This window comes from Balaenoptera musculus, chromosome 4 (genome assembly GCF_009873245.2).
Source record: "Balaenoptera musculus isolate JJ_BM4_2016_0621 chromosome 4, mBalMus1.pri.v3, whole genome shotgun sequence".
Taxonomy (NCBI): Eukaryota; Metazoa; Chordata; class Mammalia; order Artiodactyla; family Balaenopteridae; genus Balaenoptera; species Balaenoptera musculus.
This window is the reverse complement of record NC_045788.1, coordinates 133,922,056-134,066,234: the sequence shown is the minus strand read 5'-3', so window position 1 is coordinate 134,066,234 and position 144,179 is coordinate 133,922,056. Positions and strand designations below refer to the sequence as shown.

Here is a 144,179-nt window from a genome sequence, read left to right as displayed (position 1 = left end):
CAACAGTGAGACATCCCCCCAACAGTGAGCCATCCCACCAACAGTGAGACATTCCCCCAAGTGAGACATCCCCTAAGAGTGAGCCATCCCCCCAACAGTGAGACATCCCCCAACAGTGAGACATCCCCCCAACAGTGAGACATCCCACCAACAGAGAGCCATCCCCCAACAGTGAGCCATCCCCCAACAGTGAGCCATCCGCCCAACAGTGAGCCATCCCCCCAACAGTGAGACATCCCCCCAACAGTGAGCCATCCCCCCAACAGTGAGCCATCCGCCCAACAGTGAGCCATCCCCCCAACAGTGAGACATCCCCCCAACAGTGAGCCATCCCCCCAACAGTGAGCCATCGCCCCAACAGTGAGCCATCCCACCAACAGTGAGACATCCCCCCAACAGTGAGACATTCCCCCAACAGTGAGACATCCCCCCAACAGTGAGCCATCCCCCCAACAGTGAGCCATCCCACCAACAGTGAGACATCCCCCCAACAGTGAGACATTCCCCCAACAGTGAGCCATCCCACCAACAGTGAGACATCCCCCCAACAGTGAGACATCCCCCAACAGTGAGACATCCCCCAACAGTGAGACATCCCCCAACAGTGAGACATCCCCCAACAGTGAGACATTCCCCCAAGTGAGACATCCCCCAACAGTGAGACATCCCCCAACAGTGAGACATCCCCCAACAGTGAGACATCCCCCAACAGTGAGCCATCCCACCAACAGTGAGACATTCCCCCAAGTGAGACATCCCCTAAGAGTGAGCCATCCCCCCAACAGTGAGACATCCCCCCAACAGTGAGACATCCCCCCAACAGTGAGCCATCCCCCCAACAGTGAGCCATCCCACCAACAGTGAGACATCCCCCCAACAGTGAGACATTCCCCCAACAGTGAGCCATCCCACCAACAGTGAGACATTCCCCCAAGTGAGACATCCCCTAAGAGTGAGACATCCCCCAACAGTGAGACATCCCCCCAACAGTGAGCCATCCCCCCAACAGTGAGCCATCCCACCAACAGTGAGACATCCCCCCAACAGTGAGACATTCCCCCAACAGTGAGCCATCCCACCAACAGTGAGACATTCCCCCAAGTGAGACATCCCCTAAGAGTGAGCCATCCCCCCAACAGTGAGACATCCCCCCAACAGTGAGACATCCCCCCAACAGTGAGCCATCCCACCAACAGTGAGCCATCCCCCCAACAGTGAGACATCCCCCCAACAGTGAGCCATCCCCCCAACAGTGAGCCATCCCACCAACAGTGAGACATCCCCCCAACAGTGAGACATTCCCCCAACAGTGAGCCATCCCACCAACAGTGAGACATTCCCCCAAGTGAGACATCCCCTAAGAGTGAGCCATCCCCCCAACAGTGAGACATCCCCCCAAAAGTGAGACATCCCCCCAACAGTGAGCCATCCCACCAACAGTGAGCCATCCCCCCAACAGTGAGACATCCCCCCAACAGTGAGACATCCCCCCAACAGTGAGCCATCCCACCAACAGTGAGACATTCCCCCAAGTGAGACATCCCCTAAGAGTGAGACATTCCCCCAACAGTGAGACATCCCCCCGACAGTGAGCCATCCCCCCGACAGTGAGCCATCCCCCCAGCAGTGAGACATCCCCCCAATGATGAGCCAACCTTCCAACAGTGAGCCATCCCCCCAACAGTGAGCCATTACCCCAAGAGTGAGACATTCCCCAATCATGAGCCATCCCCCCATCAGTTAGCCATCCTCTCAACAGTGAGGAATCCCCCTCCTAATGAGCAGTGACTCGTCCTTCTTCATAAGCAGGAGGCTGACATGCCTGAAGGGAAGATGCGCAGGGTGGGAGGTTTTCCTGGACTTTCCCAGAAGAAAGGAAGCCAAGAGGAATGAAAGTGAAAAACTCAGCAGAGGTGGGAGGGCTGGCTCCCAGAGGAAAGTGAAATGGAAATTTCATCTCTGAGATTTGCAAAAGAACAACACTGCTGTGAGTCTTCCGATACTGCTCCTGGGGCATCCTAAGAAGCTACAGGGCTTTATGGGGGTTTGGCATTAGAACTACTCTATCCACTGGGAGGCTCTGGCCGCAAATAACAGAAACCCCAACTGGAACCAGCAGCATCAATACAGGAATGTATTATCTTCTATAATAAAATTTCTCTGGAGGGGAGCTTTGGGGTCAGTAGAATAAGTGGTTCAAGGATGTCAACAAGGACCCTGTTCTTTGCCTCTCTCTGCTTTCTGTGTGGGTTTCATTCTCTGTCTGGTAGCAACACGGCTGCAGGAATTCTAGGCATTTTAATAATGACCCCCAACAAGAAAATAGCTGGCTTTGCATTCCATGCCGCTCAAGTACTGCTGACTAAAGATGGACAGGCTTTGAAGGAGGACAGAAGCCAAGGTCCCAGTCCCCAGAGTGACACTGAGGTCCAGGGAGACATTTTAGAGACTATGAAAAGACAGCCTGTAGCCAGCCACATTGAGGAGGCTCAATATCACAGTGGCCTGCTTGGAATTTGGAAACAATACATTCCATATCCCAGGGTGTTTACTACAGCCTCTGTCCCAGATTACTAGACAAGTGGGTCCTATAGCAAGATGCTTTAGAAGCAAACCAGGCAGCAGTAAAGCAAACCTCGCCTAGAACACCCATCTACCTCAGATTCTATGGAATGACAGCTGTCCATGACCAGACTCTGCTGACAGAGCCTTTGGCAAGGAGACTCATGGATCCTCAACCCTCAACTAGTATTTCTCAGCTTCTGGGTTTCAGGACCCTCTGCTGAATACAACTGCCAGGGAAGAAAAAGATAGACTTGACTGTATGTCAAATCCCTTTTTCAAAAAAAAGTATCCAGAACTTAGCAGGAAAACTGGGAAGGATATTTGCAATACATATGACAAATGTTTGAGACCCTTATTTTATCCTGAACTCTATAATCAATTTTTAAAATTAAGCACACACAACTTATAGCATATAAAAACATATAAAATGCTACCACTCACAAGCAATGAAAAAGGAGTTATAAAACGAGACACTTTTGTTTCTCATTTTGTTGTTGTTATTGTTGTTGTTTTCTTTATAAAATGGTAAAGAAATACCACATAGTGGCAAGGGAAGTGGCTTTGGTACTGTAATGCACTGCTAATGACAATATAAATTCAGGCAAACTTTCTAGAGGCCAATTTGGCAAAATAGAGCAAAAAGACTTAAAAATGTATGTACATAACCTTTGAACCAGCAATTCCACATCCAAAAATGCATCCTGAGGAAATAAGTGTGCAAGGCAGTTCTGTACGCTCAAGAATATTCAACATAGTGTTTTGACATTAAAATGTTGGAAATTACCAAAATGTCTAATGAAATTTGAATTAGCTAAATGGATGATGGGATATCCATTCCATAATCTGCAGTCACCAAAAAATAATGTAAAAGAATAATTCACCAAAGAGACAATGTTAAGTTAAAAGAGAGAGTTATGAACCATTAAGATTATTGTAAATTTTGGTAACTATTTGCATGGTATAACTTTGTATTATCTTTACTTTCAAACTTTCTGAGCACACAGTATATACACAAGAGAGATATTCAAAGTATTTAACAACTGGTTTTCAAGAATGAAGGGTCATATCCCCAGTTACAGGCACTGGAATTATTTTTATTAACTACTTTGTGTATCAACTACCCCCACACAAAGTGGTTTTAATTAATTAATTAATTTGCATTATTTAATTATAACTAAGTAATTTAACTATTCAAATAATTAGCTTTATTTAATTACCCACACATTAGTAGCTTTATTAACTTCTTTGTGTGTTTTCATATTTTCCACTTTTTTTCTAGTGAAAATATTTTACTTATCAAAAAAAATTTTTTTAAACAATAATATAGTTAAATTAAGAAATAAAAAGTTCGATGCATAGGTATTTTTCATCCGCTGTCCTTTATTCTGCCTTCCCAGCCTCTGATCCATGTCTGGTCTTCATCTGGAATCCCAAAAGCTACTCAAGCAACTACATTTCTCAAAAGCCATCAGAATCTGATCTTGATATCAATAACCAGATGTTTGTCCTTGACAAGGTGTCAGATGGTAATACCCCTGCACAACCTGGGGATGCCAAGCAGAGTGGACAAATTTGGAGGCCTCTTAAAGTCCTGCCCACTGGGTAGTGTTCCCAGCATTGGCAACAGTATAAATTGCTGCCATGGTTTTGGAGAGCAGCCCAACCCTGTCCATCAAAGGTTTAATGCACAAATCTTGGATCCAGCATTTTCTCGACAGATCTGCTCACATGCTTACAAAAGATGTCTGCACAATACACTCCCTAAAGTGTTTTTGGAAATAGCAAAAGTATGGGAAATAAACCTGATGCCTATTAATAGAGGATCATTAATGTATGGGAAACCTACTACAGTTGCTGAAAACATGAGGTAAAACTACATGGGCAGATAGGAAAATATATCCAAACTCTATCGATAAATAAAAATTTAAATCTGCAAAACAAGTATGCTTGATCTCGTTTGTGTTAAAAGGAAAAAAATCAGTGTCTGAACATATAACATTTCTGGAAAGGTCCACGAGAAGTGAGACTTATGGGAATCAGGGAGGGAGAGGTGGTTGGTTGGGGCTCTTTTTCCTTCTACTCTACAGCCTTTGGTAAGGTTTTCACTTTTTGTCATGAGTAATAATAATTTTTAAAGATCTGCCTCCTGACATTTTAGGGCAGGCCTAGATAAAACAATAGCTACAGACCACTGAGCCAGCCAAGTGTTCTCAAGTTTGGGGCATTAATTTCCATGTCAGGGACTTGCCCACAGAGTGATTTCCATTTTAGCAGCAAAGGTCATTTCAGGGCAGTGCTTCTCAAACTTTTCCACAGAAGTACCCCCCGATGACAAAATAGAACGAACACATAAGCTCAGGGGATGAAGGAAATTGGCCCAAACTTCTGCCTCAAGCAAAATTTCTTTAGGGCTCAGGCTATCTTAAAATTTCAAGCTAATTTTGATTTTTTAACTCCACAATAGAATCATCTTCGACTTCTTGTAAAACATAATTTTCTCCTCAAATCATATTTGTGGAATTCTTGTCACTATATTTGTAAATCCCTCACTTCCACTTTAAATGGATAAAAATTCTAGATAAAACTTAACAAGAAAAACGTTTATTCATAAGCTGTAAGGCAAGAAAAGTGAAAATGGTGATGGGAACTCAAGATGAGGGACTTATGGAAAATTAGGACTTGATATAGGCTGGGAGTTGCAAAATCTAACGTTCATGTGGAAGAAAAAGTCTGGGCCTGACTCTAGTGCCCACAGAGTCAGAACTGATCTAAAACACTGGGCTGGGATTTGCAAACACTGCTCCAGACTTGAAATAAGAAAAGGATTGGAAACATTCTACACCAGTCTGAGGTGTGACAAGGAAGCTGTTCATCTGCTTGGACTTTGGGGAAGAAAAAGAGAAAAATACTAGAAATCAGAAATCCAAGCCAGTGCTGTTATAGAAAGTAAATTCATACTATCTAGCACAATGGCTTCAAGCCACATCAATGTAAAAAGTAGTTCAGCACTAAGAAATTCATAAGGGCCCTGGTAGAGCAACAAATAAAACTGTTCTGTAGAGGTGGTCCTCAAATCCAGGGAACTGGGACCTTACCATAAAAATATGAACCATACTGAAGATAAATAGAACTAAAAAACTGCATGAGGAAATGAATCACCATGATGGAGAGTCACAGATGCAATCAATGGGAAAAACTGCATATCAAGAACCAAAGATAATAGGACAGTACAAAAGGGATATTTAACACATTTAAAAATATAAAGGAAGGAACATAAACTGTAGGAACAGAATGAAAATAGTACAGGGATATTGCCAAAGGACCAAATAGAAGTTTAAGAACGGAAACATATAAACTTTCCATAGGGAAATGCAGTTGAGGTAACTATAGTTGCCATAGATGAGGAGAGTATTAGTGAACTGGGAGATTAGAGGAAATTACCCAACACATCTCCAAAAATAAAGGGATGGAAAATATGAGAAAGAAGTTAAGAAACATGAACATTTGAATGGGAAAAACCAACATATATCTAAAATGAGTTCCAATAAAAAAAAAAAAAGAAAAATTGGGCGATATTCAGAGAGGTAATGGCTGAGAATTCTTCAATAACAAAGTAAGATATGAACCCACAGTTAAAGTATACCAAAACCTCAAAAGGATAATTAAAATGGATGCATACCCAGATACATCATAGTGAAACTACAGAATACCAAAGACAAAGAGAAAAATAAATCTTCAAAGGTTTACAGGGCAAATGAGAAAAAAATTTAACAAGGCTAAAGGAGAACTAAAATTATATAATAAATTTTAAAAATAGAGAACATCTCCTTTTCAAGTGACCACAGAACCAACCCCAAAATTTCCAAAAAACAAAAACAGAACAGAAAACATTCTTTAATGACAATGTAGAAATTAATGTCAAAAATCCAAAAGCAAAAAGCTCTAACTAGCTGGAAAACTTTAAACACTCTTTCAAACAAATGTTGAGTCAAAGAAAGTATACAAACTTATATCAAAGAATAACAGAAGACACACCATAAACTGTATTTATGGCAATATAGTTAAAGCAGTGCTTGATGAAAAAGCATAGTCTTATATACTTTTACTAGTAAACAGAAAAAAAAAAGTATGTGGCTGAAGCAACATAATAAACAAGTTAGAAAAAATCAAACTGAAGGATACACTAGCTGAAGGAATAAATTAATGAAGTTAGACTACAATGATCATAAAACAAGACTATAGAACTATTTAACAAATTCAAAAGCTGTTTCTTTGAAAAACAAAATAACAATAAAATGTATAAACTTATGGCTAATAAAATCAAGAGGAAAGAAGGGCAAATATATAAAATGAGATTAAATGAATCCAAACTGCTGGAGAAACCACGGAAATTACGCAAATCATAATCAAAGTAGTTTGTTCAATGTTATAAAAATAAATTTTCAAATACATTTGAAAGCATGGATGAAAAGGACAGGGGTCTAGAACTGATCTCTTCAATACAGTAGCTACTAGCCACATGTGGAAACTGAGCATTTAAAGTGTGGCTAGTCCAGAAAGAGAAAAACAATACCGTGTGCTAACACATATATATGGAATCTAAAAACAAAAACAAAAACAAAATGGTCATGAAGAACCTAGGGGCAAGACGGGAATAAAGATGCAGACCTACTAGAGAATGGACTTGAGGACATGAGGAGGGGGAAGGGTAAGCTGGGACAAAGTGAGAGAGTGGTAGTGTATATATGGACATATATACATTACCTAATGTAAAATAGATAGCTAGTGGGAAGCAGTCGCATAGCACAGGGAGATCAGCTCAGTGCTTTGTGACCAGCTAGAAGGGTGGGATAGGGAGGGTGGGAGGGAGGGAGACGCAAGAGGGAAGAGATATGGGGATGTATGTATATGTATAACTGATTCACTTTGTTATAAAGCAGAAACTAACACACCGTTGTAAAGCAATTATACTCCAATAAAACATTAAAAAATAAAATAAGCGTGGCTAGTCTAAACCGAGATGTGTTGTAAGTGTAAAATGCACACTAGACTTTGAAGATATAGAGCAAAAAAAGAGTATTTTACTAATATTTTTAACTGATCACTTGTTGAGAATATTGATAATGGTAATATTTTAGATATATATGGTCAAATAAAATATTTCAAATAATTTCACCTGTTTTTTTTAACTTTTTAAATATGGTTACTAGAAAATTTTAGATTATATACGTGGCTTGTGTTATATTTGTATTGGACAGTACTGTAAAAGAAAACATAATTTGTTAAAACTGATTCCAGAAGACATAGAAATTTAATAAACTGATACCCGCAGAGGAGCAAAGAAATTTGTGCAAAAACTCCCTTCCACTTCTGTCAATAAAAGCTCCAGACCAAGATGATTCCCCATTAAAGGGCAGTAATTCCAATGTTATTTAAACTGTACCTAAGCATTTTTAAGAAAACAATTTTCAAATGTTCTTCATGAAATAACCATAATACCACAAGCTGAGGATTTTACACAGAAACTCATAAATTAATTTCACTTATGGATTTTGAAGCAACAAACAAAGGATGATAATAACAACAACAAAAACTAAATAAAATATTGACAAACAGGGTACTTGACCTTCCAGGTAGAATACAATGGACCAGAAAGAGCAATGCTCTCTCAACATAACACAACTAGATAAATTTGAAATATTCGTATTTTAAAGACAGTGGAAAACCATGAGAACAACAAGGACTAGATAGACCAAAATTCCAGAGGAGGAAGGGCTCATCCTGGATGAGCTGGTAATCACCAGCTGGATGTGGGCTAATGTCAGCTTGGCTCAAACAGAAGGACTCTGTATGCAAAGAGAAACCAGCAGAGCTTTTGGTTAAAGGATTGGAAATTGAAAGAACCCAAAACACAAGGGATTGGAAATTGAAAGAACCCAAAACACAAGGCTAATTTCCTCATGAGCCATTTGCTAAGTTCCAGGGTGGTCCAGAAGCTTGGTGGCTTGGGTAGAAAGGCAGAGTGGAATATTCTGCAGTCTTTTAGGCGCTTCAGAAACAAAGACCCATCAGAAGCAGAGGCCTGCAAAACACATGACCAGTCTTCCCCTCAAGATATTGCCAAATTTTAACTTGCTTGGTGTGGTTGCTTAACTCAGTCAAAAAAGAAGGACTTTCAGGGCAAACCAGAGGTGGAATGCATTTGACTAAACTAGAATGCAGCCCCAACACAACTCAGTCCCTGAGTCGACTGAAGCAATCTGCTCTTCAACTTATCTGCCAGATAGAAGGGAAAGGCAACCTTCACTGGTAAGAAGATATCATCTGGAGCCTCCATGAGTCTTAAAAAATATGATAAATGTGTTAAAGAAAATAATTAGAATCTATGAAGATAATCAAGTGGACATTCTACAACTGAAAATACAATACCTGAAATTAAGAACTTATTGGTTTTGAGGGAATGGTCGAGATGGTGGTGTAAGAAGACCCTGAGCTCACCTCCTCCCACAGACACACCAAAATTACAACTATTTACAGAGCAACTATTAATGAGAACAACCTGAAGCCTAGCAGAAAGATCTTCTACAACTAAAGATCTAAAGAAGGAACCACAACAAGATGGGTGGGAGAGGCAGAGAAGCAGTATAATCAGGACCCATACTCCCATGTGGGTGACCAAAAATCAGGAAGATATTTACAATTGCAGTAGTTCTCCCCAAGAAGCAAGAGTCCACAATACTTATATCAGACAAAATAAACTTTAAAATAAAGACTGTAACAAAAGATAAAGAAGGACATTACATATAAAGATCAAGGGATCAATCCAACAAGAATTTATAACAATTGTAAATATATATGCACCCAACATAGGAGCATCCAAATACACAAAGCAAATATTGACAGATATAAAGGGATAAATTAATAGTAACACAATAATAATAGGGAACTTTAACACCCCACTTACATCAATGGACAGATCATTCAAACAGAAAATTAATAAGAAAACACTGGCTTAAGCAATACATTAGACCAAATGGACTTAATAGATAGATATATATATAAAACATTCCACCTAAAAGCAGCAGAATACCCATTCTTTTCAGCTGTACAAGGAATACTCTCCAGAATAGATCACAGGCTAGGCCACAAAACAAGTCTCAGTAAATTTAAGAAGATTGAAATCATATCAAGCATAATTTCCATCTACAATGCTATTAGGCTAGAAAATCAACTACAGGCAAAAAAACTACAATCATGTGGAGGCTAAACAATATGCTACTAAACAACCAATGGGTACTGAAGAAATCAAAGATGGAATTCTAGAAAATACCTGGAAACAAAATCAAAAACACAACGATCTAAAATTTATGGGATGCAGCAAAAGCAGTTCTGAGGGAAGTTTACAGTGATATAAGCCTAACTCAGGAAACAAGAAAAATCTCAAATAAACAACCTAACCTTACACTTAAAGGAATTAGAAAGAGAAGAACACACAAAACCCAAAGTTAGTAGAAGGAAAGAAATCATAAAGAACAGATCAGAAGTAAATGAAATAGAGACCCCTCCCAAAAAAGAAAAGATCAATGAAGATTAAGAGCTGTTCTTTGAAAAGATCAACAAAATTGATAAACCTTTAAGTCAGACTCATCAAGAAGAAAAGAGAGAGGGCCCAAATCAACAAAATCAGAAATGAAAAAGGAGAAGTTATAATCAACACCACAGAAATACAAAATATCATAAGAGACTACTATGAACAACTGTATGCCAATAAAAGGGACAACCTAGAATAAATGGACAAATTCTTAGAAAGGCACAATTTCCCAAGACTGAACCAGGAAGAAATAGAAAATATGAACAGAATGATTATCAGTAATGAAATTGAATTAGTAATTTAAAACTCAACAACAAAAGTCCAGGACTAGAAGCTTCATAGGTGAATTCTACCAAACACTTAAAAAAGAGTCAACAACCTATCCTTCTCAAACTATTTCAAAAATTTGCAGAGAAAAGAAAGCATCCAAACTCATCTATGAGGTACCAAAGCCAGACAAAGATATCACAAAAAAAGAAATTACAGGCCAATATCAATGGTGGAACACAGATGCAAAAATCCTCAACAAAATATTGGACAAACTGAATTCAACAATGCATTAAAAGGATCATACACCATGATCAAGTGGGATTTATCCCGGAGATTAAAAAGTGGTTCATTATCCACAAATCAATCAATATGATACACCACATTAACAAATTGATCATCTCAATAGATACAGAGAAAGCTTTTGACAAAATTCAACATCCACTTATGATAAAATCTCTCAAAAAAAGTGGGTATAGAGGGAACATACTTCAACATAATAAAGGCCATATATGATAAGTCCACAGCTAACATGATATTCAATGGTGAAAAACTGAAAGCATTCCTCTAAGATCAGGAGCAAGGCGAGGATGCCAATCTTGCCACTTTTATTCAACATAGTATTGGAAGTCCTACTAACCACAGCAATCAGATAAGAAAAAGAAATAAAAGGAACCCAAATTGGAAAGAAAGAAGTAAAACTCTCACTGTTTGCAGATGACATGATACTATACATAGAAAATCTAAAGATGTTACCAAAAAACTACTGGAACTCATCAATGAATTTGGTAAAGTGCAGGATACAAAATTAATATACAGAAATCTGTTCTATTTCTATACACTAACAATGAACTATCCAAAAGAGAAATTAGGAAAACAACCCCACTTACAATTTCATCAAAAAGAATAAAATGCCTAGGAATAAATCTCACTAAGAAGGTCATAGACCTATACTTGGAAAACTATAAGACACTGATGAAAGAAACTGAAGAAGACACAAACATATAGAAGATATACCATGTGTATGGATTGGAAGAATTAATATTGTTAAAATGACCATATAACCCAAGGCAATCTACAGATTCAATGCAATCCCTATCAATACCTATGGCATTTTTCACAGAAGTAGAACAAATAATTTATAATTTTGTATGGAAACACAAAAGAACTCAAATAGCCAAAACAATCTTGAGAAAGAACATTGCTGGAGGTATCACACTCCCTGACTTTAGACTACAATACTACAGTAATCAAAATAGTATGACACTAGCACAAATATAGACACATAGATCATGGAACAGAATAGAGAGCCCAGAAGTAAACCCACACTTATATGAGCAATCAATCTCTAACAAAAGAGGCAAGAATATACAATGGAGAAAAGACAGTCTCTTTAATAAGTGTGCTGGGAAAACTGGACAGCTACATATAAAAGAATGAAATTAGAACATTCTCTAACACCACACACAAAAATAAACTCCAAATGGACTTTAAATGTAAGACCGGATACCATAAAACTCATAGGGGAAAACATAGGCAGAACACCCTTTGACATAAATCATAACAATATTTTTTGGGTTTGTCTCCTAAGGCAAAAGAAACAAAACAAAAATAAACAAATGGGACCTAATTAAACTTAAGAAGTTTTGCACAGTCAAGGAAACCATCGACAAAAAGAAAAGGCTGCCTACTGGATGGGCAAAGATATTTGCAAAGATTTATCCAATAAGGCGTTAATAGCCAAAGTATACAAAGAACTCATATAACTCAACATCAAAAAACAAACAACCCTGTTAAAAAACGGGCAGAGGGTCTATGTAGACATTTTTCCAAAGAAGACATACAAATGGGCAACAAGCACGTGAAAAGATGCTCAACGTCACTAATCATCAGGGAAATGCAAATCAAAATCAAAACCGCAATGAGATATTACCTCACAACTGTCAGAATGGCTATTATCAAAAAGACAACAAATTCAAGTGTTGGCGAGGATGTGGAGAGAAGAGAACCCTCATGAACTGTTGGTAGAAATCTAAATTGGTGCAGGCACTACAGAAAACAGTATGGAAATTCCTCAAAAACTTAAAAATAGAACTACCATATGACCCAGCAATTGCACTCCTGGATATTTATCCAAAGAAAACAAAAGCACTAATTCAGAAAGATATATGCACCCACATGTTCACTGCAGCATTACTTATAATAGCCAAGATGTGGAAGCAACCTAAGGGTCCCTTAAGAGATGAATGTTTAAAAAAGATATATATCTTCTTCTGAGTCTATAGGTAGATATCTATCTATCTATCTATATCTTCTTTACCTATATTTTCTTCTTAGTCACAAAAAGAATGAAATCTTGCCATTTGTGACAATATGGATGGACTTGGAAGGTATTATGCTAAGTGAAATAAGTTAGACAGATTAAGACACATACTGTATAATTTCACTTACATGTGGAAACTAAAAAACAAGACAAATGAACAAAAATAACAAAAAAGAATCAGAGTCATAGATACAGAGAAAAAACAGGTGGTTGCCAGATGAGAGGAGAGGAGAGAAATACATGAGGACGATTAAGAGGTACAAACTTTCAATTACAAATTACACAAGTCATGGGTATGAAATGCAGAGTGTGGGGAATATAGTCTATGACTATGTAAAGTCTTTGTACGGTGATAGATTGTAACTAGACTTATCATGTGATCATTTTGAAATGTATAGAAATTTTGAATCACTATGTGTGTAACAAGAACTAACATAGTGTTGCAGGGCAATTATAGTTCAAAAACAAAGAAACAAACAAATTCAAAGAAAAAGAGGCCAGATTTGTGGTTACCAGAAGCAGTGGGTGGGAGAATTGGATGGAGGTAGTCAAAAGGTACAAACTTCTAGCTATAAGATAAATAAGTGCTAGGGATGTGATGTACAACATGATAAGTAAATTGAACACATCTGTATGTTACATATGGAAGCTGTTAAGAGAGTAAATCCTCAAAGTTCTCATCACAAGGGAAAATGTTTTTTTCTATTTCTTTAATTTTGCATCTATATGAGATGATGGATGCTCACTAAACTTACTGTTATAATCATTTCATGATGTATGTAAGTCAAATTATTATGCACGCCTTAAACTTATACAGTGCTGTGTATCACTTATATCTCAATATCTCAATAAAACTCAATAAAAGAAAAAAGAACTTATCAGTTTTAAAAGAAGACTCTACATAGCAGGGGACTGGATTAGTAAACTCAAAAATAGATCAATAGAAATATCCAATACAAAGCACAGAGAGAAAAATTAATGGAAAGAACAGAATAGAGCATAAGTGATATATTGGACACAGCCAAAAGATTTAAAATATTTATAATTGGAGTCAAGAAAGAGAAGACAAAGAGATAAGAGTGGAAGCAATATTTCAAGAGATAATGGGCAAGAATTTTCCAATACTTATGAAAGACATCAATCCTTTAATCCAGCGTCTCAGTGAACCTCAAGGAAAATAAATAAAAAGAAAAATGCATCAAGGCACAACTTATTGAAACAGTTGAAGATTAAAGACAAAGAGAAAATCTTAAAGGCATCTTTCTAAAAATGTACACAATCTTCAATGGAGCAATAGTAAAACTGATTATGGATTTTCTTGTCAAGGAAAAAAAATGTGTGAAAGCCAGAAGACAATAGAGTGATATATTAAAATTCTGAAAGAAAAAAAAAAAACACTACAAACTAGAATTCTATATCCAGCAAAAGGTCCTTCAACTATGAAGGCAAAATAAAAATTTTTCAGGCAAAACAAACAAACAAACAAAACCTGAAATAATTCATCCCCAGTGGAGAAGCACTACATGAAATACTAAAGCGCGTTTTTTCAAGTAAAGGGAAATGTTCCCAGATGAAAGCACAGAATTTCAGGAAGGAACAAAAAGCACTGAAAAGAATAAATATGTGGGAAGAGAGAAAAGAATATTTTCTGCTTGAAGCCAAAATAATAATGTCTTGTGAACTTGATAACACACGTAGAAGTAAAACTATACAACAATATCCTAAAGTGTGGGATGGAGTAAATGGACTTAAACTGTTTTAAGGTTATTGCATTATTATTTAAAAGGGAAAAGTACCAACTGAAGGTTGAAGGCAATAAGTGAGAGATGCATAATGAAATCTTTAGGGCAATCACACACAAAAAATGTATAAGTAAAAAGCTAATAGCTGAGAAAATGGAATAGGAAAATACATGATTCTCAGCTATGATTGTTAATTTATTTCTTCTTTTAATTCGGTTAATTTCCATTTTTAAACAATGTTATTAGGTGCATAAAATTTCAGATTCTTGGGTTTTCTTGTTGAATTGACCCTGTCATCATAATCTCAATAAAACATTTCCTTTTCCCTCTAGTAATACTTCTTGTCTTAAAGTGTAGTCTGATATTAAGGTAGCCAACCAAATATCTTTTTGCTAGTATTGCATGGTATAACTCATTTCATCTTTTTGCTTTCATCCTAACCTTATTCTTTTTATTTTTTTAAATTTTTTAAAAATTTTATTTATGTTATTTATTTATTTTTGGCTGCATTGGGTCTTTGTCGCTGCGCACGGGCTTTCTCTAGTTGCGGCGAGTGGGGGTTACTCTTTGCTGCAGTGTGAGGGCTTCTCATGGCGGTGGCTTCTCTTGTTGCGGAGCATGGGTTCTAGGCGTGTGAGCTTCAGTAGTTGTGGCGCACGGGCTCAGTAGCTGTGGCTCGCAGGCTCTAGAGCGCAGGCTCAGTAGTTGTGGCACATGGGCTTAGTTGCTCTGCGGCATGTGGGATCTTCCCAGACTAGGGCTCGAACCTGTGTCCCCTGCATTGGCAGGCAGATTCTTAACCACTGCGCCACCAGGGAAGCCCCTTAACTTTATCCTTATATTTCATATATGCTCACTGTAAAAGTATACCCTTGGGTCTCAATTCTTTTGATTTAGTCTGACTACTTTATTCTTTTTTATGTGTTTCATATTTATACTTCATATACATATATATATATATATATATATATATATATATACATACTATGTATACTGATATAATTACATTAAATTCTACCATGCTGCTATTTATTTTCTATTTGTTCCACCTGTTCTATTCCTTTGTTTTCCATTTTCTGCCTTTTTGAGGATTAATCATGCATTCTTCCATTCCACTTTTCTCACCAGTTAGCTTTTTAATTATATATTTTTTGCATGCAGATTCTAATGTATATATTGCATATACATACATATATAAATTCATCTACTTATACACTTTAGATTTGTGCATTTGTGTACACATAAGTTTTGTGCACTTTTACTATCAATAAAAATGCTAACAAATATATTAGCAGACAGAATTTGTCAGCAGGTAAAAATAATAATGTACTTCATGACCAAATGGGGCTTGTTCCAAGAATGCAAAGATGATTCAGCATTAGGAAATCCACTTAATTCTAAGGAGAAAATTATGCAGTCACCTCAATACATGTTCAAACAGTATTTGACAATATTTGACAATTCATTCTTGATTTTTCAAAGCCAATAACACAGGAATAGACAGATACATTTAAACCATATATAGAAGCTCAAAACCAAATGTGTGCTTAGTTAAGAAATACTAGAGGCTTCTACCCTTAAGCCAGAAATGAGACAAATGTTTGCTCACTATTACATCATTTGATTTTGTACCAGAAAAAGAACAAAATAAAAATTGAGCAAAAGAGGTAAAACTATCACTATTTGCAGGTGATTTGTTTTATAGTTTGAAACCCAAAGAAAAATGTGTGAAAAATACTGCAATCAGTAACAGAATTTAAGAGGATATGTAAAATTAATATACAGAAATCCATAGCTTTTGTTTATACAAACAAAACCCAGTTAGGCAATATAATAGAAGAAAATACCTCATCTACAATAAAAAAGAAAAAATAATTAAAATAAGCTTAAAAGATACACACAGGACCTACATAATCTTTTAAGCATTCATAAAAGAAATAAAAAGAGAGAGAGAAACAGAGAGAGAGAGAGAGAGATGAATAAATGAAAAGACATACCATGTTCTTGGATAGGAAAACTTAGCTTTTTGTCAATTTCCTTAACATATAAATGTTAATTAATAAATATTATCCCAATAAAAATAAGAAAAGACATTTTTATCTATACAAGGTGATTCTAACTTTCACATGGAAAAATAAACGATAGCCTGGGTAATTCTGATAAAGAAAAGGAGAAGGAATAACTATACCATATATTAAAATATACTTAAAATCTTCAATAATTAAAACTTTGTACTAGTAGAATATGATTTGTCAGACTAACAAATGGCACAGAATTGAAAATCCTGAAAAATACCCAAATACGTATGGAAATGATGTTTAAGATAAAGGTGGCATCTCAAATACATGGGGAAAAGATGGATTATTCAATAAGTGGTGGTGATATCAAACATTTTTTTAGATAGACTTTACATCTACAGTAGAATAAATTTCAGTTATATCAAAGATTTAAATATAAAAAAGAAAAACATAAAAATACTAAAACAGAAATGGGAGATGAGGAAGATCTTGCTATGACTCAAAATCTAGAAGCCACAAAATAAATGGTTGACAATTTCGACTACATGGAAATCAAAAACTTATGCATGGCAGGAAGCAAACTAATTTTTAAAAACACCCGAAGCAAAGTCAATAAGTAAATGACAAAATGAGAGCTATATGTAACTCATATCACAAAGGGCTAATTTCCCCAATACTATATAAAGAGCTCCTGCAAATTGATGAGTTGATGAGACAAAAGACCAAAAAACCAATAGAATGATGGGCATGGGTAAGGACAGTTTACAGGAAATATACTTGGTTTTGTAAACATATGAAAACATGCTCAATGTCAATCATACTAAGAAATATACAAAACAAAAACACATTGATTTTTAAAAATTTATTAGAAAGGGCAAAAATCCAAAAGTTTGAAAACAAACTCTGTTGGTGGGCTGGGAGACACAGGCATTCTCCCTCCAACATTGCTACTGGAAGCAGAAATTGGCATACCCCCTGCAGAGAGTAATTTGGCAACATCTGTCCACATTAGAGATTCATTTACCCTTTGACTCTGCAATTTCACTTTTAGGAATTTACCTTCTGCATAAACATAATCATGTGTTGCATGAAGAACTACGAAGTTATCCGTGGCAACGCTGTCTGAAAGCAAAAGACTGCAACAACTTTAAAAGTCCATCTATAGGAGATTGTTTTGGCACACTTTGGATAGTAACCATCAGTAAAGAGGAATGATGACACGCTTTATGTACCATGATGGAAAGATGTCTAAGACATACTGTTAACCGAAAACAACAAGGTACAGAATGCTGGATTGTGAACTACCAAGCAAGTGGGAAAAGAGCTGAGAGTTGGGGAAGACTATGTATTCAATTTGCTTGTGTATGCAAAAGGAGGGGAGGGGGAGGGGGAGGGGGAAGGGAGGGGGAGGGGGAGGGGAGGGGAGGGGGGAAGGGACAGGAGGGGAGGGGAGGGGGAGGGGAGGGGAAGGGATGGGAGGGAGGGGGAGGGGAGGGGAGGGGAGGGGAGGGGGAGGATCTCTAGAAAGGTACACAACAAATTAATAACAGTGGCTACCTTTGTGGGGGTGTGGGAGAGATAAGAACTGAGCAGATGGGAAAGTATGCTTTCCACTGTGTAATGTTTTATAACTGTTGATTTTCTGAACCATATGTTATATTACTTATTCAAAATGTTAAGTAAATAAAACGTTTAGCTATGAGGAGATAGAGGACAATAGCCCCCCTCTCTTCCTCTTGCCACCCCAGAGCAGCTGGGCTGCAGCTGAGCTGAGGAATGAGCATATGCATGATTGTCTTGGTCTCACAAAGCCAGCCCCGGAGGACGCAGCTGAGTCTCTGAAGGTCCTACATACGACTTGCTCAGGCCTGTCTGGGGAGGTCAAGGGTGATGCTAGAGTTAGAAGTCCCAGGCGGGGGCACTCTGCAGTGATGAATCTTGTGACTTCAGAACGGAGCCCCCGACCCCCAGGCGAGGAGACAAGCGCCTGTGAGGGGCCACCGCCACTGCTGGGAGGGTGCACTGGGCCAGTTGGCTGGTTCTGCAAGGAGTGGCATGGCATTGTGGGATTTTCTGAACTGGCCTCATCAAATTTCTCTATCCCTGATCACCCTCCTCACCTGGTAAGAGGCCTTGGACAAAATTACAAAAGCAAGGAGGGTCAGAGACCCGGAAAGCAGACAGGCCTGTCAGCAGAATGCAGCTGCCCACAGGCCTCTGGCCCAGGACCCAGGACTGGCCTAGTTAAAGACGGGAGGCTGCAGCCTGGACACCTTATTCCGTTTTGTAATTTCCCTGGGGGGATTCCATCCAGTTACCAGCATGGTCATTTACTTCTTCTTGAGGCCTTTTCTCACCCTGGAGCTGGAGGACCATCCAAGCAGCCTCGACTGTGGGCTGGCGACACTGGCCCGCATGTGAGGGGCTGCAGGCCATCCCGACGTGGGAGAGGAGGAGACCTGTTTCTCAACTTCAGGCACTCCCTCTGTCCACAAACCATCCCTGGGCACCTACTATGATCCCAGCACAATCCCTGGGTGCCCCTGGGGTTCCCAAAGCTCCCAGTTTCCTCCTGTTTTCAGGGTCCCTCCACACAATTTAGCAAGTATGAGAAACTGTCTTGTATTGATCACTAATTGGTTTTTTTGCAGCTAAACTATATTGCCGACAGGACTGTGGCCTCCTTAAAGCATGCCTCTGCATTCTACTTCCTTGTGCTCTCCAGACCCCCAGAGCATGCTCAAAAACAGCAAAGCTTTTGATGAATGCTTGCTGGTGGCTTCTCAGTGTCCAAATTAGAAATAAAGTTGCGGGACTTCCCTGGTGGTCCAGTGGGTAAGACTCCGCGCTCCCAATGCAGGGGGCCTGAGTTAGAGCCCTGATCGGGGAACTAGATCCTGCATGCATGCCAAAACTTAGAAGTCCGCATGCTACAACTAAAGATCCTGCATGCCACAACAAAGATCCCGCGTGCCGCACGAAGACCCAGCGCAGCCAAAATAAATAAATAGTAAATTAATTAATTAACTTTAAAAAACTTTAAAAAAAGAAATCAAGTTGCATTGCAATCAGTTAAGACCCAAGGTGGCTCCTCAGCAGTGCTGTCCAATGACTGCCCAGAACCCTCATGGTGAAAGCCAGGGCCACCTTCAAAGCCCTAGGAGCCTTTCCTAACCCCACCTCCACCCGGCCAGCCCCTGACCTCAGTCCCATCATTCACTCCCCTCTGGGGACAGCGCCTGCTCCTCCAACAGGGAGGACCACAGTCCCATCTCAGGCCCTTTGCACCCTCTGGCACCCCCCAACCTGGAATGTTCTTCCCCCAGAAATCCATAGAAATCACCCCCTCACCTCCCTGTCAGGTCTCTGCTTATATACCACCTTCTCAGTGAGGCCTTTCCCCCTCACCCTATTCAAAATCACCCCCCTATCCCTCTTACCTGTTGTAGTTTTCTCCATATCACTCAGCACCAAAAATACTGTTTTGTTTTCTTATTTATTTTCTTACCTGTCTCCCCCATGACAATGGGAGCTTCCCAAGAGCAGGGTAGTTGTGTTTTCTTCAGTGCTGTATCCCCAGGCACATAGTAGGTGTTCAGTAAGTATTTACCGACTATATTAATACATGTACTGATTGATCTAACCATGGCTCTTGATCAAAGTTAATTCAACTAGATAAACATATTATTGTTTATGCATGTGGATAAAAAACACTTGCATAGATTTCTTGACGGTTTTATAGACATCATTTCATTTTCTTTTAGTCTCAGGAATTATTATCCAGATTTTGCAGAGGTAAAAACTAAGACTCAGGGAAGTTAGGAGATTTTCCAGGACCGTCAGCTGGTCACTAGCAGAACTGGGGCGGCCGGTTTCCCGTGTCCTGAAGCTCAGCTCGGCTCAGCTACCTCAGGCTTTTGGACCCAGGATGGCCCCTTCTTACGTCTCTGTTCTGTGGGTTCTTCCTAAAGCTTCATACTCTCCTTTAAGAAGAAAAACCTGCATTTTCTCCTTTCCTTCTCTTTTCCCCCTCCCAGATCGCTGGGGCCCATTAACCCCCTCCCCCTTTCCAATCCCAGAAGAAGCCTTTGTGATCGTCTTCTGGCAGAGGCGCTCTTAGGCAAGGTTGCATTCTGATTTTTGGACTCTGTTCACTAGGTTCTTTTACATTGCGAGGAGCCGAAACAAGCCTGGATCCCCTGAAATCATGGGGATTTATTGCAATAATTCACGTGGAGTTAAGGAAGGGATCTCGTAACACAGTCCAGCTGCATGGAAACGCAGAGGCCTGTCCAGCAGCCTCACTCCGGGGGGCTGGAACACAGGCTCCCGGCGCCTCCCCCTTCTCTGTCTGGCTAACTTCTCTCCTTCCAGCTCCGACCTGCATCCCTTCCTGCCCCCGCAATGGCAGACTGAGCAAGATGTCCCTCCTTTGTGGCCCTGCGGTTTTCTGTGCGTCTCTGGATCAGGGCACTGATCCTGTTGTACTGGGTTCCGTTGCAGCTGGGTCTCCCTGCGCACCTTCATTAAATACACACCTTTGCTGACTCCTAACCCTTCGCTCTCTAGGACCCACCGGCCACTTCTAAAAGGGCACCGTAGTTCACGGGTGGAGAGATCTAGAAAGGAGTCCCGCTCATTTATTCTCCGCACACTTATTGGGTTGCAAAGCCTGGCGGAGTCGGGGGGACAAGGGCGGACAGGACTCACTGCTTGCGTGGGCGAGGAGGGTGCTGGGGGCGGTGGTTTATAACGCACACACACGCGCGCGCGCACACACACACACACACACATCACAGGAGGGGAAAATGCCATCAGAGCCCCCTCCCCCCCAACCCCGCAATGATCCCGGCATCGCCAGACTTTCTTTGATTTGCTGAAAGCATCTCTCGCAGGGAGGTGGCGAGAACAAGAGAAAAAAACAGCTCCTGCACGGTGACTCGTGTGACAGCGCCCCGAAACCTGGCGGCTTGGTGGGGGCTCCCACAGCAGCGGGCCGGGCCCGGGGACCTGGGGACCCGGAGCTGCAGGATGCGGAGCGCGCGCCGCCGCCAGGGGCCGCCGCAGCCGCCCGCCCGGAGCGTGGAATTTTCCACCGCCCAGCAGAGCTTGCACAATTGCGTCTCATTGGCCGAGCGGGGGTGTCTGTCCCCGCAAGGGGACGGAGATTAGATTAGCCTGGGAGCCCTCCTCAGTGGGCTTGGCAGGGTTCTGATTAATCAGGTCGGCGGGGCCAGGGAGGGGAGCCGAGGGAGGGTAGGAGGCGGGAGCAGACCGCGTCTGTTTTCAAACCCAGCTAAGCTCCGGCCTTTGGATGTCACCTTTCTACGCAGAAAATGCTCCAGTGAGCCAGGAACAGTCGAGGGTAGATATGAGAATTTGCCTCTTCATAGTAAAATTCCCCTAGAAACCACTGGAAAATGCCCAGATGCCCAAATCCAGACACCTCCCCCATCCCTCGCCCCCGCCCCCGCCCCTCTCTTTAGTCTCAGTCTGGCCATGGCATTTAACCCTTTGAGCAGCAATGCCGTCAAGAGATTCTCTTTGGACGGTGACTTTCACAGACTCCCCCATCCAATAAGAACTTCAGAACCAAATCAGTTTCCACGAACGCCCGCCCTCCCACCCGGGGGGTCAGTCAAGAAATGCCGACAGCAAAAGACAGAAATAGTGAGTGACTCCTTTCTGTCTGCTGGAGAATCAGCATGAACTCCCCACACTGACATTAAAATGTGCAGCAAGACGTGAGAGACTGTCGCTGTGCTCAGATAGATTGTTCTCATAATGGGATTTATGTGTGAGCTCCTTGTGTTGATTTATGATTAAAATACTCCCCTTGTTTTGTTTTCTCCTGAAGTCTGGCATTAGGAAGCTTCTTTCTGAGAGCTATTGTTAAATCTGCCACAAAGGCCAGCTCTGACCCTCAATGGATGTTTGGTGAGTGAATGAATGATGTTCCCTGCAGTCCTGGTCCTTAGAATGACAGCAGTATGAGCTTCTGGGTCCTAGTGCAGGTTGTGTTATTTACTAGTCGTGTGACCTCAGGCAACTCAATTTCTTTGAGCCTCAGATTCCTTGCTTTTAAAACGGTGCTAATAGGTTCCTCAAAAAGTTAGGTAGAGAAATACCATTTGCCCCAGCTATTCCACTTCTAGGTATATACTGAAAAGAACTGAAAACAGGTACTCAAAACAGGTGCTTGTACAGGAATGTTTATTGGAGTATTAGTCACACAATGGCCAAAAAGTGGAAACAACCCAAGTGTTTCCATCGATGGATGAAACAGATAAACAAAATGTGGAGGACTGTCCAAACAATTAAATAGTACCCCGCCATGAAAAGGAGTGAAGTACTGATACACCCTGCCACATGGATGAACCTTGAAAACTTTATGCTAAGTGAAAGAAGACAGACACGAAAGGCCGCCTACTATACAATTCCATGTATATGACATGTTCGGAACAGATCAATCCAGAGACAGAAAGCAGTTAGTGGTTGCCAGGGGCTGGGGAGCAAGGGATAGGGAATAACTGTTTAATGTGAGTATGGGATTTTCTTTTGGGGGTGATGAAAATGTTCTGGAACTAGATAAAGGTGGTGGTTGTATGGACAAAAAAAAAAAAAATGTTGCCTGCCATTTCAGTAAACAAAGGATGTTGCCTGCTATTCTGGTAAAGGAGTGATGCCAGCCATCAGGCCATCAGCCACTGCAGTCACCCCAGTGGTGCACCCTGAGGGGCATTCAGGTTGGAGAAAAACAGGATACTGGCCCTAAATAGTTAACATGCATATCAAAGGAGTAATTTCAATGAGCCCAGACTCTTGCATCTTCCCATATATAGAAACGCACTAAAATCATTAACTTGAGATGTCTGGTTTTGGTCATTAGCAGTAATCTTTTGATGTTCCACTACATGGGTTTTTTTCAGCAACAACTCCTATATATCCTGGCTTCTCCCTTGCCTCTTCAGAACAGTTGCTCAGAGCCATCTGAGAAGCTGTCTTCTGTTCTTCGGAAGGTCCTGGAATAAATCAAAACTCACAACTCTTAGGTTGTGTGGGGTGTTTTGTTTTCTCAGTCGACAGTTGCACGACATTGTGAATGTACTGAATGCCACTGAAATGTTCACTTTCAAATGGTTAGTTTTATGTTATATGAATTTCACTTCGATACAAAAAATGTAATGGGGCTAATGTAAGAAAACCTGACTGAGGATTAAGTGTGACTTCTATGGAGAGATGTTAGAGCAAGTTAAACACCTTATTCTTTGATTCCCTCTACCTTATGCCCTGGGTCACGTGGATCCATGAGAACAGGGGGCTTCATGGTGTTGATCTAAGCCCCAGCGCCGGAGGCTCCACAACGGTCTGTCCTGCAGGCAGGAAAGCCTCAAGGGACCATGAAAACCACCGAAAAAGTGATAAATGCTGGAGAGGGTGTGGAGAAAAGGGAACCTGCACTGTTGGTGGGAATGTAAATTGGTGCAGCCACTATGGAGAACAGTATGGAGGTTCCTTAAAAAACTAAACATAGAGTTGCCAGTGGTCCCACTCAGAAAACTATAATTCAATAAGATACATGCACCCCAGTGTTCATAGCAACACTATTTACAATAGCCAAGACATGGAAGCAACCTAAATGTCCATTGACAGGTGAATGGATAAAGGATGTGGTGCATATATACAATGGAATATACAATGGAATATTATGCAGCCATAAAAAATAATGAAATAATGCCATTTGCAGCAACGTGGCTGGACCTAGAGACTGTCATACTGAGTGAAGTAAGTCAGACAGAGAAAGCCAAATATCATATGATATCACTTATATGTGGAACCTAAAAAATGATACAAATGAACTTATTATTTACAAAACAGAAACAGACTCACAGACAAAACAACCTTATGGTTATCAAAGGGGAAAGGGGAGGAGGGATAAATTAGGAGTTGCGATTAACAGATACACACTACTATATATAAAATAATGAACAAGGTCCTACTGCATATATACAGGGAATCATATTCAACATCTTTTAATAACCTATAATGGAAAGGAACCTGAAAAAGAATATATATAACTGAATCACTTTGCTGCACACCTGAAACTAGCACAACTATACTTCAGAAAACAAATACAAAAACAAACAAAACACCGAGAATGCTGAATGATAGGATTGGAGTCTTTAAAATTTTTCATACAGGTGTCTCAGAGGAACAACCACAGAACAGGGGCTGTCTCACCACTGAGGCTGGGAGCCTAGTGGCCTGAGCTGCCAGCCCTTGCATTGCCCACGCGTGGGACCCTCAGCTAAGGAAGGCTTTTGCCAAGAGTCAGTTTCCTCATCTGAACAGTGGGGCTCATTGATGTACCTTTAGCATAGGGCTGCTGTCAGAAGTCAGTGAATTAATACATGTGCTGGAAATAGAGTATATGCTCAACAAATGTTAGCAAGGAAATGGTAAGCAATGACCGAGAAACATTGGGCGTGTGGGCCCTGTTGGGGAGCTGGTGGGATGAGGAAGACAAGGGGATGCTTTGAGCACTTAAAGCAAAAGGGGGTGTTTTGAAGTTGTTTTTGAAGTTGCTTTAAGCAATTTGCAGAACTGCCGGGTGGAAGGGAGTAGGGGAAATTGGGGGACAGAGGACAATGACAAGAGGGGAGAGGAGAAGTCGAGCATCAAAGGGATTATTCTGAAAATTAAGGAAGGAGGAGCTGGCAGTACTGGGAGAGGCTCAGAAGTGGGGATGACACAGAAATTCAGGCGTCTCCACAGGGCATGGGACTGGCTATTCTGTTTTAACAGTGAGAGGGGGACTGGAATTTTGTCCCTTGCAACAGGGCACTGGGAAAGTGCAGCTCTCCAAGCAGAATTAGCTGTGCCAAACGGGCTCCCTCAGAGGAAAACCACTAATGAACTCAACTCAGTAGAGTCCCGCCATGCAGGTGTCCCTGAACTCCTCATCTTGTTTCCACCAGAGTTGAAAGTCTCATCATGAGAGTGAATCTTTCTGCAAACCAGCCTTCAGCAGCAAAAGAGAGGGCTGCATGGAGCAGAACTTAATGGGAATTGGAACATTTTTTGGTTTTCTGTGGTGCCCTGACATTAGCCATGGCCCTCATCGTCCTGCTTCCCTCACTGTAACTGGAGGTCTCTTGCCCTGGCCCACCTGTCATGATGTGTCAGTGTGAGAATCCAGGGGTGCCCCAAAGGAAGCACTGGCCTGCAATACAGCGTGGTCAGCCTGTGTCCCCAAAGCCCAGTTCCCCCCCAGTCGTAGGGCAGGGCACCCAGTGAACCGGCGCTCCAGAGAAAACAGGTCACCAATCCCCCAAAGTATGCGACGTTTGGGTTTTGTTGGAAAGCATTGTCTTCAGACTTTCTTCAGCCTTTCATGTGTCAACTGAAAAAAACAAAACAAAACACACAACCTAAAAGTTGAGAGTTGTGGTTTATTCGGGGTGCTTACTGAGAACTATAGCCCCTGACACAGCCTCTCAGATGGCTCTGAGGAACCGTTCTGAAGAAGTAAGGGAGGAGCCAGGATATATAAGAGTTTTTATATCCTTGGAAAAAACAAGTAGTCGAACATCAAAAGATTACAGCTAATCACAAACAGACATCCAAGTTAATAATTTTGGTGCTTTTCTATGTATGGGAAGATGTAAGAGTCTGGGCTCATCAAAATTATTCCTTTGATATGCATGTTAACTATCCAGGGCCAGTATCCTGTTTTTCTCCAACCTGAATGCCCCTCGGGGTACACCATGGGGTGAGTGCAGTGGCTGATGGCCTGATGGCTGGCGATAGTCGTTGTTTACTGAAATGGCAGGCAACATTTTTTTTTTTTTTTTTGTCTACACATGGATAAAAAGATAAGAGAAAGAGATAACAAGTGTATCAATGCAATACATGTGCACACCTTAAAGTTAAACAATGTTATATATCAATTATATCTCAATAAAGCCAGAAAAAAGATATAGATATAGGAACACAATACAGTTAACTGTTAACAGTATATAGATACTGAGAGCCTATGAAAGACTGAATGTAAAAAAGGGGAGGTGTCTGCTACTAGGAATAATTTGAAATCACAGTTCCACATGATTCTTTTATGCCCATTGTATATCTCCCCTCCCGCCACCCTGCCACCCCTTGCCACCCCCCCTTCCCTCCCCAGTCCTACCCCATCCCTCTAACATTGACACAGGGAAAGTATTTTGCCTGGGATGGCAGGAAACTCACAGTTAAATGTACTAAGCAATTAAGTGGATTCAGTGATTTGGAGTCATAACTGATTTCAGGTGCATCTTAATTTTTTCAAAGTAAGTAATACATGTTTATTGTAGAAATTCAAAAAACACAAGTAAGCAAGAAAAAAAATTTTTAAACATTTAAGCACTCTGATCTTGCCATTTGGGAATTATTACCATTAAAATTTTAAATTCTAATTTACATTGCTTTAATAATACTCGCATGCATGTACATGTACTTTCACGCTTATGGGGGACCGACTGAGAAGGATGAGCTTGGGGGCCCCCGTGAGCTCATCTGGGCGTGGAGAGAGCTATGAGGTTGGTGCTAGATGCATGGGGGCATGGGGTCAGCCAGCATGTAGAAAATGAGGCCGGCGTGACTGCTGGCATGGCCACTGGTCCCCAGCCTGCCCAGAACCACAGCTCAGCCCTGTGGAACAGCCCCTGTTCATCTTCTTCCTTCTTTGCAGAACGCAGTTGACCCACCTGCACAGGACCAAGGCAAGTGTGTGCAGCAGAGTGACGCATGCATCTGTGGCAGACCTCTCTGAGGCACCAGCGGCAAGAGTGAGGGCTGGGACTGTCCTCGTGCACCTCTGCACATGATGGAAACCAAGAGACCAGAGACAGAATTTTAGGGCTCGTGGTCCTACTAGGTGGGGAACGCCCCTAAGCCGGCTCAGAGAGAACTGGGGGAGACTGAGGAGGAAGGTGCTACCATTATGCAAATGAGGTCACCAGCCAGGGGAATCTGAGTAATTATGATTAACGTGACTTCAATTTTTCCAAAGACCGGTGAAGCCTGCGAAAATTAGTGTATATATATTATATATATATATATATATGTGTGTGTGTGTGTGTGTGTTTATTTATATAGTATATAAATATAAAGTATATTTTAAATATGAAATTGGATCATACCATGATTTGATTGGTGAACGGTTTTCTTTGTTTAACAAGACTTCGTATTTTTTTCATGTAGATAAAGAGATAACTATAACAATGGTTTTCAAATGCTAGAGAACAGTGAAGGTGTTTCAGGGCCGCACAGAAGGGAGAGTAGATTTTGCAGGCGGAAGGGAAGATATGAGTTCCCACCCTCGGTTCACCCAGAATAGTCTACTTTTCTCAGTTCTGTATACTAGGATCCTATGAAAGACTGAATATTAAAAGGAGGAGGTGTCCACTACTAGAAATAATTTGAAACCACAGTTCAACATGATTTTGCCATGTGGCACTTCATTGCGTGGATAAATGATAATGTATTAACCAAAGCTCTCTTTTTGGACAGTTAGGTTGCATGTAAGTTAGGAGTTGTGTTCAGATGCAAATATCACATGCCTGAGACACCACAACTTAAACAAATTAGGATTTTTTTCCTCATATAACGACAAATCTGGAAGGAGGAAGTGCTGACATCAGGTTACTGGGTAATGGGTCCCCAAAATCCCATCAGAGTTCCAGGCAAGATAAAAGGGGGGGAGGGGGACAGAAGTCATAGGTCAGAAGGGGGCTGGCAACTGAGTTGACTCCCCTCATAAAGAGCTTTCCTGGAGATGCCTCTGAATGATGTCTGCTTACATTTCATTGTCCACCTCTATTTGCAAAGAGTCCAAAAAACATTTTTAGCTAAGCACCACACTCCTCCCCCCAAAACTGGGGTTCTGTTACTAAGGAAGAAGACGAGAACAACAACTGAACCATTGTCTGAAAATCCTTTTTGCTATATCCTTGAAGCTACATCACAACCTAAATTTTAACAAGATCAAGTCACAGAAATGAAATTGTTCCCTTAAAGAACAATTCTGTGGATTGTTCTAAAACTTCCCAGTGAAGGTATTGGTAACAAAAGTAACAAAGATATTGGTATAATTTCTTTCTATTTTGAATCTTTGTTACTTTAATAAGCAAAATTTCTTCATGATTGTTTTTCCTAATTGCGAAAAATGTTTTTCAACAATGGAAGCATCTTGTTTCCATTCTTATCAATGTGACCTGAATGCTCTGGAGCAGTGCTTCTTACATTTTAATGTGTGTACAAATTACCCGGGATCTTATTAAAATGCAGGTTCTTATGAGACAGGATTGGGGTCAGCTGAGAATCTGCATCACTAAGAAGCTCTCAGATGATGCAGTGCTGTTGGTCCACAGAACTCACTTTGAGTAGTGAGTTCCTAGTCGCCCCAGCATTGCAATTTCATCATAAGAATACATCTGTATTGTGGAGTAAGAACAGCTCTCTTCCCTTAGCAGAGAAGGGTCAGGACCAAACATCTCCAGTGGGGATTTGGTCCCCAAGTCAAATCTACACCCATACACTGCTGCAGAGGGAATAACTCAGTTCTGCTCAATTCAACAGGAGGTTTCTGAGTGAGCTGGGAGGTCCCTGGGAAAAGTGAGGGCTGCCTTAAACAGGTTAAAGTCTGAGTGGGCTGGGGGCTGGGGGCAGGGTGAGAGGGGGCAGGGCGAATAAGACACTCAATCACCTCTGCAGTTCTTGTCCAAACAAACAGAGACCCAGAGACTGGAACAGCCCAGAGCAGAAACCCTGAGCGCCACTGGTGGGCACCTGGGGATAGTGGCACGACATTACGGCAGGATTGGCTGTTAAAATACGAATTTGAGCCTGGTTCCCTTCTTCCCCACCCACACCCATTTCCAGCTGGTAGCCAAGCTTCACGCTTCCTGGCTTCGGGGATATGGACCAGCTGAAAAGATTCTTCCCTGCTTTTGTAAAAGCTAAACCCCTGGATGAGATGATGCCAAGGGCCTGGAGGATGAGAGGAGGGAGAAAAAGCGGGAGAAGGAATCCAGAGCAGCGGGGCCGTGCAAGCAGGAGCTGAGGGGTCTGGGGAGGCGATGACACATCAGAGGTCCTGGCGGGGGGGGGGGGGCGGGCAGAGGGGTGGCCCCAGACACCCCTACCCAGATCCCTGTCCCTGTGGTTGCAGCTGAACCGCAGGGTCTGAAGGACCCAGTGCCAAAGCAGTGAGGGTGGGGTGGGGTGGGCGAAGCGGTATGGGAAGGGAGCTTCTGGGGGCCTTACCTCTGTCTATACTCCTTATCCTGAAGCCTACTTTGCTGGATCCTAAGATAGCCACACGAGCTTTCTATGTATGCTTTGAGTTTGCATAGTACATAGGTACCCTTTTCATGAATGAGAAACCAGAATATGGTGAGAAACATTCCCTAGATTACAGGTTGAGGTCACAAGAGTGCAGTTCCCATGGTTACTGGATAACCTGCATTTCCAGCCAGGTGACCAATGCGGGACCTTTCAACCTGGGAAGAGTGTGTGTGTGTGTGTGTGTGTGTCCCCTGCCAGGTGGGCTTAGCCCTCACAATGCCTGTTTCCCTAACAGGACCTGAAAACAGTGAAGCCCCATCCCAGGGACATGAGCACGCTTTAGTGGCCCTTATGCCACACCGACGAATATCACAGCACCACCTGCAGAGACAAGAGACCCAGGATCCCAGGAAACACAGCCGAGAGACAGCTTCCATGTCTCAAGCTCAGGAGTTCTTGGCCCTGGCACCTTACAAGCCTCCACCTGAGAAGACTTTTGAAATGCTCATGCCCAGGCCCCATTCCCAGGTGATTCTATTCCGTTGATCTGAGGTGGGGCTAGGCATCTGAATTTTCTTTTAGGTGATTTCAATTTGAATCAATATTTTTATAGGCCACCTAGGTTCATCTAGTGGGCAATCAGACCCCTTTGCAGGCTGCAAATATTCCAGAAGGGAACCAGGTAGAAAGCCACCAGTTTTATACAGCCAGGTGTATGTTATTCTGTGCTGTGACCAATGACACCAGGGCTGGCTGGCTTGAAGGACAACTCTGCCGAGATGGAATGTGACCAGGCAGTGCCAGGACCATCCCGGCCGGCTTGGGAACAGCATCTGACATTGAGGCTTCCCATGGGAGAGGATCACAGCTACAACACATGGAACAGGAGCCCTGCTTGCCCCTCAGCAAATAATCAGGGCGGAACAACAGCATTACTTGATATCTATCTCCAAGGTCAACGTGAACGAATAGATCTCTTTGCTTGGTTTCTTCCCTCGAAGCAAATGTTTCAGCGGTCTCCATTTCCCCCTCGATTCAGAGTACATTGTCCAGCGCATTTGAGTCACTCTAAACAAGCTTGTATGTGGGTATCATGGAAATAAAACCACTTCCATGAGACAGTAATTCTTGTTCAACCCCCCTTACGAGAGCTTACTAAACTGGCAGAGAAAAAAGCAGCGATTTTCAAAGTATGAAAAACTACCCATTATTCATTAGAGGGAAGCTGGTGGGAGTCAGGAGCTTTGGGCTTCAGGCAGAACTAGAGTTTGAGGCTCATTTTCTAAATGGAAAATGCTCTTCTTTGCTGCTCACAGCAACTAGTTCCCGGTATGAAACCCAAACCAGACCTTTTGAAACTGATACTGTTCTAGGACTAAGGGGTTGGGAGAGACAGAGGTTTTCAAAGGATGAGAACTTTCTTCCGTCCTCTTGGCCAGACTGAATCCCATCCACTTATTCAGTCCAGGGATTCCTGCATTTATTGTCCCCAGGTGCGAACTTGCCAGATGTCATGAATTCACCTCAAAGCTCCCTGCTTGCAGGGACCGGGTCCCACCTGTTCTCCCATCTTTGCAGTATCTGTCCCAGCCCTTCCTTCCCAGCCATCCTTCTCTGCCACCAGCCTCTCGGCTCCTGCAGAACAAGAGGTAGGTGTGTGAGGGGAGTTGCACGCCTCACGGGGGTGCACCATTCCCCCATCCATTCCCTGCAGAAGTGTCAACACAAACATGCTTGCGATGGGAGGCTGGAGAAAGGGGGAGGGTCAGAGGATTGTGCGGGGATCTTGTGGCTGCTGAAGCCCAGAACAGAATTCCCCTCTGCTACTCAGAAACAGCAGTCAGAGGCCACAGCTGCCGCCTCCTGAACTTTTGACCACTTGATAAGAGCAGTTGAAGATGTTTAAACACTCCTTCACCAATCTTCCCTTCAATGAACAGTCAGGATACATCTTCTAAGTTTAACAGCTCAACTGCCAGCATGGACATTGTAAAGGCAAGAGGGGGCGGGGGCAGAACCTGAGTTCTCCTTCACTCTGAGACAGGGGTGGCTTGATAAAACAGAAAGCCTTGAGAGAGAACGGACGGAGTACTCACTAAGTGCCAGTGGTATCAAGGCTATGATACATTGAATGGCCTTGGAGATTACATCCACTAACAAAGACAATGAGAGTTTGTCCTCCCCTACACAGAAATTCTACTACTCAGATATCCATGTCCCACTTGGGACTCAGTTTTTCAGAGAGTAATTTTATTCTCCAGCATCCTTTCCCTGTATTTACTGTGTGTGTCCAGGTGGGAAGTTGGGAAGTGTGATTCCTCACCTGTTGCGCTGTTTTCTGTAGCTGGAATTTACAATGTGGAATTTGAAGAACAAAAAAGTTGCAGTGGCTCCTTTGTAAGGCTAGTACTCAGAGGCAGATCTTTCTGAATAAAAGAGGACTTGATGTCACAAGTCTGGAGATAAAATGACTCTAAGTGACCCAGCTTTGCCATCCATGGCTGCTAGGTGGATGCCTTGGGGGTGAAGCACTGAAAAGGCATGAGCAGACCTGGATTCTGATCTGTGTCCCAAAGTACGTGTGAAGTGTGTTGCGTACGTGTGTGTGCGTGTACGTGTGAACCTGCATGCACTCATGTTCACTTCCCAGGTGACAGTACCTGACCCACGCACCTCACAGGATTGTTTGGTAGATCAAATAAGAAATGAGTAGATTCGGGTCCTCCAGAAAAATAGAACCAAGATGATATAGAGATAGAGATGGAGATGGAGAGAGAGATTTATTATAAGGAATTGACTCCTGTGATTATAGAGGCTGACAAGTCCCAAGACCTGCAGGCTGAGTTGGCAAGCTGGAGACCCAAGAATACCCATGGTGTAGCTCTAGTGTAAGTCCAAAGGCCTGAGAACCAGGAGAGCCAGTGGTGAAGTTCCACCCTAAAGGCCGGTAGGGTCAATACCCAGGAAGAGTTGATGTTTCAGTTCAAGTCCAAAGGCAGGACAGAGCTGATGTTCCAGCTCAAGCAGTCGGGCAGGAGGAGTTCTCTCTTACTCAGAGCAGGATCAGCTTCTTTGCTCTATTCAGGCCTTCAACTGATCGGATGAGGCCCATTCCTACCGGCGAGGGCAATCTTCTTGCTCAATCTACCGATTTAAATGTTGATTTCATGCAAAAACTCCCTCTCAGAAACACTCAGAATAGTGTTTGACCAAATGTCTGGGTACCCTGTGGGCCAGTCAGGTTGACGCATAAAATGAACCATCACAATGGAGTAAAAGGCAGCATGAGTACTGAAAGAATGCCCGTTTCTGGAGCCCAACAGCCCAAGGCCAAGCTCTAGCTTTGTTACTTGCTGGCGGTGTGATTTGTAGGTTACTCGAGTCTCTCCGGGGTTGCCTCCAATGCCTCTCTGGGAAGGTGGGGGTAACGAAAGAGTCAGCATATGTACATACATGACACATAGCAGGCACCAACGCATTAGCTGTTTTGGATGCAAAAAGGTACTTTTTAAAGGTTCGATTTGTCTTTTACATTTAATGTTTATTATTATTTTAGACAAAAGAGACTATTGGACATAGAACATATAGGAGGAAAAAGAGACGCATTAATATCAAGAAAGAAAAATAACACAGGCCTTGTCAGCATATCTTCGCTGTTAAATTAGTAGGCCAGGATCTGGGGGTTTCAGGGAGACATCAGACCTACTGGACTGTGGGGCTCCTCTCCCTGAAGGGAAAATTCTTAATTCCCCCAGGAGGCTTGTGGGCTCGTATTTACCATGGACCCGAATGTTAGGATGGCTGTGGTCTTTGCAGAGTGTGTACGTGTTTTACATGATATATGTAAGTGTTGGATGACAGGGAAACCTAATACATTTGGGACCTGATACCATCATCCTCCATTAAAGCAAAATATTTTCCCATCCAGAAACCAAGCTGGAAAACCTCTCTCACAGTTGGTCTGGAGTTGAAAATCACAGTAATGGCTGCAAAGATGGCCTGTTGGTCCAGATAAGACCGGAGCCAACCTGACACCTCATTGCAGGATTGGTCCCTCTTCCAAAGTCCTGTTAAGCATGTGGGTGGTGTTAACAGCATCCTTCTGGCAGCTAAAATGGACCAAGAGAACGGCCTAATGGTTAGAGAAAACCTAGATGGTACAGCAAGAAATGCAGTGGCTGGACGGGCCAGATGAGACTGCTGGGGGCCAGCAGGACGGCTCTCACAGAGTGTGAGATGTTTGGGGTTTGGCAAACCCTAAGAAGCTGGCTGCCAAGCTCCACCACCCCTTGTCCCCCTGGTGTATTTCAAAGGAAATGAAATCCACATGTTTCTGATTTTTGACACTTAAAGCTCATCCAAAGGTGGTTTTGCAAGAGTGGTTTGGACACGAGAAGCCTAGAGAAACTTTAATTATTATTGTTTTTTTCATTTTGAAATGCAGACCTGTATGCTTACATAATAAATGCCATGCCTACAAAATTGGAGCCCAGTTCTGCCTTACCAAAACTTTTTGTCCTGGGCCCACCAGAAACAGATAATTGGAGTCAACTAGAGAAGACAAACAGTGCCTTTAATATCCAATCTAGAAATCCACCTTGAAAACGGCACTCTCAATGACCCCTTTTGATTGGGCTGCACTAGAACTGCCAAAGCTAAGATTTCAAACATACAGGCACAGTGTGGGTTGAGTCTATAGATTCAATTATTTCCTCAGACTCTGGCCAAGGGGACGAAAACATAAATTCAAGATGGCGTCCATCATACGTCCTGGGAATCCGGGTCCAAGGATGTGGGGCATGAGGCCTCAGGGACAAGGAACCATTGCAAAGGTGTTCTGTGGAATGTTCTGAAATGTCCTGCCATGTCCCTGAATGTAACCTAGACAAGCAGCGACCCAAATTCTACACTTAGAAAGAATTAGTGTTTCTGGACATGACATGTGACCTCTCCAAGTTCAGTCACCTGAAAACTACTGGCCAGAGAGATCCAGGACCAAAGGGTCCTCCTCTTCTGAACCCGAGATTAACATTTTCAGTTTCTCCCATCTCTGCTTCTAGCCACTGCATGAGGCTTTTCCTGAAGATTCATCTCAGAGTCAGCCTCCTCCACTGCTCTGAGCTCTCCTGACAGAAGTCATGGCTTTGTTCTCTCCGGCTGTTCCCACCTCTTTCCCCAGCCATGGGCCGTCCACTGCTTGGTTGGCCGTTCACATGTTGGGCTCTGCCATTGGAACCCCCCAGCCCCTAGCTCGGGGTCTGGTACAGGTAAGTGTGCCTTAAATCTGTGATGGATGAGGTGGTGAACGCTGAGATGAAGAACAGCTTAGCCCTCCCCCGGGTCCTCTCTCTGCTCCTTCTGTTGGATTTCTCTGGACATGCGGGGTATGCTTCTTGCTCCCTCTTGCCCAAGAGCCTTCACGTGTGCTCCCCTCCCCCCATTTTTTTATCCAAGTAACCTTGCTTCGCAGGTCAGATCAGATGTCCCTTTCTCAGGGACCCTTTTTCTTTCCAGCCCAGGTTGGGGTGCCTCCCCCAGGGATGTGCCTCCTCCCCATCTCTGCACACTCGATAGATATTCATAGTTAACTAATCAAGTACAAGGTCATCCGCGCTGCCTCCCTTCCCACCAGACTGCTGGCTCCCAGAGGCCAGGAACCAGGTCTGTCTCCCTCACCGTCTCCCCAGCACCTCGCCCTGAGACATCGGTGCTTGTTCACTGACCAACTTCTCAGCCTAGAGCTGCATCCAGCCTTTGCCACCAAGACAGCTCATGTCTATGAACTGTAAACACTAAGAACAATGAGAGGGTTTTCAGATGCTTTGAAACCAGTACCCACTTGAATTCATTTGCAAGAGCTGCCATAACAACATACCGCAGATGGATGGCTTAGAACAGCAGAAATGGATTGGCTCACAGTTCTGGAGGCCGGAAGTCCAAGATCAAGGTGTCCCCAGGGTTGCTTCCTTCTGAGGACCACAGGAAGGTGCTGCCCCAGGCCTCTCCCTTAGCTTCTGGTGGTTTGCCGGCCATCTTTGGCACCCCTTGCTTGTAGAAGATCACCCCAATCTCTGCCTCTATCATCACATGGCATTCTCCCAGTGTGCACGTCTGTCTCTGTCTCAATTTCCCCTTTTTATAAGGACACCAGTCATATTGGATGTGGGTCCACCCAGATGACCTCATCTTAAGCTGGTCATCTACGAAGACCCTAATTTCCCAGTAAGGTCACTTTCACAGGTACAAGGGTTAGGACTTCAACATCTTTTGGGGGAACACAATTCAACTTATAACATAACTCTTTGGGTAGAGAAATAAAAGGCAGCTTAAAACTGACATTGAAGTACGGTAACTATTTATTTATAGTCCAAACTGGGATTGTTTTATAAGAATGAAAGGGGGGCACCATTAATAATTTTGCAGGGACAACAGGCATAAACCAGGACTGTCCTAGGCACGCAGTCTGAGACTTACGGCCACCGTCTGTGGCGAGGCTCATTATCCAGCCTTTCCCAGGCAAGGATGCATTGTACCTTTCCTTCAAATCCCTCTTTGTTTGTGTTCCCAGCAAGTCCAGTCTGTTTTACACACAGACACAGCAATACTGAGGGATTAGCTGTATTCCAGCTATAGTTAATTCACTGTTTCCAGTTACCAAATGCAAGCCCAATCTCAGCAATTAATTTGGCCAGATTAAATCAGGCCCTCTTACACCTGTTCCCCTGTTTAATTAGGCTCTAATCTTCCCGGGGGGATTGGAGGCACCGGGGACAATGACCTAAGCCTTAGATTAGGAGGGCAGCGTCAGACACCCCGCCGTCACCATAATGGGACACCCCTGAAACAGCTCCAGCCCTTCAGTCCAGAAATTCACCTTGACAACTGTGATCCCCCCAGCATGGCCAGGGAAACGATCCCTTCCTCTGTTACAGACTTCCTTTCATATCCTCCCAAGGGAAGGAAATGCCCCCAGTGGTGCTTCTCTCTGAGGTAATTGCTGGACAGGAGTCAGCCAGTTAAAGCTGCCCATTTAATTAACAGAGTCTGTTATGAGTTATCAGGATAATGAGGTGGGGAACAAAGACATCGAATTTTTTTTTCCCTCCCTGATATTTTGGCCTCTTTTCTTCCTTTTGGAAAATGACCCAACATTAATGAGAAACGAGTCACTTATTGTTGGGGTGCAAATAGAGAGATAAATGACATCAGTAATTAAGTCTCAATCCCTCTTTGGTATACAGAGCCATTTGTCAGGCAATATTATTCAATTAATTAATTCTATTAGGGCTACCACCCTTCCCCAAATCCAGCCATTCAACCATCAGCAAGGATAATTTGTATGGTACAAAAATAGAATGGTTAATAAATGCACAGTGAACCCCCAAAGAAAGTATTTTAGCCACCACAGGAAACCTAGCTAGAAGCATTTGATTTGAGAACATGTAAAGTGCTCACAGCCAGCCATGTACTTCTTTCCATCAAGGATTGGACAAACATTCTGGCTATTTCTGAGTTCGAATGCCCAGAAGGAAAAAGGGGGACATCGGATTGGTCCAGCTCATCTTCTTGCACCATATCAGTAGTCATTGTCAAGGCCTCTGGTCAGCCGCCCATCTGTGGCTAGAGAGGGAACAAGATGACATGAAATGTAACTATTAAGGGCCAATTCTAAGGACAATATGATGGGAGGGAACACTTCCAGAACAGGAGCTCCCAAACTGTGTGGTCAGTTTGTCTGCTTTCTGTCTTCTCTCTGCCCATCCATCTCTCACTGCTCACAAGTTAATTTTGTCTCCGTTGACGCTCGTGTTAATAAAAAACAAGCCCACATTCTCTTTGATTCCCTTCTCTTTCCCCTCTCCTTTTCAACTCTTGCCAACTTGTCTCGGCATTCTTTATCTCCCTCCTAGTGAGAAATTTGACTTCAGAAAAAGATAAATTAACAGTCCAGAACCACGTTTAAGGCAAATCTAACGAAAGGAATTAGTCTCACGACATTCTAAAGAGAAAGGCCAGCCACTCCGTCATAATCTTGACAAATCCCCATTTACCTCTTCATCCGCCTCCAAATCAACCTTTCCTTCCACCACCAATATTAGCATAAAGAAAATACTATCCCTGTTTCATTTATTGCCTTATTCTGTTTTGATTGGTTTCTAATTCTACAGGTACATCGCGATCTGCCCTATTTCATTGTGATGCAGCAATATTTCAGCTGGATTCAGGATTAAATACGTTGGCATGGGAACATATCTATCACTCCCAGGAAGACAGCTCATATTCCAAGCAGCTGACTTCCAAAGTCCAGAACATAATCTGCAAGTTGGGTAGCTGCCTACACAGTCCTAGCCCCTTTCTGATCTCTTGGCTAATCAAGTAATCTTTTGTTCCCTAAGCCCATTCTCTGGGAAGGAGTGTGAAATCAATATTGAAGACCACCAAAGCTCGAAAGCCAGGGTGTGAAGGGAAAGACCTGGGGCCGTGGTTTTCAAACTTGAGCCGGCATCAGAATCACTTGGAAGGCTTATCAGAACAGATTGCTGAAGATCTGGGGTGGGATCCAAGAAGTGGAATTTTTAACCTCCCTCATGTGGAAATGTGCCTTCAGAAAAAGACCGTCTCATCCAGGGGTCAGAAGTACTGTATTAGATCATACAGGTACAGGGAGGTAACTAGATTTTCAGAATGCGGAGTGTCCAGCCAACAACCTGGCTGATGCAAAGGCCACGCTTCCCTGGAATGGATCACGACAGAAGCAAAGAAGCCCTCCCTGACTGGGTCTCCTCCACTTTTACTTGTAGACAGAGACCATGCCTAGAGTGAGATCAACAATTTCCTTCTAATAGGCCAGCATCACTTGCAGTTGTATAATTAGATCTAGTAATAGTGCAGAAGTCTCCCAGGGTAGTGGGATTTCTGAATGTTTCTGCTCTGTTTGGTTTTGTTCTCTGCCTCACCTCGATGTCACACATACTCACAGCTGTTCAACAGGCTTGACAAGGCTTGGGGATCTTCTCCTACTGTTCTTCGTGGAAGACTCAGGCACTCATGAACCTGTTAGAGCTGGATGGGGACCTGACAATTCTTATTTTACATGCCATGATTCCAATGGCCATCTGGTCCAGGGTTTCCCAGATTTCTCTTTGAACCCCATTCACAGACACAGAGAACCCAACCAATCCCTTAGCAATTCGTCTTCTGTCTTCATTCTAGTGTATCCTAGCATCTTACTGTACCCTGGGTTCCCTACAGAAAGCAGAGCTTTTGTAAAGGAAGGTTATTTTGGAGAGTGATCCCAGCAGACAGGAGTCAAGGGCAGGAGGGAGTGAAGGGGGAAGGGGGGAGATAAGGTGGTCATGTGATCTATCACATCTCTGGCGAGGACCCTCTAAGAAGCTGTGTAGAATGCACATCAGAATTTTCAGCCTGATGGAAGAAAAAGAGAAGCATTAACCCATAGACTCCTATTCCCTTTCGGAGCATTGTCACATGAAGTGCTGACACCCTCACAACTTCCAGGTTGCACACACATGTGTATCAGGATACCATCCCAGAGAAGGCCAGGGCTGAAAGGGAAACACAGGGTGCAGCTGAAACAAGGCACCGTCTGGTTACACCTGCACAAAGCTGGTTCCCCAGCAACAGCTGGCATCAAAGGTGGGCCAGAAGGTGAGAGACACGCACAGAAGATGTCCAAGATGATGTACTATCGAAAAGAAGAAACTAGGAGTAAAAAAAAATGTTTATATTTTATCCACATACATTATAAATCTCATATTAGTATAATCTTTAATATTCAGCATATTTAAACATTTAATTAAATGTGAGGATTAACACTGGATTTCAGGAGTGTGTCTAAAACCCAGAAACCTTCCAGCGTGCCTACATGCCCTATTTCTAGAAACTTGTACCATTTCTGCACCCAGTGTCACTAGGAAACACTGACTAAACAGTACGTTTTATGATCTCCACCATCAAGGCCATCAGATACAAGGAGGAAGTCAATAAAAGAGTTACTTTGTGTTAGCTGTTTGGTACTCACATTAAAATATAGGTTTGGAGCATCAAAACTTGCTTTCATGACCTCATGTCTGAAATTCTTATATTTTGTGCTTAAAAAATCAACTAGTTGCTATTTATAATCACTTCTGTATGATAGTTTGTTCTTGATTAAGTGAAAACCAAATTTAGACATAATTGTCACTGTCTTTTCTTTCTGTAACACTGTTGCTGAGGTCCAGGGGCCTCTTCAGAGGGACAGATTTTGACGCAAAAAAAGACCATCTTTAGATAAAGTGAACATTATCGTCAGGCAATTTACTGAATTATTAACATGAATCTCAGCATCTGTGTTGCTAATGCTTCTAGTCTTTAACAAAGGATCCATTCAGGATATGGACCAAAGAACATATGGCGAAGAATAAAGGCCATTGGAAACCGTATCAATACCTCCGTTAGAAGCCTTGGGGTGGGAGCGGGGGATTCAGCCCCCCGTGAAATCGGCCGAGGCCACTCCGGAGCATGCTCAGTCGAGCCCCCCTCCCTGCCGCGCATGTGTACATGATACCCACCCGCGGGCTCTGAGATCGTTCTGAGATGAAAAATAGAAGTATTTACATACTTTCTAAAAACTTCCTCTCACTGAAATTTTCAAAAATATACAAAGTATTAGAATAATGGGCCCTCAAATACCTCACCCACCTCGATTATGGGCAACCTTAAATACGTTTTCTTTTTTTAAAAATTTTAACAGGCATCATTTTTGCTTCTAAAGACAGGAAACCCGGGAAGATTATCATGACCCCCTGAGGGTTTGTGACCTGCTGGTTCTTGGTTCACTGACCTCGTTCAATCCTCTCTTTATACAAGGGAACGCTCTGCGTCTCCCATTCTCTCTGGCTATCTCTCGTGCTTGCAGCCAATTAAGTGGACTCTGTCTATGATTTCAGCAATGGTGACATATAATCCCAGTGTTAAAGCATGGAATTTTCCAATGCAAGAAGCAGCAGAAAACGAAGAGAGGAAACGTTGCCATGAGCAAAGGCTTCTCAACACAGTATCTCCAACTGCGCTACAAGCAACCCAGCTTTTGGATGAAGAGTGAGAAAAAAAAAAAAATCTGACAATGGAGTGATTGTTCTCCCTCCACAAGCAATCCTACTATTTCTAACCCCTCCATGAGCTGTGCTGGCAAAGGCAGACATCGCTTAGGTCTTCCTCAAGTGGCCGGTAACCCCAAAGGCAAAGGGGAAGGGACCCATTGTTTCCAGGAAACCAAAATCCCACGGCAGGATCGGAGCCACCACGACCTTTCCTCTCCAAACAAAGAGGGGGGATGAGCAAGGCAGCTACTTACCTGTCTCATTTGTTCAAAGAACCCAAAGCCAGCAGCATGGATCCGTTTCTTGCTTTTTGTCCAACCACTTGCCTACTACTAGAAAAACAACCGAGGTCTGCCAAGAATCTGCAATCTTCTGAATCTCAAAATAATGACTAGCCTATCCAGTGTTTCCATCCAAGGAATTGTTGGTTCCTATACAAGAAAACCCTTTGGGGTGAGAGTCAGGAGTCCAAGAAGGCATGTGGTTATTTTTTGCCACACTCTGGAAAGAAAGGGAAATCTATTTTTGACATCAGCTTTCAGATTTCAAATAACATCAGCCTGTAAAGCATACCTAATTTAAATGTTGATTCCAAATTTTACTTTAAGGTTTTTTTGGTCTCCTCTAAGCTATTGCTTCAAGCACACACACACACTCTCACACTTACATTCTCTTTTCTTGGCATATCTGAGCAAAAGTTTTAGAATAGGATAAGGAATTAACACCCCCATTTCCATCTGACAACTTTCATCTTTAAAAAAATAACAATAAACAGGAGTGATCAAGTGGAGAGTTTGATTGCTTCATTCAGACTACAACGCTTCCAAGTCTGGTCATGGCATTTGATGCAATGAGTCGTTAAAGACTACGTTTATGAGCTATGATGGGAAAAAGAGATGCAGAGGGCTAAGAGGGAAGCAAAGGACTCATACAGTAGTTTTGGAATATTCCAGCAGGTGTGTGAGTCATTACATGTCAACCCTGAACTGAAGGCAGAGATCAAACATGAAGTTCACTGAGGGTTTGTGAAAACTAATAAGGATTGTAATATCGCTGACAACCTAATCACCCCATTTGTATACAGACATGAAAATGACTTCTCCATGTGAGGGCACCTTGCTGGAAGGGAAAGCCAAGAATATATGTTTCATTGTTTTATAAAGAAAAAAAAAATATGTATATATATTTCCAATAATCATGAAAGCATTTGCAATCCAGAGTTCAGCTAGCCTTTTAATTGAGAAACAGAAAGCTACACCAAAATGATTCCTAACATGAAAGAATGGAGTTGTTTTTGCCATTAACTCATTTCAAAGGCAAAGAAAATTACTTTTCTTCAGAGATGTTGGTTTGTATTGTTTATCCAAAGTAAAATAAAATTACAAAATGAAAGCAGCTTTCCCTGCCCTCCTCATCTCTGCTTTACCAGCCACCCACCTTCTCTTAACCTCTGGAGACTGTGGTGGATGCTCTCTTAGTCTACCACCTTATCTTCCTCTAGCCATTTGTAGACAGGTCTTCTCACCCCTGGCAGCCACCTTGACCTATCATTGTAGCCCCCTACAGGGCTTTAAGTAGGAACTTAATCAGTGTTGTTGAGTGACTGAATGGAATGGATTTAGTAACTATAAGATTTAAGTCATGTTTGTCAAATTAACCTCTTTCTATGAAAATAGGAGAGATGGAAGTGAAAGAAAATAAAAGCCACAGTTGTAGGTTTAGTATCAAACTTAGACATGGAAATAGTAATGCAAATATTAAACTAAAAGGAAACAGAGTTAGAACCCCTATTGGGTTCTATCGGGCGAGCAGCCTTGCCAGTGTGCCTGGGAATGCTCGCTCTAGGACTGAAATTCCCATATCCCAGGAGACCAGTCAGTCCTAGGCAAACCTCGAAACAGTTGATCACCCTGCAGGCTTTCAATGACTCTCAGAGACCAAAATTCAAATGTTGACTTAGTTGGAACTCAGCAAGATCTCAGAGAGCTCATCACAAATGCATGATACACCCTACCCACATCCCACCGTGAGTCTCCATCTCAACACCCCCCCCCCCCGTTTATTTCCTTTGTTGCACTTTTAAAATGTGATTACTTTTCTGCTTATTCATTTATTGTCTGCTCTCCCTACTTAATGTGAGCTCCATGTGGTCAAGGGAGTCATCTAGCCTGTCTTCCACTGTAGCCCTAGAACATTTCCTGGCAGAGGACATTCAAGAAATGTGTCTTACATGGAAACAACCTAAATGTCCATCAACAGATGAATGGATAAAGAAGATGTGGTATATATATATATATATATATATATATATATATATATATATATATATATATATACACACAGTGGAATATTACTCAGCCATAAAAAGAATGAAATAATGTCATTTGCAGCAATATGAATGGACCTAGACATTATCTTACTAAGTCAGTCAGAAAGAGAAAGATAAATATCATATGATCTCACTTATATGTGGAATCTAAAATATGACACAAATGAACTTATCTACAAAACAGAAACAATCTCACAGACATGGAGAATAAACTTGTGGTTGCCAAGGGGGAGGGAGGGTGGGGGAGGGATGGATTGGGAGTTTGGGATTAGCAGATGCAAACTATTATATACAGAATGGATAAACAACAAGGTCCTACTGTATAGCACAGGGAACTATGTTCAATATCCTGTGATAAACCATAATGGAAAAGAATATGAAAAAGAATGTATATATATATATATATATAACTGAATCACTTTGCTGTACAGTAGAAATTAACACAGCATTGTAAATCAACTGTACTTCAATAAAATAAATTTTAAAAAAAGAATCATGTCTTAGGGGCAGAACTCTCCCAAATCATGGAATCTAACAGAATTGCTGTATTCTACTGATTCTAAGATATACAGTTTTGCAAAATTTAACATCTCTGGAATCCGGTGCATCTGAGTCAATGGTGCCTTTCAAAAGCCATCAGCCACCTGGCGGTCATGACATGGAGGCCGTGGCCTTTGTGTATGCATCCACTTGGTCATAGCCGTTTACACTGTCCTCACTTCAGCTGAGGTATGTGCATCTGTTAACTTGTGCACTTAACTGTCATTCAGAATGTCCTCAAAAAAATTTTCACTGATTCAGCATTGAAATGACAAGCTATTTTGTGCTCAGAAAGGCACAGAAGCCAAGCAGTAGGATGTCAATGTGATATTAGTGAGTATTTGTCATAGAGGAATGATCGCAAGTCCACATTTTCTTGTAAAGGAACAACCAAGTGCCTTAGAAACCACAGGAAGGAAGATACCCACAAAGTCAGGGAAGCTGTGTTACTTTCTATTATCAAAATATTTGCTTCATTGCCAAATCCTCCAGAAGAGATGAAGATTAATTTCAAAGGAATCTGATGTGATTGATTCATATGTCTCTCAGGACTGTTGTTAAAGGCACCTGTCATAGTCTATTGGAAGTGTTTTTCCTCTCTTATTGGTGCATAAAATGATGGTAGAGCTTGCAATCAGGGCATCTTAGACTTGACTTAATGAAATGAGGTATTAGACTCTCCCAATCTTTTATTCAGGTCTATGGATCACCAAGGAGAGTGTTGGTACATGATAGGGTCAGTGAAGTGTAGCAACTCATCCAGTCTGTGCAACTTTTCCAGAACCTTCTGGTGATTGAGTTCTCTACCAGCCCCTGCTACTGGCTGAGCAGAAGGGCTGTCCAGTTCCAATTCCAACTTTAGCTTTCAGGTCTCCATAAGTTTCCCATTGGAACCCCTCATGCAAAGTACCATGTGTGCTTGCTCAATTCTGCCCCTCACCTGAGACTCCCTGTTAAGCCTGAATGATTCCCATTTGCATTATTGTCTCAACACTGCACCTACCAAGTCTTGCCCTACAGGGCACGAGAAATCTCAAGCACCAATTCCCATGTGTACTTTTTAAAAAATTAACTAATTTATTTACTTATTTATTTTTGATGGTGTTTGGTCTTCGTTGCTGCACGTGGACTTTCTCTAGTTGCAGCGAGCGGGGGCTACTCTCCATTGCAGTGCGTGGGCTTCTCATTGCAGTGGCTTCTCTTGTTGCAGAGCACAGGCTCTAGGCACACGGGCTTCAGTAGTTGTGGCTCGTGGGCTCTAGAGCGCAGGCTCAGTAGTTGTGGCACATGAGTTTAGTTGCTCCGTGGCATGTGGGATCTTCCTGGACCAGGGCTCGAACCCATGTCCCCTGCATTGGCAGGCGGATTCTTAATCACTGCGCCACCAGGGAAGTTCCCATGTGTACCTTTTTTGGACAGTTATTTACCATTTTGATGACAACAGCTGCATAATTCTGGAGAAAGGATTTGTGTATTTAACTGTGGTCCCTCTACAGGATGGAAGCAGGAGATGCTCAGAAACAATGCAGGTACCACAACACAAGACAGGAGAGTCATTGGAGAGGGTCCAGGGCATAGTTATCAAAAGTGAGCATATGTTGGGTTAAACAAAATGTGTCCATTTTTCTTAAAGTCTTTAGAGTCTCTCAATGCATCGTTTTATGTTTAATAAGTCATTTCGTAGTTTGTTCATTCATTTATTCTTTTATTCTCCAAATAACTGAATGCCTACTGTATGCCAGTCCACTCTACTAGGCTCAGGGCATAGAAGGATAAACAAAAAAGAGACACTTTTCCACACAGTATATAGCACAGAATGGTTTTTAACCTAGAGCCCACAGACCCTCTCCCAAAGTGGTTCATGAACTTGGATGGGAAAAAAAATTACAACATTGTCTTCACTAACCTCTCACTGCTGGAAAACACTGATTTGTCTCCATCACTATTGTTTTATTTTTTCATATAAAATTCTTCATAGAATTTCATTTAAATGGAATCATGCAGTATGTAGAACTTTTGAGATTGGCTTCTTTCACTCGTCATAACAACTTCAAGATTCGTCCAAGTTGTTGGGTGTGTCAGTAGGTCATTCTTTTTTATTGCTAAATTGAGTAGTATTCCATAGGGATGTACCACAGTTTATTTACCCATTTATCCATTGAAAGACATTTGGATTGTTTCTAGGTATTTATGATTATGAGTAGAGCTGCTATAAACATTCATGTACAGGTTTTTGTGTGAACATACGTTTTCCATTCACTTGGGTAATTCCCTAGAATTATGATTGTTGGGTCATAAGCTAAGTGTGTGTTTAGCTTTATAAGAAACTGCCAAGTGGTTTCGCAGAGTAGTTGTGCAATTTGGCCTTCCAAACTGGTGATGTATGAGAGTCCCAATTGCTTTGCATCGTCCTGAGCACTTGGTATTGCCTGTAGTTTTTAATTTTCACCATTCTATTTTGCCATTCTAGGTATGTAATTATATCTCTTCAGGGTTTAATTTGCATTTCTCTAATGGTCAATGATACTGAGCATCTCTTCATGTGCTTATGTACTGCTGGATATTTGCCAATATTTTGTTGAGAATTTTTGCATCTGTGTTCATGAGAGATATTGTTCCATATGCTTTCTTTTATTGTACCATCTTTGTCTGGTTTTGGCATCAAGGTAATGCTGGCCTCATAAAATGAGTTGCGGAGTGTTCCCTCCTATTCTATTTTCTAGAAGAGACCGTATAGAATGCATTGTATTTCCTCTTTAAATATTTGATAGAATTTGCTAGTGAAATCGTCTGGGTCCAGAGATTTCTTTTACAGAAGGTTTTAAACTACAAATTCAGTCTTCAAAATAATTTTAGGGCTATTCAACTGATCTATATTTTACCTTGAGTGATTATGGTAGTTTGTGTTTTTGGCAGAATTTGTCCATTTTATCTAAATTGTCAAGTTTATGACCAAGGTCTGTAGTGGTAACTCCTCTTTCATTCCTAATACTGGTAATTTTTGCACTCTCTTTCTCTGCAGTTTCTGTATAGATTTATCAATAATATTGAACTTCTCAAAGAACCAAGTTTTAATTTCACTGATTTTTCTCTATTGTGTTTTAAATTTTATTCAGTTTCATTGCTTTATACTCTTACTTCTATTATTCCCTTCCTTTTGCTTGTTTTGGGTTTATTTTACTCTTCTTTTTCTAATTTCTTAAGGTAGCAGCTTAGGCTGTTGGTTTGATACTTTTCTTTATTCTAATATGAGCATTTTAATTGTATAAATTTCCCTCTAAGCACTGCTTTTCCTGCATCCTACAAATTTTGATATGTTATATTTTGATATTCATTCAGTTCAAAATATTTTTCTAATTTCCCTGAGACTTCCTCTTTGACTCATGGATTATTTAGAAGTGTGTTGTTTAATTTCCAAGGGTTTGGAATTTTCCCAGTCATTCTGTTATTGATTTCTAGTCTAATTCCATTATAGTCAGAGAACATATTTTGTATGATTCCAACTCTTTAAATTTTTAAAAAAATTATCTTATGACACAGGATATGGTTTATATTGGTAAAGGTTCCATGTACACTTGAGAAGAATGTATGTTCTGCTGTTTTGGGCTGGAGTGTTCTATAAATGTCAATTAGAACCAGTTGTTTATAGTATTGCTCAGTTTTGTATACTATACACTTGCTGGTTTTCTGTCTGCCAGTTCCATTCATTACTGAGAGAGGAATGTTGAAGTCTCCAATTATTATTGTAGATTTGTCTGTTTCTTGTTTCAGCTCGGTTAGTTTTTGTTTCATACATTTTCAAGCTTGTTTACTTGGTACATATCCATTTAGGATTGCGTGACTTCTTCTTGTGTGAATTTACCCCTTTATCACTATCTATTGTCCCTTTTTATCCCTGGTAATTATCTTTGTTCTGAAATCTGATTTGTCCGATATTACTCTAGCCACTCCAGATTTCTTCGGAATAGTGAAATATATATATTTCCATCTTTTACTTGTAACCTACCTACGTCATTATATTTGAAATGAGTTTCTAATAAACAGTATATAATTGAGTCATTTTTGAAATCTGTTCTGACAACACATCTTTTAATTAGTGTGTTCAGTTCATTTACATTTTATGTCATTACTGGTATTTAGGATTTAGGTCTACCGTTTTATTATTTGTTTCCTCTTTGTCTATTTTTAGTTTCTGTATTTCCCTTTTTCTTCCTTTCTTTTAGGTTATTTAAACATTGTTTAGTTTTCTATTTTAATTTATCTATTGCATTTTTACTATTTTGTGTAATTTTCTTTCATTTTAATTTTTATATTTTTAATTTTTTTTAAACATCTTTATTGGAGTATAATTGCTTTACACTGTTGTGTTAGTTTCTGCTGTATAACAAAGTAAATCAGCTATACGTATACATATATCCCCATATCCCCTCCTTCTTGTGTCTCCCTCCCACCCTCCCTATCCCATTCCTCTAGGTGATCACAAAGCACTGACCTGATCTCGCTGTGCTATGCGGCTGCTTCCCACTAGCTATCTATTTTACATTTGGTAGTGTATATATGTCAATGCCACTCTCTCACCTCGTCCCAGCTTACACTTCCCCCTCCCCATGTCCTCAAGTCCATTCTCTACATCTGCATCTTTATTCCTGTCCTGACCCTACGTTCTTCAGAACCATTTTTTTTTTTTTAGAATCCATACATATGTGTTAGCATATGGTATTTGTTTTTCTCTTCCTGACTTACTTCACTTGTATGACAGAATCTAGCTCCATCCATCTCACTACAAATAACTCAATTTCGTTTCTTTTGAAGGCTGAGTAATATTCCATTGTATATATGTACCACATCTTCTTTATCCTTTCATCTGTCGATGGACACTTAGGTTGCTTCCATGTCCTGGCTATTGTAAATAGAGCTGCAATGAACATTGTGGTACATGACTCTTTTTGAATTATGGTTTTCTCAGGGTATATGCCCAGTAGTGGGATTGCTGGGTCATATGGTAGTTGTATTTTTAGTTTTCTAAGGAACCTCCAAACTGTTCACCATAGTGGCTGTATCAATTTACATTCCCACCAAGAGTTCAAGAGGGTACCCTTTTCTCCACACCCTCTTCAGCATTTATTGTTTGTAGGTTTTTTGATGATGGCCATTCTGACTGGTGTGAGGTGATACCTCAGAGTAGTTTTGATTTGCATTTCTCTAATGATTAGTGATGTTGAGCATCCTTTCATGTGTTTGTTGGCAATCTGTGTATCTTCTTTGGAGAAATGTCTATTTAGGTCTTCTGCCCATTTTTGGATTGGGTTGTTTGTTTTTTTGATATTGAGCTGCATGAGCTGCTTGTATATTTTGGAGACTAATCCTTTGTCAGTTGCTTCACTTGCAAATATTTTCTCCCATTCTGAGGGTTGTCTTTTCATCTTGTTTATGGTTTCCTTTGCTGTGCAAAATCTTTTAAGTTTCATTAGGTCCCATTTGTTTATATTTGTTTTTATTTCCATTTCTCTAGGAGGTGGGTCAAAAAGGATCTTGCTGTGATTTATGTCATAGAGTGTTCTGCCTATGTTTTCCTCTAAGAGTTTTATAGTGTCTGGCCTTACATTTAGGTCTTTAAAACATTCTGAGTTTATTTTTGTGTATGGTGTTAGGGAGTTCTAATTTCATTCTTTTACATGTAGCTGTCCAGTTTTCCCAGCACCACTTATTGAAGAGGCTGTCTTTTCTCTATTGTATATTTTTGTCTCCTTTATCAAAGATAAGGTGACCATATGTGCGTGGGTTTATCTCTTGGCTTTCTACCCTGTTCCATTGATCTATATTTCTGTTTTTGTGCCAGTACCATACTATCTTGATTACTATAGCTTTGTAGTATAGTCTGAAGTCAGGGAGCCTGATTCCTCCAAATTCCTTTTTTGTTCTCAAGATTGCTTTGGCTATTTGGGATCTTTTGTGTTTCCATACAAATCTTGAAATGTTTTGTTCTAGTTCTGTGAAAAATGCCATTCGTAGTTTGATAAGGATTGCATTGAATCTGTAGATTGCTTTGGGTAGAATAGTCATTTTCAAAATGTTGATTCTTCCAATACAAGAATGTGGTATATCTCTCCATCTGTTTGTATCATCTTTAATTTCTTTCATTAGTATATTATAATTTTCTGCATACAGGTCTTTTGTCTCCTTAGGTAGGTTTATTCCTAGGTATTTTATTCTTTTTGTTGCAGTGGTAAATGGGAGTGTTCGCTTAATATCACTTTCAGATTTTTCATCATTAGTATATAGGAATGAAAGAGATTTCTGTGCATTAATTTTGTATCCTGCTACTTTACCAAATTTATTGATTAGCTCTAATCATTTTCTGGTAGCATCTTTAGGATCCTCTATGTATAGTATCATGTCATCTGAAAACAGTGACAGTTTTACTTCTTCTTTTCCGATTTGGATTCCTTTTATTTCTTTTTGTCTCTGGCTGCTGTGGCTAAAACTTCCAAAACTATGTTGAATAATAGTGGTTAGAGTGGGCAACCTTGTCTTGTTCCTGATCTTAGTGGAAATGGTTTCAGTTTTTCACCATTCAGAACAATGTTGGCTGTGGGTTTGTCATATATGGCCTTTACTGTGTTGAGGTAAGTTCCCTCTATGCCTATTTTCTGGAGAGTTTTTATCATAAATGGGTGTTGAATTTTGTCAAAAGCTTTTTCTGCATCTATTGAGATAATCATATGATTTTTCTCCTTCAATTTGTTAATATGGTGTATCACATTGATTGATTTGCATATATTGAAGAATCCTTGCATTCCTGGGATAAACCCCACTTGATCATGATGTATGACCCTTTTAATGCGCTGTTGGATTCTGTTTGCTAGTATTTTGTTGAGGATTTTTGCCTCTATGGTCATCAGTGATATTGGTTTGTAGTTTTCTTTTTTTGTGACATCTTTGTCTGGTTTTGTTATCAGGGTGACGGTGGCCTCATAGAATGAGTTTGGGAGTGTTCATCCCTCTGCTTTATTTTGGAAGAGTTTAAGAAGGATAGCTGTTAGCTCTTCTCTAAACATTTGATAGAATTCGCCTGTGAATCCATCTGGTCCTGGGCTTCTGTTTACTGGAAGATTTTTAATCACAGTCTCAATTTCAGTGCTTGTGATTGGTCTGTTTATATTTTCTATTTCTTCCTGGTTCAGTCTCGGAAAGTTGTGCTTTTCTAAGAATTTGTCCATTTCTTCCAGGTTGTCCATTTTATTGGCATATTGTTGCTTGTAGTAATCTCTCATGATCCTTTGTATTTCTGCAGTGTCAGTTATTACTTCTCCTTTTTCATTTCTAATTCTGTTGATTTGAGTTTTCTCTTTTTTTCTTGATGAGTCTGGCTAATGGTTTATCAATTCTGTTTATCTTCTCAAAGAACCAGCTTTTAGTTTTATGGATCTTTGCTACTGTTTCCTTCATTTCTTTTTCATTTATTTCTGATCTGACCTTTATGATTTCTTTCCTTCTGTTAACTTTGGGGTTTTTTTGTTCTTCTTTCTCTAATTGCTTTAGTTGTAAGGTTAGGTTGTTTATTTGAGATGTTTCTTGTTTCTTGAGGTAGGATTGCATTGCTGTAAAATTCCCTCTTAGAAATGCTTTTGCTGCATCCCATAGGTTTTGGGCCGTCGTGTTTTCATTGTCATTTGTTTCTAGGTATTTTTTGATTTCCTCTTTGATTTCTTCAGTGATATCTTGGTTATTTATTAGCGTATTGTATAGCCTCCTGGTGTTTGTATTTTTTACAGTTTTTTTCCTGTAATTGCTATCTAGTCTCATAGTGTTGTGCTCGGAAAAGATACTTGATATAATTTTAATTTTCTTAAATTTACCAAGGCTTGATTTGTGACCCAAGATATGATCTATCCTGGAGAATGTTCCATGAGCACTTGAGAAGAAAGTGCATTCTGTTGTTTTGGATGGAATGTCCTATAAATATCAATTAAGTCCATCTTGTTTAATGTATCATAGAAAGTTTGTGTTTCCTTATTTATTTTCATTTTGGTTGATCTGTCCACTGGTGAAAGTGGGGTGTTAAAGTCCCCTACTATGATTGTGTTACTGTCGATTTCCCCTTTTATGGCTGTTAGCATTTGCCTTATGTATTGAGGTGCTCCTACATTGGGTGCATAAATATTTACAATTGTTATATCTTCTTCCTGGATTGATCCCTTGATCATTATGTTGTATCCTTCTTTGTCCCTTGTAATAGTCTTTACTTTAAAGTCTATTTTGTCTGATATGAGAATTGCTACTCCAGCTTTCTTTTGATTTCCTTTTGCATGGAATATCTTTTTCCATCCCTTCACTTTCAGTCTTTATGGAGCTTGCTGGTATTTGAGTGGAGCTGGGTCTTAGCGTTAAGACAGAGATCTCTGGGAAAGCTCTCGCCAATTGATATTATGTGGGTCCTGGAGGTCTCTGGTGGTCCAATGTTCTGAACTCGGCTCTCCCACCTCAGAGGCTCAGGCCTGACACCCGGCCAGAGCACCAAGACCCTGTCAGCCACATGGCCAGGTACGTGGGGAGTTTCTTGCCTTTTGGGAAGTCTGAGGTCTTCTGCCAGCATTCAGTAGGTGTTCTGTAGGAGTTGTTCCACATTTAGATGTATTTTTGATGTATTTGTGGGGAGGAAGGTGATCTCCACGACTTACTCCTCCTCCATCTTGAAGGTCCTCCTGAGTTAGAGTGCTGATGGGTAACCTGGTACTTTGGCTGCCGGCAGCCAGTGAGAGCTCAGTGACTGACTTGTTGTAGCACCAGATACTGTAGTACCGCATACAGAAGAAGGGAACACCAGCAGGAAGAAGGGAACATGAGTTCCTTTTTTTTTCTTCTCATTTGCGCTTAGTCCAGTTTCACTTGCTCATAGGGTACCGCGTACAGAGGTCTTGCCCTCTGCTTCAAACCAAAGATCCTTGAGCGAAAATCTATGCCCGATACCTCAGCTCACAGAAGTGCTGTGGAGACACTGCCATTCAAGATGGCTGGGGCCATGTGCCATTCTTTTGTGTAATTTTTAAGCTGCTGTTCTAGGGATTAAAATATACATACTCAACTTTTCATAGTCTATGTAGAATCAATATTTACCACTTCAAGTGATATATTACCACTATGTAGGCACCATTACCCTCCCTCCTTTATGTTGCCATTGTCGTATTTGTTACCTTAACATACACTGAAATCCTACTAGACAATTTTATAATTTTGGTTTTAACCATCAAACACATTTAAAGAACTCAAGAGGAGAAGAATAGTCTGTCATACTTACCCAGGTATGTGCCACTTCTGTTGTTCTTCCTTCATTTTTGATGTTCCAGCTTCCGTCTGGTGTCATTTCTCATCCTGAAGCAATAGAGCTGGTGAAATGAAGTCTCTCTTGTGTGTCTTTCACCTAAGAATGTCTTTATTTCATCTTCATTTCTGAAGGATATTTGTACTGCATATAGAATTGTTGGTTGACAGTTCTTTTAAAATATTCTTTAAAAATGTTCCATTTCCTTCTGGAGAAATCTATGGCTATTTGAATCATTTTATTCCATAAGTGAAGTGTTGTTTTTTTCTGGTTGCTCTACATGTTGTTTTTTCTTTAGTTTTCAACAGTTTGGTAATGATATATCTGGGCATGGATTTCTTTGGGTTTATCTTCTTTGGGGTTTCTTAGACTTCTTGAGTGTGTAGATTTATGCCTTTCTACAAATTTGGCAAGTTTTTAGCCATTGTTTCTTCATACATTTTCTATGCACCATATCCTTTCTTCCTAGGACACCTAGGATAAGATCGTTAGAATATTTGATACTTTCCCACCAGTTGATGATACTCTGTTCTTTTTTACTTTTAATCTTTTTTCCTCTGTATTGTTCAGATTTTATAATTTCTATTGATTTACATTAAAGTTCACTGACTCTTTCTTCTGTCATCTCCATTCTGCTGCTATTGAGCCATATCCAGTGAGGTTTTTATATTGGTTGTAGTATTTTTCCATCCTAAAGTTTCCTTTTGGTTCTTCTTTATATCTTTTTTTCTTTTCTGAGACTTTTAATCTCCTCATTCATTTTAAGAATGTTTGCTCTTACATGTTGGAGTATTTTTCTAATAGTTGCTTTAAATTCTGTGTCATCTAAGTATTGGCTTCTGTTGACTGTCTTTTCCCATACAAATTGAGATTTTCCCAATTCTTCATATGTGCTGAGTAATTTTTAATTGATTCCTGGACATTTGGATGACTATGTTACAAGACTCTAGATTTTATCTAAATCCTATGGAGAATGTTGATTTTTTTTTTTTTTTCATCAGAGTCTACCAGGTTGAGTTCCAACCAGTCTTCCATGGGTTATGATTCTAATATAAGTCCTGTTGTCCAAGATTTCAGATCTGGGCCTGTGTACACTATTCAGTAGCCAGTCTGAAACCTAGGCAGTGGTCTATTTTGTAGTTCAGTTCTCAAAATTTATGGTGTGCTATTTGAGGTCAGGTCTATTCTTGTGCATCTCAGGGGTGAGCCCAGAAGTTCATAAACAACTTTCTGAGGTTGCTTTCCCTAGCTCTTCCTTCCCTCTGGTACTTTCCAGTTCCCAGGGGCTCAACTTTTTGGTCCCCTGGCCAAAAAGCTGGGGCTTTACTTAGCCTGGTCTTCTATGCATTTTCCACAACTGCATCTGTGTCCAGGGACAGTAGTGGTAGCAGAAAGGGGGAAAAAAAAAAAAAAAGCATTGGGAGTTTGCCCTATGCTCTTGGGACCACAGCTCTTCTGATCAGAGAGATGATTCTCCTCCCTCAGTTTTAGGATCCTATAAGCTCTCATGCCCCTGACACCACAGGATGGCTTGGAGTCTGGGGCACAAGAGAATGGAGAAAAGGAAAACAAAACAGGGGATTTCTCCACCACTTCTCAGTATTAGGAGACCTCCTTCCTGCTCCCTAGGGCAGGACCTGAGTGGGACTCTCTCTAAAGGCACCAGTGCCCATTTCTGGGTTTAGACCTGTAGTGACTTTAGGCTGGGGGGGTTCTGGAGGGGAAAAAATGGTAACTCACCACAAGTTTGGGGATTCTTCAGAGTCTGTCTTCTTCACCAGTTTGCAAACTACCGTTTGCTTTTCAGACAGGTTGGAACGTGCTTACTCCATCTTGCCCTGAATCAGAACCCAATGTGTTTTATTTCATGCACTTAAAACATAATTTTGAGGTAAGATCCATAGGCCACATCAGCTTCCAAAGAGGTGTCTGGCATAGTAAGGATTTTTAGTCAAAAGGGAGAGACAGACATGTCAGCAACGACTTTCAAATCAGCATTATATATGCTCAGGAGGAGCAGCTAGGACCTTTGGGAGCCCTTAGAGAGCACGTAGGCTAGTTTGGGATCAGGAAAGGCTGCCCAGTGAGCAGGGGAGGAAGAGTGTTCTCAGCAAATGGAAAGTCATGCTCATGAGCCAGAAAAGAACCAGAGTGTGGAAAGTGTGGGTCATAGCGAGTAGTTTAGAATGGCCAGGACATGAACTCTTCTTGGCTTTTGAGACCATGGCAGAAGAAAATCACATTGTTTCATTAGACAGCATTGGTAGACTATTAAATTCAATGAAATTCTAAGCCCATTGGAAGCTGTCATCCTGATGATACCCGTGGTAGAATCCAATTCCAAATCTCCATCTCAGTTCTATACATAGACTCTGCTGTGTAGGCATTTCACATTTCAATAAGGAATCCATTCATTTTGTATGCCTGGCAACAACCTCTGTTGTGGATACATATACCATTGGATGGCTATTTTAAATTGCTCTTTCAGAGATCAAAAATTCAGTGAGGAGACTGAAAGCAAAATACAAAAATTAAGAATGCAAAAGAATAAAATAGCCAAAGGAAAAAATTTAAATTCCATCTTTTCATTATTATAAACTCGAAGAACAACCACAAATAACTGACACAATCAGTATAATACATTTCTCTGTGCTTTTTGGAAAATTCAGATTTGTCAGAGCTGGGGGCAGAGAATGGAAATAAATATGATGAAACAGAGAAAGTATGCCAAGAAATAAAAAAGGAACTAAATTCCCAAGGCAGGTAAATCCAGCATTCAATAACACAGATTCAAATCCCCACAGACAAACACAGGCCTGTTGTGAGAAATTTAGTGGCTTTGCCACAGAGACTATGGGCTGAATCTGACCTCAGGCATAGAGCTCACTTCATTACCATGCAACAGCAGGATATTTTGGGGAAAAGAAAAAAATAAAGAAAGGACCATATATTCACGTCACTATAGAGTTTTTTTTTACATAAAATATGACTGCCTAAGGATAAAATAAACAATAAAGAGGTAATTCATTTAATTTATCTTAAGAAAGCATTTGCCATCTCATGCATAACAACCTGCTTGAAAATCAAAATAGGGAAAAAGAACACAGTGGGAGGCTTTCATTTAAGCAATAAACAAAACTTAACTGAGCATCTACTACAGACCGAGCCTGCACTAAGGTCCAGGGGTGTGTTAAGGACTGAATTGTGTCCCCCAAACTTATATGTTGTAGCCTTAATATTTAATACCTCAGAATGGGGCTGTGTTTGGGCCTTTAAAGAGGTAAATAAGGTTAAATGAGGTCATTAGGGTGGGCCCTAATCCAATCTGACTGGTTCCTTAAAAGAAGAGGAAATTTGCACACAAAAAGGGACACCAGGAACATGCACACATAGAGGAAAGACCATGTGAGGAGGAAAGACCCTGTGAGGACACAACAAGAAGATAGCCATCTGCAAGCCAAGGAGAGAGGCCTGCCAAACCCCAACCCTGCCAACACCTGACCTTGGACTTCCAGGCTCCAGAACTGTGAGATACAAATTTCTGTTGTTTAAGCCGCCCAGTTTGTGGTACTTTGTCGTGGCAGCTTGAGCTGACTAATACAGGTGGGAGGTGAACAGAGGACATAGGCTCAGGAGGAAGCTGACACAGGAACAAAGGATAACAATACTCAGAACCCAGGGTGGGGTGATGAGCAAGCTTGTGGGCCCATAAGCAGAGCACAGAGGGAGAAATGACATGATTCCAGGAAATAATTAAGAAGATCAAAGGATAAACTCAACTTCAAAACTGTCAACACTGATACTTTCTCTAGAAACTGGATTCATCCTGGGTTTGGTCAGACTGAAAATGACATCTGAATCTGAAGCTGCCCCCTTGTTGATGTGGTCTCCCCATCAAGGGGTTTTGGATCCTCCTGCCTTCCAGGTATAAACCATCCCCAAGCAATTAGTATAAAAATTGCTAACAGTTTCTATCCATCCCTCAGCCTTCTACTTTCTCATGATGGTGATCAGTAAACAACTTGATCTGAATGATCAATGATATGATTGACCCCAGAACATAGAGTACAAATTCAATAAAATGAAAATAATGAATAAAATATGAGAGCTGGGGAGTACATTTTCAATAATATTGCACACTGGGAGAATATTGGCTATTGAATATTGGGAGTTTCAGAAAAGGAGAGAAAAATGATATGAAGAAGCAAACTTGAAAAGTAAATAGAAGAAAACGCCCCTTAACTGAATAAAGACCAATTTTTGGACCGAATGTAAATACACTCTAAGCACCAAGCAAGATAAATAAGAATAATTTGAAAAGAAAAAAAAAAATCACCCCCGGACAAAATCTGGTGAATTCCCAAACTCCAGCTGCTAGAGAACAAAAGCAAATATTTACATAGGGAAGGAAATTTGAATGGCACCAGATCCTCACTGGAAGTAGCTCGAGCCCCCAAGCAGTGGAGCCAGACTTACAGCTTTTGAGAGATAAGGCTCTGGTCCAAGATCCCTCTGCCTGGCTAATATCATGCATACAGGAGGCCAGGGAAAGACACTTTGGCACTTTGCAAGGATTTAAAAAATTTCTACCCATGTTCCATTTTTAAGAAAAGACTAGGAGTACATGGGATTAGGAAAAATCAAATCATAAAAGAAGACACACAGTTGAACTTCTAATTACCAATGAGGATGGGGACAAGATGGGTAGGAAGGATTAAAAAATAAAAGCAAAAACCTTGACTAATCCAGGAAAAATAAGGAAAGTAAAAATAAGACACAAGAAGAAACTTTAATAAATCGTTAAAAAAAGAGGTAAGATGAAAAAATAAGACCAAAGATATTAGACATCTCAATAAATGTGACTAGATTAAATTCCTCCATGGAATGAAAAATATTCTAAAATAGAGTTTTAAAGCACTATTGGTTATATGCTATTTATGAGAAACAGCCAAACAAAATTATAAAGAAAGCTTGAAAAGAAAGAGATGGGAAAATATACTGGGCAAGAGTAAACAAAAGAATGGAGGCAACATGGAGATCAGATAAAGTGGAATTTAAGACCAACAGCTTTAAATAGGACAAAAAGCAATATTTTATAATGATAATAGGTACAACTCCAAATAGAAAGAGTCATGAACCATTATATATTCCTTATGACATTATTTCTAAATACATAGGGCAAAACTTTTCCAAGATAAAAGAAACGGATGAATCCGCAGTCCTTATAGGGTTAACAGCTCTCTTTGAAATTACCAGATCAAGTTGTCAAACAAGAAGTGAAGACGTGGAGACACTGAGTAACCAATAAGCCAAATGCCATCTGCGTAGAACTTCAGACTAAATTTAGAAAACAAATTCTCTTCAAACACTCATAAATGATTTCAGGCTGCTCTAACAGAATACCACAAACTGGGCAGCTTAAACAACAAGCATTCATTTCTCACAGTCCTAGAGGCTGAAGTCCAAGATCAACTGCCAGACAGTCAGGTTCTTGGTGAGGGCTGTCTTCTCATTGTAGGAGAGGAAGAAAGAGAGAAAGAGAGACAGAGGTCTTTTGTCTCTTCTTATAAGGGCACAAATTCCATTCAAGAAGGCTCTGTCCTTATGGTCTAATCACCTCCCAAAGGCCCCACCTCCTAGTACCATCACACTGGGGATTAGGGCTTCAACGTATGAACTTTGGGGGTAAACAAACATTCAGTCCATAACAATTAGGCCACAAAGGAAAAGGTAAAAATAGATATAAACATTCTGTTCAATGTGGAAGCCTGAGATGATGAGAAAGAATGTCCTGCTCCAAATGGATGGAAATATGACAGAATTTTGTTACATTGCTGAGCTTGAAACCAAACAGAGAGAGACCAGAAAAAAGAGGGTGACATAAAGCAGTGAGCGATAGCAAAAGTATTGAAAACAGTCCAAGGCTTCCCAGAGTCAAACATAGGTCTGGACATCTGGGCTGGGATTGGAGGACCATACTGGAAGAAGAGCCCAGGCTTCCGGGTCAGGACAGGTGGGGAGCTGGAGGAGCCGCCAGCATGAAACCAGGAGTTACCAAGAGTGACTTGTCTCCAGAAACCAAACTAGAGAACTCTCTACCCATGGATCCAGGAAGCTTGCCTCAGAGCCAGACCAAGCCAGTGATGGGAAAACAGTGACCCATGGGTAATTGGAGTGAATGAATGAATATATTACAAAGTTTCCTCCTGTCCATGAACTCAGAACTGCTCCCACATTCATTATTGGGGTGCAGGTGCAAAACTACTTCCTGGTGCCTGAATCTTTTACCTAATTACCAACTGGACCTGTACCCATCAGAGCTACAGAAACTGCATGTGTCTGTGTGTCTTGCTTCTTCACCCCAAGAAATATTTTTTGGAAAACATGAAACCACACTGTAACTGGTTCTTTTCATCATTACCTCCATGCTGCTCTGCCAGCCCGAGGTCAAGTGCATCCTGCAGGAGATGTCACATTTCTGAAAATGCCACCATTGGTGCCAGTTCTGTGGCAGGCGACAGACATTTCAGAAACTCTAAGAAGGGGAGGGCTTTGGAGATAAAAGAGCTGGGGGCTGCAGAAAGTATTCTTGGAACCTCTTTCCTCGTCTGAAAATGGGAATGATAATACGTATTTTTGAAGGTTATCATGAGAATCAAGTGAGATATGTAGAATAGTAACTATAGTAAACAAATGAGTATTATTATTATCATTGTTTCTACTTTTCGGCTATTATGAATAATGCTGCTATAATATCTCTGTACAAGTGTTTGTGTGGATATAAGTTTTTCAATTCTCTTGGATAGATTCCTATGACTAGGATTGCTGAGTTATATGGTAACTGTATGTCTAACTTTTTGAGGAACTGCGACTGTTTTCCAAAGCGGCTGCACCAGTTTACATTCCCACCAGCAGTATATGAGAGTTCCAATTTCTCCATGTCAGTAGGATGCTTTTTAAAGTAACCAGAGAGCAAACGAACTACAGAAAGATGGGATATTCAGCATCCCCACCTCTTTCCTGGAGAGCATCACAAGTTGGTAAAGATCTGCTTCCCTTTTATTTGTATAAATTGAAACAGAAATAGTGAAGTTCAATCAAAGTCTTTCTCCTAAATTGTGGGGATTCCAGGCAAGGCAAGCACCCTCCCCTGTGATTCCGTTTTCTCTTCTAGAAATGAAGACAGAGGCAGAAGCATCTTATTAAGGTACCTATTTAGTCCAAAATAGGTAGAAAACATGGTAGGATTGAAACCTAAGATTTAGAACATGTAACAAGGCTTCACGTGACATACAAACAGATCTTTTGCAAGCCTGCTTGAGCAATGAAGGAATCTCCTTGATTCCAAGGAGAGAGGTTTTTCTTATCCTCCTTCCAGGCCTAAGAAAGCAAAGACCAGGGTGATGGAGAAGTGACCTGGAGAGCCAAGGTGGCTATAAGCAAAGGGCAGTAGCAAAATGCTTAGTTAAGTAATGTCTTCAACAGGTTTGAATAGAAAAAAGAAAAAGGGAATAGCATGCCCAGACTTCTCTGCAGAAGCCTAAACCTTCACGCTCTACAGCGCACTGCATCCTTGGAGAGCATTATCAGCCACTGAAGAGGAACTTCCCAGTGGTTAAGAATCTGCCTTTCAAAGAAGGGGATGCGGGTTCGATCCCTGGTCGGGGAACTCAGATCCCACATGCCACGGGCGACTAAGTCCGTGCACCGTGAGTACTGAGCCCGTGCCTCTGGAGCCCAAGCGCCACAACTAGAGAGAAGCCTGTGCGCCACAACTAAGACCCAAGGCAGACAAATTAATTAATTAATTAAAAAAATTATTTTTCTTTAAACCATAGAAGAAATGGACTTTGGCTGTGATGCATGGGGTTGGCCATACTTTGAACCTTATCTCCTCCCATGTTGAATCGAAAGGGTTCCTACAGAGAATTCTTTTGAGTGTAAAATGTAATTCTGCTGGTCGGGGCAAAAAACCATCATGGTACAGGATGAATAATCGGATGCTACACTTTTTTCCACCATCAACTACAGGAGGGAAAAAAACCCACACACAATGGAGTATTCTTTGATGCGTTTCTTTCCCCATGCAATTCAAAACATAAGGTGGTAGAGTAATAAAAGTACATATGCCATAATGGAAAAAATAATCCCACTATAAATAAGCTGTGTTATTCCATCCAAGAAAGAAAACAGGGAGCTGGAGAGTGTGTGCCTCTTCCCTTTCAAACCCGAATCGTAATCAAAAGCAAACAGGTTCAAAAACAGAACAGAGATAAACCTGGAATTTGCAGCTGTGAAGAGAGACGCCCATGGGGTGAAACAGGCCACACACAATGAATGCGCAGAAGTGTGGTGTTTTGTTTTATTCGGGAGATGCCTATGAAGGGCTCCGACCCCTGGAGCTGGGGTCCCAGACACTCCACAGTTGAGACCCGCTGTGTGACATGGCATCTGAGCCTCAGGCAGGGACCAGATGAGCAGCCCCAGCATGGGGGGCGGGGCACAGAGTCTCGTAACTGCCAGCCAGAGTGAAACCCAGCCCTGCAGGTCCAAAGCTTTCAGCTGCTGTGTGCTGCCTTCTAAGGCCTGAAAGGGTGGGCCAGCGCCTCCTCAGCTTTCCCCAGCCATGGACCCTTGTGAGACGAAGGAGGCTGTTTCCTGAAAAACGCCTAGAAGGAGATGTCAACACCGTACAAGGTGGTGTCTGAGGTTTACCTGCGTCTGTGCCTCGGGGCAGGGCCGGCAGCGACCTCACTTGGACACTCTGCCCCGCTGTGTCACCCACACAGTTTTTACGATGCTTGGGCCACTCATGGCAGACTTCCTCCCCTCCCGCCCTCATCCCAGGAGCTGCTGGTAAGGCCCGAATTGTTATTCCTCCGGTCGCCAGTTCTCTACTGGTCTCTCACTCCCCCTACACAGCTCTGCAGCATCCCCGCCCCCATTCTGTTTAAAGGGGCCTTTCCTTGTCATCCTCGGCCCCCCTGAGTCCCTCCACCTTCTGGCCATGGCTGAGGCCTGGCCCTCCTCCAGGTACCCCACTCCCTTCCAGCATCCCAGGGCCAGTGCTCCTGTTGCCACTGCCAGGGTCTGTCACCATCAGAGAGGAGTTCAACATCCCCACAGGTGGCTCCTTTGGCTCCGGGCCACCTCCTGCCTGAACTCCTTGATTCCGGTGAATTTCAGCCCCCACTTCAGCCACCTTCTCCCACACTCACATCAGGACCTTGACCTCCCCTGAATCCCTCTGCCTCTGAAATCTTATTCTCCAGTTTGACGTCTGCATCCACCAGGGTTTTCATTTCAGAACCCTAACCGTTCTACTGCGCAGAATTCCCCACACCCAATCCTGCAGACCTCATTCTCAGCTAGCTGTTAAGGCTGGAAAAAATCCAGTTACCTCTTGCTCACCAAGGGTTGTCTCATCTTGGATTACACGGAACTGACGAATCCTTTTCCTTCCAAGAATGACCATAGAAACATCTATACAGATGAGAATCAGTGTCATGCTCCTAAAGCTATTCTCCTAATGTTACCTCTCCTCCTTCCTATCAAAGTATTGATTTTCAAAAAGTTAAGCCCATGACTCCCATAAAGACATAGAATGAACATGTGTCCAAGATTTATTTAACTCGTGAAAATGAGCCAACCAGTAGGACAGGAAAGGTGGTTCAAAGAGCATGTGTGGAACTTACTGACCTTTAAAAACAGAATGTCAGAATGATGGCTGGGTCATTTGTTAGATACAAAACTGGTTAACGCCCTATGTGAGAATAAAACCATAACTTTCGTGGTTATCTTTTCTAAGGGACAGAAATTGACAAGTTAACATGCAACTTTACTGTGTCTGGGCTTGTCAACTAGTAAATAGTAAAGTCAAACACAGGTACATTCTCCTCAAGAATTAAGTAATCCTTGGGTGAGCCTATTCAACAATGCCTCCGTGAGACGTGGAGAGGACGTGCCCTTTTGCCTTATTTCTAGGCAAATAGTTTGGGATAATTTTTCTTAACAATCCCTAAAAGAAATTCTAAACTAGTTACCTAAAAATCTCCACATTTATTCCTTCTTGAACCTAAGAATAGAAAAAAAGAAAACCCTAAGTGCATCACTCACATTCCACTGGGCTCTTGATGACCAAAGAATGATTGTCACCTGGTAGAACTTCAGACAGCATGACTCAGCGGGAGGACTGGTATTCTGGCAGCCTTCTCATCACACAGATGAGATCGCCACCAGCTCTCCCAAGACCAGTCCTGGCCAAGAACACAGACACTTCGAGTTCCAGGATAGGATGTTCAAGAATGGATTGGGTGAGCTTATACCTTCATTGAGACATCATAGGATTGGAACTTTAAGGAACCTTCTGGAAAGTCTCCCTGGATTTTCTAGGACAGATGGTGTTTCCTATATTTAGTCCTCCCAGGACTGAGCAAGCCCACGGTCAGGTCAGCCCATGCCAGGCTCTCAACAGCCTCCCTAGCAAGGATTTCTTCTTCAAGCTCTCTCTTAATCAATTTAAGGCCATTCCTTCTTCTGTCCTCTGTGAAAATGATTCATAATTGATCAGTGTCTTCATCTAAAACCTCTTTACTCACAATTTTTAAGCCCCAATTTCTTTTATGCTAAATAATCCAAACTGTTATCTTCTTAATTCTATTATTAGTTGTGTTTGCTGAGCCCTCTTGGGTCTCTCCTAAGACCAGGAAGAGCTTAATAAAGCCCCCAGAGACGATGACTTCACAAACCAGTTCTACTATCCTCCGTGCCATATGAGCTTTCTCTGAATCATATTTGCAGAGTAGGAAAGTCGCTGTGATGACCCTTCAGGTTGCTTCTCGTGCTGTTTTGGTTGCTCAGTATTTCTTCGTTGTTCTTGGAAATATTTCTACTGTGTTCTTCAGCACATAGCCATCGTTTTTTAAAAATTAGCAATGATAGTTAACAAAAAAAAGAAAATCAAAAATACCATCATGACACTTCTCAGAGACAACTACAGTTGGTAGCGTGGTACTCAGCACTTTGGTCTTTTATCCTGAGTTTTTTCTTTTTTAAGAAGAGATCAGACTGGACTGTACTGCTCTCAAGCTACTTTTTTCATCCAATAACAGACGGGGTCCCACGCTCTCCCCCTGCTCAGGGCCATCTCACTCTTTCCCGGCTGTTGGGTCACCATCACTACAACCCGCTTCAACACAAAAGCAGCTCCTAGTCTCAGAATCAGTCCTAGCAGCAGTTCAGATTGGCTTAGGAGGCAAAATAAAATGAATCTACCAACACTGATTTATTTAACCGGAAGAGGAACCAGCCCAGTACATGGAGGGCAACACCAGCAAGCACTCAAGACTTGGGCTGAGATATTTATTCAAACCAAAACCTCTCCTTTGTTCCATCTTCTGAGTCCACCCAGGTTTACACGAGGGACCTTCTCTGGGGCACTCTGGTCTCCACAGTGGGTTTACCGGGCTGCTACATAAGGGCCCTCACATGAGCACCAGTGGATCCTTGCTGCTGAAGGGTTGGCTGTCGTCCTAGACTAGTTTGCTGAATGCCCACACAGTCCTTCCTTGTGGATGACCCTCATGCTGTTTGCTTTTCTTCCAATTTGGTTGCCAACCTAATGCTGTTTCTGTGCTCAAAATTATACCAGACACCGATTTTCTATTATATCCACGAGCTCTCATTGATATTATATTGACCCATCTATGTATTTTTTCCTATCTTTGTAAATCTGGTTCTCTTTTTTGGGGCAAATCTGTTTTATTTTCATATTAAGTTTATGTATCTAAGATACCATTTCACTTTACTCCCATTAATATGTCATAAATATTTTCTCATGCTGTTATATATTGATTTTTTTAATGGTGGCATAGTATGTCCATACACAATTTATTTCAGTAGTCGCCTACTGTAGAACATTTAGGTGATTTTCAACTTTTTGATTTTATCAAAGAACAATATGGTGACCATCCTCATACCTTAACTCTGTGCGCCAATCATGATTCAAGGCAAATGCCCACAAGTGGAATTGCTGGGCCACAGGCCATGCATTTTTTGGTGGTTTTTATTACCTACTGCCAACTTACTCTTGGTAGTTTGTGATTTTACATCCACAGGTATTTTGCTGTATTCATCCTTATTCATCTTTATCCAGTTTTTGACCAATCCATTCTCGCCCTGGGACATACGGAAGACAGGGCCACTGACGTTGGCTCTCTTAGGACGGGAGGTTTCAAAGTCTAGGACACTAACTTTAGATCTATCATGTTCTCTTGGAAAATTCCTCTTCGTTCATCCAACGGCAATGTGCCAGGCACCACCTCAGGCACTATATTCATGCATCCATGAACCAGCCAGATAAAATTCATACCCCAACAGAGCTTACATTCCCACCTGGGAGGAGACAGACACTATAGATACAAGTAAATAACACACGTATCAGATGGCAAAACACGTGCAGTGGTGAAACATACAGCAGAAGAAGGAGGTGGGCTGCATTTCAAAGCAGGGTGGTCAGGAAAGGCCCCGCTGGGACGGTGATATTTGGCCAACCCCTCAAAGAGAGGTGGTGCTGTGCCCCCATCAGGATCACGCACTCTGATCATTCACACACGCTGTGTGGCCTTGAGAGAGCAGTTTAACTCCTCTGTGCCTGGGTTTCCTCCACTGTAAAATGAGGGGTGTCAGCCCCCACGGCAGAGGGATGTTCAGAGAACAAGAAGAATTAACTAAGTTAATGTTCATAAAATACTTATAACTGGGCCTGGCGTATAATAAATGTTACATGCGTGTCTGCTAAATAGGAAGATTCGAGGAAGGGCTCAGGCAGGCAGAGGGCACTGCCAGAAGGAAAGGCCTGGGAGCTGGTGTAGCTAAAGTGGAGTGGGGGAGGGGAAGAGAAGGAGGTCGGGTTTTAGACCATTAGAAGGACACTGGCCTTTACTCCGGTGAAACAGGAGCCTCTGGAGGGTTTAAGCCGAGGAGCCATGTGCCCAGGCTGTGGGCTGCAAGTCAGAGCAGGAGGTGCTGAGCAGGAGAGGGCACCCGAGATGAGGTGGAGTGGATTGAACAGTGTCTCCCCAAATGCATGTCCCCCGGAACCTCAGAATGTGGCCTTATTTGGAAATCGTCTTTGCAGATGTAGTTAAGGATCTTTAGGTGTGATCACCCTAGACTAAATGGTGGGCTCTAAATCAAAATCCGGTACCCTAAGCGGAGGGGAGGGGACACAGACACACACAGGGAAGGAGGCCCCGTGAAGACAGAGGCAGGGATGGGAGAGACGCAGCTACAGACAAGGAACGTCAGGAGCCACTCGACGCTGGGAGCAGAGGATCCTCCTCTAGAGCCTTCGGAGGGAGTCACATTTTAAGCAATCGTATTTTCAATTTATATATTGAAACCAGTATATAATTTCTTAACAATATTTCTTAATATTATTTCTTAATAACATTATGACCAAGAATTTTATCACATTCATTTTCAGTGCAGTTTGTTGTTTAAAATAATGTAATCATCAAAATGATACCTATTGCTACACAGTTATTAATTAGGCTTCCGTATATTGGTGTTTATTTCCTTGTGTTAAATGTATACTTGTCAATAAAATAGCTGCAAACCTTGATTTCATATTTCCAGCCTCCAGAACTGTGAGAGACTGAATTTCCATTGTTTTAAGTCACCCAGATTGTGGTACTTTGTTACAGCAGCCCCAGGAAAAGAATCAAGGAATTGCTTGCTGTGGTCTAGCGGGGAGATGATGTGGTCTGGACCCTGGAGGCGGCTGTGCAGGAGATGAGAACTGGTTGGACTCCAGATACGTTTTGAAGGTGAGAAAACAGGACGGGGACTGGGTAGGGGATGTGGAGAAAAGCGAGGAGTACAGGATGATTCCGAGGTATAGAGATGAATATATATTTAACACCAGAAGCGTGGGTGAGATCACCCTGGAAGTGTGGGCGTGAGAGCAGCTGGAGGAGAGGTCTGGGCTGAACCTGGAACAGCCTGACGCTGAGTCAGGGAAGTTGAGGAGGAACCAGCAAAGTGCCCGCGGAGGAGACCAGAGTCAGGAGGAGCGGAGTCTGTGATGCCTTAGAAACCAAGCAAGGAAGGCTTTTCAAGGGGGAGGGAGTGAGCAACTGTGCCAGTGCCTCTGATGGGAGAGTGAAATGAGGGCTGAGGGGAGCAGTGAGTGGGGCAGGGGGCAAAAGCGAGTTCAAGGGGTTGCAGGGGGGGGGGGATGCACTTGAATACGAAAGGGCTGGGCTTCTTTTTGCTCCTTTCACCATTATCTTCATTGAGACTGAGAAGAAAGGACGAACGTGGATAACTCTTTTGAGAAGTTTTTTTCAGAGAGAATTAACAGCATGTTTTTGCTGATGGGAATGACCAGAAGACTGAGAAATCTGATGATGCAGGAGGGAGGGGGGAAATTTGCTGGGTGATGCCTCAGCAGGTGCAAGGGGACAGAACTCTGGGCACAGGGAAGGCGTGAGCCCTCTGTAGCATCACGGGCTGTCCACCCAGGACAGGGCTTGGAGGATGTGGTTACAGATGCCGGGAGGACAGTAGGTGTGGTTTGAGCATCTGTGGAACTTTTCTTCTAACTGCCTTAATTTTTTCAGTAAAATAGGGAGTGAGGTCATCAGCTGAGAGTGAAATTGGGCCAAAAGGATACTGGAAGTTTGACAAGGGAAGGAAGGAAATATTTGCCTGGGGGTGCAGAGTCAATGGACTAGGGGTGTGGCGCTGTGCCAGGCACCAAAGGCCCACGGGTGGTCTCTGAGACCGGTCAGCAGAGATGGGTTTTTCTCCAGCCACATTCAGCTGCACAGGTGCAGGCACAGAATGGGTGAAGCATTTGACTGTAATCAGCAAGAGAGGATCTAGAGAGTTGAGGGGTGACCATAGCGATGGAATTTAAGCTGGAGTAGGAAGGAAAGTGATGGCGTGAGGGAGACGAGACACAAAGAAAAGATGGTAGGATCGGTAGGTCCCGGTGGGGTTGACAGAATGGATTGTGGGAGCTGGGGTTCAAGAGGGAGTGACCTAGAAAGATAAGAAAGGGAAATTGAGATGTTGGGTGATGTAGCTATTGGTAATGACAAGGTCTAAGGTATAACCAGGGAGCAGGTGACAAAGGGAAGATGGATGGTATGACCACTGGAGCAGAGGTGATCAGGTAGTGGAGAGGCCAGCGTATTAGAGAGGATCACCTAAGTGGATACTGAACTCACCCAGAATCATATGAAATTGGGTGGAAAGAGTAACAGTGAGCCAGGAGCTGAAGTCGTCGAGGAACAAGAGGGTGTGGCCTGGGGTCCTCAGATGACAGAAGTCTAGGGAGTTTAGGACAGGACGGGCAATGGTCTGGATGGGGCAGAGAGCCAAGGAGGATGGTTGCTCTGCCTCTAGGCCAAGTGGGAAAGAGGTGATGGGAGAGAAAACAGTCACAGTTGAGAGGGCTCCAGGGGAAGCAGGGGCTCAGGGGCGATCCCAGTTTCAGCTGGGGCAACAAGAAGAAAGAGATGTTTTAGAACAAGCTGAAGAGATAAGAGATCTGACTGATGACTGTGAGTCCCAGGGGCACAGAGAACAGGTTTGGAGAGTGGAGAGAGAGACAGTTCAAAGACAGTACGTCCTGAGCTAAATGTGGATTGGGTTGCCAAGGGTGAGGGACAATCTGGAAATCCTAGCCTGCTCGCGGTGACTCTCATAAACCAGAATAAAGGGCATCGTAATATTAGTCCCAAATTCTCAAGGCAGTAGCAGAGCCAGGCTGGGGGGAGGGGAGGAAGGGGGAAGGCAAGAATGAATGCGGGTGTTGCCAGAAGCATGTAGAATCTGGGATGTGGGACGCCCTTCTTCATTCCTGCCAGTGGTGGGGTGAAGCCAGGGTGGGGTCTTCGGCCTTCTTTTGAACTGCACTTGCATAGAAAGCATTGCCTTTGGTTTCTTAGGTTAGAAAAATAAGGAACAATCCAGGAAGGAAATTAACGAAGTATATAAAAAGGCAATTAACAAGGGAAAAAACAGAATGACCATCAGCGTGAAAATAAGCTCATGCCTATTAATAATAGAGAAAAATGTAAGTTTAAAAGAGAGACAGTTCTCGACACTCGACTGGTAAAGTTTTTTGGTTTTTGTGTTTTTTTTAAATAACATGATTAATACCATGTATTGGGGGATGTTAGAAAACAGGGTCTCTCAAATCTGGCTGTTGGGTGTGTCAACTGGTACAATGACTTTGGAGAGAAATTTGTCAATAACTAGTAAGGATGAAAATGGAAATACCCAATAAGTCAGCAATTCAATGTCTAGTGAAATACTCACATGTATGCCCTAGGAGATATCTGCCAGCAAGTTCACTAGAGCTTTGCTTGAAACACTGTAAACTTAGACATGCCCATTAAGAGGCAAGTGGCTGGACTTCCCTGGTGGCGCAGTGGTTAAGAGTCCACCTGCCAATGCAGGGGATGCGAGTTCGATCCCTGGTCGGGGAAGATCCCACATGCCACAGAGCAAATAAGCCCGTGCGCCACAACTACTGAGCCTGCGCTTTAAAGCCCGCAAGCCACAACTACTGAGTCTGCGTGCCGCAACTACTGAAGCCTGCGTGCCTAGAGCCCGTGCTCTGCAACAAGAGAAGCCACAGCAATGAGAAGCCCACGCACCGCAATGAAGAGTAGCTCCTGTTCGCCACAACTAGAGCAAGCCCACACGCAGCAATGAAGACCCAACGCAGCCAAAAATAAATAAAGAAATAAATTTATAAAAAAAAAAGATCCCACATGCCACATAGCCAATAAGTAAATAAATAAATAATTTTTAAAATGCTATCTTTAAAAAAAAAAAGTATTTGAAGAGTGTTATGAAAACCCTTGAGATATCAGAGTCCTGGGAAGGGGTTGCTCCACTGCTAATCTAATTATCCCTTAACTAAACCCACTGAATCGCCTGCTCCTAAGGCTGGGAGACAAGTGGACAGTGTCCAGGCTCTTTCTGGCCCCATCACCAAACCTTTCTGTCAAGGTTCTTTGTGCTCCCCTCAAAGAGAAGGCCCCTGGCTCATGCAGACACGTGGCTCTCTAGTGGATGGGAGCTGGTGGAGGAGAATGAAAGTGATGACAGGGGGGGAGGCAGGATGGTGAAAGACAAACTGGACAAGCAGAATAAGAACAGTGGTGGGAATAAAAATCTCTGTTGCAAATAAAAGTTGGAGAATTATTGGAAGATGTCAAAGAGGTGCTCAGCAGAAAAACAAAGCACAAAACCCACGTCAAATACAGTCAATTCTCGTCATGCCTGATACTTCTGTCATATACAGTTGCTGCGAATGCTGATTTAGAGAACAATAAAACCACTGCTCCTAGAGGAAATACAGGGTTAGGCTCCTGTGAGCCTCTGACACAACATCTGTGTCAACCCGTCAATACATAATCCTGCTTTATCTGTGTGTTTCTTTCTAATGACCCCTTACTTAATATATATTGTTGATCCATTAACATTGAACAAGGCCTACAGCACCATAACTTGGGCCAAAACAAAGCTAACCTAACACATGTATTTTTTACGTTAAGACACATCCCAGCCTTTTTGTGCTTAGGGACAATAGACAGCATTTCAGCATTACACAGTGGGCGGGGCACACGGGTAGGGGCATTTTAAGCAGTAAAATCACCAACAAAAAGCACGCAAATGCAAAAAACACGACACTAAATTGACCAAAAAAAAGACACTTGTCTACAGTGTTAAGACTTGAAACGAGAAGTTGCCTTGTTCATCCTTGGCTGCAAACAGATTCACCAGAGACTCAAAATTTTGCCTCTGTATCTGTGAATGACCGCAAAGACACCGTATTGATTTGGGGGTTACAGATAAATTTTTGCGATTAGGCAAATTCACAAAAACAGAATCTTTGAATAATGAGAATTCGCTGTACCAGTTAACAGTACCAGTTAATCTCTGTCCAAAAAGCAAAATCTAATCTTCCACAAAGAGGTGCTCACATTTTGGGATCCACATGGACAAACAGTGCTACATCCAAGTCACATCATTTAGCGCAATACAAGTTTATGGAAACAATGGAGTCGCCCACTTATTTGGAATGGAGAGGTCAAGAGCCCATTTTGCACAATTCTGACTTCTGGCATTATCCACTGAACAATGTATCCTTGTCTTTTCCACTCACAATGCAATCATCTCGGGGCAAATCTCTGGGAAATGAAGTGAAATCACATTTCCTTCCCCAGAGGAGACACAGCTTAGCCCCAGGTGTTCTGGAGAAAAGGGTTCAGTTGCAGTACGCAGACAATTCTGCCCCTTTGCAGCAACCCAAAGGTCTTGAGCACTTTGGACAGTCGGTCTCGCTTCAGGAGTTTGACTTTTGTTAATCTCCCTGTTGGGTTGCGGGGAGCTAGGAGTGTGCAAGGTTATCTAGGTATTGCTGCTGTTACTATAAACTTAGGGGCTGATTTTTGGGGTCATGGTGCAGCTCTCCAAAAACCAGACCTCACCACCACCCAAGAACTTCCTGGTCACCACACCGTTTTCCTCCTGTGGACTCACAGGATGCCTTGTGCCTGTGTTTTGGTCTAAGTCCTCATGCCTTAAAACTTTGTTCTCAGAGCAAAAAGAATGCTGGCAATTCAAGCTCAGCAAATGACCAAGCTGGCCTCTGGAGCTCCCTTTGCTGTTTTCTTGTGATCAAGTACAGCGCCTATTCTGTTTAGAATTAGAGTGATAGCCCCACAGAACCCCCTGGCAGGCTGTGGAAACAGCTATCCTTACCAGAAGATGAAGAGTGTGCAAAGCCTCTGAGAAATTCTCTTAACCCTTCCCCATCTCCCTATCCTGCCAACCAGCAGGATGGCTGAATAACCCTCCACCCAAAACCCCAGCAAACTGTGGGCACAGTGGGACCTGGTCCAGGGCCTGATAGACTTGGAAAGGCTCTCTGAGACCAGCTTGTGCACTGGAGGCTGAGAGAAGATAAGAAACTGTCCATGATCATGTGGTCCATTGAGGAGGTCTCTGACCCAAAGTTCTACGCTCATCCCACTACTATGTGTTTTTCAAGGTGACTGAGAATCTCACAAATTGCCCTGGAAACTCCCCACTATCAGCACCACACTGGCCTGTTTCCGGGTGCAGAAAACAGGGCAGGGGGTGGCAGGTGGCCTTCCAGGTGGATGCCAGGTGCAGTCATCTCTCGCTGAGCCCTCCAAACACAAATAGTTACAGCCCAGACCACAACAAGGAGAGGATGGTGCGTACTTTCCAAATGCTCCCTCACACCATTTCAGAGCACCCCCAGGTCAGGTAGGGGCCACGGGGCAAGCACTACACTGTCTAGTCCCCTCTGTCTACTGCTGGTGGACATCTGGAAACCTTGCCTCAGCCCTCTTTGTACTTCTCCATGATGAGTCTGTATAATCCTTTCTTTCTCAAGAACATGTGGGCAGCATGGGGGGTTGGTCAATTAGGAGGCACCTTTCAGAACAAGTTAATATGCATAGTACTCATTCTTGGTTCTTCAAAATGGTCCCTTCACTTCAAGAAACCCTTAGCAGCCACAAAATGTCTCTTCACCAACAGATGGCAGCTTGGACCCTCCCTGAATTTCCAGGCTCTCTTGCACCCCAAGCCCTTTCCCGCCATCACACCATACCTGCCCGCTCCCAGGTGTTTCCAAAACACACTTTAGCCACCTCCCATCTCCCACCACCCATGCTCCACACTAGTTGCTCCCATGCCAGCTTAAATGCCATCTCTGCTGGAAAACTTCCCACCTCCCCCCGACTCCAAGTACTAACGAATCCAGTTCTCCGTTTCCACAGCACTTGGTATGAACCTCAGTGATTATTTTTATTATGGCCTGTCTTCAGATGGCTGAATATTTCCACCTCCCCCATCTGTGAGAGCCTTGGGGTCAGGGACACAACCCATTCGTCTTTGTATCCTGCCCAGGGCAGCACCTGCCATGTGTGTGCCCTATAAACACACCCCTGGGGTAATTTGGAGAGAAAAAAGCTCTGTGGGAAATTATGGAACAGTTTGGAAAACCATGACAAAAGGAGGCCTATTCTCCAGGGTACACTAACTTTTCTTCTGGTGTTCTCAGGACTTCCCTTTGAGGACCTGAGATTAAAAACACTCCCAAGGAGTCCCAGATCCACTGTCTCCCCATCCTATAGTGATGAAGCCCGGGGTCTTGGTCTAGGTGCGGGACAGGAAGGGCACAGGGTTAACAGGTCAGTCAGCGTGGCCCGGGCTGAAGGGACAGGCAGGGGCCACCTCTAGAAGGGTACGGTGTGCCCAAAGTGGACATTCAAATCCCCAATCCCAACTCCTCCCTTGGTAGCTTTGGAGGAGTCACTTATTTTCTCTTAGCACTTGGGTGCCCCATCTGTAAAATGGGTATAATACTGGCCTCAGGGAGTTGTGAGGAGGGGAAAGGCATAATGTCTATGTTGAGCTTTTGCTGAAGGTGTGTGTGGTACCCCTCAGGTGTGTCAGGGTGGATAACTACTCTTCTAGACTCAACCAGAAGCATGGACATGCAGCTCACGCTTTCATTGCTCCTCTTTTAATTGGTATTTCATCTCAATCAACACAAACCTGGTCTTTCAGCAAAAGGTTCACTTGGGCCTAGTGGTCCTTCCTTGTGGACATTCCACGGGACAGGACTTCATCGTCTCGGATTCAGATGCTTCCGTGACCTGACAACGTCTCCAGGAAGCAGCTTCCAAGGCACCCCTGGGACTAGCTTCTTGGGTCCACAGCCTCCATCTTTCTCCACCTTCCTGAGCCCACCTTATGCAGAAAAAAAAAAAAAAAAAAGTACTTCTGGAAGCTCAACCCTGTTCCAAGTGGACCACAAATAGGGTAACAAATCTAAGAGGCCCCCAAAGGGAGCGCTCTGGAGTTGCTGCTTCACCCCGAGACCTGGCCTCTTGTGCTTCTGCGTCTCCTTTCACTTCAGCAGACTCCTATCCCTTCGTGTTTATTCTCGGGAGTTTCCATCCAGTCTCCCAGATCTGGCCCCCCAATTCCTCATCCTGCCCGCTCCACCCTCTGGTCTCCAGCTTAGAGCCTCGAGGCATCTGCACGTGCTGTGCCATCTGCCAACACTATCACATCACGGGACTGGCTCCGCATCCTGCAGGTCTCAGCTTCCCTGTCCCCTCCCGACCACGTCCTCTGCTCTTTCCCTTTGCAGCGCCCCCCATGTGGCAACACCCACGCCACTCTGCCTTCCCAGCTATCAGCCCCCCAGGACCGTCTTTGTCCGCTGCTCTACTCCCAGCACTTCACTGATAACCGTCCACTGAAGGGGCAGACCACCCAAACAGTGCCTCTGCCTGCCGCCAACCCGGGCAAGGGGACCCAGGGCAAAGATGCAGCCCGGAGGTGACCTGCACATAGGCCCTGCTCAAACCCTGGCATCCCAACAGGCTGCAAGGGGGCAAGGGCCCCTTAGTGGCTGAAGGTCCAGCTATGAATCAGCGCCTCAGGGGGAAGGGACAGTGGCTTCATTTTGGAGGGGAACTGGCACACAGCACAGTTGTCCTACTTAGCCAGCCTCCTTCCTAAGCCGCTCTAAACTGTGCCACAGGATTCTGAACACTCGATGACCTGGAATGCCCGACAGAGTCCGTCGATTTCCTAGGGGCTAGCAAGTGCAGCAAAAGAAAGTGCCAGCACCACACTCAGGACACGAGGACAACTGCTACTCTCTGAGTGACACTAACTCAGCCCTGTCACCCAGGTGCCTTGTTTAACCAGACAGGACAGTGACAACCTCAGTGCTACCGGATAGAAAAGACTCCATGGCGTCAGGGTCCCCAGTTCAAGATCCCAGCTGTCACTTGGTACTTGTGGGGTCAAGTTCAAATCCCTTGGAGTCTGTTTTCTCATGCAAAAAACAGGGCATAACACCACTCCCTCACAGAGCTGCTGAAAGGGCTAAATGAGGTGACAGATTAAGTGTGCGCAGCACAGCATACGGCACGCAGCACGCACATAATACACTGCAAGGAAAACGCAAGACGCACCTCAGATAGCACCTGAGTGAAAGTACATCGAGACCCAAGCCATTTGGTGGAAGAGTTTGTGCTCCCTCGAGCCCTGGCTGAGAGCCTGCGCTTTCAGGAAATTCCTAATGAAACAGGAAGAAGCATATTTTCCCCGATAATCTCCACTTTATCCCTTTTATTTCCAGTGTACAGTTCTTAATGACCCTCTTGACTGAACTATTGCTCTTCAAAGAGACTTTTTAATAGCTTTTTGCTTCTGGAGGAAGTTGAAGCTGGATGCTGCCCGGGCTCTTAAGAATAAGCAAAGTGCGGAATCTCATCGTCCAGGTCAGAGACAGGCAGCATCACGGACGGAGGAGGCCCTGGACTAGTTTGGAGCTGGGCTCCTCCTGGCTGTTGGGGCACCTCTCTTGCACATCTGTCTGTGCTTCAGTCTCACCATTAAAAAGAGGCAGAGGCCAGATCTCTGGGCCCCCTCCTGCTTCGACATGATCTGACTGTGTAATTAGTACAACCAGAGATTCGACTTAGTAACTGGCGCTTCCCCCAACAACTTGTGTGCGGAAGCTTCGTCGTTTGGGCTGCTGATGGACACCCCGTGCAGGGCCCCGTTGTGGGAAGATGGAAAGGCCAGTCAATCTCTTCCAATTCACCAGCTCTGAGGAGACTGAGGAGGAGATGCCAGTGACTGCTGCAGGAAAAAGCCTCATCCTCACCCACCACAGAAGCCATCCCACTGCCAGGGACCCGAGGTCCCCAGCTTCCCAGGCCTGGGGCAGAGACCACATATGGAACTTCTTAAAGGAGAATTCTCAGACTGTGGTATAAATTCAGGCTCACAGAACAGATTATCTGGCACTGACCAGAAAAGAAATTTCAGTTGGTTTCTAGATCAGTTTTCTGGTAGGTTGAGGGAATAAGGGTTTGGGGCACATTAGAGCACACCCACTGCGTTCTCTTCCGTAACTTGCCTCATTGCCAGTGTAGTCAGCTGAAGCCAGGATGCTGGATGTTGACTTTATTTCCTTCTCAGCTTTGCTGTCTCTGGCTTGGTATTGCTTATTCCTTTATGTGAGTTATACCAAGGTTACCACATAAAATACAGGACATCCAGGTAAATCTGAATGTCAAATAGACAATGCATCATTTTTTGCTATAAGTGTACTCCATGCAATATTTGGAGCATACTTATGTGGAAGCTGACTCGTTACTTATCTGAAATTCAAATTTAATTGGCCATCCTGCATTTTTATTTGCTAAATATGATAACCCTAATTAAATCAATTTTAAGCAAAGACTAGCTGCTTCTTAGTCTCAAAGTATTAACAACATTTCAAACTCAACTTCCCCTGCCAACACAAAAATGTCTCAAAGCAAAACCTATCTTTTTATTTCCAGGACAATGTCATTTTTAAAGATAGGTCTATGAGTATCAAATAAAAACAACAACAAAAAAGATGTATCTTGGGCTTCCCTGGTGGCGCAGTGGTTGGGAATCTGCCTGCTAATGCAGGGGACACGGGTTCGAGCCCTGGTCTGGGGGGATCCCACGTGCCGCGGAGCAACTAGGCCCGTGAGCCACAATTACTGAGCCTGTGCGTCTGGAGCCTGTGCTCCGCAACAAGAGAGGCCGCGATAATGAGAGGCCCACGCACCGCGATGAAGAGTGGCCCCCGCTTGCCGCAACTAGAGAAAGCCCTCGCGCAGAAACGAAGACCCAACACAGCCATAAATAAATAAAATAAATAAATAAATAAAAATTTTTTTAAAAAGGCCTTCCAAAATGAAGGGATAAACTTTAAAAAAAAAAAAAGATGTATCTTCTTACAAGTCCCCCTAACTTACGAGCTCAGCATGCCACTAGCCACAGGCATGGCGCCAGCTAGCTCTTTGGGCATCCCCAACTCAACAGCAATTGGCTTCCGACTCATCAGGGTAGCGGGGAGAAGGGAAGAGGTGCAGAGTTCAAAGGTGGCCACTTCCCCAAAGAGGTCTGCAGGCCCGAGGGACAGTGAGGAAGCAGTGCTACTGGCAGAGGAATGACAGGAAGCAGTGCCACCACCAACCGCCACAGAACACACACGCCCCTCTACCAAGAGCAGCACCCACCACAAGGACAAGTTACTTGTGAGATGAAAGGGAAAGTGACTGCCCAGGAGTCAAGGGGCAGACACATCCCACCTGCCCTCACCCTGGCTTCTCCCAGTCTTGAACCTGCGCTGGTAACCGGGAGCCCCGCCCACACGCTGCCAGCATTCTGGGCAGACTGGAGCTGTGAGGCCTCGGATGGGGCACGGTGCTGGGGGAGGTGAAGAGGCAAAAGTTCTTTAAAATCACAGACTTTCACTCTGATCAAAAGTTACTCATATAATACGATGGTCTTAAAATTTTATTTTGCATGGTGGTATACAGTCTGAATGACTAGCGTGCAATCCAAAGTGGTTTTTATAATCTTTGCTCTTCAAAGCGGTGTTAGTGCTGCTGCAGGGCAAAGTCCTCACTGACAAATTACATTCGTGAAACGCAGTCGAGCAGGGAGCGCTGATGCCATATATTACAAAGTGGCTCTAAGGAGGCCATTCCCCGACTTCTCACAGCAAAGGGGACCAAGAACTAAAAGTACCTTAGAAAATCAAAGGGCACTGAAAGCACCCTCTTACATAAAGATCAAGGTGGTAAGTTATTAATCCATGGTGCTCAAAAGTGAGAGAATTAAATAGAAGGCTAAAATCTGGTGAATCTTCTCACTTCCTCTTCTTGGTGGAATACAGCTTTTCTTCAAGTGGGACTGGGACGATCCCTTCACACTCTTTCACTTCCTGGGTCAGAGGGTGTTTTACAATATTTGGTCTAATCACATCAATGTCTCGAGACAAGTGCTCCATTATGCCTTCAACAGTTGTTGTCGGTGCGTAAAAATCCACCAAGAAATACCTGCAATAAAATAAAAATTTGTGAATATGCTGCATTCTGAAATACAGCAATCTCACTATTTTGGTCAATGTTTTTGTTTTACTCCTCTCCACATACAGACATCAACTACCCACAAACACACATACACATCTTTGTCAAAATAGAAACCGCCAGCTGACCAGCTAAACCAAAGTGTAGTAGTGTGCCCGACCTCCCTTTTCCTACGGCCTTTCCCATTACACTCCACTGAATTTTTCAAACCATTAGTTGATGCTTTTTGTGAAAACATCTATGAGTCTTCTAATTTTCCAAAGGATTTTACAAGTGACTTAATGACCTAAGAGATAGAGTAAGAACCATCAGCCATACTTCATAAACTAGAAGAAGGTTAAGAGAGGCCTGGGACTCATCCAAGGCTATCCAGCACATTCAAGAACTGACAAGGAACAAAAAGAAAACTACTTGGGCTTCCCTGGTGGCGCAGTGGTTGAGAATCTGCCTGCTAATGCAGGGGACACGGGTTCGAGCCCTGGTCTGGGAAGATCCCGCATGCCGCGGAGCAACTAGGCCCGTGAGCCACAACTGCTGAGCCTGCGCGTCTGGAGCCTGTGCTCCGCAACGGGAGAGGCCGCGACAGTGAGAGGCCCGCGCACCGCGATGAAGAGTGGCCCCTGCTCGCCGCAACTGGAGGAAGCCCTCGCACAGAAACGAAGACCCAACACAGCCAAAATAATAATAAATAAATAAATAATTATTTAAAAAAAAAAAAAAAAAAAAAAAAGAAAACTACTTGAATCTTGGGTGACAGAAAGAATTTAACATTCATCTACTCAGACCAGACTAATACAGACAGACGTGTCATACAGCTACTGGTCTTCAGTCTTAATAACTTTATCAGTAGTTAGCCGTATGCCAATGCAAAGGAAGAAGTGTCTCTATTCCCTGCCCACCCCACCCGTGCTCTGTTGCAAAAGTTGAAGCCTCACTTGTACTGTTTGGTTTGGACCACGGTGTTGTTAAAGGACAGTTTTCACGGCAGTATTTCAGAATTCTACAATGTTCCAGCTGGTTCAGATGACCTTTGACACCACTTATTTGGTTCCAGCCACACTCTTCTCCCAAGCATATTCCCATCCTAGGTCTTTGCACTCTTTGTGCCTCTGCCAGAAATATTCTTCACCTTAGTTCCACAGAGTTCATCCCTCACTTCCATCACGTCTTGTCCAAAAGTCACCTTGTCAGAGAGCCCTTCTGCCCCGCCCACCCAGCCTCATCCCTCTTACCTCCCTTTCTTAATGCTTTATTTTTTTCCCCATAGCACTTTATCACCGCTAACACAGTGTATATTTGTTTACAGTCTGTCTCACTCCACTGAAATATAACTGCCCTAAGAAGAAGGACTTTGTTGCTACATCCCCAGCAGCTTGAGCATAGGCTAACGTACATCAGGTCCACAGTAAGTATTTCACAATGGTGTGTTGGCTTGAAACGTGGAATTCTCACAGAAAGCAGGAAAGACCAAATTAAAAATGAACAAATTCAGCAAGGAAGAACATTATTAGAAAAAGTATGGCATTTTGTGTAATTCTACACAAGGAGAGGGTTCAAAACTCGTGAGAAAAATTCCCAATTTCCCATGTGACCATTCACAAGCCTAGTGGGAAAGTTATTCAAGTAAAAATAATTAAATTTAAAGCACAGAAAAATATATATCATGCAAAAACACTAATCAAAAGACAGTTGAAGTGGCTACAGTATATCAGACAAAGGAGACTTCTAAGCAAAAAAAATTATCAGGGGAAAAAAGAGACAACACTTAACGATGGGCTCACCAAGAAGACACAAAATTCCTAAACGTGTACGTACAGATAACAGAGCTACAACATACAGAAAGTAAAAACTAACAGAACTGAAAAGAGAAAGAGACAAATCCACAATTATAGGTGGAAACTTTTAACATTCCTCTCAGTAATCAAAGACCTAGTATACAGAAAACCAGCAAGGTTACAGAAGAAGCAAACACCACCCTCAACCAACTGGATCTGACATTTATAGACCCCTCCACCCAACAACAGCAAGATACATATTGGTTCTCAAGGGCATACAAAACATTTACCAAGGATGACCATATTCTGGGCCATAAAATGAGTTTCAATACATCTAAAGGGATTCGAGTCATACAGAAAAATCTTGAGAAAATCCCCATATACTTGGAAACTAAACATACATCTAAATAACCTATGGGTCAAAGAAGAAATCAAAAGGGAAATTACAAAATACTTTGAATTGAATGAAAATGAAAACAACACATCAAATTTGGAGAATGCCACTAAAGCAGTACTTAGCAGTAAACTTACAGCACTAAACATCTACGTAAGACAAAAGAAGGGCCTCAAATCAATGACCTCAGCTTCCACCTTAAGAAACTAGGAAAAGAAGAGCAAATTAAATGCAAAGTAAGACCAAAAAAGAAAATAATAAAAATCAGAGCAGAAATCCCTGAAGCAGGAAAAACAATAGAGAACATCAGTGAAACCAAATACTAATTCACTGAGATCAATAAAACTGATACAATTCCAATTGGATTGATCAGTAAAAAGAGATAAGATACAAATTACCGATATTTGGGAATGAGAAAGGTGAAACAACTACAAAGTTTACAGATATTAAAAAGAATGGTAAGGAATATCATAAAAAAAACTTTTGCAATAAATGACAACCTAACTGAAATTCCTAGAAAAATACAAACTATCAAAACTCACTCAAGAAGGAATAGATGACCTGAATAGCCCTATATCTATCAAAGAAATTAAATTTGTAGTTAAAAACCTTCCCACAAGGATAACTATAGGCACAAATGGTTTCATTGGCAAACTCTACCAAATGTTTAAGAAAAAAATACCAATTCTGATACAAATTGGTCTGGAAAGTAGGACAACACTTTTGAACTTGTGCTATGAAGTCAGCATTACCCTGGTACCAAGACCAGACAAAGACACTAAAAGAAAAGAAAAAAACAGACCAACATCCCTCATAAACATAAATGAAAAGATTCTAAACAAAATTTTAGCAAATTGACTACTATAATATATAAAAAGGACAATATATCCTGACCAAGTAGGATGTAGTCCAAGAATACAAGATTGGCTTAACATTTGAAAATCAATGAAAATCACCATATTAACAAACTAAAAAAAGAAAAACCATGTGATCATTATTCCAATAGATGCAAAAAACAGCACTTAGCAAAATCCCATATCCATTCCTGATAAAAACTCTCAGCAAGTTAGGGAAAGAAGGATCTTCTACAACCTTATAAAAAGCATCTTTGAAAACCTACAGCTAACATCAATACTAAACTGGTCAAAGTCTGAATGCTTTCCCCTAAAGAACGGGAACAAACAGAACGTCTACTCTCACTACTTCTATCTGACATTTTACTGAAGTGCCTTGCCAGTGCAACAAGGCAAGAAAAAAAGAAGTAAAAGGCATCCAGGTTGATAAGGAAAAAGTAAAACTGTCTTTATTTGCAGATGTCACGATCGTGTATACAGAAAAATCTGAAGAAGTTTATGGAAAAGATACCAGACTGTAAGTTTAACAAGGCTGCAAGATACAAGATCAATAAACAAAAATCAACTGTATTTCTATATACTAGCAACAAATAATCAGACCTTGAAATTAAATATTAAATATTCAGTGATAAATCTGACAGAAGATGTGCAAGACTTGTAAATTAAAACTATAAAACATTGCTGAAAGAAGTTAAAGAAAACATATATAAATGGAGAGGTATACCTTGTTCATGGGTAGGAAGATTCAACTTGTTTAGTTGTCTATTTTCCCAAACTGACGTAAAGAGTCAAACGAATCCCAGTCAAAATCCTAAGACTTTTCTGTTAGAAACTGACAACTGATTCTTAAGTTCATATGGAAATTCAAAAGACCAAGAACAGCCAAAACAACTTTGATAAAGAATGAAGTTGAAGGACTAACACTACCTGATTTCAAGACTTACTATAAACCTATGGTAATCAAGACAGTATGGTATTTATATAAAGATAAACAAATAGATCAATAGAATAGAGAGTTCAGAAATAGATCCAAATGCACAACTGATTTGTGACAAAGGTGCAAAGGCAATTCAGTGAAGAAAGGGTAGTCCTTTCTACAAAAGGTGCTGTAACAATTTGATATCCATAGGCAAAAAAATGAGCTCTTTGATCCATGCTTGTACCATATACAAAAATTAACTCAAACTAGAACACAAATCTAAACATAAAACACAAAGCTAGAAAACTAGAAGAGAACACAGGAGAAAATCCTTGTGACCTTGGGTTAAGCAAAGATTCCTTAGACATGACACCAAAAGCACAATCCATAAAAGAAAAATTTGATACTTCAGACTTCATCAAAATTAAAAACTGCTCTTTGAAAGATACTCTTAAGATAATAAGAAGACAAGCCATGCACTGGGACTTGCAAACTCATATTTGATAAAGGACTTATTTCTAGAATATTAAAAACTCTCAAAGTTTAATTAAAAAACCAATTTTTAAAAATGGACATAAAATTTGAAAAGGCATTTCACTGAAGATATACAATGGCGAAGAAGCATATGAAAAGATGCTTAATACCACTAGTCATTAGAGAAATGCAAACTAAAACCACGAAGAGTTACCTACTAGAATGGCTAAAAAATGACCATACCAAGTGTGGTGAGCATGTAGAGGAACTGACACTTTCATACACTGCTAGTGGGAATGCAAAATGATACAACCAACTTTGGAAACCAGTGTGGCAGTCTCTTAAAAAGTTAAACATACACCTGCCATTATGATCAAGCCATTCCATTCCTAGATTTACCCAAGAAAATTAAAGCATATGCCCACAGAACAACTTCTACATCGATGTTCATAGCAGCTTTACTTGTAACAACCCGAAACTGGAAATAACACAAATATCCATTAACATGTAAACTGATAAGCAAACTGTAGTATATCCATAAAATGGCACACTACTCAGCAATAAAAAGGAATAAACTATTAATACATACCACTGATGAATCTCATAATAATTTCGCTGAGTAAAAGAAACTAGAGTAAAAAAGAGTACATACTGTCTGATTCTATCTAAATAAGATTTTAGAAAATACAAGCTAATCTATAGTGAAAGAAAGGAGATCAGATGGTGGATAAGTGGAAGGAAGGATCACAAGAGGCAGGAGGAAACTTTAGGGGTGACCAATTTATCATCTTGATTGTGGTGATTTCATGGGTTTACATATATGTGCAGTTTATTGTGTGTCATTTATACCTCCACAAAGCTGTTGATTTTAAAATGGTATGTAGAAGTTGAATGAGCAGGGCTTGGTGAATGACTCGATACAGAGTGGTGATGATGAGGAGTAACTACAGCTGATGAAAACGCCGAGGGTTTTTCAAGAAATGAAATAAAAATGCCAATTCCTCCACGACCTGGCAAACTTCTTGATCACTGCCTTGCACGTGTGCTCAGTGATGAGACCACCATTTGGGCTTACTCTGAAAATTACACACCAACCTGGCCAAATCTTCCAAGGTTTAATTCTACTTGTTTATTTCTACTCCACAAAGCAGGCACTATGGTTGCAATCACCCAACTTAAGAACTGCTCGTTTGTTCAATGGTTAATTATTGATTACTTACCTTGAGTAAGGCTCTGAATTAGAGCCTAAAAAATAAGTGTAATCGACCTTAAATTACCTTCTCCTTGCCAACCCCCAGCACTTTTCCCACTCCTCCAACCCCCAATAATTATGGCCGCCTGGTGGCCAGGGCTGGGAACGCCCTCATTCAACATGGCCTCCAGCATCTCTCTTCCCTTTTTATCCATTTGTTCTTTCATCCAGTATACATCAAAATGTCTTGCCTAGCTACCATGGACAAGTTATGACCTCACCCTCTGTCTGTTAACATCCCACAATACTTCATTCTATAGCGGCAGTTTTTCTTTAAACACATATACATCCTCTCTGAGCTCCTTCCTCTTTCCTTGCATTTCATCTAGTTTCCATAGATGTGTCTTCCTCTTTTGCTTTACTCCACTTAAAGCCCTGATAGCCGGAGGTAGTGCACTGTGAAATGCCATCTATTATACAGGGTAATATATGGAGGGAAATGCTTAGCAAGGGCCTGACGTGCTCTGGGCACACAGCCACCCTGGCAGTTACCACTGCCAGCCTTGTAAATGCTCCACATCCCCTCCCTCCAGAGTACACAGGTGTCTCTTGCTCTAGTGAGCTAAGCCTGCCCCTCTTTATGGTCAAGTATTCAAGTTACTCAGATACCATATCTGGGGTTCAGCAAGCATTGTCTTCTTCCATTTTCCATTCTACTACACCACAGAGGTATTTTTGTGGGCTAGCCTCTGAGTCTAAACATGTTTCTAAGAGAGAGTGTGTTTACGATAGCCAACAAGCAACTCATCTGCCCACAAATCAATTCTCGTGCAGTCTTCCTGAGCAGTACCCTCCATACACTGGCATTCACCAAATAATGCTAAGAAATAACCCAAAACTTTCTGGATACCATTTTGTGATAAGGGTAAAAAGAATACCCAAGGATGGAAACTAGAGGCCAGATATTATTTCAGAAATGAAAAGGCAAGTGTCTTAGATAGAACTTTCTTTTAAACAGTTCCTGAGGAAGAGGAGGAGGAAGTGGAAGCTCCGCTCCATGTGGCAACTCAGGAAGTGCAAGAGGAAGTGGTGCTGGGTGCTGGTGTGGGCCCAGCAGCCTTCTCCCCAGCAACAACCAGCAGTTTTCAAAGTGGTTTCCTACACATTATCTCCTTTGAATTTTATAATGATTAAGTCATTAGTTCAAGGTCACTCAGCTACTAAGTGGCCTCAGCCAGGATTCTAAGAGTACATCTTTTGACTCCAGGACATAAGAAGCCACAGAGAACTTTGGGATCACTGGGTTACAGAACCCCAGTGAATGGGGAGAGGACCGTGAAGACGACGCAGTCCAACCCCTTCCGCTGCTTTCCAGGGAACTGATCTGCACCAGGTCACTAAGGGAGAGGCAGGATCCAGACTACAGAGCCCTCAGCTCCCACTCTGTCAAATACACCTCTTGCTAGCCAGCAACTGGCATTCTGCAGGTTTCTCAAGGATAAAGAAAAGCACTAGAAAAAGGTCTGGGAACCCTAAGCTTGGCTTCAGGAGGCTCTGTTACTACCAAAACCCCTCCAGCCTTTACCTTCTTTTAGCTACTCTGCCTTCCCTCTACCAGTCAGGACACTCATCCAGCAACCAAACCCAAACAAAAGCACTGGCCAAGATGCAAATGGGTTAGTGCCCACAACCACAGCTGTGACAGTCACTTCATGCTTATCACACTGTTGATCTACGCCTGGGGCTCATGTGGGCAAGACTGCTTCTACTCCCATGCTCCTTATTGCACTGTGGAAATTTCCACAAAAAGGAAACACCACCAAGACAGAGAAGGAGCTAGGAGTGGCTCAGAGATGGGCAGATCTTACTGTATTCAGAGTTGAAAGCTAACCTTACATTCACAGTTGAAAGCTAACCTCTTGGACTTCCCTTGTGGCGCAGTGGTTAAGAATCCGCCTGCCAGTGCAGGGGACACGGGTTTGAGCCCTGGTCCGGGAAGATCCCACATGCCGCTGAGCAACTAAGGCCACAACTACTGAGCCTGCACTCTAGAGCCCGCGAGCCACAACTACTGAGCCCGCGCCTAGAGCCTGTGCTCCACAACAAGAGAAGCCACCGCAATGAGAAGCCCGCGCACCGCAACGAAGAGTAGCCCCTGCTCGCTGCAACTAGAGAAAAGCCCGGGCGCAGCAACAAAGATCCAATGCAGCCAAAAATAAAATAAATAAAATAAAATAAATTAATTAAAAAAAATAGCTAACCTCTTACCTCCACATCTCCCTCCCAGGGAACCAAGCTGTCCCTCCCCACTGTGAGAGAAACAAGCAGGAGTCCAGGACAATCTCTATCTGCCTTAGCAGCCCAAGCACACAGGTCAATAGTCCTTTATGGCCTTCCCACACAGGGATGCACTGACCAATTCTTGGTTACTGCCAGGATATATTCTTCTTCTCCCTGATTTATCTTGGGCAAACTTAACCAGTCAATGAACATCTACTATGGGCAAACCTCAGGAGACTAAAAAGATGAGGTACACATGGCCTTGACCCCCTGGAACACTAAGTCCAGCTAGGGAGAGAAGTCACAAGGGCCACAGTGCTAGCAGAAACCCAGGCTTCCAAGACCTGCACACGTCTCCCAGTCCCGCAGGAGACTGTGGAAATGACGCGGCGGTCGTGGACACCTGACTCCTAGCTACTGGGTTTTTCTTTTTTCTTTTTTTTTTTTTTGAATTTTTGAATTTCATTTTATTTATTTTTTTATACAGCAGGTTCTTGTTAGTTATCTATTTTATACATATTAGTGGGTTTTTCTAACCACAGGTGACCTAAGGAATGACAATGAGAAGTGAAGCCCAGAAACAGCCTACTTGGAGTTGTAGGTCTGGGCAGCTTCTGAAGCCTGCAAGGATCCCTTTCCCATGACAGCACAGGTCCATAACAGACCCGTAAAAATAGGAATTAGGTTGACAAAACGACCTCGGAACTCCCTACATCCCACTGAAATCTGCCATGGAGAAGCCATTCTGAAATTCAGACAAGCTGCTGTTCAAAGGAAGGGGGCCAAAAGAGGGGCTCGGCATCTCCAGAGGCATCTGCTCCACCTTTATCCCACAATGAGGTAACAACGTCTGCTTCTCCCCCTAACCTAGCTACGCAGAATCAACACACAAGACCAAACGTCGTCACACATCTAACATGTAGACTCGTATCTGCATTCTCAGGATGAGCTCCTCACTTAAGGTAGTTTACAAGTATGACTATAATTGCAACTGCCTAGACATGCCCAAAAGCTGACATTCCAATAAGGAAAAAAAAAAAAAAATCAAGTTCTCCAAACAGCCAGTTTTCCAATCTCCACATTTAATCAGTGATTAAATCAATATATGAACCAATCATTTTGGAAAAATCCAGTTTAGCGATCTCAAATCTAATTACAGTCTACATTCCCAGCACCTTCAACCACATGTCCAGTAGCACCAGTGAAATGGTTCTGCACACCAGGTAGCCAGGGTAAGCACTGCTCTCGCCTTCAACACAAAACCCAGCGGTGCTGACATTTCAAGGTGTATTGTCCCACATGTGGTTCTCATTATAGAATCACTTCACCCGCAAGGTAGACATCAGCTTCTCTCTTTTCTATAGAAAACCACTTGGATTTTAGGTGGCACCAACTCTGCAGAAGTAGAAGCAAGGAAATGATGGATACCGGCAAGGAGAGAAAGGACAAAAAAGGTTTAGTACACTAGTGCATTTCTCATCACAGAGTCCCATGTTCAAAAGTTGGAGGAACAGGGAACCATCTTGTAGGCAGAACTGCCCACGTGGTCTTGAAGGTGGCAGTTAACCCTTTCTGTATTTCTGAAGACGCGCACTACAAAACTCTCCACTGCGTGACTGAAACCCCCCAGAGATCTGAGAAGACGCAGAGAAAGGGCTCGCCCAGGACAGACCGAGCCCAGTGCCGCCAAGCATTCTCCATGCCCAGCTCGGCTTCACGAGGGAGCCAGCAGCCCTCAGCGTCCTTCCTGCCCTCCTCTCGGGGCAACAAGACCAGCAAACCACTCAGTGGCCTCCTGACACAAGGCTCTGCAGTCTGCCAGCCCTCACCGCCCCCCCCCCCAGTGGCTTCTTGCAACACTCCTAAACGCTAAAGGTTGTATTTGGTTTTTATTTCACTTCTGTCTTCACCCTACAGTTACAAGTTGTCCATAGAAAGTGCCTGCTTGAATGTGAGTTTTCTTTGTCTGTCTCTCTCCGTCACACACTCACTCACAGCCTCGCCCTCCCCCTCGCAGACGAGTGGAAATTTCCACTGAAGCGCTCAGTGGCTCCCCGTGAGTGGGGTGGGGGAGGGAGAGGAGAGGGATTTGCAGCCAGGAAGCCTCTTCAAGCCTTTTGGAACATAGGAAACAGATCCGTTTGAATGCCAGTTCCTAGACTGTATCGGTTAAACCTTGCTGGATTCAGGCTTCACTGAAGCAGTGAATTATTCTCCTTAAAACCAAGATAGCCTCTGCATGGAAAAGCCCCATTCCTTTTTTAAAATCCATTGGGTCTCATACATTTTAAAAACCACCAAACCTGCTGCAGAATTCTTACAAATCTTGGGACCCTGCCACTAAAAAGAAACCTCCAAGGCCACACAGCAGCCCTGCCCTGAAACCCCATCGTGAAGCACCTACACACAAGAATGGCGTCAGGATGCTGGCCTGGACTTAATGCTGGCAGGAGAGCACAAGAACATGGAAACGTTAGCTAACGAGAAAACTACACAGGAGAATCAGTCTCCTCTAGAGAGGGTGCCAGCACTCTTGGAGTTAGCTGCAGACACATTTGGAGAGCAAGTCAGTAAAATTCCACTGATTCACCACAGAGCCAGTTATTTTTATCATTCTGCTTACCCATAAACAGAAGGGCGTCTTATATGTAGACCAGCAGATCTTTGCTATAAGCACCTATTCACATTTTAAATGCATGAGGGCAGACAAAGGAGGGACAAAACAGGCAAGAAAAACCTCCTTCACTACTTAAGAGTTCTCATACACACACATTCTGAAGTCAGCCCAATCGCACTGCAGTGAAAGCAGAGGTGGTAAAAACAGTCAAAGCAATCTGGGGCATCCTTTTACAAACAGGCACAAGCCCATCGCTGCAACATAGACTACGGTTTCTTCTAAGGTTCCCCCTCCTGCACCAGAAATCCCTCTTAGTCTCAGTCCAGCCCCATCTAGTGGAAAGAGAGCCTTAAACCAGTCTGTGCAGCCCTGGAGGCAGATGCTGAGGCAGTTCTGGCAGAGGGTGACTGATACTATGAGTCAGTAAAAACCTGCCCCTTCTGAGCAAGGGTCTAAATGAGCACTGACTCCCTTCTGCCTGTGTAACACTGTCCCCTTTTAGACACCAAGGGACACAGAAAGAATTTTCCACAGCAACAACCTTGCCTTTCCCAGAGAGCTGATGAGGGTACAAAGGTGAGCATGTGAAAGCACAAAGGAAAGATAATCTGGGGGGGCCCCCAGGAGACCAAAGCAAATCCAGAGCTGAGAATAAATCCCAGCCCCTCTAAGACCATCCCCACCCCAACCCCCCACTCTACCCCCAGCTCCTAATCATGCTCCAGTGGTTTCCAGGCGCTGCCTCGTGAAATGGGTGGTGAGTGAGGCCAGAAGCCTCCGTCGGGAAAAACGGTCCGAAGACCCAACCATCCCAACCTGGCCCAAACAGCAACAGGGCATCCGCTCACCTCTTCCCTGTCCCTAGGGGACATAAATGACTCGTCCAATTCTATTGACCCTCAGAGATTATGAGTTTAAGGAAGTTTCTGTGGATCAGCCTGGGAACAAGTTGTTCCAATGGGAAAATAGGTTCCCAGTTATAAACAATAAACCTACAGACAAATTCCTGGAATGTAACCTGTTCCCAAAGTCAGGACTGACTAAGTTAATATCTGGAATATAATGATGATATTTTTTTGGCATAAACTGGTAACAGACTTGATATAATAATAAACACCAGGTACCACTTTCAAGGTACCACCTCCTCCTTTTGGAAAGCTTCCCAAATAACCCTAAAGTAGCACTATCTCTCCTACCTAAGCACTCTCTCAGTCCATTCTTCTTTCGGGCAGGCCTACTTGGCATGTGTGTAGCAGGGGTATGGATTTGGGGGAAGGAGGTGAGATGGGAGGCAGTCACTCAACATGATGGAAGTAACTGCAAGAGAGACGCCTGGTTGTCAGCCTCGGTCAGAGGGACCGTTCCGTGCTGGGCCCCTGTGTTTACACCCGCTTGGCTGGTGCCTAGGTTAGCCATGTGCAGGCATGTCTTTGATTCAAGTGAAAACTCCTTGAGATCAAGAACCACAACGATCATAAGAACCATCCTGAGACCTAGGAATACCACCAGGATATACCACTTCTTCCCACAAAATGTAAAAGCAACACTTAAAACCAACAGCACCACAGTGCAATGTGGATTCATGGAGGGCATCTAGGGCTCACTCGTTAGCCAGCTAAAAAACTGGCTCTCAACATATCAACCTCAGGAGTCAAACCAGTGCCCCACCACAATTACAGATACGTTTCATGGCCTCCAGGGCTGTTTGAAAAGAGCCAAAAACTTCTGAACGCTAATAAATGCATAACACACAAGTCCACCCTGTTTCTTCTCAACCACTTCATAAAAGTGAACCTTCCCAGCACCTAACACACCCTGGCACATAGTCTCCTTCATACATGCTTGTAATGCCTTCTGTGGCTATGTCAGTGCACAAAAAGAACTTGACAAGTGAACAGAACGCCTACTACAAACATCACTGGGGTTAGTGACCATGGGAGGACCGGCTGCAGCTAAGGGAATATCAGACTAAACTTAAGCTCCACAACGCAGTCATCTGACACGCCACTCAATTTTAAATCTCCAAACCAGGGAACTCCCAACTATACTAGCCCCTCGTCTCATTTACCAAAAGCCACTGTGAAGAACATTAATGAGTGTTACAAAAACAAAAGTGACATGGTCAAGTAAAATTGACAAACTAGGGCATCTTATGGAAGGGCTTCTCACCATTTATACGCTAAGGTGTGTTGTGAATTTCCAGAAGGATTAGATCATGCAAGGCTTCCCACATCTTTTTTTTTTTTTTTGGCCGCGCTGCACGGTATGTGCAGCATGTGGGGTCTCAGTTCCCTGACCAGGGATCAAACCCACGCCCCCTGCAGCGGAAGCTCAGAGTCTTAACACTGGACTGCCAGGAAAGTCCCTTTTTTTCACTTTTTTTTTTTTAAGGCTTCCCACATCTGACTGATCACACACACCCTCCATTTTTGGTGGAGCATATCTGTATCACTAGCATTTCAGAGACCACACTTTGGAAAACACTACCTCAAGCAAATAAATACCAGATACTGATTTATCCTCAGAAAAGCAAACTTAAAACATGAACCTCCCACACTGGGGCTAGGCACCACCTTTTTATGTTGATGTATAATAGACACAGTATGATATATTTTAAGGATGCTGCTTCTCCTTCTCTGAGGAGTCTGAAAGTAAAAACACAAACAAACAGAAAAACCACCCAGAAATAAAATCCTTAACTATAAATGAACTAAGTGACGGCAACACAGCCCTTGGTGGGGCACCGGCACCTTGTCAGGAATCTGGAATGTAGGTCTGGTGTTGTCAGCAGCTCTGGCTTGATTCCAGGTGAGCTCTTCCCAGATCTGAGTTTATTCCATCCATAAAGGAGAAGAGTACCACCCTACCCCAGCACTGCACACAGAGGCCTGAAAACTAGATGAGTTAATGCGGCAGTTCTCAAAGCGTGGCCCTCACAGCAGCAGCAGCAGCGCTACCCACGCACTGTGAGAAATGCAAATTCCAGGATGCTGGTCACACTAGCCCTCAACAAGGTCGAATCCTCTACTTGGAAAGGGGGCAGAAGAAAGCATTCCTACTGTGCATCCCTGAAAGCACATCATGAGGAAACTGCCTTCTCTCCCTGTTCAGTGCCTTCCATCACAGAACCTGGCTAATAACTCTTGGCCAAAGTTTATATGCTTCTCTTAAAAAAAAAAAAAAAAGGCAAAAGGATTCATAGCCTTGCTATTAAAACCAAACCCCTTTGTTTGGTTTAAGTTTTAAAAAAATGTTATACACACAGTCTCCATCGCTTACTGTTGTTATGATTGTGGAGAGGAATAAGTCACCGAGCATTTCAGGTTGCCTAGCAACACCTCAGGCACACTCTTCAGAGGTGCTCTCAAGAAGCTGAACACTAGCACAAAACAAGGTGAAGCAATAAAAAGAAACGTGCAGTCTGTGCCACATCTCGGCAGAAGGTTTACAAGCAGTAAGAAAGCCTGGCGTGAGGTGTGACTTTACTCGGGCCCATCACATGCAGCAAACCTGCACAAGGCTGCTCGCCCCACATGACTAAAAGCGGCATCGTACAACACCCAGTACTGTCCGCAGAGCACATCTTCAGAGGTTATTTCATTTGATCACTGTGACAAAGTGGATGGGAGAACGACCACCTGAGCTCAGTACCCAAGGAAGCTAAGTGACTTGGTCTAGGCCACACAGCTGGGAGCCCCAGAAGGAGAATCAAGTCTCCTAGTCCTGGACTTTCCCTGCTATGCTAAAAACTGATTCCCATTTCTTTATCACCTACTTCTAGGAAACCCAACAAAATAAGATTCTTCCTCCAAACCAGAAACCTTGGGCATAAGTTTAGAGAAGCGGCAAACCAACCCAACAAACAAACTGACCTCGAAGAATTTCTACAAAGATAGGTATCACTATAAAATCAAATCCTTGACATGTTTGAGGAACTTGCTATATACTATGTGAGAAAAAAGTCCCATTACTTTTGTGACTAAAATTGTGATTAAAATTGGCTGGAATAGGTAAAACCATTTTCCTATTGGGGATTTTAGGCTCTGGTTATACACATTAGTAATAAGAAGTACATTTTGCTTGTTATCTGCAACCTTCATATTTACAAAGGAAGCACTGAGTAGGTGGACAACACATTGCTCAATGAGGTGTTTTAAAGGCGAAAGTTAAAGAAATGCCAGGGGAAAACAGTGCTTAAGTTGATGAGAAAAGTTTCCCACAATCAAAAGCTTATAAATAATGTGTTACTGCTGGCATGACCTCTTTTGGGGCGCTGATTAGCTTATTGTGAGTCAGCATAAATGCATTCCATCTGCAACACAACATGGCTGGGGTACGTACCTGCACACCACCTGGCACAGTGGGGATCTGACTATGAGCGTCTAATAACTCCTGAGATGAATTACACAGCGCTCCTTACGGAGCCCACCAAAGGCACGTGTCCAGTGACTCACGAAGGACTTACCCTCCCCTGGTGTGCCGCTGACTGTGGGCGGAGATCCTGTAAGGAAGCGCACGCTCGCCCAGGTTCTCCAAGTTCCTCACCACAGCCCCTCTGTCCATCAGGGTTTCTAGTGTACGCTTCAAAGCAGCAGCGGTCTCTGGCTGTTTTTTGTTTTTGTTTTTAAAAAGAAGAAAAAAACACATCAGAATCAATGTAAGAACTAGAATGATTAAGTGTGGTCAGTTCCAATCATAACAGCTCTATTGGTAGGGATCTTTGGGTAAAAGCAACAGAAACTACTTTTGGCTAACTTAAAGTTTAAAAAAAAAAAAAGAGAGAGAAAGACACATTTATCATAAGGATATGAGATAGCTCACAGATACGAAGGAAAATCTGAAGCAGCAGGCCTCGGAGAGTTCAGGGACCAGAGCAGCTCCAGGGATCTGGGAGGCAGGAACTAATGAGTGTTGTCTTCAGAGCACCTTGGCCAGGATGAATCAGCGCCAATCACTGTCAGTCCTTGTAGCCCATGATTCAAAATTCAAATTCCAGGGAAAGAGCATCCTCTTGGCAGGACACTTTGATTGACCATCTCACCAAAACCATAGACAGCCAGTGGGAAAAGGGGTTGTCTCCCAAAGAAAAACTGAGAGATTGTAACCAAAAGGGAGAAAGGATGAGTAAGACCCAATCTCTGCCCGCATGGAGCTTACAATCTAATAAAGACATGAACTCAAAAACCCACGTAAGAAGACCAGAAGGCAGAACACCGGAAGTGACATAGGGACCAGAGCAGAACACCAGAAGTGACATAGGGACCAGAGAGCTCATGAGAAGAGAAAGCACATTCAGTTGGAAGAAGGGTTCCATTAAAGAAAGCGGTCTCGAGGGGAGCCCTGGAAAATGACAACGGGAGATGCAAAGAACAAACAAACCAAGCATTGAGTAAAAGAGCAGAGACAAGAAAGTACTGAGGAAACAGCTAGGAGTCCCATCCGATGAAGTTCAGGACAAGGAGGACTGAGAAGTTAAGATTGTAGGTTGGGTCCAAGTATATAAACAATCAATATCTGTTACTAAAAAACAAAATTGAAACAATATAAAATCCCATCATCCAGAGATAAAAGACTTTAAATATTTTGGTGTATTTCCTTCCAGACAGCCCTCTACGCACATGTATACACCAAAAACTTTTGGAAGAAAAGACACTTTATAGGGGTAAACTTGAGAAGACACAACTAACGGAATGTGGAAAATGAGGGAGAGGCGTGGCAAAAGAGGGGCACCAAACATGGTGGCTGGGAGAATGGGGTTATTATTAACAGCTAAAGGGAAATCTGGACAAGCTGGCTGGGGACACAAAAGATGACTCTGGTTTAGGACATGCTGAGTCTGAGATGCCCACAGTTCCTCCAGGCTGACCTCTCAAGATATAAACCTTAAGCTCAAAACAACAGGGCAGGCTAGAATTACACATTTAACAGTCATCTGCAGAGAAGGGCTATCTGAAACCCTGGGAGGAGTGAGAGCACTGAGGGAGGGTGTGGGGTGAGAAGAAAAGAGACCAACAACAGAACCCGGGGGAGTGCAAACATTTGGGGGCGGACAAGAGGACTCAAAGTCAGAGAAGCAAACAGCAAAAGGAAAACCAGACCTGCCTTGTCACGGAAACTAAGGAAAGTGGCAGCCTCCGGAATGACAGGATGGAGATGAAGAAAAACCACAGCACGGCGACCGCACGGTCACTTAGCAAGATGGGGCTAAAAGCTAGATTGCAAAGGTAGAGGTGAAGGAGAGAGAAAGTTCTAGAGCCTGAGGGGCAAACAAATTTGAGTAAAATGTTTGAGGAGGGAGAAAACACAAGGAAGTTAGCAGTTAAAGGGGAATGAACCAGTCGAAGGATAAAATGTAGGATGTTTTAAACATCATCATCGATGGCCAACATGATTTGCTGCATAACTGCTACGTGATCAACACAGATCTAGTGTTTTATTGGTACGTATTTAATCTTCACCACACAAAAAAAAAGGGAGCCAAGAAGGTTGATAGATTTGGAAACTGGGCCTCTGAGAGATGTCCTGACTTTGAGATTACATGACAGTTAACAAGTGGAAGAGCCTGATGCAAAGAAAAGGAACACTGACAAAAGTCAAATCGGGGGAGGAGGCCAGAGGACACCTTGGCAAGGAAAAGAGTACTTCTCCTCAGACATAAATGAAGAAATGCAAGCAGAGAAATCTTCAATGCAGGAGTGAACTTAAGAAAAGGCTACCTTCCAGTGGCTCATTTTGGATCAAATGAAAAGAAAACTGCAGAACAATTTTAAGTGTGCACTCTAGTAACTGAAGAAAATCTACTATATACCTGTATATTTTCTTTCTGACAAATACTGCTAAAATGCTGTGAATGCACTAAGTACTAGTTTAAGGTTTAGAAATAAAATTTCTACTTTTATTTCATATTGTAGCCCACTAGGGATTTTTTAAATTCCTACTGAAAATTATGTGCATTTATATATTTAACCAGCCTTATGATAAACAGAAACTTCCTGAAAACAAAAATAAGGGCCAAAATCTCTTTGTATTAACACTAACTAGGTAAAAAGTCTATGGCAATTTCTCATGATTGTAAACAAATATTTTTATATAGTTCTAAATCAAACAGAGCCTAAATTCTTCTCACATTTCATTAGTTCACAGACATTTCAGTATTTTGCAGAAACCTCATTACTAACAGCAGGGTAATATTTCATTTCATTAAAAATGCTATTTCTTGACTCGGTATTGCATCAATAAACTTATGATAAGTAGATGAACAGTGTATCCAAATAAAGAATGGGTAAGGGAGAACACACACACACACACACACACACACACACTTTGATTACAGTCTGCTGATTAGCTACCCAAATCATAAATTTTAATTCAGTTTTGCCTGATTAAAAAGGAATATATCTCAATGCCTCTTGTTTAAATTCCAACTGAAGAGTTTACAGTATGAAACATGGAGCATGCTCTTCTGAAGTAAGAGCTTGTATAATAAAAGATTTGCTTCTGTCCAAAAAAGGGGAAAGGCTACCTAACAAGAATGTAACTTGGGAAAATATCAAAACACATTTTAACTTCGGCATGTCAAGGTCAAATTGCAGACTGAATGGCCACATTCATTTCACTGTAATTCAAATTACCCACAAGTTTAAAAAGATGAAGGAGGGGTTAAAAGACTTCCTGTTTATTAAGGGAGCTGCTCAACTTGTCCCATATACCTACCACATAACTCTTAAGTCAAGGGTCAGCAATCCAGGGCCCGTGGGCCAAATCTAGCTCACTACCTCCTTTTGCAAATAAAGTTTTACTGGAACACAGCCAGCTCAGGCATTTTACATAGTGTCCATGGCTGCTTTCATGTTAAAAGCAGACTTGAAATTACAGCAGAGACTATATGACCCTCAAAGTCTACACTAGTTACTATCTGGCCAACCTCTGCTCTACAGTGTAATGGATTGAGGGAAGCTGGCAAGGCCTCAATCCACTCACCCTAAAATGTACCACAGATAATACCATGAGTCTGGGCCACTGAGCTACAGACAGTGAGTTCCCCATGGGATGGGTCCTCAGGTAGAAACACAGAGCACCAACCTAATAAGGAACATCAGCCTGACTGTTCAAATCAACACAGGATTCAGAAGGGATTCTACAAAATCACCATTCCACCAACCAAGCTCCTAATCTAATCAATCCAGGCTTTCAACTTCCCTCACTGGTGAAACTTCTAAGTCTATTAAAATAAAAATTTTAGGCTTCCAAAAGAAAAAAAAAAAAAGCTCTGCTCAACACAGCACAATGTTCGATTTGTAAAAACATATGGTCTGCAGGAAGCACACGATCTTGCTGGCGTAATTCTCATTTACAAGGTCTCTGAACCCTTTAATTCCAACTATCCTAAGAGAGGTTGTGCGCATGTGCTCCTTACGGGCTTCTCTCACCCCATCTGAAAGCAGCTCCTTAAGACTTTCCTCCAACCCACCATATGTCAATGAAACACAATTCTGTTACAGCACAGATTGGAGAGCCAAAAACGTTCACTTGGACAAAAAAAGTATGGAAAAGAAACAGTGAATGAATGTGAACGGGAACTAGGAAAACTGGACTCCAGTCGCAGCTCCTTCACTAATGCTATGCAACTCTTTAAATTATTAAATTTAATAATAACTTATTAAAATTTATCCATTTAAAAGTTGTGCCTCAGTTCCCTCATGTGCTAAATTAGTGGTTCTCAACAAATTTTCTGTCTCTATAAGCCTCTCACAAATAACATTTATGTCACAATTCTCAAAATATCCTGGGGGCACAAAGTTTTTAAAAAGTCTCTCTCTTTTCTTCCGATATCCTCATCACCCCAAAGTGCCCCGCCCACCTCAGGGACTCTTTATGTCATTCTCATTTACTTCTACACAGCAATTTATGAATATCCTTTCATCACGGGAATGTAAGCTTCAGGAGACCAAGCACTTTTGTCTATCTTGTACACAACTGTACTCCCCAAATCTACAAGAGTCCATATCATGGAGCAGGCGCTAGAAATGGTCATTGAATAAATTAGCGTATCAAATGTACCTCCCCAAGAGGGTCTCTTGCTTACTTACTCTCATTTTCCCCCCTGAGGGACTGGAAGTTTCCTCGTTTCTCTAATACAATTTGAAGCCACTTTTCATATACAACATACCTCACTATCAGGGTAGTGACCGTAATACTGAAGCAACATTACAGTACTAGCGCTTTTCTGTTTATTTCATGTAGTGCCAAAACGCTGTTAATACCAATACTACAGTTCAAAAGAATCCAGAATTCATCTAATAGAAGTGAAACTAAATATTTCATGTATTTCAGAAATATAAAGTACAAACATACATAAACATAAATGTTAAACTTGGATTGTTCTAATTATTTGTGATAAGACATAATACTATCCAAAGAATTTACACTAAACAATACTTAAAAAAAGAAAGTTCATCCTAGACAAAACTAAAACCAAATTTTGATCTTATTATTATTAATTACTGGACCTACGGGTGTTCAGGCTACAAAAGAAGACTTAGGGAAAACCCAACAGCTAACTTCAAATATTTGCAGGGCTACTATGTAAAAGATAGGTATGTTTTATTTTGATTGGACACTGAGAAACTGGAATCAAAAGGTAAAAATTACAGAGAGACAGAGCATTGATGTATAAACAAGAACACATTTCTGAAAATTACAGCTATATGAGAGTGAAATAGGCTGCCTTGTAAAGAACTGACCTTCCCATCACTCGAAATGCAAAGATATGAGATGACCATCATATCAATCTTTGCACCGGGTGGGAGGTTAGACTTTTCGACTTCTAAAGCCCCTGCTGAGATTAAATTCCAATACTATTCTGGCACCACTCATCATTCTGAAGGACATTCTGAAGTGAAACCGCCTTTTTACAAACACTACAATTGCATGGTGGTGAGGAATACACTACTAGTAAAGTTTGGTGGTGGTGCCTAGATTTATATGAAGGCACCAGCTGTTTTACCCACTATTGCTTTTGCAGTGATCCCTGAAAGGTCTCTGGGAAGTCCAAGGCTCCTCAGATCACATTGGCAAACTGCAGTTCTAGGGATTCTAATGGCAAAGTTTCTATAAAAAAGAATAAAGAGCAAGGAGGTGAGGAAATAAAAGGAAGGACATCTCTACTTGCCCCTCAAATAAAATCCCCATTCAGTAAGGTTATTTAAGCTAAGAATTCATGGGAATATCATAAACACCATCGGTCAATGACCAGTGTTTAACTCTAATTAAACTATTTTTCATCCCAGAAGAGAAGCTTTTCAACAAAATTATCTTGTAAATTAGACTCTCTGCAAAGACAGTTTGAACGAGTGGCCCTCGGGTGGCACCCGGCTATCACTACAACACCCTCACGGCCCACCAGGAAATGAAAACCACATAGAATCCACAACATTTAATGCGTGAAGCATCTACCTACACCTCACCCTTCTCACTCTACAAAGAGTAGTGCAACTCCCAGCAGCAAGTAGGATTTAGGGAAGGCAGAGCCAGGTCAGAAAACTGTCAAAACCTGTGAAAATGTAAATGTAAAAGCCTTTCCCAATCGACGCTGCATCTTAATTCCAAGGTTATCTCCTTAAGAAAATTTCCTTGAAATTTACATTCCAAATAGAGAGAATGTACCTGGAAATTCTGCATTGAGAGTCTCACAGCAATTTGAAAAAGAAATCTGTGAGCACAGCTTTCAACAGAAGAACCAGCTTCCAGGGAAAGCTCTGTCACTAGCAGAACCTCAGTTGGAGAAGAGAATGGACACCACCTACCTCAAAACGTGTGAGGTGCCAGCGCTGCCTAACATCTACAGAGCCCAACTTTGGGAATGATTCCATGGGAACTGTTTTATCAAATATTTTTATGACTCAGTAGAACCTCTTTGCCCCACAATTTATTGAATCAAGAGCTGCAGTCCTCCCAGTAATTAAGGATAAAAATTACTAAGCACAGAAGCTATTTTAAAAATTAGAATAAAATTCAGTAAGGGCAAGCCTAGAACACTAAAAAAAGTAAAGATACATAAATACATGCTGGAACATGATTATACTTACCTATAATGGACTATTATACACTATATAACTTGTAGGTAAGTGACTAGAAAAGTAACTCTTAAAGATTTTTTAAAGGTCAAAGATAGAAAACACTTGAGATCTTTTAACTGCTCTACTACTTTGCCCATGAATCATTAAACCATTTATTTTAAAAAATATAAAATAACTATGAACAAAGGCTTAACAGACTTTAAAAAGCGGGGTAGAGGACAGGAGAAGAAGAGACGGGAACCAATACACATCAAGTGCACTGGGAAAGTAACAAATACTTTAATGAGGTGAAAAACTGTTTCTTTTTATAAGCCACTGTTGTGTACTCTGCAAACCGAAAATATCTCAAAATTTTAAAATAATGTTAAATACTGCAAATTCACAGTTCAGACATATCAAGTGGTCATTTAACCGTTAAAGCAATAGAGCCCTAAGAGTTGCTGAAGCATGTACTAAGTGAAAAGCACTCATGAATATGATATTCAATTTACACACTCATCTTCATGAGAAACAATTATGGGGGGGCATCTAGAACTCTCCATTGCAGAACAATTTTAAAATAATCTTAATGGCATAAATCAGCTGTAAAAGAGAAGGTGTATAGTATACATCCACATCTGGAAATGGAGTGAGAACAAACTGGATGATTTCTTATAAATATACCAAACTCTGTGGGTATCAGAAATATAGGTTGAACCTTATGAAACTGCCACTTGGGAGGATCAAGAACAGTCCAAATATTGACCATTTCTTAAGGCTCAACCTAATAGCTATCCACAAACATTCCTCTCAAAGTGCCTCCCTCAAGACAAGTATTTCCAAGTTGCTCACTGTGAAATCCACCTCCAAAAGGATAGCCACGGGGATATGAAACACAAAGTCCCTGCCCTTTGGAAGTCTGTGATGTAGATATGCAGACACACATAAGTATCTAATAAAGGGAGGGTGAAACACTTCTGACTGGTGGTTTGGAGATGGCAGACCTCAGCCAGACTCTAAAGGCTGAAGAACACCTCTTCAAGAGGTAGAAGGAGCATTAGTTAGGGTCCTCTCAGAGCAGGTCTGGATTAAGAAGGTTCTGATGGAATTTATATTTGGGGCAGAATCAATGTGGACACTGTACTCGGTACAGGTAGAAGCCATTGCTTTTTTCCACTCGTGGCAATTTTTTTTTTTTGCCTAGAACATTAAGATTTAGTTTCTTCAAACACACTTTTGGTAAAAATGTAAACTTTCTGGAGGGCAATTTGGCAATATATATTAGTTTAAAATATGTATGCCTTCAATGCTACAGCCACTTCTAGGAAATTGCTCTATGAAAACTGTCATACCCACGCACAAGGATTTAGCTATGAAAATACCACAAAATTACTAGGATAGTGAATAAATGGAAATGTAGTTCTTCATTAATAGGAGTCTGGTTCAATAAAATATTTTTACTGATTGAACAAGTACTATGCAGCCATTAAAACAACAGGAATGCGGACCCTTACATACTGACAGGAAAATATTATAATAATAAAATAAAGAAAAAACCCAGCTTGTAGGGCCAGTCCAGTTTTTCCCAAAAGAAAAAAAGTACTAAGATACATATATTTTAAAAGTCTGGATGAATATACAGCTAAACGATACCAGTTTTCCTTAGGTAGTAAGATGAGAGGAGTATTCTATTCTCTGCTTTCTGCACTTTATCTGATTTCTCTCACAATGAGCAATGAAAAGGTGATTTAAAAACTTTTGGGGTGGGGGTGGGAGCGAATTCAGTTTTGTTCTGTTTTAAGAAGAATTTCTTCCCCTGAGTCTATGCCAATTGCTATCTTACTAGATGCCACAGTTTGTGAATTCTGTGTCAAAGCCCTGAAACTATGCCTCAACATTTAGAACTCATGCCATATCCATACTGATTCCATATCCATATACGTTTTAAAAAATATAATAATCAGGGAGGTATAGATGGAGAGCTTTTCAGTGGTTAATGAAAGAGCCTTGTAAGTTATACTTCCAGCATCATGAGCTCTTACAACTGGCTGCTCTGTCTCTTGGGAATCAGAGGAAAAACTGGAATCTTGAAGTCAGGAGCCCAGAGATCTCTGATCTCTGCTTCTAGAATCAGAGCAGACCAAAGAGATGTGATAGGAAAAGGCCAACTGTGGCCTTGAAAACACAACAGCCAATGAAAGCAAGATGATGCGAAAAATAAGAGGAGCCTGCCCATTCTATTGCCATGCAGCCAAGACTCAGATTCTTGAGATCTGGGAAATCTGACACAAAAATGTATTCTTTGGACGATATGATGAAAATAAAAAGAACCCAGGGAAGAATGGAAGAAAAAAATCAGAGGAATAAGGGTCCAACGACTGCCAGATTCAGCATAGATTAATGCCGTGCCAACAGCAAAGTGCAAATGAAGTACAGTCACAGTTCGTAGCATGGCTGAATTTGCAAATATAAAAATAATAAGATGATTGGTAAAGTAACTTCAGCTGCAAGGTAGGCAGAATGTCTTTAAATCATTAACTGGACTTACCTTAAATGCAATGGGCATCCAAGGGACCCCTGCAGCTAGTCCACACAGAGACATAAATACTGGCATTGGTATCAAAAGGCTATAAATGAATAAATTTAAAGAACACAGAGAGCAAGAAGGAAGTCATGATTACAAGAGATCCAACTTCACGTGAATTTACTAGTTGTCAATTACTTATGTGCCTAGGTTATCAGTAAACATGAGTAGTTCAACCATAATGCAGTTTTGTTCCTTAATAAACCCACTTCTTTCCAAGGTCTCAACTCAAAGAATGTCATTCAGAGACCATTTAAGGCCAAAAGTGGGGGCTCATTTGCATATAACCAACCATTCCCTTTGTGATTCGGGTAAGTCAAAGAAAAGGGCAGAATTACCAAGGCATTCCTCTAGAGCACATTAGAATCATCTGGGGAGCTTTTAAAATGAGATGCCTATGTCTCATCCTCAGATATTTTGATTCTATTGGTCTATTGGGGATTCAAAAATCTTGGGCACTAGGATTTTTCAAAGCTCCCCAGGTGTGGACAAAGGTGAAAACCACATTCTAGTAGGAAGCTGGCTAGCTTCTCATCACTCCAAAGATGAATGATTCTGGCTGAACTGTAGTTTATAAAGGATTTTCAGCAATAACCTCCTTCAACTCTAATTTAAGGAACATAAATGCTCCACTTTTCTCACAGTAATAATGGAGCCCTCCCTGAATGTGAAATGACAATCACAATAGGTGACTACTTGTGGTTAATACTGCCTGAACAGCTGGGAAAATGCCAAAATTAAGGTACCCATGTTTGCTATTCTGAGAACATTCCAAAATCCACAATCCTTTTACTGGGAGATTTCCATTTCTTTCCTCCTCATTCCCCTCCAGATGCACTTACAGATGAATAAAAGATGGGAAACAAGAAGACTGGCAGGAGTCCTGGTTACTATGGCAGCAAGTAAATGAAATGCCACAGCTCATGAAACTGATAGTGAGAGCAGGCATCAGGTAGACATCATGGAGCTGTACCTGTCTTGTTGATTGCTCTCCTTCATGCACAATTCAGTTCACTGCCTCCGCCTTATATTTCATCCTGTTCAGAGAGTAGAAGGGGGACAGCACTGGAATGACAGAGAGACCAAGGAGGTACGAATCAGCAAAGGATGTTGACAGTAGAGACAAAAGGGTTATGAGAAAAGCCGATTTAGATTCTGTGAATCTTCTAAGCATCAGTGTACGGGTTTAGCAAAAATATCAGTCTGACTGGGTTAAGAGAAATTTTTTTAAAATATGCCTAGAAAGAATCAGAAACTTGGGCTTTGGCAAGACAGTCAGATTTGCATACCTTGCTGAACAACAGACCAAAAGTGTCTTCACCAACTAAGCCACTGCAATGGTGCGTATTAACTCAAGTGGTGGGAGGAAGGTACTTAACGGGACTACACTGCTCCAAAGAGCAGGGAGGAGAAAGGGCATAAAAGCACAGAGGAACTGAAGGGATCAAAACACCCTTCGAGATTCAGCTACTTCCTAGGAAAAGTGTGCCTTTCCTCCTCTAATCCTATCTTGCAAGTGTAATTATTTAGAAGTACATGTCCTTCCCTAACAAAGCCTCTTCAAGGTTGCTTCCTATTCATCTTTACTAGATGCTGGAGATGAAAAGAACCTGGCACACAGGATGCATTCGATAAACGTTTGATGAATACGTACATCAAAGAATAAATGGAAAGATAGATGAGAGATGGAAGTTACTAACTCTACTTAATTCAACTAGAAAGGAAGAAAGGATTAAACCAAAAAATGAAATAAAATTCAAGGAGAAATAAGATCTTCATTGCAAAAAGGAAAACAGCATATATATATATATAATGCGTATATATATATACATAATGCGTATATATAATGTGTATATATATATATATATATATATATATATATATATAAAGGCAGAGATACATAATAAAGTTAAGCATATCCTGTTAGTCAAAAACAGAGATGTATATGGTCAAGGAACTAGGAACAAACAGGTGGAAGGTGGAAATAAAGACATAGTGGGAGAGACTTCCCTGGTGGCGCAGTGGTTAAGAATCCGCCTGCCAATGCAGGGGACCCGGGTCTGAATCCTGGTCCAGGAAGATCCCACATGCCGCGGAGCAACTAAGCCCATGCGCCACAACTACTGAGCCTGCGCTCTAGAGCCCATGAGCCACAGCTGCTGAAGCCCACGCACCTAGAGCCCATGCTCTGCAACAAGAGAAACCACCGCAATGAGAAGCCCACGCACCGCAACGAAGAGTAGCCCCCCGCTCGACGCAACTAGAGAAGAGCCCGCGCACAGCAATGAAGACCCAACGCAGGCAAAAATAAATTAATTTAAAAAAAAAAACATAGTGGGAGACACGTAAAGGTGCCTCCAAACTTCTAAAGATTCTTGGGACTAATAAAACCAATGGACATTCGACTCCTAGAGTGTACCAGAGAATATAACAAAACTCAGCCTCCAAAAACCTATGAAAACTTCTGGTAACTGAGTCAGCAAGCTTCATGTAGAGACAATAATATTTTACAGATAATCTGCCATAGGGCATGACAATAAAATTTCAAATTAGAACTGGAAGGAGAGTAAAACCCAAAGTAACGACAGTCCTCATTTTGTTGTGTTTATTTCTCCTTCCAGTCTAAAATCAGCAGCATCTACCCTGGAGTACTGCATTCAAACTTGGAGGCCACATATAAAAGTTGTCTAACTCCTAAGATAAGCAGAATTTTTAAACTCCCACTGTGCTTCTGGTTGACAACATGTTCTTTTAGGATAAGGCAGCAACTGGCAACAGGCTCTGAAATTTTAAGCTTCAAATGCTAAGTGAAGAGTGGATACCAGGATTTCCCAGTAAGTTGGAGTATTCAACATAAGCATGTTATGCTCCCTCCTGAAAACCTACTAGAACTACTGTAAAGGAGTGGTTTTTTTGTTTGGTTTTTTTTTTTAATGTACAACTCTGCAAGAATGAGGGAGAAAGGAGGGGAAAACAGCAATTCAATTTTAGAAAAAAAGAAAGCAGATGGAGAAAAGCAGCAATGGGGAAAACCAAGAGTCAACCATATTTACACTGCAGAATTCCCCAAAAGATCTGGGAATTGGCAACACTGAGTACACCTCTGAAAATGCGGGTGAGTGGGGGACTAAAATAAAGTTGGTTGAAAGTTTATGAAAGTTGGTTGGACCCCTAGCTGCATGTTTGGAGGTTGATTCTCTGGAGTGGGTAAAACAGAGAAGTACACAGACTGCAGGACACAGGCACAGCTGTAAGAGGAGATATTATACCAAAAAGGAATTAAGAAAAAAAGGCACATTGCATGCTGAAGACCCCTGTGCTCTTTCTCCCGACTGGCTTCCAGAATGATGGCCCAAGGCCTTTTATCCTTCAAAGAACCTTCTTTGGGGAATCTGACCTGTTCTAAAGAGACTGCAGGAGCCATCCAACCAACAGCCAGGCCCTGAAGGCCCGACAATGAGGCCGACCAACTCCACCCACACATTCAGAGCATTTTTTAGTCCACCCTATTAAACATAAGCAAACCACCAAAGATCAGAACACATTTGTGAAAAGCCTTTTAACATGTGAGACCAAGACAAACAAAATAAAAACTGGAGGAGACAATGCAGAAGGAGAAAACTTTAGCATCTTCAAAGATGAGAAAATACAGCATACATGAAATACAGAACAAGGTTATAAAAAAGAAAGATTTGGGGAACAAAGGATCTCTTAAAAATTAAAAACCTGACAGAAATTTAAAAGAAATTCTTTTTTAACAGAAGGGTTGGAAGATAAAGTTTAGATACACCTCTAGAAAGACCAAAAAGACAAAGATGAGAATTAAAAGACTGTATGAAACCAACTGGACCAGTCCAGAAGATCCAAGACATGAACAAAAGAGGTTCAAAAAGAGGAGAAAAACTACCCCCAAACTGAAGGACACGGGGTTGACAAACTGAAAGAGGCCACTGAGGGCCAGTACAAGTGAAAGAAAAGCTTTCTTCAAGGCACATGATCATGAAATTTTAAAACACAGGGATTAGAAGCTAGAAAAGAATGGTCTTATGTTTACACATTTCTGAAGGAAACTACTTCACAATCCAGAATTCTATATTCAGCCAAACTTTCAGACAAATGAGTAGAATAAAAACACTTTTAGACATGCAAAAACTTTAATTCTAAGGCACTGTAAAATTGAAAAAAAATAAGTAAATGTGTCAGTATTACCAGATTTCTTGCTGTTGGAGAAGGGAGATACAAACATAGAAAGGGGAGGCTAAAAAGAAACCGCTGGTGCTGGTTTACAACTGGAGGCATCAGTAGATGTGTACGTGAACTTCCTAGTTCTGTACACTGACCATGTTTACCTCTGTAAGAATGAGCACACCCAGACCTTAGTTTCTAAATACCATACCCTACTAAATGCCTGATCCTGAATGGGTCAGGGAAAGTACAAGATGAGCCTGGAACACTTTGTTGTGCTGGAAAATAAGGAAGTACTCAAAAAAACGATGGAATGTGCCACAGGACACAAACTAGCCTGAAGGGAGACCTGCTAGCTAAATCTGGAAAACATCTGATCAAAATAATGACAGTAATGAATTATAACCCACTAAATAATACATGAGTTCAAACTGATAAATAAATGGGGAAAAGGGGAAACTCTTGATTTCAGTATAGTAAAAAAAAAAAAAAAAAAAAGTTAGAAAAATCACTGTTTCACACCACCACAGTAATAACTTACTCAGGCAAGAATTATCAATGGGGCTTCCCTGGTGGCACAGTGGTTAAGAATCCTCCTGCCAATGCAGGGGGGACAAGTTCGAGCCCTGGTCTGGGAAGATCCCACATGCCACAGAGCAACTAAGCCCATGCGCCACAACTACTGAGCCTGTGCTGTAGAGCCCGCGAGCCACAACTACTGAAGCCCACACGCCTAGAGCCCATGCTCCACAACAAGAGAAGCCACCGCAATGAGAAGCCTGAGCACCTCAACAAAGAGTAGCCCCTGCTCACAACAACTAGAGAAAGCCCACGCACAGCAACGAAGACCCAACACAGGCAAAAATAAATAAAATAAATAAATTTATTTTTAAAAAAAAGAATTATCAATGGATGCTAAAACTAGGGATTCAAGCTTGATGAGGAATAAGTTATTTACATAAACTCTATCTCCCCACAATTTACTTATTACCAAAGGGGAAAACATTAACTAGACAGTGGAGAGACCTGATAGGTACCACCTCAATCAAGTATCAAAGTTAATGTCAACAATAATGAGACAACACAACACATGCCTCTCAGTGTGAGGCTTTGAGGACATATTATTGCTTACGCCGTAGTCCTGCCAAAAATGCATATTGTGAATCAAATCATGAGGAAACAACCCTAAATAGGGGTGGCATTCACAAATGACTGGCCTCTAAACTTCAAAAATATCAATACCACAAAAGACAAAAAGAACAGCTGAGGAACTATTTCAGACTAAAGGAGATAGACACAAGAGCTAAATGCAATGAACTGGTTTCCAAACTTAAAAAAAAAAAAAGTTGCTATAAAAGAACATTATTGAAACAGCAACATTTGAATAAAGACCTTAGATTAAAATATCGTACCAGTTACTTTCCAGATTTTGATCATTATATTGTGATTATCCTTGTCTTAAATATATCCCTAAGTACTTAGAAGGTAAAGGGGAATGATGTCTGCAACTTATGTTTTCAAACGGTTCAGGAAAGTGTCTAATGAGAGAATGACAAAGAAACTGTGGCAAAATGTTAACTACTATGAATCTGGATGAAAATGATTCCTGAGTTCTTCAAACTATTCTTGCAACTTTCCTATAATTTGGAATTATTTCAAAATTAGGAATGAAAACACTAAGAATATTTTTATTTATTCAATGTTTCATATACAACTCAATTCTCAGTCAGTATTTGCAAGTCCATGTTTACCAAGGTAAAGAATGGCAATAATTGGTGGGGGAAACCCACTGGAACTCTTCATGAGCCAAGAGAAAAGGAACTGAGATACAACCTTTTGAGGGTAGACATGTGTTCATATTGAAAATACTTAGTCACAGAAGTGTAAATTTTTCATTTTATTCAAAGTTGGTACAGAAGTGCTAACATTTCCATAAAATAATTACTATACTTCAGTTACAGGACAAAATACCACAGAAAGGAATATACTTTGCAAGAAATGTAGTTCATCTTAAATTTCCAAATACTTTTAAAGGCTAATGCAGCAGCTGGCAAAATAACACATAGTACACAAAGAACAGTGTATTTTACAGAGTCAGTAATGAAAACTGACAGCTCTTTAGCAGATTTGCTTCATTTTTTTCATTTTTAAACAGTAACAACACTTTTAAAAACACATTAAACCAAGATCATACATGTCTACAATTTAAAAAATAAGATTGTATACAATAGGTTAGAATAAGTCAAGTTAGAATTGTCATGTATGGTTAACAATCCTAAATCTACAATTTTAATTGTATTCCTTTCAATATGGAAGTAACCTGGTTTATACCAAATTCTACTTTCTGCTTGCAACTAAAACATTGTACAGTGAGATGGACCTGATCAGTCAAACCTTACAAAAAAAAAAAAAATGCTGTGGACAATGAAGGTACCCTGGAAATCAGTTTACAATTCAAAAAACTCACCAATAACCCAACAACTTCATTTAAAATCACATTTGGTCTACAATGCATAACTGACAAAACAATCCATGTATACAATACACAACCCCAGTGCACAGACTGGTCTCTCACAGAACATCTGAACAAAGCTTAAGAGGCAGGACACTGGGAAAAACATTTTTCAATGTAGACATCTTTTAAAAATGCATTAATACTTACATATCAAAATTACTAGATAAAAGCAGCAGTACTCTGCTGACATTTGGCTTAAAAATAAAGGAATGAATGAAGCAATTTCACAGGATATTAGAAAAGGAATTGGTTTTCTTCTTGAAGAAGACTACTAACTTTTGCACAGCAACTATTTTTGATATCCACCTTATCAAAAAAAAAAGGAGAAGAAGAAGCACTGAGAAGCCTAACATAGTTCATATGTGATTGCCAACATAGGTCCAGGCAACAGAAAATGGGATGTCCAAGCAAAGAATGGGTAAATCCTCGCTTTATTTTGGAACTCTGTTGGCAATCTATAAACTGAAGCAATATTGGTGGGGGAAAGCAGGGCAACAGATTCCATACCATCATCTGACACTAATGTAATATGTCATTATTTAAAAAATAAAGCTTTTGCATTTTAACAACCCCACAGAAAAGTCCATGAGCAAAAGACTTGTTGATCTGTTTGCCACTCAAAAGTTAGAGATCTCACAGTGAAATTAGAAAATTCTATTTATACATATTTACACCGCTAGGACTACTTTCACCTAGACTAATTAAAGCAATTTTCCATGGAATTACAGATGAAAGATATTCTGCCAAAGGAATCTTCAAAAGCATCCTTTAAGTTCTTAAAAACTATTTTAAATTTTAAAACAAAATTTAAAGGTACAGAACACATTCTACACAGGACTAACAGGTTATTACTGCTTTGCCTTATCACATATTGTTAAGCCAAAGATGTTCCTCAAACCTCTCCTTTCTCCTGCATTTCTGGTACTCCTCTCCAGTAACCCCACCGAAGCCTGAGGTTTTACATTCTTAAAAAATGCTGTAGGTCCACAACCTGGCGACTTTTGGCTAGAGGGGGTAAGTCTCTCCCTCAAAGTGCTCAGGTTAATTCTTCTAAAACATGTTCCATTAGTCTATACCAGCTTTAATCTTCATTCCATATATTATTAAAGTTGATTATCTCTAAGAAGATAAACATACAAAATAGAGGAGAGTGGGAACAAAGATAGTCACTTCTCTCCATCCTTAGAGTCCTTCCATCTTTTGACATACAGGCAAAATCCAAGACACAGATGTATTTATTCATTGTTTACAAACAGGGACTATTCAGGTGAAGAAAGTGACGAGTAAAATAAGGATAATGTCGAGTTCAAGAAAACACATTATTTTCTTCTTTTGCATGCATATTCACAGATTTCATCTAATCTAGTCTTGAAGCGGGTAATGAGACAGGCAAAAGAATCCTTTAGACTCTTACAACCATTGTGAAAAGCAAAGTACTTCATTTGGCAGATCTGTCTCAGTTAGTTTGATGCTCGTAACACTTGGATCAAATTCTACTCTATTAAAATGAAGTGCAGTGAAGCATATGAAAAAATAACTTCATTAAGTTTAGATTAAATTTACACAAAGATTAAAGATTAGTATTTGCCCTATTAAAATGTGAGATTTCTCCATGTTTTCAGGGTACTATTGACGGGAGGTAAAATTTCCTAAAGATTTATGATTAAAAAAAAAAAATCCAATGGCTCTACAGCTTAAAGCAGAAGTCTGTCAAAATGTTCCACCCACCAAAAACCTAGAAGTCTGTCCCTGTTTCTCAAATTCCAGATTGCAGGAAAGAGCCCACAGACCCCATTTTAGCTAGTAACCCCCCAATACAATTGCAGTATTCTTGACACTGGTATTCTCTCCTCCACCAAAGCAGTACAAACGTACTCAGATTAGAACGCTGAATCCCTTATGATTTAGGACCCCTATCTTAGGTACCTCACTGTCTAGGGCTTTCAGTACTGCGGTCCTCATTCTGACAACTCGAGACAAACCCATGGTGGGCTTTTTATGCCTGGCACTTGTGGGATAATGAGAATACTGTTAGTCTTGTGCTTTCTACATGTGGAGTTACAAATATGAGGGAACATGGTTTTGTGCTTTCTATGGACACTTACTTTCAGCTTTTTCCTTATCATGGAATGTGAAACTGTTGTCACATATATGTTCTCAGATATGCCTATCCAACCTACACTGGAAAATGATAAAGTTAAAATACACTCACAGAATAAGTAACCTTAAATTTTTAATTAAGGATATAAAAGAAACAAATACAGATGAATAAATAACATTTAAGCTGCAACACAAACCAGACTTACCTGGTTCCTTGAACTTAAACAGAGACTGCATATAAAGTATGTAAATATAAATGTATTTCCTTCACTAGCTATAACAATATTTAAAAAGAGGAATTGTAACAAATAAGAGTTATCTATCAAGAAAGGGAAAGGTGTGAACTAGCAGATTCAATATTGGCAACCAGAAGGCACTAATCAAAACATAAATTTCAGAAGATGATTATATTATGGAATACCCTACAGAATGGCCTTTGCCAATTGGGGGTTTCAATAATATAGATAGCAATGAGCTTAATTTCAGTTTCCAACTAGTATAACAAAAAAGTGAGTTATTAAGGAACATTCCACTTATAGAGGTATAGGCTACACTGATATATTGGAAAATTATCCAGAGTAGTTTGTCCAGAGGCAATAAAAAAAAGTAAACACTCCTTTATCCAGCAGCACTAGGGTACAAGGTGAATTTCCAACATAAGTCTCCAACAAAGGTGTGGTTACCTACTGTCAACTTGTGCTGTTGCCGAAATCACTGGAAAATGTATTTCCCTCAATGACAGAGTTCACTTACTGTAAACTGTCTTGAACTGGGGTGGGGGGCTCCGTTATCCTGGGCAACAATTATAATACAGTGCTTCTCTGAGGAGAGCAAAGCACTGCTCCTACACTAACAAGAATCTGAGACCACTTTGCTTTGTCTTGACTTATTCTAGCATCCCTCTCTTCAAACACGCTATATATCCAGGTAACCAAACCAAACTTTTAAAAGTCATTACATAAATTAAGGTTATTGGTTTAAGTCAAGTCTCAGATTATGGTCCTCCCCGAAAAAGTAAAGTGCACGAGATGAGTAATGATACAGATACATCAAACCTTTTTTGTTTACTTCTGAGTAAAAGACTATATGCCAATGGTTAAGCCTGTTAGTTACCAGATAAATGGGGTGCTTAACCCAAAACAATAAGCTAAATCCTATCTTTTATAAAGGATTTGAGATGGAAACAAACATTAATTATATCAATTCTCTTAACATTCCTTTAAAGGTGAATCAGTAGTTTAAAGCCTTATTCCCAGCACTGGAGAGAGAAGTTTAAATAAAAGCATTTATATGACAACGTGAATAATGGTATGGGACTCAGTGCTGGCAAAGTCCATCAATTATTTTGAACCTTAGCTAAATTCTGTTCTGGAGTCAAAGTAGTTGAGTATCTACTCTTCCAACAGAGGTGAGAGTTTGACAAAAAGCATACCAAATTAAGAGAAGTTAGCTTAATGGAGGAAAAGGGGTTTGCAGCCCTGAGTTAAGTCAACCAAGAAAACCAAACGTAGTGATCAAAAGATTACTTCTTATGTAATCCAGCTTCATACCTAACTAGTACAAAAGGGTTTCTCTATATGCCAACTGACTAGTTCCAACTTTTTACCTTTAATTACTGCAAGAACAAGGCTTTTCGGCATCAAAACAAACTCCATTCCTCTCTACATTGTGATACCATCATTTCAAAGGGACTGGTGTGAATTTAACTATTCTTGCCTCCTAATTTTTGAAAAATGAGTTTCGAGAATAAAATACTGATGAATTATTAAGGGCTTTTATTGTTAGTGAACACAAAGTCTAAGAAAATAATTCTTGAGAACAGTTTAAGCTAATAGAAATTTAGTATATTTAAACACAACTATATTTAGTGAATCACTATTTGGATCCAGACCTTCAAATATGGGGCAAAGCAGCACTTCTGCACACCATGACAATAAGCCTGAAAGAAAGTGAATTAAGCTGACAAAAGATCAAAATAGGAATCTGTTAAGTGTTGAAAGAATAGGTGAATAATTAAAGCAATGTGAGGGAAGACAAATAAAGGGGGAAACCAGTCTCTCTGAATGGTAGGTAGGCATACACACAAATAGGAATATATCCCATTTGTAAAGTCTGCTCAGGCTAATGTCAACATTAAAATGACTTGAACAATTTAACACCTGGCTAATGATAAATCTTATGAATACTGAAGCCTAAAACCATTTTTTTCTACTAAAGTATCATTATGAAATATCAGTCATTTTAACCTCAAATATGTTAATAAACTCATACTTTACGATATTCAACATCAAACCAGGGTTTAACAAGCTTGATCTTATTCACTGTACCCTAATCTATATGCGGAGGGGTTTAAACTAGGTGATAGCAAAGATGCCTCAAGTTCTAGGGTTCAATGAATATGATTCTACATCTAACACATTTTAAGCTAATTTTGTCTTCTGTTAAGTCTGCATCACCCAGGTACTTCTCAGCATCTCACTTAATAGTGTTTCTGACTTCTTAAGAAAATTTTGTCCTGGCAAGTCTCCGTACTCATGTAATTTAACAATGGTCTTTATACATCTCTCAACCCAAACTCAGGAAATGCTGAGGTGTCACTACTAGATACCCATGTGGTCATTTTCAGCCATCATACCTCAGATGAAAATGACACATGGGCGTAAAGTATAAGAAAAGCAAGTAAGCCGAATACTGCCAAGTGGGAACATTGATGGGTCTAACCTTTTAATAGTTAATAATATAGCAGCTCTATAGTGTGGTAAAGAATGAGAATAACCCATACGCTACATTAAATGATATCTAAAGAGAGAGGGGGAAGATCCACACACCCAATATAGGGAAGACAGCAATGGACTGAGAAATGTAGAGACTTAAAGGTTCTAATCACCCTGGACAAGACTTTCAAGCCCCCACTTAGCCTCAGGTTGGAGAACTGAGTAACAACCTTCCCACTCAATTTTTAAAATGTGAAGTTTCATGGAGTGATGGGCCCCCACTAATTACTTGACTTGCCATCCCCAAGAGCTAGGGCTTTGTGACCCAGGCCAGCCTCTTTGTGCAAAAAGACAATGGATCCTTTGAGCCAAGTGAAAAAGAAGCCTTGGGAGATCAGATCTGCTGGATTTAGGCCAAAGGACACAGCACCATTGCTACTGCTTGATGCTTCTCTAACCAAAAGATAAGAGTGATAACCTCACCAGGAAAGAAAGGCTGGGGAAAAAGACTGGCTCAGCTGTTTCAAAAGCCGTTTACTGTCTTGGGTAGGAGGACAAAATATTCTTAGATGAACAGGGAAATTAGAGGTCCCACAAAGGAACCAATAATCATTCTGCATGTCAGGGTAATAAGCTCTTCTCATCAGATCTGGAGACTAAGATTGCCTGAGAGGACAAAAATCTAAGAACTGGGGATACCATTAACAGCAGATAAGACAATATTTTTCTCCACCTTTGAACACCAGTGTCCTCGCTTCATTTTGACTCGCAGCTAACCATTGTAGTCAATCACTCTTAGCCAATTCTGAACTTCAGCTTGAGCCAATATGAAAACATATACATGTTAATGTCTAGGTATCAATGTCATCATTTAGGACCCATTTAGTTAGTGTAAAGTATGACTATTTTGCTAGCTTTAAGACAGACCACGTATCATTCCATGAACAATCATTCTAATGAAATACAGACTGAAGAACGGTCCCCTGAAATGAAGTTGCAATCAGGAATTCACATACTTATTCAAGCACATTATCTACTACTGGGAAGCAATAAGAAGGGCAAGCTTCAGGGACTTCAGTCTAAATAAAATGTTTATACTGGCAAGAATAAACAATCCTAATGGATATGCTAATAATCATTCCTTATTTACAAACATTAGTACTCTAAACTTGACCTACTGCTATATACACATGAATAGACACAAGATGATGTATTTTATGTATCATACTAAGACAACAGCAGAGAGAAGGTAGGGGGATGCTAATATCCCAAACTATTAGGAGTCAACATTAAATAAAGGGGGGAAAAATCCACTTAAATACCACCTATTCATTTATGCTTTTAATAGAAGGGGTAAGAAGGCTGCTCAGCCAATATGTCAATCCTCACTGCTGAGTTACACAGCAAGGTGTTCAGAGTCAAAGAAAAATTTTAATTCCTACAACTTAATGTCAATTTGAAAAATCTAAGATCCTGTTATTTCCCCCAATATCAAAAAGCTGTCTCAAAGGAAGAACAGTTCCTTTGAGAAAAGAAGAGGACAAACCATGAATCCAGATTTGGACACCTGGTTTTCTGTTCTTCCCAACAGACTTTGTAACCTTGGACATGTCACAGCCTCAGCCTCCACACAAGAAAAGGATGGTCCTTATTTTTATTTGGCCCCCAGCTTATAAACCTTAAGAATGAAATTGAGAACAAAATTCCACAAGGCACTCTAATAAGCTCTCAGAAACCATACTATTCGTACATGAATTATTTTTTCATCTACAGACTCAGTCCTTCAGAAAGCCCCCTGGAGATGGGAAGACATTATGCTACCTGATAATTTCTAAAATCAACTTTGAACTAATCAAATCCATCATAATGAAACTAGTTTATAAATACAAAAAAATTTAAAGTCATTAGGACTGAGTTTTGATTCAAAATCTACAAAAATATCTAAAAAAGTAATAATTTTCCCCTGAAGAATAAAGGTTAATAAAATCATGCAATTTAAAAAATATCAGAGATTACAGAAAAATCAAAGTAGATACACAATTAGTTTCCTTCATCTGTCATGGAGGAAAAAGGACAGGACACACAAAGAACTACCTAATCTGTAGAGCTTTTCTCAAACGTCTTTCGTACCCTGTCCTCATGAAGGGAATCAGCCTGTGAAAAATGGATTCTCTTCCAGGAAGGCTGTAACTGGGTACGAAGCCATGTCAAGATAGAGGGTCCTACAATTAACGCAAGTCCTGTAATCTCCTCTACAAGACACACTACTAAACCCGTAGAAGTTCTTGTTCATGGCACCTCTTGAACATGCTATCCATTCTACAGAAAAACTATACTGACAATCCACCAATGGCAAAGCGTGCACTCTTGAGTTTTCTGTTACTGATGGCCAGTTTGCATCGAAATATCATCACACTCTAAGTCACTGTTAACTTTTTAAGCAAAAATGTAGAGGCTGTGTACACATGGTAAGTCTTTTGAAAAAAAAGTAAATCGGGGAAAAAAGACTTATCAAGGATACAATATGATCTGAGAATTAAATTTTCACTCTAAAAACTCAACTGCAATATCTCATGATCTAATCAAGTAGGGCGACCCAGCACAAAGGCAGAGTTAATTCTTCTTCAAATTTCCGGACATATCTTCCAAATGGATCCACTTGGGAAGGTACCTGGCTAATAAAGAATGTTACCAAATGACAAGAACAAAGCTAGAGAATTAATGAAGTATGAGAACATGAAAATTCCAAGTGAACACACGGCAAAAAGTCCGATATTTAGTATTAGACTATCACCTGTTCAGCTTAGTCAATCAAATGCTGCTTAGGAGATGCTAATTTCCAAACTATATAAATGATCTTAATTTGGTCAGTAAATCTGGGGATCATCAGCAATGTTTACTTCATTTTCTCCCCCATAATCATTTACAATACAATCATGACATACAACTTTATAAAGACAGACTTGGTGGTCATTTGAGTATGGTTCACTTAAACTTCAAAGTAGGAAAAAAAGAAAAAAACAACTGGAACAAACTTTTTCCCAACATTCCATATACTGGTGGTACAAGAATAGCTACAGGAAAACATTCTTCGTCCTTTCTTTCAGCATTCAGAATCCATAGGCTCATGCTAACAAAACAAACCTGGCAAACGAACTTGCCCTGAAACAAGCACATGTTAGATTTTCAGTACATAATTGATTATACAATGTCTACAAATTCAGTTTTTTAAAACGGAAGTAGGGATTACAGAGAGAGAAAAAACTTTAAAATGAGCAAGTCTTCTACTTCAGGGTAAGAAGGCCTACCAAGATTTGGCAGTGCAGACAGTATATCTTATTCGTGATATCTTAGCATATATTCTGCTCTAAGTGCTCTATGAGAATAATTGGTCTCTCCTTACTTTGGTATGGAAAATTTTAAACCACATTTGCACAATTCAGTCTGTTAAACAAGTTTTACTTCATTTAGATTGAAATTTTACTTTCATCCATCTCTGGGAAAATAAAGTCTTGCAAATAGATGATTTTTCTGCTAAGTAAAATTTGGCTAAAACCTACAGCGTAAACAATGCCTGAGAGATGCAACAGTTACATAGGTGTTTTGTTTTTTGTTTTTTTGTTTTTTTTCAAAGACCAGTATTTTCTTAAGTTAGTGTCTCATCATATCCTTAAAAGTTCATAAGGAGAAATAAACAAACATGAAAATTCCAAGTGAACACACAGCAAAAAGTCCAATATTCAGTATTAGTTTAACTTGTGGAGTTTCTTCCAACATTTGTAAACAAACAGCCTCCTCCTCCATCAGGTCTCTGAGACTCCTCTTGCTGAGGCTCTTACTTTTAAAGCCACAGAACCAATCTATGAACTTCCAGTACCGGCCTCCATCCTCTGTTTCTTTCTTTCTCTCTTTCTCACCCATGAGAGCTGCTTGCCCATTGGAATAAGCATCTACAGGTGTTTCTGCCTCTGAATGACCTAAAGAAGCCACTGGGTTGCCCTCCTCTCTGCAGGTCACCAACAGATTAACATCTTCAGGCTGCAGGCCCTTAATGCTATCTTCAGATTTCCCATTGGGAATGACGTGGTTGACAGCCTCACTATTCTCACTGCATCTCAGGATGCTCTTCTCTTGCATTTTGTATGGTTCTTCTTTTGGAGAGCAGCTCTCCTTTACCACCAGGCTCTTCTTAGACCAAAAGGTGGTGGTACGAATCTGTTCCTTCGTAGGAGGTGGCGTGAGAAGGCTAACAATTACAGTAATGAGTCCTGTGACCCAAAACAACGCTGTGGCCACGTACATGTAATGGATGTCTTTGATGAAGCCTGGCCTGTCATCAGGTTGGTCACATTCTGGGGCACGGTAGGCAAAGGCCAGTGTCAAACGGACTGCTCCAAGAACAAAGCCAGCCATTCCACCATAGAAAGCCCCTTGTTCATTGCAACGCTTCCAGAAAATCGCCAGAAGGAACAGGGCTGCAACTGGGGGCGTCAGGTAATCTGCCACCTCCTGAATGTAAAGGTACATCTGGCCTCCTTGCATCTCCACGATGATGGGCACCCATGCAATGCTGATCACTACCATAAAAGCCACAAATATCCTCCCCACAATCATTAGTTCCCGGGAGCTTGCACTCTTGCGGATGAGTTTGTACACATCGAGGGTGAATATGGTACTGGCACTGTTAAAGATAGAGTCCAAGTCACTCATCAGAGCTGCAATCATCACTGCCATCATTAAGCCCCGGAGGCCCACAGGAACCAGCTTCATCACCAGGCGTGGGTAAGCAATGTTAGAGCACCCAGCTCTGCTTCCACACACTTGCATGCAGTGCTCTGGGTTGATGCAAGCTATATCATCAGCAAACAGTATCCTGGAAATCATTCCTGGGACAACTATGATAAACATTGGCAGAAGCTTCAAGAAGCCAGCCATCAGAGTAGAGCCTTTGGCATGAGCAATGTTTTTAGCCGCTAGGACCCTCTGCACGATGACTTGGTCAGCACACCAGTACCACACCGAAGCTGGGGTCTGCCCAAGAATGAATCCAGGCCAAGGAACGTCTTCATCTGTTGGATTCCGCAACATTTTCAGTGCATCTTTCTTAGGGTGGACATTACAAGAATTTGTGTTGGAAAGGTTGTATGTCAACAAGATGGAAGTGACATTGGGTGAGGCCAACATGTACCTTCTCTTAACTTCCTCAAACCCGCCAATCTCCATCATGCTAATAATCATAAGTGTGAGTGCCCCAACGATCATGAGCAGAGCCTGCAGAGTGTCTGTGTAGATCACCGCAACAAGGCCTCCGGTGACAGTCAGCAAAGCAGTCATGCCAATGAGTAGGATGACAGACACATAAAGGTTCCAACCCAAAGACTCCTGGATAAAGAGGGCACCCGAATACAGATCCACTGAGAGCTTGGTGAAGATATAGAGAATCAGAGACAACGCTGCGAAATAGACCTGAATCCTATGGCCACCAAATCGCTTGGACAAGTATTCAGGCATGGTGTATACCCCTGACCGGATGTAAATCGGGATGAAAACCCATCCCAGAAGTTGCAAAAGCAGTAAGGCATTGAATTCCCATGCGCCCACTGCAAATCCACTTGCAGCTCCAGATCCTGCCAGCCCAATGAAGTGCTCACTCCCAATATTGCTCACAAACAGAGAGGCACCAATTGCTACCCAGGTCATAGAGCGCCCCGCCAGGAAGTATCCACTGACAGTGCTTCTATTAGATTTCCACATGGCAAAAAAACCAATGCACATGACCAGGATAAAATACAGGGCCACTATGGCAATGTCTGCTGTCTCCAGTACAGCCCTCATTTTGGTAACTTTGTGAATAAAAGTGTCCAGTGACAGAAGTGTCCAACTTTTTATTTACTCATTAGTAACCCCAGCCAAGTCTGTAAACCATACGTGAACTGGACTACACAGAGCAACACAGCAGGTCAAAGTCTTTGTCCTTTGGTTTGCTGTCTTGATGGTGGCGGTTGTGATAAACTTTGAAGGAGACAGTTTAAATTTTCCTCCGCTTCTTAATTGGGATTGAGAACTTAGCTCGTACTCTTAATCCACTCTCCACAAGACCATCAGCATTTACTCAGGTGCTGGAGGAGAAATTCTGAGTTGCAGCTAAGTCTAGTGAAGCCTACTGTACCAACCCTGCAAGGCAGCAAAGACAAAAGACAAAGATTGAATTAGAGGAGGGGCTCACCAAGCGATGAGGAAACTTTCAGTCTAGCAAAACGGCGCAACAAGACATTATAAAAAGAAAAAAAAAAACTTTTAAAATATATGTACTTTAGTTCCACAGGAAAGAGTGATCCATACTATCACATCTGATACTTAAAGTCAGGGAGAATAGTTATCATTTTGAACTAAGAACAAAAATTCATCGACCTCCTAACTAAGTGGCTTAACTTCTCTGGCAACTAAGAACTGCCCACCATGACACTGCCCTTTCTTGTCTTAGTGTGGTAGTCTCAGATTGGAAAGGCACCAAGGTCTTAAAGCACCTTGAGGGCGGGGGGGGGGGATGACACTAATTATTCATAATAAATAAGGGCACCAAAATGAATCTTCAAATACTGTGAATCCTAAGAGTAATGTATTTTATAGCCAGTTAGGGTCCTGGACAGAACAGGTATTTACTAAGTGTTATCATCTACCCCCAAACACAATACCAAGTCCTGCTTAGTCTGTGCAGACTACTGTTACAAAATTTTCCTAGATTCCTACTACAAATGTACATCTGTGCTAGTCATCATATATTACCCTAGAAATTGTGACATGACTCCTGCCCTAAGGGGAAACAAGATGTTCCACACAAAAAAACTAGGAACATACAACTTATAAACAACCCTAAAATTTTACTCTGCTAGCTAGAAGGAAGACATTGAAAAAAAGATTTGTTTAATGTTTAAGAAAGTAATTTCCTTCCCTTCCATTTCATCAGGCATTATTTCCAAGAGAACCTCTGAGAAGATAAAGGCACTGACTCAAGGTTTGATTTTGCTGAATAATTTTTCCTTTTAAATGCTTTCTTGTTGAAGCGTATACAGAGCAAGGAGAGGAGGAAGAAAGAGAAAATTTTTCTGGAAGACTGAAAAATAACGTCATTATTATTATATCTTCCAAACCTAAACAAAACAGACATCTATAAACCATTAGATAATAAATTATCTTCAATAAGTCAATCAGATTTTTTCAGTCCTGGATTAAGAAAATCATTGAAAAACAGACATTTAAATTTACCTAAAATTGAGTTTACGAATATGACGGGTTTTCTCCTGGAAAAAGAGACAAATTCTGAATCTTCAAAGTTATTATAATTGGAGCTGAAAGACCAATATGAAAAACACTTTGTAATTCAACCTAATGCCTTCCACATGTTAACTCCTAAAGTGATTTCTCCTTTTGAGATAAGGCAACCTCAGAGTGAAATGTTTTTTTATGTTTGACAAAGCAGATGCTTTTTGATGAATCTAGATATTTTCCTTTAAAAATTATTAAGTCCTATAAATGATACTAAAAGCCACCTCTTTTCCAAATAGACCACAGTACTAAACACTTAACCACACACCTCTTACTGGTAAGGAAAAGAGCTGGAAATAATGCTTAAAGATAAACACGCTACCGAATTAGGTTATTAGGTCTAATTAATAATGCTGCCACGTAGAAATGTCTTAAACCCATCTTTATGCCTTTTTAAGCATAAAGCACTACAACAATTACACTAAAAAAAACTAAAATCTTTCCTCCTAAAAGCCAGTGTCAATAATGACTGGCATGAGTAAAACTGCCACACACAAAAACATAAAATACACTAAAAGTTGGTATTTGTATCACTTCATACTTGCCAAAACCTGAAGCTGCTTGTATTTCTATGACTACTTTCTCTGACCCCAAAATGTTCAAGTTATTTAAAAAAATACTTGGACATTATTTAGGAAGAATTACCTAAATTTTTAATAAAATCTAATCAGGTGACTAATAAATATTAATTATTTAAAAGGGTACCTGTAACATTTCAGTATAAGGGTTAGGTCCTCAATTACAAAGAAAACTGCAGTTGGCAATTATGAGATCCCTGCCCCCAACAGAGCTCCCACTGCCATCCAACATCCAAGCCATATCCTTGCCATTTTGTTCCAACTTACACACAGATAAGCCTAGCTCACTGGTCAGAAGGGCCACTTCAAGCGTCTCTCTTCTCAACGGCAATGCTTGACCATCTGTCTCCTCAAGAAGGGACAAACAGCCAGAGTGCTTTCCTGTTTGTCTGGAGGGAAGGTGGAAGGGGCTATGTGCTGCAGGGCTGCTGCACCAGCCTATCTGTGCAAAGAGCAGAGCCCTCAGAGACAGAACAAGCCCTTCCTTCTCCGATCACTAGGAAGCACTGCTAAAATAAACAACACTTTCCCATTGTCAAATATGATGCAAGTAAGATACCTAAGCCATATTCCGCTCCGTGATGAATGCTTAGACTGGTCTAACCCCTAACTTCCCTAGAACAGCTGGCAGGTAAGCTAGAGAGAAAAGATGTTGGGCCCACAGGAGAGGCAGCAGGAAGACGCCAAACACTAGCTCAAGGCCGAGTTCTCAGCTCTTTCTGCCCCTCAGATCCTTCAAAAGCCACTGCCAACAGTCCCCATCTCACTGGATACCATAGCAGTCTGTGGACAGATTTAAGATTTTTCCAATTTAAACAAAAAACATCCAGAGACCAGCACCTAGTAAAGACTGGAAAAGGAAACAAAAACAAAAACAGATCAAATTAGTTTACAGAAAAATATAAAATACTATAATACAATGCAGCCAAATTTCACATCCTAGTCATTAAGAGAGACTGTCACAGCCTTTTAGGAGATGAAGTGTGCAATTCTTAAAAAATGGTTCCAAATAAAATATACAAGTTTTGCATATTTTTTCTCACTCTTTTAAAAAAGTAAACATTTCTACAACAAAAATATAACGAACACTATCCAGAGTTCCTTTATTGTTAGAAAGAATATACAGGGAAAAATTTTTTCTCCAGCTAAAACGAAATTTTTTAATTTATGTTTTTATATTTCTAGGACTAAGCTGGTTCATGGTTCAGATAAATCCCTTAAGTGAGAAATGTGGGACAAGTAATAAAGTAGGTATAGTAATGATAAGTATGTGGGTTGGCTCCTTGTTAGTGCATTTTTAAGAAAACGATTATTTCTGTAATGAGAGTAATAGACGTAGAATGTATAAAGAAATGGTCCCCTAGTTATGATGGCCAGTGTAAGAAATTGAGCTGATTTCAATCAAACACAAGGGTGTTGTGAAACAGAGAGACTCTCCCCAACAGGAGGGCGCTTCTGTCTCAGAAAGCAGTGTTTTGTTGATAGTTCCGCACAAAATTAAAATACAATCTTGGTACATGAAAGTACTATTTCATTTACTTGGATGAATTAAATTACAATTAAAGAATTAATCCAAATAAAGAAGTGTACACAAATATTTGCTGTGTTTGAACTAGAAAGAGTAAAATAGGTAAGACCAAATTTAAATCAGCTATTAAACCCCTTCAGGTAATATAATCAAAACGTAATTAGTTATGACCAAATCTAACATCTCTCTTCTATTACCTAGGGAGAACATATAGTTTATCTTCCAAGCTAGGAAGCTATTCTGGGACATTGTGTAAAATCCAGGATGTATGGTCACTCTTAAAAGAAAGTCATCTGCCATAAAAACCAAACAAAGAACAAGAAAAACAAACCTTAAAGCCATCAGGGCTGCAAGTCATAATAAACTCAATGAGGCTCGTGAACTACCAAAGAGTAGAACAAAGTGACCCTCAAAGTGACCAAACCACAATCGTTTTAGCTTTGGGGTCGATTTAAAAACCAAACATTCAAAAGGACAATCTGAATAGGCAGAGCCCACTACTGTCAATAGTAGGCTTGCCAAGTCTTGCTCATTTTCTGATTCGATGGAAAACATTCCCTTTACTAACTAGTAATTTAAGGGGCACAGAACACAGCGACACGTCTGAAAACTTACATGTGTAGGTGGCATGGTCAAGAAAGCAGACGAGCTTTGAAGGGCTGGGGGTCCAAGCTCTGTCACTTCCTAACTGCAGGATCCTAGGCAAGTCATCTCTATGAGCCTCAACTGTCTCGTCTGTACAATGAAGGCACCACGCAGCTCCTAATGGTTTAATAAGGAGTAAGTAACACCTAGAAAGTGTGTTGCCCAGTGCAACAGGCAGGTGCTCAGTAAACGTCACTTCACTGTCTACAACTTGCATAGACTGGAAGTGGTGATATCGACTCCTTTCAAATTAAACTATCAACGATACCCCAGGTGTTTTAGGAGCCTCATAGAAGTTATTTATAGATAAAAAGAACTAAATAAAATAATGTATTAAATATGCAGTTCTGTCACAAATATTTTAAACAGGCTCCCAACCAACTCAACTATTAGCTCCTATCTACATCACTTCATTCAAGTTAAATACAAAAAAACTCACTAAATTTATATAAAATTCTACTTACGGACTTTTCAGACACATTTTCACTTTTGTTATCTTGATTCAAAGTCCAACAAAGCAAACTCCTCTAGTGGAATAGGTTACTGGCGCTTGGTATATACATACTCATAACAGGGCCTTCCTCAACGCTTGCTTAACTTTAAAAATGTAGAGCTTGGCTATGATAGCAGTTTACCAGTGACACCGAAAGGAAAATGAGTGTTTCTAATACAACAGATATGAATTCCAGCCAATTTTAAATTACAAGTGGAGCTGAAGACATGTAATCATATAATAGTCCCTAAAACATTTAAGGAGCTTGCCCTTAAATTTCTTTGGCAAAACATTTCTACTATACCTACAATCTTGCTGTTCAAGTTTTTGGAAGTATGCAAGAAATGTATGAAACCGTGATTGAACTCAAATGGCATTCAAACTATATTCTGAGGGTTCCTAGATGGGACACGGGGGTGTCCCATCACAGGGGTGGGAGGTGAGGCAGAGTGAACAGGGATTTAAGCCCCCCTCCAGCAACCCTCTACCAACCAGAATGGCTCTACTTTTAGCAAATTATTGGGGGGTGGGGGGTTAGGAGGGATGGTTTCCCATGTAAGTAATCCATTTCTTCAAATAAAATCTTATTCACCTAGAAAAGTTCATAAATCACCAGATTTATCATTTCATCCATATACACACATCCCCCAAGATACAGTCATTTTAATTTGCTTCTACGAATGTAGAAGTGTGGCTCACCAGGGGTCTTTTGGGTTTTGTTTGTTTTTCGAAAGAAGTCTCAGCAATGAAGACCTTTTGGGTATGGGGGTAAATTTGAAACTACCACTGGTTTCAACCTTTATGTGGATGATACCAGAACATGTGTATGGAGCAAACTCCAATAACCTATATTTTTTGAGAGAAATGAAAATGTAAAGTAACGGAGTAGTAGCGCCTATGATACCATATCATGTAATCCCAATGACTAAGCATTTTGTGTTACCTTTTAATGGGAAGAATTCAAAAGGCTCAGCACTATTTGCTTGCAAACGACTAGTTATCATAAATGAGTTATAAATAATGGAGATAAAAAATAAATACCTGGCACTAAGTCTTAACACCTTGTAGGTACTGTGCCTAGAGTGCTGTATGCATTACTTTAATCCTCACAACAATTATGAGATAAGTACAATTATTATGATCATTTTACACACAAGAAAACTGAAACCAATGAGGTAGTATAACACTCCAGGATACAGTTATTTGTGTTTACATCTGGATTTGCACTCCCATCTAGGTTTAAACTGCTTCTTCCCTTAATCACTATGCAACACTATCTTTAATGAAAAGGACATTTATTAATAGAAACAAACAATATTAATAAAAGATCATTCAATATCACCCATGTTTAAAAATTTTGAGTTTGCAGAGAAAACAACTGAGATGTATATATAACAAATGTTAATGAAAGAGACTGCAAAGAGTGTAGAGGATAAAATCCAACTGAAGTATTTATGTATGATCATTCGTGATGAATATATGTATGAAGAAAATGAAGAGATTCAAAACAAAAAGAAGTCCCAGGCACAGGCTTCTTATGTAAGTAAAAACACACAGAGCAGGAAATTCGGCTAGAAGATCAAGGCTCAACCAGCTTCTCATTCTCCAAGTCCAAGGCTTTTGCCTCCATTCTCTTTTTCAGTGTTAGAATTAAAAAATTAAGTCTCAAAGTCTATTCTACATCTGACCTTGTTACCACAGGCTATATGAATCTCAGCCTTCCCTCATCTGCTAACTCGTACATCCTTAAGACATTAGGTTAAGAGAATTGGCTATATGATCTATAGGTATGAGTTCTCATAGCAAAATCTATGGATCACTGTCCTTACTGAATGAAGTGTTTGTAACCACCTATCCTTTTCCTTGGGAGTATGAATAATTTGGCTCACCCCCTTAAAGCTGTTCCACTCTCAATCTTCCTCACCTCAGAGAATGGTGACTCCATCCTTACTATTGCTCAAGCCCAAATTATCAGTCATCACTGAGGGCTTGCTCACTTTCTCTCTCAACCCACTCATAATCAATCCATTAGCAAAATCTGTTAGCTTTCTCTCAAAAAATATATCCAGAATCAGACCACTCAGAATCTCAACCACTAGCACCCTGATCCAAATCACCATTCCATCTCATCCGGTTAACTGCCCTAGCCTCTTAACCTGTCTCCAAGCTCTGGCCCTTGGCCCACAACAGGGCATTAACACAGCAAGCAGTCACCTCTTTACTCACAATGCACAATGTACCAAACATGCCTCGGGACCTTGACACTGGCTGTTCCCTATGCAGGACACACTCTGCACCCCCAGATTTTCACAAGACTTGCTCTCCTCTCATTGTCTTTGCTCAAAAGTAACTTCCTAACCATCTCAATCTCTCCTTATCCTGCTTTATTTTTTTCCACAGGACTCAACACCTTCTAACATACTATACAACTTCCTCATATTTACTGTCACCTCACTACCAAAATGTAAATTCCATGAGGGCAGAGACTCTAGTCTCTGATGCTCACTGATGTGGTCTGTGTCTAGAACACTATCTTGCACACTGCAGGTGCTCAAATGTTTAAATAAATGAATCAAATATTAATGACTAAACACCTGATCAAGAGTGTTAAACTTCCAACACTCTATACAATTATCAACAGTGGGGTTTTTTTTAAAGCAGAAAGAGAAGGCAGATTAAAAGGCCAAGAAGAAGTAAAGCACTTCCTCCCCTACCAAAGTGATCTGCAATCTCAAACAGCTCTAGTTGAGTGTAGAATGACAACAAGACAAATCAGACTAGGCAAGCATGCTGCCCTTTGTTCAGATAAAAAACTCAAAGGGCCATGACATAGTAAAAACCTGTACCTGGAGCCACCATCTCATACTACCTACCTACCTACCTCCCTTCATTGTACTAACTCCATTTCAGAATGCGTTCCAGATTCTACCTCTTCAATTGTCAGTATCCATTTCACAGCGTGCAGTGATACATGCTTCGTGTATTATGGGTGTTTCCATGCAGTCACAAAGGACAGCCTGGTGTGCGCAAGCAGCACTTCCCTCAGCTCACTCTACACAAATATGTCAACGCATGAAGACCCTCTCCCATCTCTGCCTCTCCATTACACTTGAAGAATTAAATGAAAAAGTTGCTTTAATAACTAGCGCTTACCCCAACATTAGTGCCAGGCACCATTTTTAAGCTATATGTACCGGACCATTTAATCCTCACAAAATCCCCAAGAGGTATAGGCATAATTACCCCCAAATTTACATATGAGAAAATTGAGGACATATTACAGAATTACTAAGGAAGTCCAGAACCATCCTCTGTGAAGTAAAGATGAAGAATGTATCCTTTTACAACTCTCCCCAGGAAGGTATACATAAAAAGGTAGAAATAAACACAGGTCAGAAAAAAATCTGCTCATCGATACAGAAGGAATGATGCAATCTGAGAATCACCTTTCGTAATTCCTAATGAAATAATGTCCCTAGGCAATGATTGCAATGGATGCTAGAACCTTTAGGTGAAAGGAAGTTTGATGGGAACTTCAGAATGGATGCTTGAGGCTGTCAACATCTACACCCATCAAGAATTAATCTTATCTCTAAAGGCAGACATGAATGCTATACCCAGGAACACTTGCAAAAACACCAAGTAAATAAAACCTGTGGACGTTGCTTGGATTCAGATTCAAGCAAATCAACTGTAGAGAAACAACTGAGACAATTCAGGGCATTTGAATATGGATATTAGATGTTAAGGAATTGTAGTGAGGTGGCATAAAGGCACTGTGGTTTTCTGTTTTTGTTTTTTAAGCCCTTACCTTTTAGATACATGATAAATATTTACAGGAGAAATTTTATATCTGCATTTGCTTTAAAGTACTCCAGCAATAACTGATTCTGAATCATCAATAAATGCTAAATCCAGTGGAAGACTGCTGGAGAAAAGAATACTGAGTCTCAATCAAGTTTGTCACTCCATAAATCACTTAATAATTACTAAAGGAAAAAAGGTACATTTATAATGAAGCAATCTGGTGGATATCACCTAAACCAAATAATTGTTTGACATCCCCAACAGTGGGACAAACTGACATCCCTATGTAACATTCCTGCCAACAATGTTTAACCTATCTCTAATCATGAGAAAGCAGATAGACAAATTCAAATTGAGGGATTCTCCAGACCAGAGGGCCTGGACTCTTCAAAGTGACACTGTCCTTAATGACAAAGGCTTGAGAACTGCTCTAGCTCACGAAGACTAAACAACAACCAAATACATGAGCCTTGACTGAATACTGGACTGAAGAACTAAAGGATAACACTGGAATAACAAGGTAAATTAGAACACAAATTGAACATTCTATAATTGTACTGTATTGATGTCAAATCTGAGTGTAATGGTCATGCTATGGTTAGGAAGAAAGTCCTTATTCCTAAGAAAGGCATGTCAACAATGCCTGCAACTCTCAAATGATCAAAAAAGAGCCAATACAGCAAATTAGTGATCTAGGTGAAAAGCATACAGGTGTTAACTGAATGGTTCTTATACCGGTAACTCTTCTAAAGGTTTAAAATTTTAAGACAAAGTTAAGAAAATATAAAATACTCCAGCAAAAAAAATAAATAAATAAAGGGAAGCGGTGGTAGAGATAAAGCAAGAGTGGCAAACGGTGATAACTGCTGAAGCTGGGTGATGGATACAATACGGAGATTTGTTAAACGAGTCACCTTTCCATATGCTCGAGTCCACATCTTAATTCTCACTTCTATAAAATGGGAAAAACATGTACCTCAAGCCAACTTCATCAAGATAGATTACTAGATAAAAGTCCTGTGGGAAAAAAGTTAGCATTAAACTGTCATATGCTGTCAATTCTTTCAGGAAAGGCTTGAAGACGACCTATAAAATAAAAGCCTGCTGAATTGAATGCCACGTTAATATAACCACTCCAAGACCTCTGCACTCATCCCTGCTCTTCTGCCCGCAGTTAATGGCCATGGCTCGCTCCCTCACTGAAGTCTCAGCCTTGCCTGAGCACTATAATGAAAATATAAGGCCACATTTGTCCCCTTATCCTGCTGTTTCTCTTCACAGCATTTGCTAGTTTGTCTCCCTCATTAGAATGTAAGCCTTATGAAAGCTGGAACTTTGTCCTACAGTTTACCACTCTATTCCCCAAACACATGGTAGTGCTGGCACCTACTAGGCACTCAAAACAGATATAAAATACTTCCTTCAGTCTAAGGGGACTTTATAGCTCTAATACAGTACAGTGTACACTGTTTTCTACAGATGCAGTGATCAAAAGTATAGCTTCTAGTTTGAGACTGCCTTTAGGATCCTGACTTGGCCCCTTGCTGAGCTGTGTGGTCCCGCGTACCTTTCTGCTTCAGTTTTTTCATGTGTAAAATGGAGATCACACTATCTAACCCTTAAGATGGCTGAATATTCAAGGGGTGGAGGGAATACACACACACACATATATGTAACACACACACACACACACACACACACACCCTGCTTAAACCAGCCACTAAGAATTAGGTATTACAAACCATAAGATTTACAGATGTCAGACATCCAACCAGGTCAGCTTGGTGGTTTACCGTCATGTTTTCTATTCTCATCCTACTTGGTTCCAATTTTATGTTCCTAGAAGAACAGAGGCCAAGAAGTTTCTCATTTTTCCATGAGACTGAGGCCAGAAAATGTAAACACAAGAGTCTTCCTGGTAGACCAGATTCTAATTCTCCCAGGAGGCCAAGTCATAAAATAGAAGATCCTGAAATTGGGATGTTCCCTCAGGCAGATACTTTTGGTTAGAAAATTTTAAAACCTTCCGATCTTCTCCAAGGTTTGGGGAATACAGGATTTTCAAGAAGTAAACAATAGGACCATAAACAGGATAACTTTAACAGAATTTGGAAGGACTGGAAGAAATTATGCCCTGAACTGAACCTAAGAAGTGAATCTAAAACTGAGGCACGGTTTTGTAGATTACAAATGCAGCTGGATTTTCCTCTTACATTTCAAAGACAGAACTAGTAGAATGGTATAAAAATCCAGAAAAATAAGATCAGAAGTGCTTTCCTTGGATGTCAGAAGGTAGGAGATCTTGAAATTATAAGTAGCTTCCAATTATTTCATCCTAATCAGATAAAATATTTAATAAAGGAAATGATATTAGAAGGAATTTCTTTTCTTCACTTTAATCTTCTCAAACTGAATTTGCACAAAGTCCTGGCCCTCAGTCTATACATAAGAATGGCATTCCTGAGACCAATCATGCTACTAGAGTCTGCTAGACTAAAGATCATCCCTGATGGAAACTCGGTGTCTAAGGTTTTCAAGGTAGTATACTTCACAAAACTGCTTTCTCATGTAACTGTCAACAAAACAGAAGGCAAGCAGTATACCAGCACAAAAGAATGACAATCAAAACAACCTACTACTGGGTCATATATTTACTTAATAATGGTTGAAGCAGTTTTTTTAAAAGGACACTTAAGTACACCTTCCCTGCAACATACGCCTGGCAAAGATCTTACCCCCAAAATCCGCTTTTTACTCAGCAGCAGAAACTCACCTTGAATCCGAATCAAAACCAGTACTGAACAATGTCTTATATTCATAATTCGCACACAGGACACCTGAACAACTGAAAACAGGACAGGTATCTGGGACTTTGGTCCTCCATCCTTCTAATACAAGCAAAGACTACACATGGGTTCCCACATGAGGACCTTTCCAGCACCTGAAATCCAAGCTCAGCTATGACCTGACCACCACACAGTCAATGTGTTCTCATACTGAAGTACATCCACAGCAATCTGGCTGTTATAGCTGCACTTGGGTTTCTACACCTGACAAAATTAAAGCATTGTAATAGGCAAGGTAGGTGTCAAGGAGACACTGAAGTCTAAACAAAGACAAAACCAGGAATTTTTTTTTTTTTTTTTGGCCGCGCCGCATGGCTTGTGGGATCTTACTTAGTTCCCCGACCAGGGATCGAATCCGCGCCCTCAGCAGTGAAAGCACAGAGTCCTAACCACTGGACCGCCAGGGGATTCAAAACCAGGAATTCTTGATGCTAGGACAGAAGCAGGGAAATGCCACTTTATGAGCACTGAGAGCTCCAGGTCGAGGTTTTAAGTCCCTACCTTCACTTGCAATTCCATTTTTAAACTCTCATCCACATCAACCTCTACTGAAATGTTCCCAAAGTGGGTAAGGATTCCCTTAACTAGGGCACTGTAATCATAATAAAAATGATGGGGGAGAGGGATGGGAACAAATCAACTGTACCCTGGACTTGAAAGGTAGGGAAGAACAAACTGGACCTGAGTTTATTTGCAATCTGCTGTTATGTATCTGGAGTGGGAGTGGGGAAGTAACAAAGACAAAAAGGGAAAGTCAGTCAAGGTAATGACTTGGCTTCCATTCCATGGAAACATGAGGCCTGGCCAAAAATTATAATATTGTATCATCCTCTTGTTCTATCCTCTGACTAGAAGAGCACCTAATTTCTTTCATAGTAATACTATATTCCAAGGATCATGTGTCATATAAGCTAATGTGAATTTCATAGATATACCCTGAGCAAAAAAATGTCATTTTCTAGATAAAGCAGTCTTTTCCAGGAAGCAGTATTTTCAAACCTGTAAGACTTTAGTACAGTGGGTGTAAACCAAACTGTACTAAGGCATGCTTAAAATAAGCAATCACCCAGACATCTAAAGAAGAAGTAGACTATGAATACCAATCGCTGACAGTCCACACTAAGTCAATACCTCAGCCTCTGTGCAACTCTCTGAAGTCTGTACGTACACTTAGCCTAAATGGGCATACATAATCCACGAGTCCAGAACTAGAAACTGATACTACTTTTAAGACATGAACATGTTTGCCATTTACTAATTATTAGTCCTACTGTAAATCAATGACCAATTAACAAGATGGGTTCTGTCAATGTGTGAGCAGCAAATTTTGTAACCTAAATGCTAAAAGAGTTCTAAAGGCAATTAAGCATGTCTTTAAAGAACATCTAAAGCCCATCATCTAAATCAGAAATTACAAGATGGTAGCCATACCTGAGCAACAGATACATTTCCTTAGGTCCATGGTGCTTAAATATTTTTAGTTGTGACATCTTAAAAATCAGACTTCCTGTAAAATCTGGATTTCTGGCTAAGAATAGGATAGAAAAGGACAAGCTGGCAAAACCTGGCCCACACTCCCCATGGCAATAATAGACTGTAGTGGTAAGCACCAGCACCACCAGCATGTGTGCACACACACATGTACACACACACACACACACACACCCCTACCTTCCCCCCACCCCTAGCAGCTCTACCATTTTACCACAGGCCCACTTAACCCCTTTCAGTCTTGAATTACAACACTCCAAACTATGACAAAATAAGGCTGATTCATACTTACCCAGTTTTTAAAACACCGTAGTCAAAAGAATTCAACATATAACCTTTCTATTTCTTAGGCAACTTTGTTAAACAGCTTTCATTAACTCGTGAATATATTTACACTTCACATTGCCATCTCCAAACACAATGAAAATGATTTCAAAGTTAGCAGCATTACTATTCGATCTTCTTGGTCACATTCTTGTTTCTTCATCCACTATTATACACTCACACACACACATATTTCTCTACCCTGCTTCATACAGCACCCAATACCCTACATCATCCAATATTTCATTACGCAGCTTCAGAGTAAAATAATCAGGTAGAAAAAAAGTCACAAATTAAGTCTGAAACAAAGTTGGACTTAAAAAACTGACAGTTAAGTATACATCAATACAAAATGTGCATTCTCTTGTAAATGGTCTTATTTTTGACTTGGATCACAGGTACCCCTGGCTTACAAGACAATTATTTAAAAATCAATCAAGCGTGTTAATGAATGTTAACATGTTAATGTTAATGAAACATATACATTCCAGCAACATATGCTATGATGTTTAAAAAATAAAATAATACTGTTGTATTTTAATTCCTTTACAAGAAAAAAATCTGTACCAATAGGAGTGGAAAAAAATCTCTCAAAATCAACAATTAAAAGGAAAGATGTAGTTTTATAATACATTGCTCCATCAAAAATGAAAAGTAAAATACTAACTGAAGATATCACGGAGCAGCGGAAATCAATTAGGCTATGATCTATCTGCTCCATGTGTTGATTTTACTGAAAAAGGGTCATCCCTAAAGATTTAGCAATATGCAATTAGCAATCAAACATTTACTGAAGATTAAAATACTAAGTTTTCCCTCCACCTGCCTCAAATCACCTTGACACTTAGTCTATCTAAAGTAATTCTTTTAGATTTTTCCCTGTTCTTCACTTTTCCCAACCTTCTCACTTAAAAAACACATTAAACCTAAGTACTAGTTATACAAGGTCAGATGAGAGAGATGAACACAAAGCCCAGTTGCACACAGTTTAGTTCTTGATGAGGAATCCCACTGCACTCAGCCTGGCAAAGGCCAGTAGCTGCTGAATAAACGCTGCACATCTGTCTGACAGACAGGCCGTTCCAAGCAGTGGAGTTCATTCATGGGCTCCCTCACACACACATTCTACGTTTCACGGATGCAGAAGCTAGACCTTGCTTAATTAGCATGCAAGCTATTATGCAGTATGGCTCATGTTCACTAATACAAAAATTTCTGAGCAAGTACTATATTCCAGGTTTGATTCAGTCTTGGATTCTGGTAGCTCACACATAAAAAAATTTATCTTTTGGAGTCTCTTCATTAAGAAAGTGGGAATAATGGAAAACTACACAATAAAGTTTGATAACTTGCCTGACATCACAAAACTACTTTAATGACACACTGAACATCTACTACCTCTAAGGTCGTGTTACCATCTTATCTTCAAAGACTCTCCAACTGAGGGATCACTCCCATCCTACAGACAGAAATGAGGATCCAAGAGGGTTAAGACTCCTAGGATGTAGGTGCCAGGAATCAAAACGAGGTTCATTGTTTCTAAAGCTCTTTCTGCTGTCCCAGTGTCAGTTCTTTGTTTATTCCAACATAACACAACCAGGATCTTCATTTCGGATCTTAATTTCTTCCATTCATTTAGACAACAAAAATCGGAGCACTTATTGAAGCAAAAGCCTTTGTATCCAAAACAATCATATACAAAAGTAGTAAGTAAAAAAGGGATTAAAGCTAAAATAGGAAATCAAAAAATCATACATACATAACAAACATTTTATCTACATTTAACACATGAATGTATTTGTCAATCTTAACATGGGGTCAAGCACTTGGAGAACGGGATTAATGATGTGGTGCTCCTTGCTGACCGAAGTTCCTGCTGCTTGATCTAAACTGTATCTATAAATGCATCATCTACAATCTCCATTCCAGTTTCATTAAAGTGGAAAGCTTTAAGAAATCTTGTAAAGCAGTCTACATACAGAATCATCCTGGATTACTGTTATTCTTTCTCCAAAACTTTGTTATTACAGCCATATCTAATTCTACAGCCGTTATTTTAGTGACTCACCTTTATCAAGTTTTTCCAAAGAATCCAACTTGGTTTTCAGGAAAAAAAAAAAAGTTTGCACTCATTTCATCGGTTTACATATTTAAATTATTATAAAAGCAAGATTACCTGCCATGAAATAGTCTTCGAAATCAACACAACTTCTGATAAGCATACAACTCTCTCAGTACAAAGTGCACTGACTTGAAAGCAACTTACTAGCACAAGAGGTCAGCATTCAAGAACTGTTTTAGACAGATAGAAGAGGAATCCCCATAAGGCAGCTAAGTGAATATCAACCTTGTGTGCAAAGCAGAGCAGAGGACAGAAATGAAACAGACCTGACCCTCAAGAACATGTAACCTACCAAAGGAGGTATGAAACATTCACCAATTAACTGTAATACTAAGTAGAAAGTGGTCCATGTGATAAGACACGGAAACACACCATGCAAGTCCAAAGGAAATATTATACTCATAACAGTGCAGGTCCTCAATATTTGTTTCATGTACCAGATGAGTTAAAATGAACTTGAAGCATGTCTTCATGGAGATGATGGGGTAATACAGGAGGGCATTACAAGAAAAGCAGTGTGACACAGGCACCAAAGGAAATAAAAGGGAATGGTATTTATAGGGATCTACAGCAATTCTCTTTACTCAGTACTATACGAAATGGAGAATGAAAGAAATTGAGAGATGAGGTTAAAAAAAAAGATTGGCGTCATATCACAGGTGGCCTTGGATGCCAGACTTCATTAGGAGTATCTTTGAAAAAGAGCACATTTCTGAATGTGCTGTAATTTGGCAATGGTGTTGACACAATCAACTGATATGGGACGGTAATGATGTAATCAAAAAGACATCATTATACAATGCTTTGTAACAATGGTTTGTGTTATTTTCTTTAAAATGCATCCCAATTTAATTCTTTCAAAGTATCTCAAGAACTTATATTCTTGCACTCCAAAAAGCATATTTACAGACATTGATTATCCTCCCCCCCCAGCAATATGTTAGAGAGACCACCTAAGAAACTGCAAGAATCCAAGCAAGAAACATAAGTAGTTCAGCTAGGGCAGAGAAGAGACTATATGGGATTGAGACTGATGGAACAAAGAGTTGGATTGGTTCAGCCACATGTGACAGAAAACAGAAGCCACGAACAGAAATAAGTTAGACAAGTTTTGGGGTAGGCAACTCATTAAGTTTGAATCACATTGAGTTTGCAGAGCCAAGGGAACATCCAGGAGGCTATAACCAGCACAGAAGAGTACAAAATACCAGAGTTCTTGGCTTGTTACCAAAAAAAAGGCAAACCATATGAAGGTTAAACCACATGAAAGCAAAGGTACAGTATATAGAGGGAAAGGAAGGAATCAAAGCAGAAATCTCAGAAAACAGCACCATAAGAAGCTAAGAGAAATGGTGAACCTAGGAAATTATGTGTAAATAAGGGGTCAGCAAATTTTTTTTGTAAAGGACCAGATAATAAATATAAACAAATGAATAGAGTTATGTTCCAAAACACCTGCATTTATGGACTCTGATATTTGAACTTCATATAACTTTCATAAAATACTCTTAATTTTTTCCCAACTATTTAAAAATGTAAAATCCTTCCTTAAGCTCACAGGCCATACAAATGCAGGTAACAGGTTGGATTTGGCCTGTGAACCATACAGTTTGCCAACTCCTGCTCTAAGTACAACAAGGATAACAGGACTGGATTAACTGTCTTTTTCTGAACTTCTGAGGGTAGTTTTTCCTTTAGATAAATTGATAACTTACCAGACATTCATTAAATTTGAATGATTTCTTTAAATCTGACTAATTCCTTAAATGTGATTCCCCTAAGAAATTAACTACATGTGTTGGTAACATTCCTTGTTGGTTTAGAACTGCCTTCCACTAAAAAGATGTATTCCTCATCTTCAACAGATAAATTCTACCTGAACTACAAATACAGTGAAGGTACCAGATGAAAAACATTACTTCAGAATTTCCTCAATGCTTTCACACTTAGTTTTCTTTAAAGTGATTTTATAATCTAAAGGTGAGAAGATTCAATAGCAGTCTGCATGTGAAACATGTGGATTCTAAAAAGCAACAAACAGCTGTACTGAATGTGTGAGTCACGAATAACAAAGAATTTAGTGCAGAATGTCAAACTTCTGACAAGCAGTCTTCATACATACAAACCATGTCTGGTGAGGAAGGATTCCTTACCCCCAAGCCACTCCTTGTACCTTAGCTGTAAGCTCAGGGGCAGGAACAGGACTCCTTCTTCAATCACTTGCTGCGGCAATAAGCTGTAACCCAAGAAAACTTTAGTACCAAGTGAAAGTACAACATTGCCCAAAAGGCTCAAGTCTTTCATTACTGGATAACTATTTTAAGTTGTCTGATTTCAAGTAGACAAAACACAAAGGGTGATTATTAAAGATACAAGCTACAAGCTAAGCTGTTAAGGGAGGGCTCACAGAAGGAAAAAGAGACTAACTTAGCCATCTGACAACTAGAACAAATATGTTTCCATTTGAACTTCTGTCTGCCACCAAGTGACAGCAAAAGTATCACTAGCTCCTAGTTATCAAATGTTGCCAAGCAAGCCAAGCTACAATGACCTAAGGTTGGCCAGTTCCATACTTGAGTTCATTATTAGACCCTATGCCTCCAAAAAGTATCTAAAATGCAAACATTTTGTAGCAATTACTTTCACAAGATCCTAAACCTGGGATACAACTCTAGAGTACACAACTTTTGCCCGGTTTTCTAACCGAAAAGGCTTGACTGAGGAGAAATAGAAGAGACTCTTCACTCCATTATCAGAAAACCTACTGCTTTGTACAGTTTTAGGAATATCACTACACTTCTATTTCTAAACTTATAAAACCCAGGTCATAAATTAAACTCAGTACATCGTAAAACTCTTTACTTACAAACAACTATTTCAATGTTATCGTAAAATTTAAAATATAATATGATTTTCAATGAAATTAAAAATGAAGGATATTAAACATAAAATAACTTGTGAAATCTCTTTTAATGAAAAAGAATTTGATTTCCAAAGTAGCTATCTACTTTTATTCCTATTTGAAAAATTATGCAAGAGGATATATAAATGCTATTTTATTGTACACACCTATATTCACTTAGAATTAAACTAATTATTATTTAAACCATTAACCTTTAATTCCTAAAAATTCCTAAGTAGCAATGAGAAGACTTCAGGAAAAAATATTTTCCCAGGGCTTTCACAACTCTAAATATGCCAATTGTGATCATCCTCTGGGCAAATGTGCTAAGACATGATAAAGTGTTCCTAAACTAAGTAACCAAAATATATAAATGTCCTGCATAGATCTTTTTTTAACCTCAAAATTCCTCTTCCTGAGCCTATCCCAAACGTAAAATTTTCTACGAAGTTCACACAGCTTTTCAACACAGTATGTGGCTTTAAAATTCAAAAATTGTCAATTCAATCTATCTTTTACCTAGCTGAAATGAAATACCAATGTGTTAAATCAAATTTCAAAGTGAAATCAAAGGACAAAAGCCATTTCTCAAACTCTCAGGGGACCTCAGAAATCAGTGTCATATCTCACCTACCAAATGCATGAGCCCTCCTCCTCTACCTACCTAAACATTCCCACTGCAAGAGATCAGGGTAGAGGTGGAGAGAAAACTCACCATCTCACAGGCAATTTGTTACTTTTTCAGTTGTTAGAAAAGGTTTTCCATATGCTGAATTGAGACTGCCTGGAACCCTGCAGCTTGTGATCTTTCCTCTACAGCTATGTCCTTCCATACCACAGCCTTGAAAACCGTGTTTGCCAGAAAGGAATAAAACTCTTACGATGCTGACCTATGACAAGACTTTTCAATACCTTTTTATTCTAGAGGCACTTCTACCTAACGATCTACAACTGGTCTAAGCAACCACCTTTTCAAATGGCTTTAGTCATCACCTTTAAAAGTCTGGTTTCACAACATCCATTACTCTACTGCATCAACTTTCAGAATTAACCACATTTATCTACTTTTCACGCTAAACTAAAAACAGGGGGAATACAGAAAGACAACTTTACATACACATGTTTTAATAAAATTCAAGCTAAATGGTACCTGCAAATAAATTTCTTCTTGGGAGGGCTGGTATCTACATTCGTAAGTACACAAACTTGAGAGCGCAACACAAGCAGCGATTCATTATAATGGACTCCCAATTGCAAACTGAGAAAAAGACAGCACTGAAACTTCTAAGTGACTAACACACAACTGTATATAGTTCAATAGAGATTCATTCTATATACTACACCCTGAAATCTTCCAATGGGGACTCCCACAAGAGTCTGTGCTACAATGCAGTGGGTCTTTAACACAAGAAATGCTGTGAGAGCCTCAACACAGTACCTGCATCTTAAATTTAAAATCTCTTCTATGCTCAGTTTTCACCCTAAAGAGAGGAGGAATGCTCTTCAGGCCTACAGAGTACCACAAAAAAGAAACAGGAAAACCTCTCTGGGAATCCAAGAAAAGACTGCAACTTCCACATCTTTTACAAGAGTTGTCTAACATAGAATATTTCCTCAATTCCAAGATACATAAATGATCTGAGGAAGGTGGGAAAGGAAAATAAGTCATCAAGGGGTACACCGTAAGAGGTATACATTTCAGAATCTAAAAATATAAAAGATATGCATCTTAAAGTTGAGGAGTTACATAGAATAGGCTACCTGCAAGCGGAACTGCAAACCACTGCATATTAGAAGGAAGGCTTCCCCAAAGCCTGTCAGAGATATACAAGCTCATGGTGGCATTTTTCATTCATTTCCCCCAAAGTATGGATCTTATTTTAGGATCCAATTTCCCCAAATGGAAAGCAAGCAAAACTGTTCAAAACCAGTAAGTCTTTGTGTTCGTTACCCATTGACAACCTACTCAAAAACAGGTTTTATGAACAATACAAAAAGAGAAATTTTTTTGCTGTTTAATCTTACTTTATTTAGGTCAAGGATCTCTTCAACACAACTTCATCATTGTTACAATATCCTTATCTGTAGCCGTGGAGGCCTCCGCCTCCAGGGAGGAGTTCACCTTGATTATTTGCAAAGGGCCCCTGCCCAACCTCGCCAGGATTTCAAGGAAGGTTAATTGAATTATTATTTTAACCAAACTGTACTATGTGGCTTATCTGAACTGGAGTAAGAAATGTATGATCCACACCAAAGATTGTGAATCCTGGTTGTTACAGGATACCAAAAAAAAAAAAAAAAAAAATGGAACACAGAGGAAATACATTTAACTAACATACTTGAAGCTCTGTTAACGAATGTACAGTACTTGGCAGCTATGCTAAAGACAAAGAAGAGTTCTGAATTTTCATTCCAAAGGTTTATGGAATGAACAAATACTATGTCTATACGTTGACTCAAATACATTGTTTAATGATACTTGTTTTCTCCCTAAAACAAGGTGAAACAAAAGAAATTTCAGCATCTCCATTTCCCAGGTTCTGATAGCTCCTAAAACACGTAACTTAAAGGGAGGACTTAAACAACTGCCACATAATTTTAAATGTTTCCTTTTTAACACTATGCTTTTCTTTTCTTCATTGTTCCCATTCTCTTTAAGCAGCGTATTTCAGTATAGGGGGAAGAGGGCCAAGAAAGCGGCAATACTCAGGAGGCTGAACAATGCAATCTTATCTTCCCCCAAATTCAGGGAGAACAAGCTTGGGGACACAATGGCACGCCTGACCAGACTCTCCAGACCTGATCAAGAGACACTGGTGTCTTTTCCACTTTACAGTGTGCAAAGAACGGAACGATTTTCTAATGCTCTGTGATTGGCAGCGTTTCAACAGCGCTTGGACCAAGACCCCAGGCTTAACTTCCTAACAGCTCCTTTTCAAAACTGACCCAAAACATAGAATGTGCCCAAGCCTCTGGCGCTGTAGGACGCTATCTTCCCAAAGTTCGAACATCGAATTATTATCATTTTTATCATTATACCTGGAAGGGAAGGCGGAGGGAGGAAAAAAAGCACACACCACACTCTACGTTACCGAATTCACGGAAGAATGGGGATTTCGGCGACGGCTTGAGGAGTACCTGACCCAGAACAGAGAACGAAGAGCTGCCTCCGGGCCGCGGGTCCCTGTCCTCGGCCACAGCGTTACCTGGAGTGAACGGACTGCAGGATCGCTTAACATCCCTCCAAACCTGAAATCCTCTACCTCAACAGCAATCAAAAGCAGAGGGAGCCAAATTTCTTCCGGAAGGCGCAAAAAAGGCCACAACTTGGATGAATGAAACTGGGCTAAGGGCACCCGGAGCAGGATTGTCGCTGAAGTCAGAAAACGAGAAGTCAAAGATTTTTTTTTTCACGTGAGAGCCGGTTCTACGCGACCGTGGTCCAGACAATCGCACAAACACGCTTTGGAGAAGGTTTTATTGAGCGCGGACGGTTCCGGGGCGGCCGGCGGAGGCGAGGCGGAGGCGGGTGGGCGGCGGAGCTGGGCCGGAGCGGGCGGCAGCGGCGGGGCCGGCGACGAGGCAGCTTCGCGACGGCGGGAGCGGGACCCGGGCCGGGGCCGGGCGCTGGCGCGTGTCCTCCCGCGGACCTTCCACTGGACTCCCGCGGGCCGCCCCGCCCCCCGTCCCCCGCCCGCCCGCCAGACCGCCCGGCGGCCGCGTGCGAGGCACACCCTCCCGCGGCCGCGCGCACGCGGCCTCGCCGGGCCGGTCGGCCCCACGCGCCCCCTCAGCGCGGACGCCCGCCGCCCGCCGCCCGCGGCCCCGGCCCCCTCCGGCCGCGCGGGGAGGGCGAGGAGGGCGGGGGGCGGCGGCCTAGCGGCTGCGAGGGCGCCCGCGCGGGAAGGCGGGCTCTGAGGGGAAGGTCACTTACCCGCTGCATGGCTTTCAGGATCAAAGCCAGCTCGTAGCGGGGCATGCCCGAACGCACAGCTCTCGGCTCCGAACCGAGCCGGCTCCCGGGACGCAGGAGGGCTGGGACCGCGGGGAACCGCACAGGCAGCTGGGCGGGAAGGCTCCCAGGCGGCGAAAGCACACTCCGGCCGACCGAGCCCGGGCTTAAAGGCTCTGGCAGCTGCGCAGACGAGCCGCCACGCCCCCTCGGCGAGCCACGCCCCCTCCGTAAGGCGGCTGCGCCGCCCCCCTCCACACCCGCGCTCCACGCCGCCCGCGGCCCCCGCCGGGACCCCCACCGCGGCCCCGCAGGTGCTGCGCGGGGGAGGAGGCACCGCGGGTTCGGCCGGGAGCCTCCAGCGGCAGCCGCACGCCCCCTCCGACCCTGTCGCCGCCGCAGCCGCCGCGCTTGCTACGTACAGTTCTCGAACCAGCTGGAACTTTCCATGCCTTCCGTCTCATCCTGGGCGGCGGGCGAGCCTGCGCCCCCGTGTGCGCGTGCGCTGCGGTGCGGTCTGGCTCGTGCGCGCGCCTCTACCCCGCGACTTCTCGGTGCGAGGGGCCTGCTCCGTGGCTACGCTGCTCCTTGCGGGATCTCGGCCGGACCAGGGGCTCTCCCCGCCCCCGGCCGCGCACCCGGGTTCCAGAACGTTCCCGCTTCGGTCTGCGTCCCCCACCCGCACTCCGCGGGGGATAGCGGGGGCGGGGGGGCCGGCTAGCCCTCGCGCCCTTGCCCACAGCTCTCCGTTCCAGTGCGACTGCTGGCGCGGCTTCCCGGGGCCCCTTCCCCGGCGAAGTGCGCGCCAGGCGCAGGCGGTCGGCCGCCGGGTTCGGATCGTGCCCATCCCTCGCCGGCTGCCTGACCTTGGGCAGGCTCCTACAAAAAGGGGATGTGAAGGGCACCTACTTCACAGGGCTGTGATGCGTCTGAGTGAGTTGATGCTCTTCAACCGCTGAGAGCGATGCCTGCACAGACCGGCATTTGTTGTTTTATGAGCACGGTCTGACCCACGTGTTGTTGCTAAGGATAGGCTAAGACTTTGGCCCAAATGTGTACTGGGCGTTCATTTAGAGAACCAGCTGAATGCTTGGAAAGGCACTTAGTAACTGTCCGGGATCGTGCGTGCCCTGGAAGGAGTGGAGCCTCATCCTGCGTACCCCTTACCCCCGCAAGCACGAACGCAGAGCTCACCTCCCTCCAGCCGTTGGCTGTACTCTCCCTGGCAGGAGTTGTACTAAATGCATTTTTCTCCAGCTGCACTCTTTAGAGATGGAATCCCCTGCAACTGTAGCCTCTGCCCATGCTTGCCCCATTAAAAGGGTCTGTAGGCGAAATGTCTGTCAACTTTTAAGTGCTTTAATAATAGGTGAAACTTAGCACTAACTATGGATCAGGCACCACGCTACGATTTTTACATTGCAATGAGGCAAGAACTATTTTTAACCCCACTTTAGGGATTTAGAAATACAGGCACGCAAAGGTTATGATAGCAATAGAGACAAAGTTTGGATCCAGACTATATGGAGACTGAGCTCATACTCTTAGTCAGTAGATGTACTCTGGGTGAACCAAGAATGAGTCCCTTTGTCACCTTATCCAGACACCTTACTATTTCTCATCCCCAACCTCCCATCCATCACCAGAGATAAGGATGGTTTGAACACAGACTCTTCTGTGATACCTGGATTTTAACATTTTCCTTTCGTGGACTACTCCACCACACGTATTCTTCCGAAGAGAAACCATAGAAGTATTAATACAAATTACCTGGTTAGTGTAATTTCGCCTTTGGATATAAAGAGTAGAATATTGTAAATAAATAAAATAAGGAAGTAAGGAATTTTCTGGACCTTCAGAAGTGAGTTACAGGTTTCCCAGGATGGTCCCTACTTCAACTGTCCCTCCTGTCATCAATCACATGTCCCCATTTGAATGAGAAAATGTGGACCCCAAAGGAATATGCTGAGCCAAAGACCAGGGCAATACCATGAGCTGACTTCAACTTTTAGCATTCCACCAGGGAAGCGCCATAGTTTCCCCCAGTGCCCAGGGGTGAGTGAGAATCTGTCTGCTGCTTCTGCTCCTCGCTCTAACCTGAGAAGTAGCATAAGGAAATTAGCCTGATTGCCTAATGCTTCAACGCAGTCAGCACCCCCAACTCTCCCAAGCTGGTGGCTGCCTGAGGGCTCATTCCATTTCTTCTGAAAAGGAGAAAAAGGAACATCATCGTACTCCTTTGTTTATTTGTTTTTGTTTTGTTTTTTTTAAAAAACATCTTTATTGGAGTATAATTGCTTTACAATGGTGTGTTAGTTTCTGCTTTTTTTTTTAAATTTTATTTATTTATTTATTTATGGCTGTGTTGGGTCTTCGTTTCTG

At 41.5% G+C, this 144,179-nt stretch overlaps 2 protein-coding genes across 7 annotated transcripts; both read right to left on the bottom strand.

Moving 5' to 3' along the window:
* Window positions 1-77,513: 77,513 nt before the first annotated feature.
* Window positions 77,514-141,970, bottom strand: MRPS6 (mitochondrial ribosomal protein S6). 2 transcript variants are annotated; one of them, XM_036850473.1, is made up of 3 exons: window positions 141,780-141,970; window positions 93,094-93,233; window positions 77,514-78,093 (listed from the first exon to the last, which is right to left on the bottom strand). In XM_036850473.1, exons 1-3 carry the CDS (start codon window positions 141,822-141,824, stop codon window positions 77,904-77,906), a joined length of 375 nt encoding a protein of 124 aa, XP_036706368.1. In that variant the 5' UTR covers window positions 141,825-141,970; the 3' UTR covers window positions 77,514-77,903. The 2 variants fall into 2 exon arrangements, with proteins under 2 accessions (XP_036706368.1, XP_036706367.1); XM_036850472.1 differs by lacking the exon at window positions 141,780-141,970 and adding an exon at window positions 140,938-141,338.
* On the bottom strand, window positions 108,339-141,979 carry SLC5A3 (solute carrier family 5 member 3). 5 transcript variants are annotated; one of them, XM_036850469.1, is made up of 2 exons: window positions 140,984-141,028; window positions 108,339-119,957 (listed from the first exon to the last, which is right to left on the bottom strand). In XM_036850469.1, the coding sequence occupies exon 2, from the start codon at window positions 119,616-119,618 to the stop codon at window positions 117,462-117,464; it is 2,157 nt and encodes a 718-aa protein (XP_036706364.1). In that variant the 5' UTR covers window positions 119,619-119,957; window positions 140,984-141,028; the 3' UTR covers window positions 108,339-117,461. The 5 variants fall into 5 exon arrangements, with proteins under 5 accessions (XP_036706364.1, XP_036706366.1, XP_036706363.1 ...); XM_036850471.1 differs by lacking the exon at window positions 140,984-141,028 and adding an exon at window positions 129,075-131,322; XM_036850468.1 differs by lacking the exon at window positions 140,984-141,028 and adding an exon at window positions 121,050-129,062.
* Window positions 141,980-144,179: the final 2,200 nt, after the last annotated feature.

Excerpts from the sequence above, each read along its gene's own strand:
- SLC5A3 (XM_036850467.1), bottom strand. The coding sequence starts at position 119,618 with ATGAGGGCTGTACTGGAGACAGCAGACATTGCCATAGTGGCCCTGTAT.
- MRPS6 (XM_036850472.1), bottom strand. The coding sequence starts at position 141,084 with ATGTTAAGCGATCCTGCAGTCCGTTCACTCCAGGTAACGCTGTGGCCG. Across the intron at positions 93,234-140,937 it reads CCCATTCTTCCGTGAATTCG|CCAGAGACCGCTGCTGCTTT; the intron begins GTAACGTAGAGT and ends AACAAAAAACAG. Across the intron at positions 78,094-93,093 it reads CAGCGGCACACCAGGGGAGG|GTATTTCTTGGTGGATTTTT; the intron begins GTAAGTCCTTCG and ends ATTTTATTGCAG.